This window comes from Tachypleus tridentatus, chromosome 8 (genome assembly GCF_004210375.1).
Source record: "Tachypleus tridentatus isolate NWPU-2018 chromosome 8, ASM421037v1, whole genome shotgun sequence".
Classification (NCBI taxonomy): Eukaryota; Metazoa; Arthropoda; class Merostomata; order Xiphosura; family Limulidae; genus Tachypleus; species Tachypleus tridentatus.
The window spans coordinates 27491259-27635437 of NC_134832.1; the positions used below are offsets into that span (position 1 = coordinate 27491259).

Sequence of the window (144179 nt, forward strand, 5' to 3'; positions counted from 1 at the left end):
TACAAAATAAGAAACTAATCTTCCACTACTTAAGCCAACAGGCATGTTCCAGAAACAAGTTATCTCTGAAAGAGGGGATATCAAGTAGCAGCAACAAGAGAAGAAAGAACAGAAGAGGGAGCTACACTATTAATTTTCAAGATCAAGAAGCCTGGTTGGCTCTTCTGGCCTAAGAAATTTGAGAAACCAAAGTGTGTAGAGAGAACTGCTGATAAGTTGCCACAGTTTGAGATTCTGAAGTATATGAAACACATTCCAAACTGCATTAGAAAGGAAGAGTGAAATTGGAGTCCTTGAAATAGGACTGAATAAATTGAATTTTAGAAAGTAAGACATCCTAAAACAAAGGCACCAAACTAACTGCAACACAATAGAAGAAGAAGAAAATTCCAAGGTGGGAAACAAGTTTTTGCAAGTTTCCTCAATAAAGATGTCATGGCTGTGCTGTAGATCCTTTGAAAGAGAAAGAAGTGTTGACAGATGGAGAAAAAGTAAAGCAAGTAAGTGACAAAGATAGCAGATTGAAGACAAAAAAGATGAAGAGATTTCTAAGGTGAAAGAAAAGAATCAAGTGATCATGGCTTCTTATGCAAGATAACTCAAGATTTAGCAAAAAAACAGCTAGAGAAAAAAAAGTCACATACTGTGTATTCAAACTACAAAATTATGAAAGTAAGACAACCAGATCCGAGTCAGGAATAGGGAACCAAAAGCATAAGTAGGTCATGTAAACTCAGTTAAATTCATAAAGATGGGGCTGACTTGCCTGGTACAGAAGATGTTTGGGAGCCTTGGACTTGAGATCAAAATGGAACTAACATCACTGACTGTAAGAGTACCTTCAGTTATGAGTAACGTAGCAGACGACTCCTACTGAAGAATGTCAAATGTGAGATGATGTGAGAAACATGGATGGAGATGAACCATAAATCTGTTGGTTTTTTTAAGGTTGCCCATATATGTCTATGATATATAGGCCTCAATCATTGCTGTAATGTTAAAATTAAAGAGTAATGGGGAATAGTACTGTCAATGAAACCATGCCACAAACTTGAACACATATCTCAAAATCTTGTAATTTCATTATAAAGAGAAATTATAATTCAATGTAAAAGTTCAGATTGAAGTGTTTGATATGTTACAGGTTCTCTTTCATAATCAAGAAAATAAGGATAAGGAAGTTTATACTATGAATGGTAACAAAATATTGAAATAAGAGCAAAAAGCCTGGAATATTTAATGAAAAATGTGTCTGAAAAAAACAGAACCAATAAGGACAAAAATACAATTATTGCACTCATGTACATATTATAATTAACAATATATAATTTCAATGCAAATTTGATGCATGGTTAACAAAAGAAGTTTTATCATATTTTAGCAGAATACGATTTAATAACTTTCAGTAGGGTTCCTTTTTGTTTGTTATAGCAAATTGATAAAATATACATGCTGAAAGGTAAATTCTGAAAAAAATATTTTACATAACAAGCATGTTTGTACTTTGAATTACTTTGAACATTTAACAATGAAGTGATTTATGATCTAAAATACCAGCAAATACAGCTGTTTAATTCTCTTTAAGAAAGTGAATGAAGTCACAATAACATTCAATTAGTTACAGATCAGTCTATATTGGTTTTAATGTTTTCAAGCAATTATTTTAAAGACAGTGAATGAAGTCACAGTAAAATTCTAATTACAGATCAATCTAGATTGTCTTTCATATTTTTAAGCAATTATTTTAAAGCAAGTAAATAAAGTCACAATAAAATTATATTAATTACAGTTCAGTCTATATTGTTTTTCACGTTTTTAAGCAATTCTTTTAAAGACAGTGTTCATTTTCATGTTCTTTAAGTAGTTTGTAAGCCTAAACTCAAGTGTGATTAATTTCTCACATAAATGTGCATTTACTTTCAATAACATGACTTTATATTAAATCTTTTAATAAATACAAAATTGTTAAGTCTCTATTTCTCAGTTTCAATAAGTAATTTTACACTTGTCCTGCTAAGAGAGTTAGCCACAAAAGAACCTTAGAAAGAGGAAACTTGTTAGTACGTGGTTGTTTTTAAAATGCATGAATTAAGTACCTTTGGGGAATCTTCTTCACAACAATACAGAAAAAAAAATTGACTTGTGTTTTACAACCTGGATGTTATATTTACACTAGCTGTATTTAAACTCCAGAAGTTTTTATGGAAACCCATTATTCTATTAATAAGAAAATAATTGTTTATAGAAAGTTGTCTTCAGTAAAAAAACTACTTTTTATTTTGAAGCCAATTCATAATTTTTTTATTTATAGTTTTGTGTAACAGCTCAAACTTAGTTCATCCTGTTTAGTCTTTATGATAACTAAAGACAAAATTTCCAACCACCAAAATCCTGTTTGATAAATTAAAAAAAAATTACATTGAAGAAACAATTACTATTTTAAATCAGAAAGGATCTGTCATCCAGCAACATAAATCTAAATAAACCTAACCTTCAAGAAAATTAAATAAAAATGAATCTGTGTTTCAGTATAAATAGGACCTGCAATAGGATGAACTTTATTCACACTATACATTTAGATGAATTACTAAAAATTATAATAATTAAAATGTAAATAGAAATTTCAATTGTGAATTTTTTATACAGTTTCTAAGTATAAGAATCTGGAAGTAGAGAAAAAAAAGCATTGAGAAAATACTTGCAACAATAGAGAGAACAATTACTCATAATCTTTGAAATACCAAATAAATGTTAAACAATTAACAACAAGTTATGTTACTAGAAAAATTAAAAGACATATTTAATTTAATAAATTTTACTTAATTAAATTTGCCAGTGAAAATAACAAAACGTGTTTAATTTGAAAATAGATGAAAAATTAAATACAATTCACAAACTGGACTGTACAATATTTTTAGCAATTTAAAGAAGTAAAGGACACAAAACTAAAGCAATTAAAGTTCACACAAAACATGCAGGCACAAAATCATGTAACTTCTTACAAAAAATTCACATTTTAAAACTGATTTTGTTTTAACATTGCTTTTAAAATATTAAACCAGTGAAGAGAATACATATCACAGACCTTATTAATATTAGAATATTTTATTTTAAAAATATAATAAAGTGATTAAAAGGGGAAAAAATTGTAATAATAATAATGAGTTATTCATACAGAGTAAACTAATAAACATAAGAATGGATTTAAGGATACAGTTACATCAATAAAAATTTTAATTATATTATATTCTGTATATGAAGTTAAAATTTCAATTTTCCAACATCCTGAATAACATTCCAAACAGCAGACTTCAGTAGTAACTCAATGTCATTAAGCAAGCAAGATGAAGTCCTGAAATGTTGAACTTTATTTCACAAAAATTTGAGTTTATATATTTACATTTATTTAAATTCTGTTATAAGTTTTAAATATTTGTACATATTTGCTTTTATGTTCAGAAATAATTGTTATACACTGAAATACTCTAGATCAGAATATTATATGAGGAAAATGATTTTTCAAATTTTTATAGAAAACATTTTAAAGTTTGTAAAATGTAATTTCTTTTTATAATGCAAAATTTAATCGTTTTTATTAATGTTTCTCCTTAACTATATTTATCACAATCTTTATAAATAAGGTAATCAATTTATCACAAAATTTACAACACTACACTTTAATTCTAATAAAGTGTTATATATTTGATATAATTTGCTATTTAGAAATTCCTGCATTACACTATGACACATCAAAATTTCATATGAAAACAAGTGACCGCTAATGATTCAGTTTACAAGCATTAATTGTATTAATTATCCTTCTATAAAAGGCATTTTACAGAAAACAAAACAACTTCTTAACTTCTCAAGATAACTTTCATTGAAACAGTAGGTTAATATTTTAAGTTTTCCTTCATTCACGTACATAAGCAAAAAATTAAATTTGCAATAGAAATACATTTCTGAGAATTACTAAAGACATTATATAATTTTAATTACTTTAGTTATGTTTTGACTAACCAACAAACAAGGACACATTTTTCTATTTTCATTAAGCATTGATTAGCACAAATATATCAAGGTTCTTTTTAACAGCAGTTTTATATGATGATTCTTTAGTATATTAAGCCTAGTTCTGAAAAAAAAAGTAAAACCTCTAGCTACTTTAATTATGGATCAAAATATTGGTTACTGATCAATGCAGGTTTCAAATGGAAAAAATAAAGGGTCTCCTTTATCAGTGTCTTACTTCTCATCTACTGTATGAATTATTAACTGAACATAATTTCCAGCCCATCAGTATACAAAGATATCATCTTGACTCCAATGTACATAAAAAATTAAAATCATTTGTGTCTTGTTCCAAAACAAACTAAATATTCTGTCAATAGCAATTTTTAGCAAAGCTTGTTTTTTTATCATATATATATATATATATATACACTGCTGGCCAAAATCTTAAGGCCAATGAACATAAAGAAAAAATGTGCACTTTGCATTGTTAGACTCAAGCACTTACTTGAGTAGAGCTTTGAAAGATGAAAACAAGAAAAGGGAAAATAAAAATAAAAAACTTTTTTTAGTGAAAATCAACTTTCTGAGACAAAACTAATGATGTTCATATTTTTAGGCTTCATATAGCCACATATATTTTAGTGAAAATCAACTTTCTGAGACATAACTACTGATGAAGTTCACATTTTTAAGCTTCATATAGCCACATGTTTTAGTGAAAATCAACTTTATGAGATATGACCAGTTTTATATGATTCATATATCCTTATCTATAACAACATTTCCTTCACAACTTAATTCGTGGTGATTAAAGCAAGTACCACAGATGTCAAAATAGTAGCTTCCAAGGGCAAAAGTAGAAAAATGCCATGTCCCACCACTGTGATCCACAACACAGATATAGGAAATCAAGGGAAAAAACAAACACAAATCCTCTGTGAGGACTTACATTGATTGGTTCACTCTAAATCCAGAACCTGGCTGGGGATATCAACAACCACATGAGGGTAGAATAGGATTCACAATCAGCAGTGTAAAATGCATTCTGATATTTCTCACTCCTCCACATTGTTTATCACACATAGGAGAATATCTTGTCATCCAGATTTGAACTGAATTGTTATTACATGGAACTCAATCAGCATGGTTCCTCCACAATCAACACCCATGTGACTTGGAACTTGAAAGTGGTAAGGATTCCCATATTCCACTCAAAAAAGAAGGGTGGCAATACAGTGGAGAGACTGGAGAAATATGACCACCTAAGACAATGCAAGAGATGACCACAAAATCTTATTTGAAAAGTATATCATACTGGGTTATTCAATCCATGCATGGCAGGAATGAGTAGCAATCCTTTCCTGCTTTACCCATGCAGTCCAAGGGTGGTACAGTCCAGGACAGGCATGTTTATGAAGCAAAATATCACAAGGTCAGGAACCTACTTGAAATTGTATGGAACATCCCTCCTGAATGGTAAGCATGAAAAACCATGAAAGAAAAAGTACAAGTCAACAGAGACGTACAGTGTGGATTTCCAGTTAAATAATACCTGGTCAGGCACCACTTGCCACAGAGTAGGATTCATGGAAAATGGAACCAGCTAACAAGGAAGCAACTCAATGTTTGAAACTAGATCTTTCAACCAAAGACAGGACAAATCTCAGTATGAAGATGCAGGACCCAAAAGATAGAATGTAGGATATGGGACTGAGGTTGATGACAAAAATAGGGAGAAAATGGAAGACAAGTGGCAGAGAGGACCAGTTGTTGTAACCATAGAAACCAAGGCTAGCTGGTTAATAAAAAGCAATCAAAAGGACCTAACAACAAGTGGAGTGATATAGAAAAATTACCCAATAAAGTAAATTGGATAGGACAATACACATAAATATACCTGGATGACTAACATACAAGCAAGCTAAAGAGAGGTAGCTTGGTGTTGAAGGCTGTAGCAAAGGCATCCACATGGAAAAGATCACTGAAAATGAGAGAATTTAATGCCCACTCTGTGGAATATATCCAGTAAGGGAATGATAAATGATCTGTGACCAGATTGAAAGCACCTATGAACTGAGCTAAATGGTTAACCTACTAGTCATTACTTGTAAGATACTTCTTAACAATTCAAGCAACCACACCTACAATAGCTTCATGAGACTTTTACTAAATGTTTCATTTTTTGATAAAACTATTTCCCACATCTATATTAGTCACAAAATTAATCTGTTACAATTGTTAAGCATAGAAGAACTGCTGACAACACCAAGTCAAATATTCAGAATATCACAAATACATTTTCTGTATGGAAGTATCTGAAGTATGCATGTTTTTACCTGTCCACTTGCAAATACTTTCTTACATAAGCCTTAGTGAAGATTAATTTGCTTCCATGGCAATGCACATCACATATCTGTAGATATAGCATTACTGATAAGTAGTACACCTGGCACAGAACAGTCTCTATTTGAAGAGGATGGCCTAATTCAAACAAGAACAAAGGTTCATTATTACTTCCAGTAGTACAGTCCATTCTTTAACAAGATGTTCTGCAGTGTGTTACCAACTAAGCTTTTACTGTGTACATTTTAAAATAATAGCTGCTTCATATTATGTTTTCACAAAACCAACTGCTTCTATGATACTGAAATTACAAATATGTAATGGGTTCAAACATGTCTTTTCTAGCATGCAATATCCTAACAACTGGCTCAGAAAATAAATTTCAATTTTGACACAGTTTCATTACACTAAAAGAAATTACTTAATTTATGTATTTCCCATCTATAAAATCCAATGGTGATAAAACCAAATGATAGTTTTAATTTCATTTTCTGATGAAAGGTTGAGTTCTCTGAAATTGTTGTAAATGAGTGACAAGTGGTGAACTGAATGGTAGACTGTATTTATATTTAATTTTAATATTTTACACAGGTCCTTTACTGAACAACACAGAATAATAAATTAATAACATTATTGCTACATATCTTATTAAAGATAGTATGCAAAAAAGCATTTAAAATGCCATACAAAAAATAACTGTTCAACTATATGCTAAAAATTTCATATATTTAAATATCCATATTCACACACACAAATAAAATTACTCCACCTGATTTTGTCAAAAAGTGTCCAAGTATTTTGAAACATTTGGCACCCACTGTTTTAAGGCAAATAGTTATCATTATTTGTAGGTGACAGAGAGAAAGCAGAAAAAAAAAATTCTCTTTCAGTAGCACAATATCTGGAAACAAGATAGGAATTTCTGTGTTACTAACACCTTCACCACTCTAGAAGAACTTCATATGATCCCTCGAGTATAAAAAATCACTTCCCTTAATGTTGATATAGTTAATTTTTTTAGTTAAAAGATGAAGATTTTAATTTTTTTTAATCTTTCTCATCAAAGATTACTTTATTTGTACTTTTATTATACTATACAAGTTTATTATCAAATAAGAGTTACTTCTTTATATCATTTGTATTTGGTATTTACAACCTAAACACCATGTGATACCTGGACTAAACAGCAGCTTAGAGGCTTCTAGGGTTCAAACACAGTCATCTCTACTTTCAAAATGTTGATCAGAAGGAAGGTAACCAAATAGCAGCACTTATCATCTTTGTAAATACTCCTATCCAAACAGCAAAATTAGCTGTGATGGTTAGTACACCTCAAGAGCTCAAAGTTTTTAATGAAACACTGAATCCCAAGTCTTCAATAACAAGCCAAGCATGCTAACTACAAAGCCATGCCTTCACCTTGATTTTACTTATTTTTGATACCAAAAATTACAAAGTCTTGAAAAAAAGAAAATAAATACTAACATACCATACTCCTCTGTATATCCCTTATTGTTTAACAGAAATGAAAGTGCACAATTTCCAGGGTTGTGTACAACCATTATAAATTCAACTTTCCTGTCAATTAAGACATATCCAAGTTCCAACAGAGATGGATCTGCCTAAATTTGTTAAAAATTGTCATACTGTGAAAACATAAAACATGTTGAATGTATTAAATAATGCACAGTAATAATATTTCACAAGCTGTTTTATTTATTAGTCAAACTTCTTTAAATAACAGACTATATACGAAAAACCTACAACTGAAAATATACTATTTCCAAATCTTTGTTTTACAGTTTAGGTTCTTTACATGAATTCATATTTAAATAATGAACAGTTTAATATTCTTCCTGCTAATTTTATTCAAGGTTTTTATGTAAATTTGCAAAAAATATAAATTAATAGAACACTGTTTTTCAATTTCACAAAACAAAACAATAAAGAACAAGGATGAAGATGCTTTTATACTTTTTGAGTGATGGTATGTTACCATTTCTATAGTCTCATATCAAACAATAAATAAACTACTTTATACTTTTAAACTTTCAACACATTTAGTCGACAGTGAAAACAAAAATTTTAACTATATTTGAAAATTTTGTTGAGTATAAACAAGTGATTTATTAAGAAAGTATGTTGTTTTTTCTACACAACATTTCAAGTAGAGTATTCTGTAGTTTAGTGACAGTTTTAAGCCAAATTTATCTTTAATCACTGTTTTCCATTACACCTAAAAATATTTATGATAGTACATTCTACATGAAAACAATATAAATTGTTTCTGAAGTACTTCTACAATAGCCACATCAACTGTCTTCATGGTGTGTTTGTTTGTTTGTTTTTTAATAGGAATTATTAACCAAAATTTCATCATTTATTTTATACTGGAATGCCTTTAATCTTAGTGGCTTTATTATACAAGTAAATGGTATATGATGGATATCTGGATAGAAAATTTCCCATTCCTGTAAAAGAACTCTACTTCAAAATATTTCTTCCTTTCTTCAAAGTATAATTATGTTTCTCAATAAAATGTTATAAAATACATCCTCATTTAGCTGTAAATGAAAGTTTGGTTAGACAGTGTAATTTTTATATAATAGTTTTGTAATTTAGGCATTACTCAAGTTTTGTAATCAAGTATACATCACCATCCACAACAAATATCAAATTTAGGACATCCAGTAAAGGGGTGGAAGATTCAAGTACAAATATAAAATAAAGATTAATGAAAATCTATATTTAAAAGTAACATGAAAAACATTGGGATATCCAAAACTAGTCACCTGCAGTTTGCTGGAGCTGAGAAGAATGAAATATTATATTCCATAAAGTACAAAAGAATTAATATCACGCTATTATGTACAGTATTCCACAGTCTTATACAACTAATGCAGAACTGCAGGATGAAAGATTAATTCCATATATTTACTAATTTATAAAAGCCTCTATACCAGCCTTCTATGACCTCTTACCCAGGAAAAAATAAACAAATAAAAAAGAAGCATAGCCAATCAAATATACAATTAATGAAATGGTAAATGTAGCATGCAACTCTACCCAGAGTCAAGAATTGATGCAAGTTAAGACTTTGCACGTCATATACATAAGAATGTCAACTTAATACACCTGCATACAATTTTTGAAAACATTTTGTGACTATGCCAGTTATGAAAGTGTAAAACCTGGTTGGTTTCCAATTGTTACACAAGCATGGAAATCTTAAAACAAATATTTACCTAAAAAAATAAAAATTCATGTAAGTAACAACAATGAAAATAAAAACTCATCAAACAACATATTATTTAAGGTAAAAAAAAGTTAAGGCAATAATAACACTCTTTTTTTACACATTGTAAGGAATAGTTAATTTATCAAATAGTTATTCTTGTTAAAATATTTGTTCATCCTAATTTATAAGATAACTTCAAATAAAAATACCATTTTCTTAGGTTACATAATAACTTTATAAACAATATAATTCTAGTGAACATTATTTTCCTAATACCTTAAAAACGAGGATAGCATACTTATTTTCTTAGACAATACACACATTATGTTTCAAACTTCTATAAAAACACAAAACAATTAAATACATTTTTCTTTCAGATAAGCCCAGATCAAATCAACATCATGAGACAATTGTTAGATGTTCTGTCAACTAAAATGTAAATAATCAAGATATGGACACCATTTCAAAAATTTGCTTGTTAAAAACAACTTGAATATCATATGAAATACTTAAGTTATTGAATGAAGTAAGATTTTGATAACTGAAATCAAGGATATACACTGAAAAGTTGCAAGGTCCACTTAAGATCTGAATAGTCCTAATTAGAATACCATGTTTGAAATTGGTTGGGAGTAAACAAGATACTTGACTAGCCAAGAATAATTTTAATAATTAAAATTTGAATAAAAATATATAAAAAACCTGCATAATCAAGCAATATCTCATAACTTGGATTTCAGCACCACATCCAAAACCTGCATATCTTTTATTACAGAAGATCTAAATATTCTAATTTTAGTATGATATCATAAAGATGCTAAGCAATACCTGACTAAAGATAGTGTCTCTTAATTAATTTCTGCTGCAAAACCAGAATCGAGTTAGATAAAATATTTTTACACTTTTTTCCATATTTTTAGAGTTATATTTACCTTCAGCTTAAGAAAATATGCCAAACAGCAAACTAAAAATGATTGGTTATTTAATTGACTTGTACTTTCTTTAGGAAATACACAGAGATTAAGACCAACTTCATATTTCTTTACTTCCTCTGGTTTGAACACCTATGTCAAAACCTAATTAAAAATAAGACAGAAAGTAAGTTTCTTGTTAAGGAGATTCAAACATTTACATTTCTAATGCAAAATTGACCTGGGCAAAATACACATTTTGCACGTTAGTTACTACTTTAATTATTCAATAAACAACCAATTTTTATACTTTTAAACCTTGCATACAGAACCAAACTTTGTTGAATACCATTCACATGTAATATTGTTATTAACCTTTCATTTAATTATATATTTTGAAACATTGCATAAATTTTGATCACAACTGCCAAGAAGAAAATACACATAATAAAAAAAAATGTGAAAAGTAATATAGATAAATTATTTTTCTTTACATTTTTGTCTTAATTCTTTGAATATAATGTTACTAATTGTACCAATTTCCAATATTTAACAACAGAATTCCTCATATTTAGAAGAAAACACTTATTAACATTACATTAATTTACATATACTTTAATAATTCCCATAATTACTTCATGTTTAAAATACAAGTCAAAAATGTACATTCATCTGACTTGCCATTCTTACAGTAACTTCATATTGCAGAACACTCTCAAAAATCTAACATTTTAAAAGGTACAAATACATTAATTGAAACATTACAAAATGATTATTTCTCTACTACACACAGATTTCTAAAACTTACACAACAATCTCCAGCCTGAATTAATCCTTCGTGTGGCTTGACTGAAAGGACTGCTTCATCTGTGTGCCATTGAAACCTTAAATTAAATCAACTATTGTTTATTTCTAATTATTTTATAATTCAATGAAGTATTAATGCATGCACCTTAAACAACAGCATTATCACAAACCTATATGTATAACTGTAAACATTAATATAAAATAATTATTTTATTGTAGTATTAACTTGTCTTTAACAACTGTTATCATAATGAATACAACTCTGTACAAAATATTTAAACAGTAACTACTTCTTTTACTAAGTATTAACATCTTTTTATCAACAGTCATAATGACAGATATAACCATGCAAAAATTATTTGTAGAGTAGATTATTATTTCATTCAGTTTTAACACATCTTTAACAACAGTATTATCACAAAGGATATAACTACATAAAAATCAAAACAAATGGTATTGTAAAAAAAACACTGTGCATTATTAACTGGAATGATAGTTTAGCAATTTTCCATTTTCTGTAGTTTAGATTGTGGTAATCCAAATTATCACACATATTTAGTGGTTGTGCTCTATTAGACTCTTACTTCACATCCCATATTTCAAAGAAATCCATTAAGAAATACCTGATATATAACATACCAATTTTTATTGAGTTTCTTCCTTTTTTCTTTGTACCAAGAGTATGAAAACTTTATTTTATAGAAAAACATGTTCAACTTTTTGGATTTTTTTCACAAATTTGGTACACTGATATATCTTTTCAACCCACAATTATGAATCCCATTTCATGTAAATATAACCCATGTGTACAAAACTATTTAACAAAAACTGCTCATATTTGACAAAAATATTTATTCATACATACACAAAAAGTCATAAAAGGTATAGGTCTGATATTTTTACTACAGTTTCACCTTAAAATAAATGTGGATCATTTTTAGCTTAGAGCAACAAAATTATATGGTGAGAGAATGTGCAGATACTTAAGTATTGGTTAGGCCAAGCAAACTAAACAAGCAGTTTCTAGCTCACGTTTTCAAATGAATCATACAGATGGATGATTATTACTGATTGACAGCTTTTCAGCAGAAGTTTACAAAACTTTATGAAATTATCCTACTTAAAAAATGTTTAGCATCACATGATATTAGCTTAAGCAATTATAATAAATAATGTGTCTTGATACACCTGTACTGAATGCACAGGTAAGATGATAAGAAACTATTAATATAAATTCTATGATGTTACTATAAAGGATTGGTTGGTTGGTTTGGTGTTTTATGGTGCAAAGCAACTAGGCTGTCTGTGCAAAACATCCAGTAAAAGGTTAAAGTAAAATTAGTAAAATTCATAAAAGGAAATTAAGTTAAAACAAAACATAGTTTAATCTTTGAATTAAAAAAAACAAACAGCATTAAAACCAATTTTTACATCTAGGTCTACAGCAGTAAGAGAAAAACTACTGTAATGCAAGTTATAAAGCATACAGAATAAGCACTTTCTGTAGCATGCATAACTGTAATTATCATAACTTGCTAGGAAGGCAAACAGGTAAGCTCAAAAACCACTATTAGTCACCTGAAGTTGGCCTTTCCAGTCCTAGAGTTGAGTTATTTGACGTTATGGTCATTTTCACAAAGTAAAGTAATAAGTTTTAATAGACTTCTAGCAAAATTTTAATTATAAATCAGCAGGATGACTAACAGGTAGTTCAAATGGCAGCATCAGTCACCTGAAGTTGGCCTTTCCAGTCCTGGTTTAGAGTTATTTGACATTACGGCCATTTTCTAATTTCAAATCGAACTAGATGTACTTTGATTCTTAAAAGGGAATCACATTAAGAAAGGTCTAATGTACAAATTAAAAAACTTAAATAGCATTAAAAAGATTAATGGTCTTTAAAAACTAAAAACATTTCTAAGTTGGATAGTGTCACCATTGCCAATAACACTGTCTAATGTTACAGATAAATCTTGGGACAATTCATGTTTAAAATGATGCTGTCGTTGAGAGTCATAACAATGGTAAAACAGTAAAATGTGGCTTATTAAGATGTTGCTCACTCCAAGACAACTTCCAACTGGCATGGAACCAAGCTTTTAATACAGGACCATAGCCCATGTATGGAACAGGCACAGCAGTGATAGTGCCACAGCAGACAGATTTAGCTGCAGTGTCGGCGAGCTCGTTCCCGCAAATACCAATGTGGCTCATTATCCAGAAAAACTGGATAGAAGTGGATGTTAGAGAGAAATGAGCCAGTCGGTTTTGAATATCAGCAAGAACAGGGTGAGAACTAATGTGAAGGAATTCCAGGGCCAGTAGAGAACTAAGCGAGTCAGTATAAATAATGCAATTTGAATACTGCTTAACTTCTATCTGATCCAGGACAAGAGAAATGGCATATAGTTCAACAATGAACACAGAAGCTGTAGAGAGATTCTGTACACAACCACCAAACCACAACAAACCATGGCAGAGCCCATACAGTCACCTAATTTTGAAACATCTGTATAAATAGGAATGGAAGGATGGTTTGAAAGATATTCAGCAAATAACAGACAATATTTCCAATCAGGAATATCTGCTTTTCTCAAATGACTTAAAGATAGGTCACAAACCCAATTCATCCAACTGTGGCTGGATACAAAGGCCAAAAGAAGCAATGGCAGATCATCTGTTCTGAAAAAGTATGGCCCACGAGAAAGAAAATACAACCCCAGGTGGAATGCTCTGTTAAGGAATGAAGTTTCAAAGCATATAGTGAAGACAGATGCAAATGGTGAAGGTGCAAAGAAGGTTCATGAGACACATAAGCTCTGACCTGGGGAAGTGCAGAAAGCCTCGGTGCAGAGCTGAAGTACTTGATGATGAATGGGGTACAGCATCTTTCAGACTGAGGTCCTGGCAGAGCCATAGACCAGTGATGCATAGTCCAGTTTCAATCGAATGAGAACACAATATATCTTTAACATAGAACATCAATCCACTCCCCAAGTGGTGGAAGAGAGAACACAGAGGATGTTCAGTGATCTTGTACATTTGACATGTAACTGTTTGATGTGTGGTATAAAGGTCAGCTTACGGTCAAAGATAAGCACCAAGAACTTTGTCTCAGGGACAAAGAGGCATCACAACTTCACCTCTATGGAATTCAAGATCAGGGTGAATACCCCATTGGCAGTAAAGATGCATGTCGACAGTAGCTGAGGAGTGAATTTCATGAGTAGTAATAGTGTACAGTATTGATAGAGCCAACAATGGGATAAAAGTAGTAGGAATGCCATGTCTTATTCCTGCAGTGAAAAGTTCTTGTAGAGTTAGCCCATATACTCATTACAATAACACACTCACACTCCAGAAACAGCAGCCATTCTTCATCCATAGATTTATAAGATTTGTAGGTTTCTTACAGAAGATTTAATCCACAATTTGCATTGTTAACCAAACTTTTACAATAATTTACTTAGAAAGACATGGTTTTTCACTGGACAAACAAATGCCAAGAAGTTTTTGAAAAAATAAGAAATATATTATTTAAAGCTCCAATACTGATTATCCAGACTTCCCCAAAGAATTTATTCTAGCCACAGATGCCTCAGGTATTGCAAAAGGACACTATGTTACCTCAGTTAGATGCAAATTGAAAGAAACAACCTACTTCTTATGAAAGTAAATAGTTAGGAAAATCCAGAATTAAATATTCAGTAATGGAATAGGAATTCTCAGCTGTAGTATGTGGCAATAACACATTCTGTTGTAAACTGTATGGTAGGAAATTTATCATTAATACAGATCATGTACCTTTACAATGGTTAATGACATTGAAGGTCCCATTGTCTAGATTAGCTAGGTGGTCTTTATCATTATAGGATTAAGATTCCAAAGTTTGACACAGACAATTATGAAGCTTCTTGGGATTTAGATCATATAACCAAAGAGCAGAAAGAGGATCCCAGTATATGATGCATTAAGACAAAAAGTGTTAACAGGATAAAAACCTAGAAGTGGAATACATACTTGATTCAGATGCACTAAGAGTTAGCAAGAACCAACAAAAAGAAGAAATAATTCAATGACTAGTACCCCACAAATGATGAGAACGTCTCATGACACTTCATTTTCACCTAGCATTTGCAAAAACATATAGTACAAGAGTTTTCTAGCAAAACATGAGAAAATATATTAAAAATTATTACAAACCATGCATAAAATGTCAAAAACTAAAACAAAAAAACAAGCCCACATCTGGACAATGTCCCATTATAAAGAATGCCAAAGTTAACCACATCCTTCCACTTAATAGCTATAGATATTTTAGATCCTCTATCAACATCCTATGCAGAAAATAAGTATGTATTGGTAATAGCAGACTACTCAACTCAATATCCAGAAGCCATATGCTTACAAGATAAAAAAACTCAAATAATTGCTCAAGCATTTGTAAATAAATTAATTGCCAGGCATGGATAACCACAGTACCTTTCAACAAAGAGAAGTAATAACTTCATTCTCACTCAAAGAAGGAAATTTGTGAAACCGTGAGGGTGAACAAAATTAAAACCACAGCTTATCAACCAACTGCTAATGGTTTGGTAGAAAAATTCAACCAGATATTGTTATGATCACACAATATTGAGAAAAAGTTAAAAGACCTGGCATGAGCAAATACCATTATTACTGGCCTATAGAATCACTGAAATTGAATCTTCACAAAAAAGGCCTCTTTTCCTTTTACATTTTAGGCATGTAGCTTTACCATGTAAAAAATTTTAATATCTAACAGAATGAGTTATGCTATAAGTGAAGATTATAATGTTGAGATGATAAAATTAATTAACTTTTGAAATAGCACAAGAACATTTAACAAAAGCAGCAGAGCAAAGGCAAAAGCAAAAACAAATTGAAAGTAATATAAACATAAGAGATAAGGTTTTGTTGTATTCCACTAGTGTTAAAAAAGGAAATACTAAGAAACTACTTAAGTTATGGAAAAGACCATTTAAAGTAGTGAAGTAAACATGCCCAGTTAATTATGGAATTCAGAAAGAATATAGCAAAACAATATAGTTAGCACATGTAAACAAACTGATGAAAGATGCAGAATGGTAACCATACCCTTACAACATAAGGAAACAAGAGACAGAAAACATTTAAGTGGAAAAATCATAGAAAAAGAAGTACCTAGGAATATGAATGCTATTGCAGAACTCATACAAACCAGATTATTATGTTAAAATGGCAGAATCAGAATGTGAACTCAAAAATATAAAAGATAGCAAAGCAAAAGAAATCACTATACCTGAAAAAACATCAGAAGAACCAACTGCTCCACTAGTTGTGCCATTAACACGATTACTGCTTATGGTCACGAGGCCTGATAACTGAGCAATCAAAAAGAATACACACATCAAAAACTTGAATATGTTTTGACCCAAAAGTATAACAAGCACACACCAGAAAGTCACAAAAAAAGCAGCAAATGTAAATAATGATAAAAGAGGTGTTGTAAGAACATTTAACTATATGTTAGTTTATCTTAATAAACATGGGTAGTTGCTATACTTATTCATAGGTTAATTTTATGTTTGATTTCGTGTAACTGTTTGTTACGTAAATTAGTTGCAGCTATATTTTTAGGTAAGCCAGGATTATTGTGATGCTGTGAGTTCTGAGATTCTAACAAAAGACAAACATTAAACACATTTGTCAAGAACAACTCATGTTGTATTAAACATCATCTGCATATCAGTGAGAATATTTTCACATATGGTGATTCTAACAAGACAGTTGTGTAAGTCTGAAAAAAACTATGTTCCAGGATGTGAAAGGATTCATAAAGTACCAAAAATGTAACAATAAATGTCATCTTTTCAGAAAAATGTTCATATAAGACCTTTTCAATAAACTTTTACATCATTTGACATCCAGTCCTGGGTCATTGGGCATTAATCACTAAAAAAAGATGAGTACATTCTAATTGCTGGACCAACCATCTCAGAGTCTACTCCCATTTGTTTGAATGGATCATACCACAACACCATATAAAAAGTAGTTTCATTGGACTATAAGTAGTTTATTTCCTCTGATATCAAGGCTGTTCCAGAGGGTTCCAGGTTTTCCAGTTCTTTGAACTAAGTTTTCAAGATATGCAGACAAAAAATGGTTGTTTACATGTGTGCAAGACCTGCTCTACACAAACTCCACATAATTTGTAACTGCTACTTTCATTAATAATACTGTCAGGTGAAAATATGATGTATAGTTCAAAAGTTATATAATTAATGTTGATAGGGTTATAAACATTATGGAACTAATATAAGTAATTGAAAAAGTCACCTTTTATATAAACAGTGTTATAAAAAAAAAACTTGTTTTTTTGTCATAATACACATATTATACACGTTATGAGTCTACGTAAATAAATACATAAATATATTATTTGCAAATGTTCACCAACAAAAAATTTAACAATTTGTTGACAGCTGATCTGTCTAGTAGGCATTAAAGTAAACAGCCAGTGATGTTGACATTCTAGGAATAATTGTAACTGGTTCCTTCTTTTTAATCTAAAATTTCTTGATTTCAAATAACTACAAAATAAAAAAAACAAGTGTTATACTTATAAACTCCAAGTTTTAATCTTTATACTTATAGAGACACCCAACCAGGAGTCAAGCACTGTAATTGCCATTTAAATAAAGGTGTGTGTGTAGGTGTGCATATATTTATATATTACATGCACACAAACACAAATATTTTTACAAAGAATAATGTACATAAAATTCATTTAGACTACTTAATGTAACTAATGAAACAACCACTAAATAAGAATCATTATGTATGTGATGTGTATATAAATATTAAAAATCATAATATCTTACAAAAGCATGTATTATCTTTTTTTTGCATAAAGGCAGCTAGTTAACACCACCCACTACCAACTTTTAAGCTGTTCTTTTACCAGTAAATAGAAAATTTATTCACAGCATTATACACTGAAAACATTATTCAATTCTCATATCTTATGAAGCTCTTAAAAATCCTTATGAATGGAGTAAATGTGGAAGATGAATTGCACTGTTGAGAAGTTATGCACAAGGAACATAGATATTCAGAAAGAACTTTTACTTGTGTGTGTGTGATGTGGCAGCATTAATGTTGTAAATAAAAAAAAAATTAATGTCTCTGGTAATCATTTAGCTGTGTTGAAAGATTAAATTAAGTTCTTGGTCCTATTAGAAATAATTTTGAATTCATGAACAATCCTAATGTCATCTTGTGGAAGGCTATGATGAAGTTTCATTTGGAATAATGTATATAATTCTAATCATCCTACTACAAAAAGAATACCAATATATTGAAAATAGCAGAGAGACATGCTATTTCTAGTTTAAACCAGTTATAAGGAGGCATTTAAGGGCTTCTTTCCTCTGGAGTGCAGAAGAATTAGAAGGACTTGACTCAGTTGTTTAATATTGTGGAAGTTTTAGGCCAAGCTTTAAAAAATTTTTCCATTTGCTGTAATCCAAACCACCATCTAATATTTGGGTCAAAAGAGATACTTTTTGACTGTATGACCAAGGAAATTTTTATTCTCACCAAGTTCTGCTGATATAACCCATCTAACAAACATTGCTGAATTTAAAACATTTTATCGCTGTATTATGGTTATAGCATTTTTGTTTTTTTTTGTCATATCCCATGACATCATGGGAAAGCATCATCTGATTACCAATTGACAGCTCAATAATGACTAGTCAATACATTGAGGCTTGACAGCATGGATTATCTTGTTACCAGAACCCTTCACACTAAACTAATAAACACATGATCTAGCAGGATTACAGGTAAGAATTTACTATTGAGAAACATACATCAACAGCATGGTGAACACTAGTCTATTCAGTGTATCTATCTCCAAAAATATTCTTACTATTTGTGAATTAGGATCAAAACCAAATTAATTCTGATTGAAAATTTATCTACATGGAAAGATGTACTTGTCAAAGAACTCAGCAAACAAAATAAAAGTGAGAACAAACCATAAAAGTGTCAGCATCTACCAGTAAGTGTGTGTTGTGAAAGAATTTGAAATTTCTATAATAGAATTAAAGTTGACAATAAATAATCATATTCATAGTTTAACACATTGTGTTTCAGGTGATCATATACCTAGTAGTATTACCAAATTGTGTTTGCCAAGTTGTTTGAAAATATATACATATTTACCTACCCACATTTTAAACCAGTTTTGGGTAATAGCAAACAAAATTAATTTTAAGCTTGGCCTTAAAACAATCTTTTTACAGCTTGGCTGACTAATACAACGAGAAGTGAAAAATATATTCTTGAAGACTAAGTAATTGGAATTTTTAACCTGCACAAATGAATTAAACATCTGATTAGATACTCACTCAGCTTTAAAATATAGCCATTCCTAATTTTGCAGCAGGATCCACCACCACTTTCTGAATTGAACAACAAAACAGGTTGTCACTTTTATAATGCACTCCAGGATGCAAAGAAAAAAAGGGTTAGTATCATCATTTCTCAAACCTTGGACCTATCAATTCACAACTTTGTATACTAACCACATGGCCACTTCTGCCTCAGAATATTATAGCCACCAAGTTTAATTTTTGAAAGCCTAAAGGCAGTCTAGTTATTCAAAGAATATTTTTCTTTTGTAGTCAGAAACTAATAAAATTGTTTACCAAATGACAAATACTTTCTTTTTTCCCTTAAAGTTTTAGATTTTTTGTATTGTGGTGCACTATGAGAACTGAAAGTGAAGTTGATGTTGTTATATTCCTATGTGGATAGATTTTCATATTTTTCACTTTATTGCTCTTTGGTGCTGATTATTCTTGCCCACTTACACATAATATTGTTAATGCCATATTTTCTACATTTATTATTATATATATGGATATGAAGCATAGAACTTTTCCTAGTATCACAAATTATGCATCTGTACAAATATTTGTGCATCTGAAAATCCACCAATATAAGTTCAAGTAGATAAACATAAAAAATATATAATTAATATTATAAAATTTAATTCCAGAGTTGATAAACAAATGTATTTACTAGAATATTATTCCTTTTTTGGACCATTTGTTACTAGGCCTCTCTCTATATATATATGAAGTGCTATAAGGAATCATGTATTAAAAATGGTGTTAAATATAATTATACATTTTAAAAAATCCTTTAGAAAAACTATGATGAAGCAGAACATCTAAGTTGGTGAAAACATTATTTCTTACTTTAAAGATGGTCTCAATGAGTTAAATATCCTTCTGTAAAGGTGTCTCATTTGTCTTTTTTGTTGTCATTATTGAGCTATTACAAGTCTGAGTAATGTAACAACTACATGCACTGTGATTAAGGTTTATGTGTTTAAAATTAAACTAAAACAGGCATTAAAAACATACACACCTCTTACTGATGACTACAAGGTATTGAAAAGTTTTAAAGAATATATAAGCATTAAATTTAAACCTTCTCTATCTTATTTTTTCAAGTTTGGTGACTGGTTACATACCTGGTAACTTTCTTGGATGTAGATGAAACATTTTTTAAAAATATATTGGGTTGAGGAATAATTCGTGAGCGTTTTTTCAAGTTAAAAAAATATATTCATAAATGAAACGCTTTCGCAAAATATTTCATGTCATTTGGTAGATAAATTTTTGCTCTAATAGATGGTGTGTTTGATTTTCATATGTCTTTAATTTTTGCTTTCATTTTCAGCTCATTAAATGGACTGTCAAGTGGACAAAATCGAGCATTTTCGACACCATCTGCTTTTCGCATTTAATTTCTTGCAATTTCGTTTAAAACAATGCATAATATATACCTAAGTATTACATGAAATAAAGTATCATAATAAATGTTTTGGGTGTAATGTGTTCATGCACTGAAGTATTGTATAGTCTTGCATGTAATGCTTGAATGAAATTATTTAAAAAACGCTCATGAATTATTCCTCAACCTAATATATTTTATATATCCTTTACCTAATTGCCAATTTTCCCACACAACCTTCTCCTCATATTCCAGTCCACATCTAACAGTTCTTTCTTTTTTCATTTTTTTTCTTCACACTTTCACAAACATGTAAAGAAAACAGAAATAGTAAAAAAAAAAAAAACTATAAAGTATTTCAAAATCAAACCTCTTAATTACTGTTAAGTATTAAATCCTCATTAGATTACTTTGTTTGATAGATTATAATATTCATTACCATAGGAATATATACAACTTAGTTGTAAAATAGATTTGGGGCATTACTTAAATAAACATGTCAAGAAGACAAGGACACATAGGCCATCCAAACTAACCCACCCACTAAACTATTAAAAAACTAACAAAAAAGAACCAAATATCTATTAAGCTTTCCCTTAAACTCCCTTAAATTTATTTCTTCCAAAAGTCAACTACCCTGTTCAAAAAATAAAATTTATTTGAAGATGACTCTTCCTCTACAAACATTTATGTTTGCTAGTCCTACTATTCTTATCAATAAATACAAAAAAAAAAAACTTCAAACCTATCAGTTCTTTGAAAGGGTTAGCACTTTAATAACTATGTTGGCAGAGATGACATCGCTTAAACATATCAGCTGACCATTGCTCTGAGAGATCAAATACCAGGATGTGATGCTGTGGACTAGGCAAAGAAACATTGTTTACTTGTTGAATTTAAAACCTGTTTTATTTTTTCAGTTTCATGAAGACTTAATGTAAAGACTTAATTCAAAATCATTGTGTTTAGTTCAACAGAGATCAATCTTAAAGAAATCTGTGGGACTAAAGCAAAACCTAGTAAAAGTGACTGTTTTATTTGTTTGTTTTTTGTATATGTAAGCACACTGCAATTTCTTTTTTTAACATAACAATTTTTACTTTTACTAATTTTGCACACTCCATAATTTGCACACACTAAGAAGACTCATTTATCTGATATAGAATAATTCTCATTCCCTGAACAAATTCTGTAGTTTTAGCAGATTTTTCTGTCTGATATTTGTTAGAAAATGTTTCAGCTCTTTATTTTCAATTCATGTAAATTTAAAATTCCTTTAATAGTAGCTTTCCAAAGTAAAGAACTAAAAAAAAGGCTTTAATAATATACAGTACAAAGTAAAAATACTTCCATTAAATTTTATATTGCACTGGGAAGAAATAAAAATGTTGGATTTTCTTTCTCTGTACAACTTGAATTGACTACCTTGATCTACACACAGCGTCAACTAGTCTGTTATTAACACTTAAACTTAACAACTCTAAAGGTTTCATTTACCTCATACAGTAATTATACTTAATCATTTGAAACTACATAGTTGTATTAATAGAACATATTCATAGGTCATTTTTACCAAAATAAATATATACATATGATGCATGATTATACACACAGAAATACATAAAATTAAAGAGCAATAAAGAAAATGTTGGTTCATCTAGGCCAGTAATGATGAACCCATGGCACTTGTGCCCAAGGTGGCACACGAAACAATTTTGCTGGCAAATAGCATGCAATGCCACCTCTTGATTCTTTAAACCCTAACACATAATAAATAAATATATATATAATAATGATAATTATTATATATTATTATCAAATGCAGCAGCAAATGATTTTTTCCAACCGAGGAGCAGTGAGAAATATTCACAAAAGACATCCCATGCCCTCTTGGCATCAACTTTGGAGTTGCAGGAACATTAACACTGGATGACATATTTTGAATTCCTCACAGACCCAGTGTATGCATCAGTATTCGAGTAAAAATAGAAGTAAACTGTTAGTATTGGCTTTGCTTGTCTTATATTTTTCTTCTGATATTTGTGAGTGAATACTGGATATTTAGTGATAATAACGATAAAAATGCATTTATTTTTTGCAGTAAATGTATGAATTATATTGTTAAAATTATTTTATTTAGCATGGTATGCATATATTTTTTTCAGTTAATTATAGATTTATTTTTAAATCAATGACATAAATTTTCACCTGCTGTCATGTTACAATAAGTTAAATCATCATATTTAAGTTAGTTGACAAGATATTTTTAAATTGTATTTACCCTTTTCAACTTATCAGGATGTCAGCTTAACAAGTAAAGAAATAAAAATGTTCAAATGGAAGAAGCAGCATCAGAGATTTTCAAGAATTATGGACTGAAAGATTTGACATGATCAAAAAGGGTGATAAAGCATTATTCATCTTATGTTCTGAAACAGTGGTGTGCAGGCCTTCCTCCGTAAAGTGGCTCTATGAAACTGTTCATAAATGGCTTTGTGATAAAAGTGAGCAAGAACAAAAAGAACACATTTTTCGAGAACTTAGCAACAATAACATGCAGCCAAATGTTTTGATGAAATTTGTTTCAGGTAGTTCTAACTTAGTTGCCACTAGTTTTGAAATTTCAAAGATTATTCCTCAACATCAAAAACCACTTAGTGATAGGGAGTATATTAAAGAATCATGGCTAGAACGTGTTCCTTTCCTTTTTGACAATTTTCCAGAAAAAGAAAAAAATATTCAGTGCATTAAGGAATTGCCAGTGAGTAAAAACACAGTAAAAGATAGAATATTAAAGATAGAAACAAACATAGCAGAACAGCTAACAAAAGATATTGGTTTATGTAAATTCCTTTCCATTTGTCTTGATGAGAGCACTGATGTTACATCATTAGCTAGGCTAGCCATTATTGCTCGATTTTGTTGGGGTGATGAAACCTGCAAAAAAGCGGTTAACTTGGTAACGTTACCTGAGCATACCACAGGGACTGAAATATGTAAGGCAGTAATAGATAAATTATCCAATCGACAGGTTGACCTTTCAAAACGGTTTCCATAACAACTGATGGTGCACCCAGCATGAATGGTAAAGAAGGTTTTGTAAATCTGTTTGCAAAATATGTTGGACATCCACTGATAGGCTTTCATGGTCTTATATATGAGGAGACTTTGGGTGCAAAAGTTGGCCTTAAGGAGCTTGAAAAAATGATGAAAATTTTAACCAACGTAGTTAATTTTCTTTCTGCTCATGCTTTAAAAAAAAAAAAGAGACAATTTGAGAATTTACTGTGTGAGGTGAACTCAGTATACATAGAACTACTTATGTACAACAATGTTTGTTGGCTAAGTAGAAGTTCTGTTCTTAAACAATTTGTTGAGAGTTAAAATGAAATTCGTTTGTTTAAGACAAATGGAAAATTTTCTTGTCAAAAATTATCTGATGTTGTGTAGATTTGTAGATTAATGTTTTACAGATTTCTCCTCACATGATTTGAACAATAAATTGCAGGGATTTGAAAAATACTTTATGTCATGTTTGATAACATAAAAGCTTTTGAAATCAAACTAAACATTTTTTAAAATGTGATGTTTATAATGGCACTTTTAAATATTTCCCAAAACTAAAAAAACATGACAGATCTTGAAACTTGTGAGAAAATATAATTCAGAGTTTGCAAATGCAATTTTCAAGCACCATTAGTTCATGTTTTGAACAATTTTCTTTAAGATTTAATAACTTCAGGTTATTTGAAGAAACTGAAAAATTCATAAAGTATGCAGACAGTGTAACATTAAACAAACTAAATTTGGAAATGTTACAGGGAATTGACTGGGCTAATTTTGAGATGCAACTGATTGATTTACAAAGCAGCTCAATTTGGAAGCAAAAATTTGTCGACTTAAGAGCTGAACTAGAAAATATTGAAAGAGATCGATTAGTGACTGAAATAATGCAAAAGGCTGCAAAAAATGAGGTTCTGAAACTCTGGATTTCTATTCCTAAAACTTTTGACTGTCTGAAAAATGTTGCAATGGCAGTATTAACAGTATTTTCATCAACATGTTTAAGCAAGTTATTATTTTCAGTGATGAGATTTGTAAATTGTAATTATAGGAACAGACTTGCTGATAAAACTAGTGCTACATGCATAGCTCTCAACACAACCAAGTACAAACCTAATATAAAATATCTCTCATTGTTGATGCTGCAGCAAAAGTCTCACTAAAATATGCTTATTTTCCTTTCCTTGTTTATTTTTTTAAATATTACATAATACAATGAAACCAAGCTTATCATTTCACAAGATGCTTTCTGTTAATAGTAAAACAATGAATAAAAGTAAATAAACAAGAGGACTCTTTTTTTTCTTTAAAAGTCCATTATTACAGTTACTAATTCATCAATTTTATTTCTTGGGAATTATTATAGTTATTAATAACATGCAACTCATAAAGCTGTTTCATTTAAAATAATTCAGAATAATAATGAATGATAATCTACTGCTAAAAATTATCATTGGGACACAAGAGAATTTTTAGATTATCTGCAAGTTGGACACACACTCTCAAAATGGTTCACCATTCCATCTGTAGACTACACTTAATTCTAAAATGAAAACAAAACATTCAAAACCAGCCCTTATCATTCAGTTGTTAATAAGCTTTCCCTTAAATTATCTACCATGTCTGAAGGTAATTTAATGCAAAGGCCAACCTCCCTCATTATTTTCAGAAAATAATTGTCATAGTTGGAAATGACCCTTACCCTGCTAAAATTTATATTTATGTCTCCTAGTCTTACCATTCAATGAATTACCTAAAGCAAGGAGCCAAAGACTGAACACAGTACTCTAAACATGGCCTAAACAATGTCATCTTATCTTATTTAGACTTTTATTCAACATATCTGTACATACAACCTAAAATCCTACTTGCTCTACCACTAGCAACAACACATTGATTGGATGGCCAGAATTGGATATTTTAATATTTTATTGGAAATATTATGTTTAAATCTTCAATAGTAGAATTAAAAGGAAAAACATAATTTAATATCTCATATTCATCAGATATTAGCCTTTCTGCATCATCCCTCAAACACCCTACTCACATTTTGCTTACCATTAATGTGCATAAAGGAATGGATATTATTAAAAGTTTTATATTATCAGTAAATGATTCATGTACTTGTGTGATTTCCCAATTTATTTTACAAATTATTTATCTCCAATAGTTCTATAAACCTATTACTGCAATCAATTTAAACTTCTTATATTTATTTTTTCTTAACTTTATACCTTATACCCTTTGTAAACCAACTTTTTTTCTGTAAGGAGCATTCCTCTCATAAATACCTAAGAACTTATTTTTAATTTCTATTCTCCATTTAATCAATAGTTCAAGCTAATTCAGTTGTTCAATTCATAATAAATGTTTTTCTTTTTTAAGTTTCCATTTTTTTAATATGGAATCAAATCCTCATTATTCTTTATGTCCATATAAAGCAAAACATCAAACCTATTTGAACAATAATCTTTTTCACATAGTTGTTCACCAATCTTCACTGTATCAACCATTTATATATTAATATAATAAACCTAAAATAGCCCTGTTCCTAATACTAACAGTTTACCTAACCAATTGCTAAATGAAATTGTCCTGAAAAGTTTCTGAAAATCTGTCTCCTTCATAACTTAACTCTAACAATTGTAATTCCTACTCTATATTATATGCCTAAAATTAAAATATCCAATAATTATTAACTCATTAGTAACTTAGCTCATTAATTTCATCAGTTTCACCTGATGGTCTGTAACAAATTCCAAACTCCCTTCTCTTATAATCACTAACAGAAACCCAAACAGATTCAACATTGTATCCTTAACCTTGACATGATCTAACATAAATTTTACATATTAAATATGAAATCACTTTTACCCCTCTTTTTAGTACCTTATGTCCAAACGTCCTACATTTTTGATAAATTCCTGTCATCAAAATTGCCTTCATTTGACCATGTGTTAATAATTCCCTCTCACATCAAAATTCTCTATTATAATCGATTGAAACTAAAGTTCACTCTGAACTTTGGATTGAAATCATCCATTTTATTTCTTTTACTTCTGCCATTACAATACAATAATTAATAACTGTTTAGCTACAATTAAAATTACTTTATACTTTGCTCCTAACCTACACTTTTCATCTTACTTTTTCTTCTTTTATTCTGACCTATGTTACCATCTAATCCTAGTTTAAAGTAGTTCTTACGCAAAATTACAGTCGAGTTAATAATTGTTGAAGTTGTAAACAAACCAGCCCCTATAATTTAATTAAAAGTAAAGTCATCCATATTTGCCAACCCCAAGCATTCAACGATAGTAATCCACCATAGTTTCATAACCACAATTACGCTTTGGTAGCAACAAAATTAAATTATCATAATACATAACCCTTTTCTTTGGATATTATTATCAATATCAATGTCTTGTACTTAACGTCAGTAACTACCTTTCGGCCCGGCATGGCCAGATGGGTTAAGGCATTCGACTTGTAACCCGCGAGTTCGAATCCCCGTCATACCAAACATGCTCACCATTTCAACCGTGGGGGCGTTATATAGCTACGGTCAATCCCACTATTCGTTGGTAAAAGAGTAGTCCAAGAGTTGGCGGTGGGTGGTGATGACTAGCTGCCTTCCCTCCAGTCTTACACTGCTAAATTAGGGACGGCTAGCGCAGATAGCCTTCGAGTAGCTTTGCGCAAAATAAAAAAAAACAACAAACTACTTTTCAGTTTTACTACATGATTAGAGTAAACACTAACAATGACATTTAGTCTTAATTTTAAAATAATATTTAATAAATTCAAATATAATCGACTTTAACATTCACACTATTAGATATGTAACAATATCACCAAAAAAAAAAAAAAATCTGACTTTGTCTGTTATCTTTATCCTAGTTTACCTTTCGCTCTCTCTCTTTTATAGATATTTGGGTATTGATGTTTATATACCCAGGAGAGTCAGGTTTCGTCGCCCTCTTCCTCCTTCCTTTAAATTTTGGTTTTGCAACTGTCAAGTGTATTTATTCATTGTACACGAGGGTCAGAATAACCCGCATTTACTCAGGCCCCTTTCAAGGCAATGTCCATGCACAATCTACACATACACTTGGTGTAAATAAATCATTTCTCTTTATAATTCGATAATTATTTGCACTTTCACTAGTTAGGTATTAACTACAAAGCATTTACATAAAAAACCCTTTCAATGTTTAGTAATTAACCCCTAAACTAATATGGAGTCTAGTTTATAGGTGGCTTTCTTTTTTCTATTTAGAAAATATACATTCATTGGGGAAAGGTGTTTAGGACTATACTCATCATGTATGGAGTACTTGCTAGTTCGCTTACTAGTTCATTTTTTCCCCAGTTTTTGTCAAAATAATTAACTGTACTATGTAGGCATGCTCGCCCTCCCAGCCGTGGGGGCCTTATAATGTGATGGTCAATCCCACTATTCGTTGGTAAAAGAGTAGCCCAAGAGTTGGCGCTGGGTGGTGATGACTAGCTGCCTTCCCTCTAGTCTTACACTGCTAAATTAGGGACGGCTAGCACAGATAGCCCTCGAGTAGCTTTGTGCGAAATTCCAAAACAAACAAACAAACAAGTACTATGTAGGAGTCTATCTGCTATTGTTTCTATGTGTGCGTATTTATATATGAATTCTGATGATGTTGTTCTTGATACTTTATAAGCTGTTGTGAGTAGTGTATTTTGTATTGTTTGTAGTTTTGTTTGAAATAGTTTTTTGCTTAAGTTTATCCATGCAGAGGCTACATATTCAATGACAGGTCTAATGTATATTTTATATATTTTTATGATGTTGTCTGCCGTAGCTCCACTGTTTTTGGCAATCAGACTTCTACCATAATTTGTTATTCGCCAAATTTTTGTTGTAATATTATTTATGTGATTTACCCACGTTAATTTTGAGTCGAACGTAAGTCCTAAAAATTTTGCAGATGTAGCAGTCTGGAGTAGTTCTCCATTCACATAGATCTGTGGTTGTGCTTTTTTATGTTTAGTTGACTTAGTGAATACTACTAGTTGTGTTTATTTTTATTATATATTTTTGACAATATTCACTTATTCCATTTAATTGTGGTTGTATGTTTGTGACTGCTATGGTTGATGTTGGTGCACTTTTCCAGATTGCTACAGATTGTGAACTGTGAGGAGTATCCATTATTTGGATTTTTTAGAGGCATATTGTTCACGTACATGACAGTTTACCTTTTTATAAATGTAAAAACGGCTGGTATGGGATACCTACAGGCCTTTTAAACCTTACAAATGAAACAGGACAGAGAAAGAAGAAAGAAATTAAATCCATTAAAGCTGTTTTATTCCATAAAAAGAGAAATCACAGTTTTACGAAAAACAACAGGTAGAGTAAAACTAAAATCAGGCCCATATGCACAATGTTTCTAATTTGTAAAATCAAAAGCCAACACACGTTGTGCGAAGTACAATCAGCAAATGCTGTAAAGGTTTATGGATATTCCGCCCAGAAAAATATTTGAACAATACGTGGTATATGTGATTAAATATGGAAGCAACTTTGTACGAAATATAGCTTAAGCAACTGCATTGCTGTTATGTTTGTTTTTCGAATTTCGCGCAAAGCTATTCAGGAGCTATCTGCGCTAGCCGTCCCTAATTTAGCAGTGTAAAACTAGAGGGAAAGTAGCTAGTTATCACCACCCACCGCCAACTCTTGGGCTGCTCTTTTACCAACGAATAGTGGGATTGACCATCACATTATAACTCCCCCACTGCTGAAAGAGCGAGCATGTTTGGTGCGACTGGGATTCAAACCCGCGAATTACAAGTCGAACGCCTTGACCCACCTGGCCATGCCGGGCCACATTGCTGTTAACGTATAATTCACAAACATCTGATGAAAAGTCAACAAATCATCATTGTTGCACAACATAGAGAGCTAAACTTAAACTAACATAATAAATGCATACCCTTTATTATAATAAAGTACTATATTTTCTACATGCAGACTATTTATTAGTTGTTCAACTATATTAATAATTTAAATAACTCTGTACAACAATAGTATATTAGTTAATTAAATTATTAGATATGATATACGTACATATATGCACTACTTAAATAACATATTAGCATGCTCCATTCTTCAAGTATGTTTTACCATAAATAACTTACATACAGTTTAAGTGTTTATAGCAATGTTACAGCGATTGTGTATGAAAGCTAGAGTATTCAGTCTTTCTTCGGCTTATTTACGTTTCAGGTAATTATTCAACTGGCGGAAAGCTGTTGTCGAACATTCACCTGAACATAAACTTAGTATCAGTGTGGTAAAAAGCTTCAGTGAAGTATAGATATTAGTTACATTGAAGGACGCTTTCAAGCAGTCAGACAGTGTCTGGAGCATGTGCTGGAGAGGTATATGTTTGTTTGTTTGTTTTTGAATTTCGCAAAAAGCTACTCGAGGGTTATCTGTGCTAGTCATCACCACCCACCGCCAACTCTTGGGCTACTCTTTTACCAACGAATAGTGGGATTTACCGTCAATTTATAATGCTCCCACGGCTGAAAGGGCGAGCATGTTTGGCGCAACGGGGATATAGAAAGGAGAGGTATAGAAGCCATCTTGTCTTCCATTAATGAAATTTATCATAAAAAATATCAGAATTTGAAAAACATTCCCTATAAAAAAAATATAATTTGTTCTGATATGAGAGACAGAAAACTTTTGTATTAGTTTCGATGTCATACGTTTCTGAATTAATGCTACTTTTTTTAAATTAGCATAAATCTGGGGGGAAAGATTACAGATAAAGTAGTTAAGAAAGATACGATTACTGTTTGCCTAAAGTAATCTTCCGCGGAACTATACTTTGCATTTGCACTTTGGGTTTGTTGACTCACTTGTGGCACACTAATATTTATATTAGATTTATTTTCAGTATTACATCTATGCTTGAAGATGCGATGTGATAATCAGGTACGTTAACTCTGAGTGAAGTCAATTCTTTACAGCATTGTTTTATATGGGAAACACCAGAAACAAGGTTTTGGTTTGTACCTTGCAAATTTACAGAAGCTTCTTTCAAATAGTAAATGAAACATTGTGAAGTTGTTCAACAATAAACGAATTAAAAGGATTCCACTATTTTTTGATAAATCATAGCATTGTTCTTATCTTAAGCAACCCGATTGTCATTACATATTTCATAATTATCATCATACAATAACCTCACACATGTGAAACAAAAATAAATGGCATAAGTAGAACTTTTCCTAACTTTCAATATTCTCAACCCAGCGTGTAGTACACACATAGAAGTAACTGAACCTGTCCGTATGGACTGTGATGAAAAAGAGGCAATTATTTAAAGCGCTGGAAATAACTATGATAACCAATAGCATAACAAACATTTATATGTATGTTTAACTTGCTTCAGTATGTTACTTTAAAACAAGTGTACTGTGTTGCAGGCAGTAGCAATATGGCTCCAGACTTTCAATTACAAAGTGTCGACAAACACCTTGCATGTGATTATTTCAACCCAAAAATGCTAATGCTTCGACAGACGAGTGTATATTATGTAGAAAACATTAAATGCTATAAGCAGCTGTGCTATTACTATATAAGAAGATTGATGGTCAGACCAGCTGAACTCTGAGTTATTTCAAGTTTCTTCCCATCTGGGTGAGTGGGTGGGTGATAGTGTCATCCACATAATGCTCGATGTTGGTGACTTGTGTAATATCTTCCTTATCATGTGTTGAATGTCACTGCTGAGTTGATTAACATAATTCAAATCCTCCCAAACTTGTAGCATTCATCTTTTTTTAGATTTTTTCTTCATCAATAACCTTTATGAGGTTATCATGGCAAAGGTAGATGGGAACAAACTATTTACCTGGATGGACCTCATAAAGGTTATTGATGAAGAGTCAAACTTTGTCACGAGCTTCAACTTCCTGAAATCGTTGCATAAGCGGGTTGAGCTATTCTTTTTTTTTACTGTTATCACTGGCTGAATTTTAAGGCCCAATAATTTTGGTTATACCGACTTCTTGTTTTATCAAGTCTCTCATTGAATAAGGCACCTGGTAGAGCTTCACCTTGATTGCATCCCTTGTCGTGGTCTCAGTCTCATATTACACAAAGTCTGTCTTGCCCGGTTTATCCGTGAAGGCATCTGTGTACTGGCAAAGTAGATCTTACAGTTCTTTCTTCTACTTATATTCATTTGTTCACTGATGTTAACGTCTGTACATGTCTTATCTCTAATCGAGCTGTCTTAGGTCTAATAAGTCTTCATTTTCTATAACAAAGCCTTTCTCTTCTGGCTCTGCACCTATGGCAACCACAGCTGCAATGTCAATTATTGCCTCAATAGCTGCACATATTAGGTCTTCTTCCCTGTAAAAGTAGCTCTTCAACAGACTGGTGTGGTAGCTCTCAGTCTTTTTGTTCTCTTTCATCTTATACAGCATACCTTCTGTTGACCACTTCCTTCAATTCAAATGGTCGTTTACGCTACACATTGAGTTTGTTTTTGACTGTAGGTAGCAGAAACCTTCTGTCCGACCTTGAAACGTCAGTCCCTAAACTTCTTGTCATTGAAATGTTTTGAACTGCCTTGAGTTGTATACAAACTTTCTCAAACATGTAAACAGGTCTCCACCAGTCAGTTTCTCAGGTTTAACATATACTGGTATGTGTTTCTCACTTCTGATTCTTCGTCTCTTGTCCACAGTTTTTTCCTTACTAGCATTAGACCTTGTATTGTTATTCTGTACAGTAAAAATCCTATACTCACTTTCTGGATTTCTTGGTATGCAAAAAATGCTGACTACAAGAACCTGTACCAGTCATGTGGTTTATCTTCGCACATCTTTTTCAGCAAGCATAACATGTATACACTTTATATCTAACTCTTTAGTGGCAGAATTCATTTACTATTGATAATTCCACTGCTTCAGAGTTATTTCAACTTTATTCAATTAAAATAGACTTACACTGTGCTCTTGAGAAAATCCATGTTAAGACTATGTCAGTGTTACAGATCAAATTGTGTTCTCATAAACACCATTTAAACTATATTTTTCTCTCCTCTACCATCATATGACTTTTTGTTTTCACAGTCATTTCCATGAAATATTCACAAGCCTGTTGAATATCTCAATGACGAAATTTAAACATTAATGAAAGTGATTCTTCTGACCATGAGAGAGCTGGAGATATAATGTACAAACTATATAAAGGATAAAAGTATTTTCAGCCTTTATACAAACATCACTTTTTACTTTGACTTGTCAGAGTCTGAGTCAAACTTACATCATTAATTTTAGGCATATCTTGTGTACAAATCCTTTGTAAGTCAACCGATTTTTTATGCACAACATGCTTTTATATTTTAATGAAATATTGGTGTATTTATATTAAATTCTGAATTACAGTCAACATTCCACTTTAATACGGCAGTTCAATGAACTGGGATTGTCTTCATTCCTTTAAATTTCAGACTTTATGATAGAAACGAAATCGGAATTTTATTCTAGATTCTGAGACTATTAATATAAAAACAAAAGAAATGAGATAAAAAATTAAAATATGATCGAGAGGAAATAGATAGGAATTTAAGACAAAATATAATGAAAGAATCATAATATCTAAAGAAGAATTAAAAGCAAAAAAATAAATATGATTGATGATCAAAATCGATAAAGCTTTTGAAGATTTACAGAGATATTATAATAGTAGAATTGACGAAGTAAATAAAAGCTAAAATGACAAAATAGAAGTGCAGACAAACTTTGAAGAAATTCTAAAAATTAATTATATAATACAACATTTAGGAGAAATTGGTAAATACAAATATTAAGTTACTTACTTTTCTTTCTGCATCTACCTAAGAGCTCCAACCTAAGACACCAATTACTAACAAGTATGAAATAGGATAACGTATTTTGTTTGCACCTGTTATCACCATCGCTATACCATCTTCGACTGCAGGATTTTCTTAGATTACCCAGCCACGATTATATAAAACCAAGTTGCATAATTTAGCTGGCAAGTTCAAAAGCATTGGCCAATTGAGAAATTAACAAATTATTGTGAAATGTTACTATGGGAGGAATATCAGACTAATTTTGAAATCCTTTCCAGGGGAATGGGAGGAATAGCGAACAAACGCTCTTCATATTGCTGCCCATTAGAAAAGAGCCAGCTTTGATGACATTCGTAACTTTCCAGTTTAGAGCCATAACAATTATCAAGCATTTCCATACTCACTAGGTTTAGAGTGTTACACCAGCAGGAAGCAGATAAATCAAAGTTTAAGAACAAATTATAAAGAAGAAAAGAGACATGGCCAAACGTGTGAGAAATTTTTAAGCTCTTTCCTATTATTTCACCCAGATTATTTAGATCAAATCAGTTATTCTATGGCATCTGAACAATTTATAGAGGTCATAACAAACAAGAATATGAGAATTAAATTGACGCAAGGTATGTGTTTAACTTTTAATGAAATTCTAAAGTTGGTGAGGGAATTTGAACCAGTTAGTTGTAAATAAATAACTAAAGGCACCATTTCAATGTTTTTTTGTTTGTTTGTTTTGGAATTTCGCACAAAGCTACTCGAGGGCTATCTGTGCTAGCCGTCCCTAATTTAGCAGTGTATGACTAGAGGGAAGGCAGCTAGTCATCACCACCCACCGGGCACCATTTCAAAGAGCAAGGATTATTAAATTCAGAAGTATTAAAACATCAACAAAATGTTATCATTAGGGCGATGAATGTAAGAAACAATGAGATTCGAGTCACGTTTGAATGACATTGCAAGTTGTGAAGCTGTGAGGGAAAAGCTTCCACATCAAAGAACGTAAAATACAGTTACTTTTGAGGCAAAATGTAGGAAATCTTATGTCAAATCTTTACGTGAGTAAAATTTACCACCCTCCTTAAAAGAACTGTATAACTGAAACTATGGACAAGTTATCTTCATGACTTCGGTCGAACAAGTAAAATATCTCATAAGATTGATACAGGAAATACAATCCAAATGTGTTAGCTAACCTGACGACTTCATTTTGCTAAATAGTTTGAGGCTTTCAAGGAAAGAAATGCCAAGAAGTAAAAATTAGTGGTGGAATCAAATTATAATTTTGGGGAATCATCTATTGTACTTACAAATAAGAAAGATTAATTCATAAAGTTCTTTCAAGACTTTGAAAACGCGAATGAAGTCATAAAGAATCATATATCCACTGTCAGGGTGTATTCAAGTTGGATACTCTTTTTGGTTTTCAACAATTGATGTCAAGAGTAAACATTGTTAAATGCAAGTTAGTGATTTCTTTACTATAAGAAAATGATTATGTTAATACACTGTGTTAAGATGTCGGTTATGTAATGCTACCTACTATATTTCAATGACTGATGATTTCTCTCAAGTATCCTGAATTACTGTATTAATCTACTTGAATGATATAACTGCACATGGGGAGATTTCTAATAATGCTTATGATGGACTAAGGAAATGTCTTGTTATTTGAGAAAAGATAATCTAAAGCTTAATCCAGGGAACTGTAAATTGTTTCATCAACAGGAAACTTATCTTAGATATATTTCTCGTCCGCTATACAATTACTCGAAAAATCAAAAACATTTTGTTGGATTGCTGATTATGAAGAATATTCAATACACTGAAGAAAGAATTAACTACTATTCCTAGGTTACTATATTCAAACACTGAAGATTTACTCATTTTAGATAAAGATGCTACTAGCTTTCCAATGGAATTGGCGTTAATATAAGTCAAAAATAAAAAAGTATATATAATTGCAAACTTCAGCAAGGCAATGAATGCAGCAGAAAGGCGATATTGTACTGTTAAGAAAGAACTGTTGAGTGTTGTTCAAGTCCTATGTCATTTCCATGGTTAGCTATTTGAAAAGCGTTTACATTACAAACAGTCATCCAGCTTTAAAGTTGTTGGCGAGTTGTTATAATCAAAAAGGTCTAATAGTAAGATAGCTACAGATAGTTTAGAAGTATCAGTTTAACATTGTACACCATCCTGGAGAGAACTATACATTAATTTAAAAAAACAAATGTAAACATCTTCAAAAGATGAAGCACAAGATAGTAAAGATCACTAATTCAAAGTACTTTAGAATGTAGTCCAAAATGTGACACCCACAAGAACTATAGTTAATTAAAAATACTCAGAAAAAATATACAAGTTTGTAGCCAATTATTTAGTTATCAAGAAAAGTGCAGAAAAATCCTCATGGTAAATATCTGCACCGCACAACATGATGACAAAGCTGTATTAATTAGACTTGTTAGAGGGCTTGTTAGGAGGAGATGAAAAGATACCACTGGGCAGAAAGAATGATGACATTTATTACTTTCACTGTCGTATACATTCTGAAGCACTTCACCATCCCCACATTCCTTTCAATAGCTGGATACTTATGTGTTTAAAAGGCGCTAGAAATGAAGTGTGAAAATGCTCCTATTGAAATTGGTATCAAGGATCTGCAGAGACTTAGTGTAAATTATTAGCTGTCCCTAATTTTGCAGTGTAATACTAGAGGGAAGGCAACTAGTCATCACCACTTACCACCAACTCTTGGGCTACTCTTTTTACCAACGAATAGTGGAATTAACCGTCACATTATAACGTTCGCACAGCTGAAAGGACGAGCATGCTTGGTGCGATGGGTTTCGAACCCGCGACCCGCAGATTACGAGTCGAAGGCCTTAACCTTTCTAGCCATGTATTGAAATCTGGTTTCTAAAATTGTAAGTCTGGACACATACCGCTGTACTACTAGAGGGTAATTACGGGTAATTGGATAAGGTATAAATCCCATTGTAGTCTGTAAAAAAAAATGGTCCACGAACAAAAACGTCTCAGAAACATAACTATAAAATATCAGTTTAAATCTAAAGATGACTTTGCACATATAGCACAAGCATGCGAATTTAAACTCATAAAATATATATTGGTTTTAATAATTCAGCTACACAGATTTCGAAAATAATATTAATTTTTTCTATCATCTAAGTAGTAATTACAAATCGGGAATAAAAAACTGTTACTTAGATCAAGCTATTATTTCCTTTACCCCAATGAAAATTTGTTATTATTATATTTGGGTCATGCACACAATCTTTTGTTGTCATAATGAATAAATAACACTGAAAAAAAATATTAAAGTAAAAGCATTAACAAATACTACCCAGAAATGACAGTCATGCGGCGTGTTAACAGTTTATATTTGCTAGTGGGATCTACAGCAATCGATAAGACTCTCACGTCGCGATTGGTCTAGAGAAATCTATAGCCAGTTGTTATCAATATTTTAAGCATAACAAACTGTGGCTCCTAGTGACACAGCTGTATGTAAGTTTGCGTACTTACAGCGCTAGAAATCGGGTTTCGATAGACGTGGTAGACAGAGTGCAGATAGCCCATTGTTTCGTTTTTTGCTTAACTAACAGCACACACATACATACAAACGCAAAAAAACGTGAACTGATTTCAATGAAAATGATTCATTTATGACGTGTTGTCAAAAATCTGTACATAATGGAAAAATGGATATAATTTTCAGATTCAGCGAACAGAAATTATTATAGAACATGTAAAACATTCAAGACAATAAAATGTTTGTTTATATTTTGCACAAAGCTACACCAGGGCTATGTGCGCTATCAGTCCCAAATTTAGCAGTGAAAACTAGAGAGAATGCAACTAATCACCACCACCCACAGCCAATTCTTGAACTACTCTTTTACCAACTAATAGTGGGATTGACTGTAACATTATAAAGCCCCCACGGCTGAAAAAGCGAGCACGTTTAGTGGGATGGGGATTCGAGGCCATGACCATAGATAGTAAGTCAAGCGCCATAACCACCTATTCTGTGTAGTTATTGTACTTCTGTGCATTCTACACAAAAACAAATAACATATTCTATCAAACGTATTTGAAGGCGTAATGTGCAAGGTATGGTGCATTTTATTTATATAGAATGGTGGTTTTGTTAAAATAATTGCGAATTATGCATTGTTCACAGTTTAAAAGGTAATATAAATATTGAATATTTAATTATTTTGACGTATTGAAATTATTTTTGTGTTTGTTTATTTTCAGTACAAAAAATATATTTTACTTTTAAAATTTTAGTTAAATGATATACCCAATATTTATGACGATCCCTCTTACTTTATTAGTGTTCGCCATTATGTAAACATCAAAACTGTTTTCTGGTGATTGATTACAATACAATTTAACTTTTAAGATAATTTTATATAGACTGGGCTTTTATTTGTGTTATACGTGTAAGCATAGTTTTTCTCCATGGAACTTCCTGATAATCTGTACAATAAACATGAATATATTGAAACGGTAAGTTAGATTTTGCGTACCACAAAGTTACAAATACATTTCATAAATTACAAATACAATGCTCACTTACCGTTTCCATTCCAAGTTGAATACCTCTCTTAAGTTTTCATTGGCTTATTGCTATGTTATCGTTACTAATTTTGCCTACCTTTGTTACTCATAAATAAGAGTAAGACAAATTATTATTCAGTTTAATTATTTTGAAGATTTTTTGTAAGATCTTATAGTAGAAATTACTACGTAATTGTAAATATTGTATTGTGTAATTTAAATACAAAAATCAGTATTTACTTAGCATTTGTACGTTAATGATAATGTGCGTATAATAAAGAGTAAACATCAGTTTACTAGAAAGGAAAATGAAATATACAACTCATTGTAAAAGATAAATGATCAAAATTGTTTGACGTGTTAGTATTGCTACCAAACATTAAAAATCTACGTGTTTTTTTTCTTTTTAATTCCTCAAGCTTTTATTAAATTCTAAGTTCAACTTGAAGACAGCCCATAGGATTTTTTTTTGAAAATGAGCTTAATATAGGATTGATGTAGCAGTATTTCCATTATTTACTCATTTAAAAGCTCATAATTTTTAATATTTTTTATTGTGTATAAAAGAGTAATGTTTTTGAAGTAAGAAAAGAAAAACAAAACAATAGTCTTCAAAAATTATAGAATTTATGAATCAACTTAAATGTTTTTGTTATATATTAATGAAGAAAGAGTAGTTTCTTGTTAATATATTTATAGCACATAACAGGTTCCATACTTTTCTCCATAGGTTTCAATAGTATAGTTGAGCATGCAGAGTCAGAAGTGTACTATTTTGAAAACTGATCAAAATAGTACTATGACAAATGACTAACACAATTTCTGATAAGCTAATAGATCAATTTTGACAAATTATATACCATGAAATACTGAAAACAACTATTGAACTTATATAAGTAATAAACTCAGTACAACAGTAGATGGAGAATTCTAATAAAAATTCTCAATTGTCATCTTGACTATCATTTGACTGATAATATATTGTCATGTAGTAGTGAATTTACAAGTGGTGGATCACCCAGATAATTGCTTGCACCAGTTATATATTACTGGATGATCTGGATTTACTCTGTATGAAGTTTAATAATACATCATTAAGAACAACAGTTCACCATCCAAGATTTTACAGTCCTAGATTATCTACACTGATGATCATTCCTACTGTTCTTTCTTAGGCTACCTAATAAAATCATTTTAAGGGGTTGAGGAAACACAGTTAAAATTGGTTGTAGATGCACATAGTGTTTAAAATGCTATATATACAGTTATCATGTACCTACCGTTTAAAATGCTGTGTATGCAGTTATCACATACCTGCTGTTTAAACTGTTATATACACAGTGACCATGTATCTATTGTTTAAACTGCTATATACATAGTGTAGGTATGATCTAGTTTTTCACGTGCCATTAAGTATTCATGTTTCACAGAACTAACAAATAGGCAAAGGCATTTGTGATATTAATATTGCATTATCCAGTATTCAAACAAACAAAAGAAACGTGACAGTCAACTTTTTCTTATTAACGTCTTTTTCTTGATTGTATGTTTTTCTTGTGAAATAAAACATTCTGTAGAAATTTTTTCACACAAGTAAGAATAAATAAATATTAACTGTTGTCTGCTTTTGTAGATTTTGCAAAGAAGCATCTTGCATAGTTCCAATTAATAGTATTTAATGTTCCTATTTTGTAATAGTATTATCTGCATAATGGTCATGTAGTCATTTTCCAGCTACAATATACTCTGTGGTCATTCATGCATCCTCTGTCACTATTTATAGAGGCATAATTTGTAGATTAGTGAAGTTTGCTGATGGTGCTAAGCTCTTTTATATTTCTACCTGTATTTGAGGATTTAATGTTATGGAATGACTTTGGAAGTTGGGTCATTTGGTAAGTTGGACAAATATTTGATAAATGCCCTTGATTATGCACTAATTACTAAGTAGTATATTAGGTTATCATACTTTATATCACACATTTAACATAGAGGAAACCCAATAATTATCATGGCTGAAGAAAATAATGTTGACTTAGTAGTGGGTAACTCACTACTATCAGTAGTGCTAGTACTCTGTTGCTAGTACTTTGAATATTCATAAAGTTAATAGAATATAAGTTATATTTATAGGCCTGTTTCAATTCTCTCACTAGCCTTATAATCCCTATGATTTTTCAGACTCTTTTACTTTCTGTATCCATATATTTTAGCCCATTTTCACTATAAGTTACTGTAATTTTCCATATTTCTCTGTATTTTCTCCACATATTTTAACTATACAATACAGGAGTTTATATACTTATTTATATGGCAGTGTTTGTTATTACTCTGCATTCTGCTTTCTCTAATGAATAATTACTATTTTTCAGTTCATTTTACACGTTTTAGCAAAACTTGTATTTCATGCAATTTTAAGCTTAACTTCCAGAGCTACAGTTGAAAAATGAGAAGGTGATGGAAAAACAAGAAAACAGTGTATGTTAGTTTGATATAGAATAACAATTAAGGTCCAAATGAATGTTGAATATAGTTATTTCAGATCCAGGTAAATCCGTAATGAAAGGGAAAATTCATACTTATTCAATAAAGAAACACTGAATTGGGGTGCAAAAAGAGACTTTCATATTTCTTCCAATTTTTATTACAAAACGGTTTAAATTTTGTGGTTTTAATATAAAGCTGAAGAACAACAAGGAACCATTTGGTTTTTTTATAAGCTGCTCCAACAACTAAACCTTGACAAGAACCTCAAAGCCAGCCCATATCATTTACTTACTTATCAAGCCTCCCTTTGAAATACTAGTAGTCAGTATGTTAAGGGAGTCTTTTCTTAAATTTACTATTTCTGATACATGTGAAAACAGTTCATTCCAACAGCCAACCGCCCTGTTTAGAAAAACAGAACTGTTTCAACTGAAGATAATTTGTACAATACCAAAATCTGTGTTTGTGTCTTATAGTTCTAACATTCTCTCCATTAAATATGATAAAATGGTAATGCATAAACATCATCAGTATCCTTAACAGTCTGTATGTAGTGTTTACATGAGCAGTTCTTAATTGTGTTTAGCTAGATTAAACTAACATTGATATTCTAGTGTCACAGATAAAATCAGTAAGTATCTCTGAAGAAAGAAAGAAATTCTGTGATGTGTTCTTTTTTATGTTGTTTTTGCCACAGATTTTAACATTGCATAATAAAATTATCTTCATCCTACTGATTATTTAATTTATCTCAGTTTATATACCTCCCTCATTGTCATCTTAAAGCAGGCCCATTTTGCCTTTTACCTGCAGCTTGTAATTCCAAAAATTGTCATTATATCATGGGATTGAAGTACTGCTGTCAGTTTATTAACTGTATTGTACGATAAAGCACCATTAACAATGTGGAGTGATGACCGTATTACAAAGATAATGAATTTGGTAATACCTGTGTGAACTATAAGTTAGGGTAAAGCCCAAATAATTTACAATGAAGTGGAAAATAAATTTTGAGAAATTGGTGAGTCTGCAAATAAATATCATGTATCAGAAATAGTAAATTTAAGAAAAGACTCCCTTAACATACTGACTACTAGTATTTCAAAGGGAGGCTTGATAAGTAAGTAAATAATATGGGCTGGCTTTGAGGTTCTTGTCAAGGTTTAGTTGTTGGAGCAGCTTATAAAAAACCAAATGGTTCCTTGTTGTTCTTCAGCTTTATATTAAAACCACAAAATTTAAACCGTTTTGTAATAAAAATTGGAAGAAATATGAAAGTCTCTTTTTGCACCCCAATTCAGTGTTTCTTTATTGAATAAGTATGAATTTTCCCTTTCATTACGGATTTACCTGGATCTGAAATAACTATATTCAACATTCATTTGGACCTTAATTGTCATTCTATATCAAACTAACATACACTGTTTTCTTGTTTTTCCATCACCTTCTTATTTTTCAACTGTAGCTCTGGAAGTTAAGCTTAAAATTGGAGGAAATACAAGTTTTGGTAAAACTTGTAAAATGAACTGAAAAATAATACTTATCATGAGGTTGAAAAGCCAATGAAGGTCTGGCATATAACCTGCAATAAGCCCATAGTATATAGAACTAAAGGAGTTTCTGCATCAGAAAAATAAGTTCAAATTTGTGACTATAAAGTTAGAGAGCAAAGCCACAATCATAAAGAAATTGGACACTGTATATAGAGGAAGAGGAAAATTTAACAAGCAAAAGAAAGAAACCAAGAAAGAGAGCTACAGAAACATTGGCTTATGGCATTCAGGAAAGAAAATATGATTTTGGTGCCAGACATTCATAATACATGCAGCAGAAAAATATTTTAAATATTAAATTCAAACTATATATTTAGAAATACAATATTAGTTGATTACTGTTCATACCAGTGAACTATAAACTGTCAGTATTTGATGCTGATGTGTTTGTTGAGCAAGATGATTAATTATAGGTATGCAACAGTGTTAATGTGAACTTTTTTATTAATTATTGTTTCAACTTATCTGCATGTGTTGCCCTACATCTTTGATATAAATTTTAATGCAGGTAAAACATAGATACATTATTGAAAGAATATATTGCATAACTTGAGTAGTAACTGTAAGCTTCTTTACTTCCTTCTCCAGAACATTTACATCTTAAATATTATATTTTGAAAACTTCTAGTTTACACTAGGTGTTAGGTAACACTCTTAATACTTCTAAGATGTTTTTCTAATGGGATACAAGGATAGAACAGATGAAGCTACCTTATTATTAGTAGTAGTAGTATTAAATCAGAATTTACTAAAATCTATTTTATTGCATTTCAGTATTCATAAGATTTTGTTCTGAAAGAGAAAATGTGACATTCTCTATAGAGTTTTCAATTTTATTTCTTGATGTATGTAATGTCTTTTTTAAAGTTTAAAGTTTTGTTAATTATTAAGTTTGAAGTACTTATTACTTATGCTAAAAATAAATGGAAGAAGTCATTTTTTATTTTCTGAAACTGTTAAAATCATTTTTGGCCCCTGAAACTTTGGGGAGATCTAGGCAGCCTTCTCATACCCAAGTTCTGTTCAGTGTATTTTCTCATGGTAATGTTTGTATAAGCATTGGCATCAACAGGGAGGCAAGATGGGGCACTTTCCTCTAACTGGAAAATACGAAAAATAATTCTTTCTTTATTCATTCAGCATATGAATATGAATTTTGTATACAAATCACAATTTCACACAGCTTTTTCATCATGAAAAATCACCGCAAATGCCCATGTGTGTAAGTTTAGTTTTGTAAAATGAAATGATAAGAGATCAGAAAAAAAACTTCAACAAACTTCCAGAAGTGCTGTACCATGGTGATTTAGACATACAATTGCATTTACAAGCTTGAACTGAGAACCATTAAATTGCTTTTTTTTTTTTAAGAATTAGTTGATTTGTGTATCCTTCCTTGTAACAGTGTAATATGAAAAAAGGTGAACCTTTAGATTGAAATTCATAACTGTGACTGAATATTATGTTATTAAATACATGTATTGTATTTCAAAGCAATCCAGGTGTTGAATTTAGGACTATTATTCTAACCCATGAAAAGACTGAAATAGCTAAGAGTTACTCTGTGTTTGTGTATGAGATAAGTCAGCAAATAATTGATTAACGAACCCATGTGAAGTTAGGCTTATTGTTAGTTATGTGGAACTTGAACTTCAAGAAACAAAACACATGCTATGTGGACTGACCTTTTTATTCTTCTTTTTACCTACTAATTTAAATAGAACTTGTCCAACAACAGAAACCATCACAACTAATGTCAGAAGTGGGGAACATTTTGGTAAAAATCAAGGCATAACTTCAATATTAAATGTGTTTGAAGTGATACTGAAAGTTTGCTGTAGTGATAAAACAGTGAAAAGGCAATGAAAGAAAATTAAAAGATCTAGAGAATAATGAGCTAAAATGTTAAAAAATGGTCAGTATGAGTGAAAGAAAATTATAAGAAATGGATAGAAAATGAAAAAAAAAACAATGTAAGAGGATAATAAGAATAAAACATAAAATTTACAAAAGAATTGCAAATACTAACAAATTTTACAGAAAATAGATTTGAAAATGTATATAATAAAACCAAAAGTTATAGATATGCAGAAAGATTCTAATAAAAATTAATGAAATTCTTAAAGACATTGACTTCTCTTCAAAGCAAACTACCTACATGATCATAAATTAATTATACTGCTCTTACCATATTAGAATGCTTTGTTTCATCAATTGATTACCAGCCCCCTGCTAGTACAGCAGTAAGTCTATGGGTTTACAATGCTAAAATCAGGGGTTTGATTCCCCTTGGTGAGCTCAGCAAATAGCTCGATGTGGCTTTGCTATAAGAAAACACACAATTGATTAGCATCAATGGTGATAATTTCAGCAGTATTCCCAATAGTATCTCATTAGCTTTGACCTGCTTAGGGTGTTTTACGTTTGTCCTAAGTCCATATACTAAGACAATATAAAATAATCTTCATAATAAAAGCATAATAATAAAAATTAAAAATAAGTATGTTAAGCATTTAAACCAATGCTGTTAAAAAAGTTAACATTAACCTTCCTGGGGTACTGGAGTTACACCACTAATTCATCAAGTTGTGAAATTTAGTAGACCAGTTTAATAACAATAATTGTTTGGGAAACCAACAGACTGAATGAAAGGTACCTTATGAGGCATATATCAGGTGGAGTTTGAAATAATTTTTCAAATGAATGGATAGAATAATAAACAGCAAGCTGTTAATTTTGGTATTTATTCAAAAGTGCCAGTGTCAGCAGCTTTCTAACGAATACCAGGCATTAATTACTGCCTTCTGAAATAGAGTTGAAGTATTAAATTAAAATGGAATTTCTTAAACAACATTTAAGAGCAGAATAAATGAGAAGAAAAGATGAGATGTTTGCTGAACTTATTGTAGATGTGAAATCTCTTGCTAGTTATTTTATCTAACACTACATGTATAATGATGGATACATTGGTACATGACCAACCTATACATGCTATAGTGGGGAAGATATTCAAATTAGATTATGCAAAGTAAAATTCCAATATGCCCTCACAGATGTAGCTATTCTTGTTCAATGTTGTCCTCTAAGTGCAAAAGTTATTCTTATGCCACAATCCTTGAGATCCTGTGTAGCTCACAGTTGATGTAGTTCAACTGCGTCTCCCATGTAAATCATTGTGCAGCAACCCTCCTGATGCACATGACACCCTCTATTTGATTTCACTGAACTATCAGTTCTCATTTAGCAGTGCCATCATCATCATATTTTTTGTTTGTGTTCTGTTCCTGCAAGTGGAAATATCTTTTCTGTTCCCCCTCCCTACTTCAACAGTTTGAAAAAGTCACTTACCTTTATTGATCTTTACATTTCTTTTTTACTTTCACCAAAGTTGATGTTTCCTCTTTGAACATGGTATCATATACTTCTAGCATGCTTACAGCTTCATTTAATGGTACTTAACAGAGGAATTGTTGGTTTTCATATGTTGAAAGATATGACCTTCAATGGGCCTCGAGCTTGGGAGTCCACATGTTTTGAATACATTCTGTTGATTTTGAACAAATAATCTTTTCTAGATTGTAGAAAATTTTTTTATATCGTTGTCATTATTTATTGTTATTTGGGTTCAATGATGTAAGTTTAGTTAAATTTGAAAATACTTATTTTAAAGTTTGTATCAGAAAGATCTAACAGAAAACTTTCTTCGCACTATAATGTTAGATCCGGGTTTACAAGCTTCTTTGTTATTTTTGGCTTTCATTATCATTTATTTTACTGATAAGTCATAAATTAGGTTAAATTTATTGTTTCCTTCAATAAATATCAACTAATAAATTGTTATTGTCAATACACGTGTATTTAATTTAAGAATATAAAAACTATTTCATTTTTGTAATTATGTATATTTTCTACTTACAATTAATTAGGTTTGTGAGAACCTATAGGACTAGGGCCTGTCTAACTTTCTTCCATTATTGTTCATTTCACTCCAAAACCTATGAACCTCTTTGGGACAATGTAGATTTTGACATTTTTCTTCCACCTGTTTATTCCTTGCTTTCCCAGACCTCTGTATTGTAGTATGCTAGGTTTGCATCAACCCTTTCTAAACATGTTCCGTGGTCATTTGTTCCCCAGTCATTTTCCAGATATTATGGCTCATGCTGGGCTTTTTTGTTTTTCTTTTGAGAGAGAGTTCTGGAATACCCTGTTCTCTATGAGCTTTGGTTCATTTTACCTTAGCTTATCATCAGGTGGATTGTCTTTTGTTTTTTAATTCTCTGCACTTAGAATCTCTGTTGCCTCTTTATAAGGTGGACCCTACTAACACCATTTTTTAATTTCTTGTTAAGTTTTACAGTCTTCATTTTCCTCTTTTGACAGTCATTTTTTGAGGTTTTCCATCTTATTCTTAGGGATACCTTCTCCATCTTTTCCTCCATGTTTGTGTGATTCCCATCTTTGTTCTTTTCACACGTATGTAGCTTCTTTGCTGTTGGGATCTTCTGGGGTAGGTCACTGTCTCATACCAAGTTTGTTTCTGTTTACTTCTACTCTTGATTTATGACCAGCTCTTATTCTTCACTATTTCATTTTTCTTTGAGGAGTGGGGTACTTCTGTGACTTTAGTGTCATGCAAGGTTAACTGTGATGCTCTATTTCATATTTTTTTGTCAGTTCATTTGTCTCATTCTGAGCCATTGCATTTTTTATTCATGCTCTATATCTGGCACCTTCTCATCATTTACCTCTTCTATCCCAATGATTCCTTCATTAGAAATGTATTCTTGATGCTGATTGGGGTTCTGTAATCAATCTGTTTAGCCTCAGTCAGTTCTTGGCTCTTTCCTGCTTAACTACATTATTGTTTATCACACTCTGGTGGGCCATTTTTCCAGAAATTGAGAATGTCCAAGGTAGACATTTCTTATTCTTATATCCACATTACTATTTTTCATTTCTTGTGATGCTATCTTAGATTTGTTGAGTACCAGTTTTGCACCTTACTCTTTGGCCTTATTTTAGATCTTATGTCTTTTGTTAGGAGATCAGAATTTTACTTGATATCAGCATAATGAGGGATTTTTTGCTTCTGTTAGCTCATTCAGTACTGGAGTTCTCCTAATACTCATCTGCTTCTTACCCATACAACATGGATGGTTTGATTTTCCAGCTGGAGAAGTCTTTCCTATTACGTACTTATCATTCTCGTCTTCTGGAGTATCTTTTTCAACAACCAACTCTGTCAGGTTCATCCTTCTTATCTTTGACTACTTTTGATGGAGCTTTCATTTATGTATGAATTACTGTAAGCAGCCTTAGTGTTAAAAATATATATGTAAAGACGGCTGGTTTGGGTTGAGAAAATTTTTATGTAGAGGAGCGAACAACGTTTTGACTTTCAGTCATCATCAGGTCAGAAGGTCAAAACATTGTTTGCTCCTCTACATAAAAATTTTCTCAACCCAAAGCAGCCATTTTTGCATATATATTTTTCTCTATAAGTGGGTTTTCTCACCATCACTGAGTCTTAGTGTTAGCAAGGTTCTATCATGTTGGGTAGTACAGCTTTTATAGAAGCACATATGCAATATTTTCAGGGGATGCTGCATTGCCCATGGAAAATAGCTAAATGGAATGGTAAGAATAGCTAGGTGAAACACTCAACTCTACGTTTGAAATAATGCATTTGCTAGTTTTATTATTAGAAACAGAGCTCTGTCTTAGTGGCTTGAGTTACTTTTCTATGCTATAAGTTTTTTTTCATCTGTACTATGCATTAGATTTCTGTATGATGAATGTGTGATTCTAATTATAATTGTTTTTCAGATATGTTACATTGCATTTGTTAGAATTAAAGTAATTTACCAGTTGTTTGTTCAGTTTAATTACCAATTAAATCACACTGCTTTATAGCACATACATGTCTTCATTATAGTAACAGATATTTAACTTTACTATTCATGATCTTGTAAATGTCAATAAATAAAAAGCCCAAGCACTTAATCCTCAGGTTCACCATTACTTATGAAAGTCCAGTTTTGCTGGACAACATTATTAAATTTTTGTTTCACCTTACCATCGCTTAATCGAACCTCAACTGATGTGATGTATTTAGCTAATCTTTAGTTTCAGTAACTCTTTGCTAATCAAAGTACACTCAAGTCTACACCCTTTCCATCATTAAAAAAATTATCATTAGATTAGTGAAACAAGAGTTTCCTTGAGTGAATCCATATTAGCTTTTCCTGATGATATATTTAACTGGAGGATTTTGTAAAAAATTCACTTGTCAAATTCTCTGAATTTTTTCCTAGAACAGAAGTGAGACTAGTTAGTTTATAATTTTCAGGGCAGCTCTTACAACCCATTTGTAACATTAAGAGTAATGTTAGTAAATGTCTAAACCTCAGTCTGATATGCCCATTGTCAATAGACCAAAAAATAAAATAGAGGCTCAAATATCTGATCTTGAGCTTTCTTTCAAACTGTGGAAAAAATTGTCTATTCTGAGAGCTTTATCTGTCTGTTTTTATTATTCATATTCATCATAATATAATTAATTCCTCCATAATTAATATCCAATATTTTCCATCCAGTGGTCAAGATTAACCATATTACTAATATCCTGTCTATCCTATTTTATAAAAGCAAACAGTAATAAAACATTTAACTTCATGCTGCTCATAGTACTAAATAAAAACATTAGAAATGTCATTAATCTGGTTTTGAAATATTTTGTAGAACTTTCTTTTTAAAAACATGAAACAGTATATCTAAGCTTTAGTAAAAATAATGTTTGGGCTTTCTACTACAAATATTTTTATTCAAGTAAGTGCTAAGTTTCAGTGTTTCCCATGAGGTTAAATCACTTGGCATAGAAAACTAAAGTTAGTGGAATTTTTGAAAGACTAAAATGGTGAAAGATATTTTTTATGACTTGGAGTTTCTGATGTAATTGGACTGTTATCAGAATATAAATTCTGATTTAGTGAAAGATTACTATCAAACTGTATAAGTGACTGTTATTTTTATTTTTAGGCTTCTGGAAACAAAGTCAGCCGTCATTCTGTATTATGTGGTAGTCAAAATATTGTCCTAAATGGTAAAGTAAGTAGAATTTTTAAATTGATGGTTTTTCATTTTCTTTTGATACTGTTGCTCAGATTTTTCTTTGTGTAGTAATTAAATGGATAAATTTTTAAGGTGAAAAAATAACTTAATGTTGTTATTTAACACACAAAATCATACTGCTAAACTTCAAATTTCATTTTAGGATAATTTAAACTCTTTAAACATTTAGGATAATTGAAGACTAAAATATTGACTAGGAATATACTGAAACTTTTAAAATTCTTCATCTGTGATTTTATAGACTATTATCCAGTCAGAATGCATTATTCGTGGAGACCTTGCCAATGTTAGAATAGGTCGACATTGTGTTATTGGTAGACGAGCAGTCATTCGACCACCTTTCAAAAAATTTAGCAAAGGGTAAGTTCAAAACCTGATGAAGTCAGGTAGGAAGAAACAATCCCCATATTGTTTGTTTTTTTGTTTTGGAATGGTCAGGTTTCTCCAAAATTAGCTTTTAATAATTTACATGTTGCATTGTTGTTCATCTATCATAATTAACTCTTGCATTACTAACTCAGTGGATTACATTAACCACATAACTCAAAAACCATCAGTTTCCATACTATAACTTTTAACAAAATCTCTTAATAAGCATTATGATTCTTTTCTGGACAAAAAAAATCAGAATTTTAGATAGAATATTTTTAATACAAGTTTTTCTGTATATTGAGCCTTATGTTGGCTGCTCTGAGTACAAAATGATTTTCATGGTGAGATTAGCACACATTTTTCCATCTAAAAATTTTCAGATTTCTATACAATTTAAAACCTCCTAAATAAATATCAAACTTTTTTTTTCAGAAAAAATTCTATTTTTATCTATTATTTTCTCTACCATAACTGTATACAAGGCCAATTAATTTAACCTCTTTCATCACCACCATAAAACTCCCCCTGAGAGTTTCTGCTTCTAACATCTATTTCTTATGTTTATTTTACTATTAGCAGCTGAAATTGAAACCTGGCTATTACAAAGCAATGAATCACCACTCCTGTCGTTAGAGTGTTTAGATGACATTTTAATACACCACCACCCGTAGCTGGTACAATTACCAGCACTTTCACGGAAAGTTTATAGTAATCCTGGTTCAGAAAACATAGTGGGAGAGGTTTCATTGGATTCTTTATAATACAGTGGTTACAATGATAATTGTCTAGGGTAATAAAAATGTAAGAAAATGTTTTTGATAAGGCTCTGCATAAAGTTTGGTCTGATCCAATGAACTTGTTGGATATTTGGAATAGTAAGAATTTAGCAGTATAGGTGTACAAAGTGTGTGAACATATATATCTTTACAATTTAACCATAAATGCTTGCTATTTAGTTATATTTTTTAAAATATAACAATAAATAAATATATATAGTAAAACAATGATTTCTAGTTCTTATGATGATACATAATTGGCTTTTGCTCTTATGTCATACTTGCTAAGCCTCATTTATTCTCTCCAGTAAAGGGAAAAGCAGGTTTTGTTGATTCCAAAGATGCATTTTAGAAAACAAAAAATTATCATATTAGTATAACACCATATATAAAACCATTGTAATTTATCTGGTGTTCCAACTAAGCTTTATGTGGGTTTAAAACTTTCATTTCTGTTCAGAGGAAGGACTTCTCAAAGTTCTTTAAAATCTGGTCATGTACAAGTTTCCCTTTCAAGTCAGTTATTAGCAACTGTCAACAGTATGGATGTGGAATATACTATTTATGTTGGTTATAAACAGGTACCTAAGTAAATTAGGTATAAGTAGACAAGAGGTTTCAAATGAATGGAGTAGTGGGCAGGTTTGCAAGCTAGCTCAGCAAAAAATAAAAGTGGGAGTTTCTAATTTTGTATTCTAGGTTGGAAATATCTGAAGTTTGAGTTTCTAGTTTGTTAACAAGCATAGATGTTGCATGGCAAGCATAATAAAATAACTGAACAATAAGACAAGAAGATATATGGTGCACAAAAAACATACTTGGCCTTCTTTACTACATTTTCTTTGGAATTATATACTATGTTGTGGTGTCAATTTTATTAATATATGATGATAATAAAGCTCTCAAATTAAATTTTGAAAATAACTAAAATATAATATGTGCCCTATGATCTATCTGTTGAGAGAGAGTTAAGTAAAAATATAGCTAATCTTAAATTTCTGTATTCATACACAAATGGAGCAGATTGTTTTATGTGAAGTAACAACAACCCAGTGTGTATTTAAAAGACCATGAAAATGCAGGGTTTTTATTATTTGTTTTATTCAGGTCACCAACTCAAACGATTTTATGTGAGAAACAGAGATAGCATCAGAATTCACAAAATGAAACATGATTTTTGATTAATTCTTCAAGAATGATTTCCTTTAGTTTTCCAACTACAAGAATAGTAGTCGTACTTTAATAGCAGTTAACCTTACTTTGATGGGTCATGATTCAAAGGCCATGTCACATCTCATTTGTTGACTCGCATTTTAAATTTTATTGATGTACTATTCTAGAAATGAATGTCAGCATCTTTGGTATCATATTGCAGATTGTGGTTTAATTTTTAGTATGATCAATTAATTAACTTCTTAATTTGAAAGTAAATTTTAAAAGAGAAGTCCTAAATATTGATTTTGTGTGTCATGTGTTATGTTGAATGCAGCACTGATTCAAGTTAATTGTTTGTGACGTCCAGATACAAAGTCTGTAATTTCTTATAAATCAGTATCTCAAATTAACAATATCAACAAGCTAGAATGTAAAATATTAACCTGCTGTATTTTCTGTTTGTTGAGGCATCACTCACATACTGAATCAAATACATGGTCTCACTCACCTCTTTCTATTTTTGAAAATGCTCCTATACATACATTTACTTCTCTCTCTGAGATGTTAATAACCAATAAAGCTTGTAATTTTCCTATAGTGGCTTTCTCGGCTGTTTTCAAATATTATGACATCATATTGTTCTTTTGATACAAATCTTCAAACAGAAGTTTTTAGGCTACCGAAAAATTCATATATTTTTTAGATCAAAATACTGCTTAGTTCCTAAGCTTGATATATTGTAGTGGAATTCTGTGACATTAATATAGTTATTTATAATTTTTTTGGTTATTTCAAATATATATAACCTAAAAAAAATTTTTTTCATTTCACATCCTCCACATGCAAAATTTTATAAGGCTTAGCAACCAACAATAAGCATCAAACAAGTACAGAAGTCATATGTAGAAGAGATAATTGTTGCTTTACTTTTTTATTTTGTGTTCTATGTTCTAAGAGAATGATGCTGATAAGGAATATCATGAGCATGATAAAAGTAATCCTAACTATCTATCTTTTACCTGTCACGTAAAATAAAGATTGTTAGGGTTAAACACAATGAAGAAAGTAAAAACCAATTAGCACTGCAGCCTCTACATAAATGTCTTAACTTACTAGGATTAGTTCTGGCTGATTACACTGCACAACAATTTTTTTGAAAAGTTTTGCTTCCTGAAATGTTTTTGGTGATTGTGACAGGCTATATATGTGTTTTTTAAAACTTTGTTTTGTTTTACCTTAATTTCTTTTTATGAATATTATTACATTTACTTTTAACTTTTTACTGGATGTTTGGTGCAGATAGCCTAGCTGCTTTGTGCCATAAAACTCTAAATCAACCAACCAACCAACCTAAAACCAACATAAATAATATAAACACAGGCCTAACTATTATAGTACATATTTGGTCTTACTGTAGAGCTCAGGATTTTCAAATTAGTATTGTACAAATGTCTTGGAGATGACCAATTAGGATAAGTTTTACATTTAAAAAATTTTTGACCAAACATTCTAGACTGATCAGAACCTTGAACTTTATCCTATAGAATAAGTTAAATTTTCCACTGTTCATTCAAACACAGCTTTATCAAATTGTGACTGTAATACCCAGGCTGCCCTAGATAAATAGGTAAAGGCCATACATCAGACAGACTAGCTGTCTACCTAAGTGGGTATGCACAAATATAGTTTTGGTTTTGCTTCATCAAATAGGAACTCTGAGAAATAGACAGTTAACTGTTTACAGGCAATAACATATTTAATTGCATTTATGTTTCTAATACGCTATTAAGTTCAACATAATTAAAAGTGTTTTGCTCCTGATTTTCGTTTGTATTCAGTGTCCAGTGCATCACGTTGCAATGTCCAACAGTAGTCAGCAAGCATTGACGGAATCCATTTGCCCTGATATCGTTTTTCCATTGTAGCAGTGTCCTAGTGAAACTGAAGATTTCAATGAAACTGTACATGATGGGCAAATTTGGATGTGATTTTCGTGATCACCAGCCAAAAATCTATAAGGAACACCCAATAGTGTTCAAGAAGCAAAAACTTTGTTGTGCAGTGTTATCTTGATTAATCAGTATAATTTGTTATCTAAGAACATTGTTTACATCATTTTGTATTAAATAATCTCATTAGTTAATAAAAATTACAATTAAATTTATTAATGTCAAATACCACAAAACTAATCAAGTAAGCTAAGTTAGTGTTTCTATTTATTACTGTTTTCGAATATTCCGACTATTCTAGTAATCAAAATATTTCTATTATGATATCCAATTGTTATTCATGACTAATTTAAGGTTGCTCAAGCTTATAGATTAGAAGCATTACTCAAGAAAATAATAAATTTATTGAAATTACTGTTTTAAGCAAGGGAAGAGGGGGCTGCAGAACTTGTTAATAAACTTGGAGGTTAGATCAACACAATCAAAAAGGTTTTTGAAAGTAAATGGTAATTGTTTTCTTAAAACAGCTGTCCTTTCTTTTGTCAGTTACATTTAAAGTAACTAGCAAACTTTTGCTAATGGTAAAAATAGCTAGTTTTAAGCCCTGATTTCCTACCATTTAGAAAATGTCTGTGAATCTTAAACTTGAACCACGAAATTTGATGTATATTTTTTTGCATGTTATAATGCATCATACACTGCTAGCCATTTTGATATCTTAAAATTTAACTAATATATTTTATAATGTATATTAATATAAATAAATAATATTGAAATTTATAGTGTGCTTAGCAGTTAAAATACTGATGTCTTAAAAATGCATGAAACCTTCAAAGCAGTTTTAACAAGATTGATTCATTTTTTGTATGACATGAAAAATATATCTGTTAAAGATTTAAGCTGACAGTGTAAAATCAACAGAAAATTTCAAAAAATGTTTGCATTAAATATTATCTAACAAAATGTTCCATTGCTTTGATCATAGATTCTTTTTATTTTAACATTATTAGGTTATCTTACATGATTTTTAAACAAAATTTACTGCTAAAAATGTTTTTCTAATGCAGTTTGAAGTAAAGAGCTGGTTTATTCATTTTTCAGTGTTGCCTTTTTTCCCTTGCATATTGGAGACCATGTCTTTATTGATGAAGGAACAGTTGTCAATGCCGCTCATGTTGGCTCCTTCGTATACATAGGGAAAAACTGTGTTATTGTAAGTAATGGAGGTTTTGTCTGGTTAGGCATTTATGAACATTCAACATTCAACTATTGTATGTCAATGTTCTTGAATTATATTTAAGCCTGTTGTAGACTGTAATAGTTTAACTTGTCACTAAAAGTATATTGAAATTATATACTTTATGAAAATACTAACTTCCTTCTGCATTCTTTGTGTTGTATAAAGTAAGGAATGATGTAAACATTCACTACTTGCAAATGTATCTCCATAGTTAGTATGTGAGTTATTAATATTTTAGGGACGTCGATGTGTTCTGAAAGACTGTTGTTATGTTGCTGACAACACTGTTCTACCTCCAGAAACAGTAGTTCCAACATTCTCCACATACTCGGGTTCACCAGGTAATAAATATCTTGTCACTACCAGTTTGTTTGGTTTAGCATTTTTCCTTGTTTCACAATGTGTTTTAGTTTTTCCAGGGCCTTGATAGATCCAAGAAAATTTTGAAAACACTTGATAGCTTTAACAATTTTTAGAAAAATGAAATTTTTCTGTCAGTCCTTGAAAAATAGAAATTTTGTTTACAAAATATTGCAAATTTTCAAAATATTGCTGTTTTTGTAATTCTCAGTAGGATATTAAACATCATCTTTGTGATGCTTATGTCACTGGATGTCAAATCTTTGGATAAATGATGGTGGATGTTGCCACATTTAAGCCTTTTGTCTGTTTATCATGCATTTTTATGAGTTTATTTCAACTTCAAGGTATTTCTTAATTGTGAGATTATAATTGATTATATTCAGGTAATCAGTTAATCTCACATGAAACTAATATTCCTATTATCAGCTTGTTTTTTGGTTTTAATTTTTTTTGAACTACTCTCTGTTAAATATGACAGACATCTTCAGGTACAAGAATTCTTGTTTAGCACTGCCCTCTATATGCATTTTTTAATGCATGCCACAAGCCTTTGATCTCCCCTCAGTTGGAATTGAGAGATTCCAATGAGTCTGTCATTCAAGTCATCATGTGGCAACTCTCCACCAATAAGTGAGCAGCATACACTCGTGATGCATGTGACTCTCGCTATTCAATAGTTCTTAACTATCACTTCTCATTTGGCAATACTCCTGATGTTTAGTTTATCCTTACATCAAAGTTTTAGTTTAATATTATTCTATATTTTTCTGTCAATTTCTCTCACCAAGTTTAATCTTTATTACTCAGTAGTGATATTTGTAAACTATTGAAGTATTCCAAAATGGAATTATTTTATATTTCTACCCAGTTACAGAACTTACTTCTTTATTTAAAAAATGTTTATTATTTCTGGCAAACAGTTTTGTTTGATTATTCAATTTTAGTTACAAATTCTACATTACCACTCTGGAAATTATATGTTCTATTAGCACATTTATACAAGCTTCAGGTCATGGTGCACTGTAGGAATATTTTTCAGCTTTACTTTGTTGGGAGATTGATCATCTGAGGAACTGACTTTCATTTGGCCTCTCTTCAAGTTTGGAGGTCCACACATTTAAACTACAATCCACCAACTTTGGAAAGATAGATGTTATGCTGTTATGGTTTTTGTATTATTTTATTGTTAATATTATTTATCATTATTTAGGTTCCATAACACAAGATTCATTAAATTGGTTAATACTTATAGTTAAGTTTAGGTTAGTCATTAACCTTAGTTGTATTTTGTCTACTATACCATTCGTTTAGGTTTATCATGGTCTTTGTTATTTTATGATTATCTGTAATTCATCTTTCTGGTTTATATATCATTAATTTCACTGTATTGGTTTTTTTCTTCAATACATCACATCTCATACATAGGTTATTATTACTACACACTTCCTTAAATTTATACAATTATGTCTTTTATTTTCATTATTATTTTTACTTTATTTGTTTCCTATTCACTTGGTAAGTGTGGAACCCTTTAGCTGGGATTCTCACAAACGTATCCCAATATTGTACATACTTATTGTTTGGTTAAGTTTTTATCTTAGGGCTAAGTGATATTATTTAATATGTATTGTTCAATTAGGCTTCACAAGTGTTTGTTTTTGGTTTACCTGTAATTCTGCTTCCAGGTTAATTAATAATTAGGTTAAATATCTTGTATCATGAGGCTTTATAAGTGTTTGTTATGTTATGTTTACCCATGGGTCCGTTTACTGGTTCATTAGTATTTGGATTAAATATCTTTTCTTCAACACATAATATCACATCCATATATGTATTTCACTGCACAGTTTCTTAACATTTTCACTGTATTAACTGTTTAATTTTCATATTTCTTTGTTGTTTATACTTCTTACCATTAATTTCTTTCGTGTGGGGCCTGGGACAAACTCTACCTGCTCACCTTTCTTCTGTAACAGCTAAACCTGTTTTCAGATGACCTAGATTTTGTCAGTTTTCCTCCATCTTCTCATGAAGTGCTTTCCAGAATATGCAGGCCTATCTAACTTTTTTAAAAATGTTTCTTAGTATGTTCCCCTTCTCACAACATTGTTTTGTGGTAATTTTTTGTCTCTCTTTTGAGATTGAGACTTACAAATCTCTTTTGAGATTGAGTATTTGCAAGCCTCATACTATACAGGCTCTAATTTTTTCTTTGCCTCAGCATACCATCAGACAGATTTTCTTCCTGATCCTTGTCAGTTGTATTTTTATTAATCCTATCAATTTCATCCTGTACCTAGTTTTTTCTTAGTTATATTTCATCTTGTTGACACTCCTACAGTAAATATTTACCTTACATCTTCTTTTTTAGGTGTTCCTCTTATATTTAGTGATTTTCATAGGATACCTCCTTCCCCTCATGTTGTAATGATAGTTATCTTCATGTAGTTCCCACTACATATGGGTTCTTTGTTATTTTAATATCTTGTATGGTGGGACACTGCTGTTTGTTTACTATCCAGTGCTAATTAGGCCTTATGGTCAGTTCTTTTTCTTATTTGTCTGTTTTTGGGGCTACTCCTGTATGTTTACCATCATGTGGGGTATCTGCAATGTTATATTCAGTTGTTTTTTTAAATTGCTCTTTTTGTTTCATTGAGATATTATTATCTTTGCTCATTGTATATGTTTGGCACCTGTCCATCCTTTATCTGTCTTACCTGTAGGTTTTGTTCCTTTTGTCTTTTTTGTTCGATGCCAATTGGGTTCTGGGTCAATAGGCTCCACCTCATTTACGACATGGGTCTTTCCTGTTTTAATGTGTTATTTTTTATTTCATTTGAGTAGACTGTTTCTGCAGGACTAAGAATGGCTACTGTCTACATGCTTATCTTTGATGTTTTCTTCATATGATTAGGTACCAGTTTCTTACTTTGACCTTTGGACTTGTTTTGGTTCCATATGCCATTTGGGGTATTTTACCAACAACATTTGTCAGATGTCTGACTTTGGTCATCTTGTTTCAGTAGGAGTAGTTCTCTTCTTCTTCCACAGCTGGCTCATAGTTGGATACATTTTTTCCTGTTACATTCCTCACATTATAGTCTCTTCTCCATGAAGGTGTTTGCAGTTATCTGAGTTTTTACTTTGGATTTTTATTCTTCCTCTATTCATCTAAATGTTTGATAGTTCAACATGTCTTCCAAAAATTTGTGTTCACTGAAGTAAGTCCCTGTTTTGGGATCTTTCTCTTTTCTGATAATCATCTCCAAGGCTGGGAAGTGTGTTTCTGTCAATAAGTGGCTTCAGGATAATAGTCTCTAGTTGAATGGTTTAATCCTTCTCACTCCTAGATACTTCTGCTAGTCCAAGGGGTTATAGTTCACACTCTTCTTATTATTGAATTTGACTGTTTCAGTTCTTTTTCTTCCTCAATTTGAAGATCCTTTTCACTTCAGTTCAGGCCTTTTTGACTAATCTTTCCTGAATGGCACTGCTTTGGTTTATCTTTAATAACCAACATTTTTGTGACTCATTTGATATATTTCTTTTAACTTCATTTCTACTCAGTGAAATCCATTGGACCTTCTTGGCCCAGTATGTGTTGTGTGTTGCTTCACTATTTTTCATGCTTCTTTTCATTAAATCTCGTTCCCACTTTTCTTCCACTTTTTTCTTTGACTTTTACCTTTCCTCCCTTGCTCTTTGGGTTTGTATTGTGTTCAGTTGGCCTTTTCTTCACTCATATCATGCACATTCCTTTTTTCCTGCATGTCTAATCTGGTTTCAATTGGAAGTACTTTGCATGTAAAGTACTAGAACTACATCTCATAAGTTCATCTCCCATTATCTGCTTTGGGTAGCTGTTGTTTTCTTGTCAAGTACCATGATCCATCTGTTGCCATCACTCATTCTTTCATAAGACTGTGAATAGGTAGGTTATATTTTTGAATATATACAGTGCTGTGCAAAAATGTTAGAACAACAGAATATTTTTTTTCATTCCATTTTATGGGACTGATTCTTCCATACCATTACAGAATGTAAATTTCAGTGTTATGGTAATGTTTCAGTAATCCCTGTTGGCAACTGAGTGAGCAAGGATGAGAATTATTGTGATTTTTTTAGAATTCTCTTATAGTTGTACCAAGGGCATGTCATTTGGCTTGAATAAACATACTGATCAAATTTAGGGTCTAAAATAACTGTCATAGTACCCCATCCAGGGTCTTAACTATATGGACAGAAGCTAGTAGGGAGCTAGCATATGGAAATGGTATATGCTAGAAAAATTAATTTAATAACACTCCACAAATAAACCTTCATTAGAACAGTATTTAACATTATATATTAAGTTTTCTTGTCATGCTATGACTTAAAAAGGGTAGAGAATTGTTAGGAGAACAGAGAGTTCACATGCTGGTAGGACTCTTCAACAAATTACTGCAGACTTGAAATGCTCCCCAAACACAATAAAATACACCCTAGATCATGACACCAAAACAGATAAATTTGAAAATAGGAAAGGAAGATGCAGAACACCTAAACTCATTGATACTAATGTTAAGCATCTCTGTTTATAAATCCTTTGGAAGAAAAGGAAGGCTGCCACTAATATTAAGCATGAGATAAATGATTGTGTACCAAATGACAGAAAAGTATCCAGATCTACAGTATCAAGAAGACTCAGTGATAATGGAATATTTAGTCATGCAGCAATTAAAAAACCTTTATCTCAATTTCTAGCTATTATCTAGAGATGGAAATTTGCTAAAAAAAGTACAAAAATTGGACTGTTGATGATTGAAAGTGTGTTATGAATGGATAAGTCCAACTTTGAAATATTTTGTTGCAAAGCATAGGTTGTGTATCTGACAAAAGAAAGGTGATAGATACCTCAATGCACAGCACCTACCATGAAGCACTGGGGAGGCAGTGTGATAGTTTGGGGGTGTTTTTCTGCTAGGACATCAGGATATATTGGTGGAATAAATGGAATAATGGACCAGTACAAGTACCATTTGATACAGATTCATCATAGTGTACCCAATGGTTTGTGTATTATTGGTAAAAGATTCTAGTGTCAAGAAGATAAATGACCCAAAACACTCATTCACCTTATGCAGAAATTACTTAGCTATGAAAGAAGCTGCTGGAGTCATTCAAATGACTACCACAGAACTCCTATCTCAACACAGTTAAGCAGATATGGGATTTAATGTATCAAAAACTTGACAAATCAAAAGTTATTTCCAAAAAACATTGTAGGAATATATAAGAGACATTTAAAGTAAAATCCTAAAGGACACTTTGATTAAATATATTGCAACAATGCCTGAAAGACTGTTTACTAAACTCAAGCACTTTCACTGAGTTTCTATTGTACTAAATATGAAGATTAATTTTAACATTTCACCTGTGATTTACCTTTCATTGTTCATTGAATGTAGCCTAAAATCTAATTTTTTACTTTGTCCTTACACTTTTGCATGGTAATGTACATCGTTTTTCCTTTTTTTGTTCAGGGGTATATCCTTCCTGCTCTTTGGTGAGTGGAGCTTGACCAGATATTTTTTAAGTCCTCAAATCTGAAATGTAAAGTTTTCTTGACTTGCATATTATAATTCCATAGCCATGCAACACACACTACAGAAATGGGATGTTCCATGAGATCACTTGAAGGTTTATCTTCATGATAGAATTGCTTCATACATTTGCCCATTCTGGACCATGCATACCCATGGAATACATGGGTAATGCAGAGGGTGATAGCTGTCCATCCCTGCCATGCCTTGTATTGAATAAATAGGTATGATCTGCTTTTAAAAATAGGGTTTTGTGGTCACCCATTGCACTGTTTCAGGTGTTGTCCTTCCTCCAGACTCTCCATTGCATCCTCCCCTTTTTATTCTGGTGGGCTTTGAGAGTCATTACCACTTTTCAGTTCCATATCACTGAGGTGGTGGACCAAGAAGGCATTCTTCTGAATAAGTTAATGAAATACAAACAAAATGTAGAAATTACTATAAAAAGTGGGGCAGTGGTGTTTTGCTGGTGTAGGTATCTTGATATCCTCCAGCATGAAACATAAAAGCAAATGTAAATGGGATGTTGCAGTTTCCCCTTTGAATGGAATTTTTTATGAATGTTGATTGTTTTGGATTTAGAGTATAACCAATCAACATAAGTCCTCACACATGTATACAGATGTCTTATTTTCCTTCCTAATATTTACTCCATCAATGTTGTGGGTCATGGTGGACATAATTGTAGATCATTATGGTTCTTCCCCTTCTGCTGCCCTTCAGAGTTTATTATTGTGAGGATGTTACTGTGCTTGGGGCAGTTCTGGTCAATTTCACTTTTGAGAGAGGTAATTTACATTATGCAAAACATTTTTATACCAATGTTGGATGTCTGGTTTAATCTATCAATTTATTATATTAAGATGTGCCATTTTTTTTGAATTGATGGGGAGAAATTCCATTCCACCTGGGTCTCATGAACATCAGGTGAAAATGGTATGATCCTCTCTCCTACCCCTGCCAAGTGGCTGGGTTTTGGATTGTAATTGGCTTGCCACCAGTGTGATCCTATTTCCTACCTCCATATGGCTGGGTTTTGGATTGTAGATGGCTTGCCACCAGTATAATCCTATTCCCTACCTCCATATGGAAGCCTATAGCCTATTCCCAGTGACCTTGGTTCTGAATTATAGTTGACTTGCTAATGGTATGATCCTCTTTCCTACTCTTGCATAGTGGTTGATATCTGGAGGCCAAGTTTTGGATTCTAGTTGACATGCCAGTGATATGATCCACATCCTACCCCCTTGTGGATGTCTGTTGCACTTTGGATGTAAAGGCACATCTTTTCATTTTACCAATTTCTTTTAATTTTCTGGGATAGAATTTCATAAATATTGCATGATCTGGATTGCTATCAAGTCATAATTCTTTCCCACTTCAATATGTTGTTCTGTTTTTCTACCAGTGTATGCGACATCTTTCTACAATGGGCAAAAAGTATACCTGGTGCATCAGTGGCATGAACTTCCACATCAAATCTTAGAATCCATCTCATCTTAGGGAGTGTTCTTTGGATGCTTTTAAAGAATACTTCTTTCATTTCCTCATACCAGTCCTACTACTTACTCAGTGTGGGATTCTAGCTATATATATATATATGAGAGGAGGTAATGTACCATATTGAAAGTTATAACTTTCTTACACTGAAAACGTATTTCCAGTTGATATTTACCTCCTTTCACATTTCTCAACTTTCCTCCCTGCTGAAAACTGGTGCTTCTATTTTCTGCCAAATCCCAAAGTGTTAGTTCAGTAGAACTGAATAGCAGGAGTCACATATGTCAAGAGAGTATGTTACACTCTTATTGGTGGAGAATTTTCACATGAGAAACTCATTGGAATCAATCAATTCCAACTGAGGGGAGACAAAAATCTTATGACATGCATATAAAAAACAAACATAGAGGGCAGCACTGAATGAGAATAGCTATTTTTGTCAGATGAGGTAAATACTTACTGGAAATAGATTTTCAGTATAGAAAAATTATGACTTCAGAATTAGCTTGCTTTTTTTCATCCTAAACTGTCATACATAAGAATGTATCATAGTTTCAAAAGCAAAGATGGCAATGTTTGGTATACATTTGTCTCAGGATGCACCCAGTGCATTCACAAGCTCTATTTAGTGCTAAGCATTTCTTTACTGAGGTCACATTTCCCAAAATATTAACATTACATTCATGGAGTTCAATATCTTGGGAAGTGCAGCCAGTGGAGAAATTCTCTGTTTTAAAGAGATGTTATGGATACACGATGTAAACGAAACAGCATCATCTTTGCTTTTAAAACTATGATTTGAACATTATCTGAGAATTTTTTAAGTAAAACTGAAAGCTTGCATTTGCAGGAGAACGTATCAAAAACTCTAAAGAAAATAAAATCATAACAACCTGAAAATATCTGTAATACCTTTCTGTGGGTTTTTTTTACTAAAATTAGATAAACTAATTCTTTGTTAGAAATAATTGTTTTAGATTTCATGTAATGAAACAAGTAAAGATTCTTGTCACATTGTGTGATAAATGTTATATAATTTAGTGAAAATAAATTCACTCTGATACAGTAAAATCCAGTAAAATGATTAGATTTCTGTTTGGCAGTAAAACTGATTATGATATTAGAAAACCTCTTTTCAGATATTTAAATTATTCATCAATAGAAATTAAAGTATTATAAGAAATATTAAGAAAAAATTATTAGTCCATGTCTACTAATTTCTGACAAATAGTTAAATGAGAAAATTTTTCAACTCAGCTTTTATTTTTTTGAGCAAATAAAAGACAATTAATATTAACTTGCTGTGATGTTTTAATTAAAGCAGTCTTACCCAAACTGGTTATATATGTAAAAAGTAGGTAATATAATAAGGTGAAGCTACACTACTATTTAATATAAGTAATGAAAGCATCAACAATGGGTACAGAGTGGCAATATTTTGATTACTTGAATAGTTAGAATAATGTGAAACATTAGTTTTTATTAGTTAATTATTTTCATCAATTAGGATTTACAAACTTGAATTAATTGAAATTCATGATGAGAATACATTATTAACTTATTTAATTTCATCATTACTGTGAAAACTAACTGATTAACAACTTTATAAGTATATAAACATCATAAGCTTTTAAATTAATTTTTAATATAGTGAAAGTTTAGAAAGACCATGTTAAAATTATTCATGCATAATATTTTACTGATCTTTGTTATAGTTTGGATAATCAAAATAATTTAAATGTGAATTTTGATTGAATGGTTATTTTGTATGATGTTAATCTGTGTAACCAGTGCTTGTAGGTAATTGATTAATCACTTAGTTGTAATTGTGATGAGAATTTGTTGAAAAAGAAGTTAGGTTGATATGATATTTACTTATCCACACTGTACTCAAAAATGGAACTGCCAACTTTTAAAAAAGCTTGAATACATTATGGTTATGTTTAGGATATTGTTTTAATGCTAACCTGCAAGTAGATATGAAAGTTTTTGAAGTTAGCATTTATTTGTGGTCCAAAAGGGTGTGTTTACACCACTCAACCCTCCTCCATGACAATGTCCATGATATTTTTCACTGTATACTTTATATTATGATATTAACTAGCATAATATCAATAACAAATGGCTGGAAAAGGAAATGTATGAATGGTTTATGAATTATTGATAGATCTTCAACAAAAGGTAATTGGGTTGCTTATAAATTCATGTAAGTAATCAAGAACTCATTTACATGGAGGCAGTAGCATTTTACCTATTTGATAATGATTACTAAATTTCCCAATGCTTGGTCACCCAGCTGGGAAGTGCATGGATTGACAGAACTGATACAAAACATTCATTTCACCACAGTTTTGCTGTTCAGTTTTTCTTCTGCAACTGTTAAACCATTGGCTTTTTTAACACAATTTCTTATGTTTCTTGTGCATCTCATTGCTTGTACATTGTGCTATTTTTTTTCCTGGTTCTCACTTTCCAACATTTTTTGTATTCTACATCTATCATATTCTCTTCTAGCATCTGCTTCTTCCTCCAGTTGGTTCTGTCATCTGTTTGCCATTCTGCTTCCTATCACATTCTGTTATAGTGTCTGCTTCTTCCTAACTTTCATTGGAAAGTTGCTTTCTCCTGTATTGTGTATTGGCTGTTTACTGTGATGCTCTCAACTCAGCTCATTGTCTGTTTCCCTCTGCTGGTGTTTCCATTAATTATCTTTAAAATGGTTCTCTATTTATTCTGCATTTTTGAGTCTATCATATGATCTTTAAGTTTTATCAGTGACTGACTGATTAGGCATACAAGTGTGATATCTAAATTGAATTATAAATTTGACTTCAACATCCAGATAAGGCCATTTTATGAGATTGGAAAACATTAACGTAAGTCAATGATTTAACAAAGATACATTTTCAAACTGCAAAAAAGGTGTTATTTTTTTCACATTTTAGTTCAATTGTGTCTTTAATTTTCAATCATAGACCAATCATTTCTAGTTGATAGGAAGCCAAACAACTTAAGTTACTTAATAAGTTGTAATGACATTAATGTGTGATCAAGAGACAAATATACTGTGTGTTTTATCATATTAGACACTTGTCATATTAAATAATAATTTGTTTACAAATTTATCTCATCAGTTTGCTGAACTTATTGTTGTAAGACTTTCCCTACAATAAATTTTGTTTTCAGGTAATATGTATATTGTTAACAAGTGACCAATTATTTTATGCCTATGTATATTTTATATTTCTTTTGAACCTTCAAATGTACTTAGTAAAGAGGTCTTGGTAATTTTTATGCCATTTCATCAGTTAAGTTACATTTTATTAACATTTGTGGTAGTTAATATTTTAACTTTAATTATTTTTTTAATGATAGTTGCTCTACAATAATAATAATTTTGTATATATAATGAAAGTACAGTTGTTTTGGTCAAGTTTTTAAGTAATTTGTTTGTTTCTGAAAGTATTTGCTGTCTCAACATATTGCATAGGGTTCTTAAAGCTCTTTTAAAAGAAATATTGGCTTGAATTGTGTGATAAATTTGAAGGCAAAATACTGTTTTTGCAAGAAACCCCAACTTGTTGGGAGAACCATGCAATAATTACTTAATTATACACATTTAAATAGAGGTTTTATTGTGCCAAATGGTTAGAGAATACTCTAGTAGTAAAATACTGTCAAAAATCTTCCTAATGAAAAAAAGTGTTAAAGTAATTCAAAAGGACAAACAAAAAATATGCAGTGATGATGTAACTCTTCTGAGACTGCGTGTTTTTTTTTTTTTTTTTGACAAAATCTAATTTTCAACAAGCACAAGAAGCTTCTGTTACCTGACCTCTTCATTGGCACAGATGTTACTCAGTAGATGTTTCTAAAACTGAGCCTTTAATTGTACAGAAGTTAGCCATGTAAATATTGAAATTCTGCTTTGAGAAAAACATACAAATATAGTTTTTATTCCTTATTCAAAAGTGCTCAAGTGTTTAGGTCTTTTGAAATCAACTTGAAACATGGTGTACAAGGTGTGTATGTGTGTCTGACAACACTTTATTTTGGGATATAAAGCAAACTGTTAGTTATGGAGAAAAAGTAAAACCATTTTTCTTGTTTGAACATGACATTTGTGGGAACTGCACAAAGATTATCTTTTTATAGGTTTGTTTTCTGGTGAACTTCCTGAGTGTACCCAAGATCTCATGGTTGAATATACCAAAGGCTACTACCAACACTTCCGACCAGTGTTGCCAACTTAGAATGGAACAATTCAATAAAGAGTTATATTTCTGCTAAAAATAATTATCACTTCAAGATTGTAAATGGAATAATACATGATAAGTAAAAACCTTAATTTTCAGCTGTATTAAAACCAAGTCATGATGGTAGTTGCTATTCATGATCAATATACAATTTGATTTTTTGTGGATTTTTTTTTATGTTTTACAGAAACGTTCTTTAAAGCTCTTTTTTTTCCAATTATGATGCAACCTGTAGCCTTACAAGAGTATCAAATGTTTTATATTAACTGTACACAACAGCCCTTTAACAATAAGTCTATTTTTGAATTTGATATCATATAGCTATTCAGTAAAAAAATAAACAGTAAGATCAATTTGTATCATTGATTGAAATTGCCCTTTCTGTTAATAAAGCATCATATGGAAGGAACTGTAATGGTTAATATCTGTCATGCTTATCCAGAAAGCTCATCGCTGAAACATTTGTTATATTGTAGTCTACTTTAAGAAAGGTTTCTTTGAAATAAAAGTTGTTACTAAAACAATCACCACATTTCAGTGTTAGCATAAGTAAACTTATATTTATGTTCTATAATTTTTTCCATAGTGCATTTCACATAAAAATATTATGCAGTAAGTTGTGTTATTTTTACTGTTTTTTTCTAAATCGAAAAACCATTATTTCTTCATGACTGATGTGGTAAGGGTAAAACGATGGCCTTTTATTTTTAACATATTAAATTTATCCAATAATTTTAAGGTAGTTTAAATTTCATGAAAATATTGTGAGGTTTGCTACATTTACTTTTTAGATATTCTAAACAGATTATAAGCATTTTGTATTTTTATCCATTTTGTTAAAAAATACAATAATATTACAATGATTAGACTGTGCTTAAAAGCTATGTTTGACATAAATACAAGATCCAAATACAATGTATAGCAAAGTGCTGATTTTCACATTTTTGACTTTATAAAACTAGAAAGGCAATCAGATTTTTAACTATAAATTAAGTAATTTGTTTTTAAAGCTACAAAATACAGTAAAATAATTTAGAATACACTTGATAAGTTTATCAAAATATCTTTAAAATGTATGTACAGACTATACATATACAGACTATACATATCTTATCTTTATTGTTGTTGACAGTAAAAAATTAGGTAAATTTATGCAGATATCTTGTAAGTTACATAATTAAGTATCAACAGTGTTTCTAAAAACTATGTTGATAAAATGAATTTTCTCCCTTTTACATCTTATTTTTGTATAATTTATTGAGGATTTTGGACCAAAAATATACTTGGAAATTTCTGTTTTGTCATGTACTCAAGCATATGGTCTCCAATGGCTCAGCAGTAAGTTTGAGGGCTTAATTATACCACTTAATATTGGATTTAAATACCTATGGTGACATAGCGTAGACAGGTCATTGTTTACTTATATGCTTAACAATGAATAATAAAACAATATAGATTATATGATTACATTATTATATAATAATGCTTTTATGATTTGATGTTTATTATGCAAAATATTTCATACCCTTTTTCTTAGTTTTAAAAACTCTAATTTTATGAAATATACTTCAATGAACTGTTTAGTTTTAAGTCAATTTTACTTCACTGTGTACTAACCTAATTTAATTTATGAATGTAAGAGGTATGCAAGAGGCATAATGGTATTTCTTTGGTTTGCTGACCCAAGCTTTGTTGATAAGCTTTGAAGAGGCAGAACTGCAGTCTGCTGCCTACTGCAAAAGTTACAACCAATCAAAGAACACACTAGGTCTCTATGTTACACACACATTTTAATATTTTAATTTTACTTCTGGTGGGGAAAAAATATATATATACATGTATAAATTAACTGATTAGCTTGAAATGAATATTCAACATTTTCTTGATGTTAAGCATTTGGCCAATGTAGTTTTTATTCTTTAAGGAATTTAATGTTATATATTAAAGCTACTCAGTATTTAAATAACTCAATACACATTGACTTAACTGAATCTTTATAAATATAATAGTACTGTCTGTTTCATGTCCATGTAACTACTTTTCAAGGTGAGCATGGATTTTCACCAGAATTAATCCATTAAGTCTATGGAAGAGATACGTATAAATTTTCAGCTTTGTGTTTTTTAAGGGCATTTTTGTGATTTTTACCACTACTTTGCTCCCTATAGATAGATCTTTGCTAACTTTGGAATGGTGTTTCATTGGGTCTGTGGGCAGATGCGTACAAATTTTCAGCTTTATAGTTTTAATGGGCATTTCTGCTTTTTTTACTACTACTTTTGCTACCTGTGAATGGATCTTTATCAAATTTGATGTGAAATTTCACTGGGTCTATGCTTGCTGTTTCAGCCTTGAGTACATTATAGTGTGGTGGTTAGTTTCACTATTCATTTGTAAGAGAGTAGCCCAAGAAGTGGTGGTGGGTAGTAATGACTAGCTGCCTTCCCTCTAGTCTTTCACTGCTAAATTGGGGATGGCTAGTGCAGATAGCTCTATTATAGCTTTACACAAAATAACAAACAATGTTTATCATTGGTGTTGGGAAAAAGAAGTAATATTTCATGCTATTTACAGGGAATCAGAAATCAGGGGTGCTATAGCACCAGGAATAGAACTGGGGGAGGGAAATTCATTTCATCTGCCATTTGAATTTCTCTTCAAATACTGCATGTTTCTTGATTATTAACTATTCCATGATGCTTTAGCCAAAGAAACATAATCACAATGTATTTATATTATTTATGCTGGTAAAATATTAAAGTATTTTGTTAAAAATATTCTGTTAATCTTTCATTCATAAATAAGAAAGATCTTTGATATTGTTTACACAGAGCTAAAGAAGGTTTTGAATCAGTTGAGAAAAGAAAAAATTAAACTTAAACCCAGGAAGTATGATTGGCACATCAGCAAACATTTTCTTAGGACACATTTCTTATTGTCTACACAAGTTACTTGAAAAACCAAGTACATTTTGTTGGATTTCTGGCTGTGAGGTAGCATTCAATAATTTGAAGAAAGAATTAACCACTACTCCTGTGTTAGTTTCCACAAAGCTTGATGTTCCACTCATTTTAGATATAAATAAAAGTGATTCTTGCAGTGGGAGGTATGTCATTAGAAAGACAATACAGTGGAACCCCTCTAAGTGGCCACCCCTCAGATTCAGTAATCCCTTGAAAGTGGTCATTCAATCACAGTCCCTTTTTTTGTTTACATAATCCCTAATTATATACAGTGTAACCTCTCTAATCAGGCCAGTTTGTCTCAGTCCTGAAGGTGGCTGCTTTAGAGGGGTTCCACTGAAGTACTAAATCACTCACCAACTAAACTGATGTTAAAATGCAACAACAACACTGGACAAAAAAGTAATACACAAAATGAACAATCTTTACTGTAAGTTAAATGCAAATGTCACGTGTGCACTTGTTTATGTTGGATCATCATTTATGTAAATCCATGGACTGACTACAGATAAACAAATCCTACTACATTATATTTAATGATGTTTAAGAGTAGATTTTGAAGTCCAAGATTTTATACTTTCAAATGAAGTTTGCAGTTGCTCAGAATAACATTCACCAACACATTCTCATTACACATAGCAGGGGTATTGGCCTGTAAATATTACCTAAACAACCAATGAAGGATACTACTTTTGACATCCTTACACAAGGTAACATTAAGCAATGTTCTCCATGGGTAGCAACAGGTACTACCTAGTTCAAAGACAGCAAAAGAACAAATGTAACTTGAAACAAAATTTACTTGTTTTTTTCTGACCACTCATTATAGAAAACTTCATATACTCAAAACAAAAAATAAGCTCAGAATAAGTAATACCAAAGGAAAACAGAGAACTTGGTCTAATTATATACCATATATTTCTGCCTTCCCTCTCTTAAACTTGTGTTAAACCAATAGTTAACTTTAAATTTGTATATGTTAAGAATTGTATCAATTCCTTTCTTGTTTCCAAAAATACTCACTTGTAACAAAAGCATCACAATCTTTCAAGTGAGAATGATACATTGCATATTAGTCCTTATTCAATGAAATAGTACCAGATTATATACATAGATACCCTTTGGTGAATAAAAATGCATATAATACATAAACAAACCCTTTGACAAGGAATATAACACGTGAAAAACAGACCCTTTAACACACAGTACATTATTTAAACACCATAAGCCAAAGATGCAAATGTACATGCTAATAGAAAACCTTTAATGATAATTAAACAAAATCAAACACTTTAAAAAAGATTTAGGTACATTACAAAACATACAAAGTTCAACATCAATGTGGGCAGGGCAAGGCCACTGATGCAACCACCTCTGTGGTCTGGTCAATTGTATACTTCTAGTCTCAACACTGAAGAAATTAATTCTGAGTACATGCCTCAAGGCTCAAGTTCTCTTAAAGCTGGTCACTTAAACAGTAGTACAATAAAAACAAAATAAATTCTTTATAAACAATTAAAATAGATCCTTCACTAAGAAATACACTAATTTTAAATACAGAACAAATATGAATCCACATAATAATAAAAAATCAAGGCAATAGTAGGATGTAATTACTAGTATTTTGTAGTAAGTTGCTGTTAATATACCAGTAACTAATGTTTCTAATATATCAGTGTTGTAGGCACCATGTTTGTTGTAGTAATACAATACATAATCCTTCTGGTGCATGTTTTTATCATCAAATGTTAGGTCATTTCTTGGAAAACAGACCTTAACATAACTTTAGGTTATTGCATAGAGTTTTTTTGAAATAAACAATTGCACATCAACCAGAATGAATTTATATCCAGAGTTAAGGGTTATAGGTTTGTAAACTTGTCACTGGAGCATTGTTTTTTCACACAATTGTTTGTTTTTGTTAATATTGGTGTGATACAAGTTTTGTGGTTATTAATCTAATATTTATTTTACCCTCTTATGATTTGTTTGTTTTCAAGCAAAGCTATACGAAGGGCTATTTGCACCAGCTGTCCCTAAATTAACAGTGTAAGACGAGAGGGAAGGCAACTAGTCATCACTACCCATTCCAACTCTTGGGCTACTCTTTTACCAACGAATAGTGGGATTGGCCATCACATCATTAATGCCCCCACAGCTGAAAGGGCAACGGGGATTCAACCGGCAATCTTCGGATTATGAGTTGAACGCTTTAACTCCATGCCAGCCCTTTAAACAGAGATTTTCCAATGTTTGGTTTAAAAAGACTGACTTCTGACACTATGAAACCGTTAACTAAAAATTCTATGTTTACATGATTGTATTAAGTTATACAACTGAATGTTACTTGGCACCACTATTTTCATATTAAGATACCACTGAAATTTCAAATATATTTTTAAATGTCTACTTGGTGATTCTATTACACAGTGAGGTATAAATCAGTAGTTTGTTTAACATTATCTTATAATGAGAGTAATAATAATTTTATACAAATCTCTCTTTACTGGTAGGGCGCTCGAGTCCTAATCTGTAGGTCATGGGATCGAACCCGTCACACCAAACATGCTCAATCTTTCAGTGGTAGCGTTATAAAGTGACAGTCAATCCCTCTATTCCTTTGTAATAGAGTAGCCCAAATGTTGGGCGGTCATAACTAGTTGCCTTTTGTCTGGTCTTACACAGCTAAATTAGGGATGACTAGCTATAGCCCTCGTGTAACTTTGCTTGAAATTGAAAAACAAACAAACTTTACTAGTAGTGTATTATGGGTTTCTAGCAAGAAGAAAAACATTGGTACAAGTTAGGGATTTTAATATAATGGTCAATCCCCTTACACAGTTTTAAGATGGGCTCAAACATTCAGACAAATAGTATTGAGTAACTGTGTTTCCTTAAGCATATTATTTCAAAATTAGGATCAGTAAGCGCTAGAAGCCATCTCGTAGCTTTTCGCGAAATTGAATAACAAACAAACATATTGGTATCTCTATCACACACCTGTGTGCTTCACGTCATTATTAAGAAAACCTAAAGATATTTAATTAAAACGCTATGTCTACCAAAACAGCTTTCCGCTAGTACAGCGGTAAGTCTACGGATTTACGACGCTAAAATCAGGGGCTCGATTCACCTCAGTGGACTCAGCAGATAGCTTCATGTGGCTGTGTTAGAAGAAAATATACACACTCTCAAATCTTTACTTCTGTGTATACTACATACAGTATTTTGTTTTTGAAATAACAGAAAAGTAATTTGTCAAAATAAAAACATGTTTTAATATAGGATTATAATGATATTTGATCATCAAAACGTTAGCAGTTCTGAATAAAAGAATTGTTACCAAGTTAGCGAAAAACGTCGTGAGCAGTGGCTACGGCGTTCAATGTTTGTTATCGAAATTCTACTGTTATTTATACATGAAATTCATACTGAAGGTGTAGTAAAGAAACCTTTGTAAAAATTTCTGTCAATGTTTTTGTGCTGTAAAGAAAACTTTCCAGGCAGTGGATACGATTCATTACATATAAAAAAATAAGTATCATAATGACTGAAGAAACTAATTATAAAGCTTGAAACGGTAAGTGAATAGAAATTAATCAAAGAGGGTTTGTTTGATTTCTGTTATATATCCTTACACCTTTTCTTTGTCGAAACTAATATAACTGTTTCCTATTAAGTTGTATAATAAGTTAAATATCTTGAAGAAAATGGTGAGATATTTATCTAGTCTGATAACGTGTGTTTGGAAAACCAGTTGGATTCTTGCTTATATATCAGTGAGAATGAATTCATGAAACTGTGTCCATGTGATTAGCTAAATAGGATTGTAAATAGTGTGCTGTTAATAGTACTGAATAACATCTAAAGCAGTTAGTTGGTTTCTCGCTGTATAATTTATAAAAATGAGTATAGATGTCCTAAACTTGTTGGATACCTGTTGGAGGCTATTAAACCCGTTAAACGGCTCTTTGACAGACAGCTATGACAGGCTATTATGGCATCGTAATTCTACAAAATACCCTTTGGTGATACTAAGACGTCATCATATTTAACAATTTAAAAATGTGAAGTATAACTGAAGAAACTATGTAAGTTCCTGTTCGATAATCTCTTAAAGTAAGTAACTTAGGGATTAAAGAAACACTGAATACCCTTAAGTGGAATAACTCTACAAGTGAAGAGCTCAAATAATATAATACACGTTCTTTTTTCTGTGCTATTTATCTGTTTAAACTGAAAAATATATACATATATATAAACAGTTTGCAACTTTTTAAATGTTATTATAATTGTTTAATATGTTTGTTTTTTGAATTTCGCGCAAAGCTACACGAGAGCTATCTGCACTAGCCGTCCCAAATTTACCAGTGTAAGACTAGAGGAAAGGTAACTAGTCATCACCACCCACCGCCAACTCTTGGGCTAATTTTTTACCAACGAATACTGGGTTTGACCGTGAAATAATCACGTCCTCTCAGCTGAAAGGGCGAGCATGTTTGGTGCGACAGAGATACGAACCCGCGACCCTCACATTACAAGTCGAATGCGTTCACCTTCGTGGCCATGCCGGCGCTGTTTAATATGAAAATGCATTATAAATGCAAGAAATGTCGTATTTTGCATTTGTTTATATTTGCTTCCCTACTTAATATCTGGTTGTTTTCTATCGTTATGTTGTGTTTATTTGATTTGCAGTGTTCAAAAACGTGTGAAGGTTTTTTTTTGTATTTTTTTAATCTAGTTTCTATTTTTCTGCTTATTTCTCCAATATAGAATTCATGGCAGATGTTGCATTTTATTCTATAAATAATGTTGGTGTTGCATTTGTCAGTGTAGTTTTTACATAGTATAGACTTCAGTTTTGCACCTGGGTTTTGAATAAATGTGGTGAGTAATGGAATGTTGTGTTTGTTTATAAGTTTTCCAAATGCTCGTTATTTGTTCGCTGATGTTAGGAATATATGGTGAGCAGCAGTCTAAGGTTTTGTAGTTTGTTGTATCTTGGGATTTATTGCTGTTGGTCTAGGTGCGTGTGTATAATTTTTTCCATGGTTTTTGAGGAAATTTGTTGATGTTGGTGAAGTGTTGTTTTATTTTGTTGATTTCATTATTTATTTTATATGGTGAGCATAGTTTTGTGGCTGTGTTTATTTGGTTTTTTAATATGTTGAGTTTTTGTTTTCTTTCATGTGCTGAGTTTCAGGGAATGTATAATCCAGTATGGGTGATTTTTCTGTGGATTTCTGTTTTGAATTGTGTATCAGTTCTAGTGAATTTGAGGTTAAGAAATGATATTTGATTAGTTTTTTTCCTGTTCACAGGTGAACTGAACGTAAGGGCGTATTAAGTTAACTTGACTGAAAAAACTAAGTGTGTGTTCTGTAGATGTGAATCCAGCAATTGTATCATCAACATATCTGTACCAGTATAGTAATGGGTATAAGGCTGAATTGACTGCTTGTGATTGAATTTGTGTCATAAAAATGTTGGCTACAACTGGTAACATGGGATTCCCCATACTTAGGCCATTTATTTGTAGGCAGTTTTGGTTAATGAACATAAAGACTTTAGATTTTATTTTGCACGTCTAGTTATATCAAAGACTATCATCTACACTTTTTAGTACATGCTAAAAATGTATCTAGGAGTTTATGTAAATTATACAATATATTGTAGAAAAAATTCATTTTTCAGAGTGAATAAAACTGATCAAACAAGAAATAGTTATAAGTGAATGTTTTTTTTCCATTTTATTTTTCTTTACCTTAGATACTTTTCAAAATCTCACCACAAATGTATAATTCACAGCAGACAAAAAAATCAAAGCTGATTGTTCTCGCGCTTTCGTAAAGTGCATTTTTAAATTGACTTATACAAAAGCGGAGTTCGATTATTTAATGTATTTTTAGCAACAAATATTTTTAGATTTTCCACACTAAAAAAAAAGTAGTATCCACCTTAATAGAAAAAAACTGTTTTCCTGCCTTGTTATAACCACGGCAGCCTAAGCCACCTAGCCGGAAAAATACAGAGCAATGGAATAATAAAATGTACAATTTTGTCAAAGAGTTGACGTTGATGGTTTTTGTTTGCAATATAACACATTCATACAGCTGAACAGGGCAGATATCCATTGGCATCTTATGGGTTTACCTTTACTATTTTCGAAAGAGCTTATATCCTACAAAGCTATGTGTAGCAAGAGATGTAAGAACCGTGGGTATCTCAAATAATATTACTGTTTCCGGAAGTGTTCAGATTCATATGCTAGAGTCGTATATATTTGTATGGCTCTTATAATTGTGGTAAACTTTATATCCACAGCTCACAAAACACCCACAGATAAAGTATTTATATATCTTTGTAAAACAGATACGATCTGGCAGACACCTAGAGATTTCTGGAAGAAAACAGTATTGTGGGTTTTGTAATGCACTTTGTTTTCTATTGAATTTTTTTTTTTAATTTCGCTCAAAGCTACTCGATTGCTATATGCGCTAGACGTCTCTAATTTAGCAGTGTAAGACTAGAAGGAAGGCAACTAGTCATCACCACTCACCGCCAACTCTTGGGCTACTCTTTTACCAGCGAATAGTGAGATTGAATCGTCACATTATAACGCCCCCACTGCTGAAAGGTAGACCATGTTTGGTGTGACCAGGATTCGAAACTCAGATTACAAGTCGAACGCTTAACCCACCTGGCCATGCCGGACTTTTTCTATTGAAAGGACGAATAACTACTTTAAAAAATTTCGTGAAGCTTTTACGTTCAGGTGTGTTTTCAGGCCCGGCATGGCCAAGCGTGTTAAGGCGTGCGACTCGTAATCTGAGGGTCGCGAGTTCGCATCCCCGTCGCACCAAACATGCTCGCCCTTTCAGCCGTGGGGGCGTTATTATGTGACGGTCAATCCCATTATTCGTTGGTAAAAGAGTAGCCCAAGAGTTGGCGGTGGGTGGTGATGACTAGCTGCCTTCCCTCCAGCCTTACACTGCTAAATTAGGGATGGCTAGCACAGATAGCCCTCGAGTAGCTTTGTGCGAAATTCAAAAACAAACAAACAAATCCTTTGTGTTTTTTTCAGCCTTTACGATGTTTTTTTTTTTTCATTTTCTTTAATAGTGTGATTAAGTTTTCTCTTACATATCGTCTAATTAAATTTAAATCAGTTTTATCTTCACTAACTTTAATTGTCCTGTGGTCTTTATTTTTATAACTCTAATTACCAAAGTATAAGTTTCTATAATTATATCTCTTCTTGCTGCAGTGTACATTCGAATTTTGTCTCTATCATCTCATTGGCAAGGACTCGAATGCACGTTTATCCTTTCACCAAAAACTACATCTGTACAGTTTATCAAAGTACATGTTTTGTCTGTATTGAGGGTAAAAATATTGGATATACTCACTTCTTTATTGATGAATTTACTGTTTCTTACTTCTCATCCGACTTATATTTCTGATGGTAAAAGTAATGCTAATTTAAATAACGATGATTTTCAAAATCAAGTGTAGTTATTTCTCAAGACCGTTAATAGTGTAGTATCGCATATTTTACTGTACACATTATTAACAACACATAGACAATTTAATTTGTTTCATATAAGATTTATGAAATTATTGCAAATATCTCAGGACAGTAAAATTTTTCTGACGACTTTACTGGGAAATGACAAAACTTTATAATAAACTTATATTTTCTAAAAAGCGGTTTCTTTATCAAACCCCTCGGGAGTATTCCGTGATGTGTTTCTTAGTTAATTAACTGCTACATTTCAGTCTATGTTTGTATGAAAAATCTAATTTAAGCAGAAGATGGTGATAAGGATCCAAACGAGTATGCAGATCTTTAAAGAAGAATATTTTGCTTTCCGTAATTAAAATAATATTCAAAATTACTACATGTACTTCTGTAAGGTCCCCGAAAGTGTACTTCATGAGTAAAATACAACCAATATTAAGGGTATGAAATATCTTTATTTCTTGAAATCCATATGTCACGCTGAGTTGAAGTGTAGAGAGTGTATAGTACTTCTCGTACGTTTTAATGACGTCACGACAGTACAAGTTGCAACGTGAAAGCTTATCTTATGTGATGTCATTTTAGTGTCTAATGATTATCTGCCAGGCAACTACTGTACCGTGGTGCGAGTGGTTAAAACAGACGAGTCCTCCAGGTTGCCTTCGGTTTCTTTTCGGGGAAATAGTATACTTCAAATAAAATCAAGTTTCTGATTGTGGTTGAGTCGTGGAGCACCTAAAGATTTCACAGGTGGGAATTTCAAATTGGCAAAACCAAAACGTGATCGAGCAAACCAGTTATGTAATGTTTTTAAGAATTGAATAAAAAATGTTAATTCAGTTCTTTATTTGAAACCATATCATCAGTTAATAGTCTATAACTGAAACAATTTGTCAAGCATTCTGAAAGTATGTTAAACGGCCATATAATTTCGGCCCCCAGACCACAGTCTTGGTAAGAAACAAATCCACGATATAAAGAAGTTCACCACTACTGTCTTAGTGGTTAGCTTACCACCTGTAAATATGAAAGTCCCTGGCTTGTGTTCAGTTGCCACAAAAATCGTGCTTCAAACTTTAGAGCCGTTAAAATGTTGATGGTCACATCGAAATATTCAATCAGAATAGCCCAAGATTAATCGGCGAATGTTATTCAATTCTAATATATGTGTTAAAAATTAGGAACGGCTAGCGAAAATAGCGCTTTGTAGCTTTGCTCGAATGTTCTAAACAAACTATACGAAGTGAGACTAAATGTATTAATTTTATACATATCATAAGTTATCTTACGAGTTTGAATTAAGCTCAACCTATTTGCATATTACTGCAGATTGTTGCAACTGTATGGGAAACATATTCTGATTGAATACGATATCAGAAGTTTACTTTTTAAAAGTTACCGTTTCGAGAATACCATTCAGTGTCAGTACTGCTGATCGGGGAATAACGGTAGTATATAGTTTGATTCGAATTTTAGCACAAAAGGCAACTGTATTTTTTATCTGCGCATTTTGTTTTTCATATTTTAACTGTCTCAAAGAAGGCATATGCCAGTAGTTACATAGTAAGGCTGAGCTTTGTTTGTGTGGAATTTTACCCGTTTAGGTTGTGGTGACCTTCGATTTTGTTTTGGTATGGTTTTTTAACGTTGTAGTTATTACTGTGTGTTTTCTTTGTTAAGTGGATTATTTTCATTTTTCTATAATCGACCTCGCGGGAAACAGATGTAGATTCGGTTTGTTTTGTGTTACACGGTTGCCATGACAACTTTAGACGAAACATTAAAAATTCTGATGTCTGTCATACCCCATCTTCTTCTCGCATACTGTATACTGCAGTATATTTAGAATCTGAGAACGTGGAGAATCAAAGTAATTTTATTTTCTAAATAAGTTATTCACACGCTTGCAGAATTAAACATTGAATAGCTGTGTATATATTATGCTTTAATTAAGATAATTCTGAATCTGTGAAGGATTGTTGCGTGTAAGTATAGTGGGATGCCTTGATCCAGAGATCAAAACACTCTTAACTTAAATACCCTTGGTTGAGTTTTGTTGGCTAAGAATAAGTATAAGAAATACAGAAGTACAAGTTTCATGTGAAGTTGATCTCCCAATAATATCTGCAAATAAGGAAAACATAATTTAGATATTATCATGAGAAAACTGTTTGGATTATCTTTAAATTAACCAAGAACTTGGAAAAGGATATAATCTGTATTTTGTAAAAGACAGTATTACAAATCATGTACACTCATATGTCAGTAAGACGATTGTGACTGTTAACTTTATTAATTAATTTAATTAAGAAGGAAATATTGGAACAGTCAACAGATGTTCATGAAAACACATAACTATGATTAAAGTGTTAAATATTACAAGTAGAAATAAGAAATTCGTCTTAGAGCGAGAATATGAAGTTTATTAATCATACCTACTAATTTATTTTATATTTACTGTTTTTATTATGTCAAACCTGGGATATTTTTTAAAATAATGAAAGCAATTTAGACGAGGAATTTATTGACTGTGAAGAATTTTGTAGAGTTTGTGTTGTTGTTGTTTTTTTTTATATTGTCTGGAGACGTTTTCTGATCTATATATTATGTTTGTAATTAATCGCAAAGCTACAAAATTCGGTATTTGTTCTCAGCCCACCATGGGTATGGAACCCCGCTCACTAGAGTTAAATCCGGAATGCATACTGCTGTGTCACAGAGGGGTTTACTCGAGCTACCCAATTTGTATCATTTATTTCATCTTCAACTTAAGTTAAACTTTAAAAATATTCAAACCCACAGTGCAGTGGCATGTTGTCAATTGCACATTAGTTCTTTAAGTCATGTGTTTCTTTGAATTTCAATTTTTAAAACAATATTTTAAATTATTAAACATGTAAATTTATAAATTACTAAGTAATATATGCGTGGCAATATGTATTTATAACAACCCACATTTTCCCTTAGTCTACAATATTAAAAGTAAGTACTAAATTGAAATACTGTTTTGATCTTCTGCAATTGCGGTGACGAAAGCAGTTTTAATTACGAAAACTACCTTCGAATAATAAAACCAATTATATTCTTGTTATGTAGTCTAGTAAGGCGTATCCTTAGGAAAACCTAGCTGAAACCCTCTTACATACTCTATAGCTATAGTTATTATATAAGAAAATATTTATGTTATATAATTGAGAGAGATCTTATGAAACTGTGTCTAGGTGATTAATTTAATTAGTAAATTTTGTTTTGTTTGTTTGGGAATTTCGCACAAAGCTACTCGAGGGCTATCTGTGCCAGCCGTCCCTAATTTAGCAGTGTAAGACTAGAGGGAAGGCAGCTAGTCATCACCACCCACCGCCAACTCTTGGGCTACTCTTTTACCAACGAATAGTGGGATTGACCGTCACATTATACACCCCCACGGCTGGGAGGGTGAGCATGTTTAGCGCGACGCGGGCGCGAACCCGCGACCCTCGGATTACGAGTCGCACGCCTTATGCGCTAGGCCATGCCGGGCCTTTTAATTAGTAAAGTGTGTTGTTAAAGCGAGTAAATAGGAGTTAAAGATACTAGCTGGTTCACTTCTATATAGTTTATAAAAATTTGTATAGGTTGAATTAACCAGTTTGATTCTTGTTTTGTAGTTTAAAAAGGTGAGTAACGATCTTTTAAAGTAAGTAACATAGGGACTAAATAAAATAACTTAATTTCCTTAAGTGGAATAAGTCAGATTTATACTTTATTGTCAATGTCTAATGTAACAATCTATTATAAATACAAGAAATATCGTACTTACTTGATTAAAATTTTAAGATATTAAGTCAAGATATCGTTAGGCTTAAAGAATTACATATTTTTCTGTTATTAATAACTTATATTTTCAGTTTTCTCTCGGTTTAACGTAATCGATACAGTGCGTAAATCGGTTTTAAATACGACTCTCTCTCCTAAGATTCAGCTGAAGTGGTTCTTAAGCACCATTCCCCTGGGCTTCAAAACCTGCAGCTGTGAAGTATCCTTGGTGGACTGTAAAGCTAGCTCTTATTTCGATGTTTTATTGCTCTGTGGAAAGATACATTTCATGTTCCAGTTCTTGATATTTAAAGTATGTGGAACACAGGAATTAATCATTTTATCATACAGCTGTGGGACAGTATCTGACCTCAATACCCGACTATCTTTTAATTGAACAGTAGGGTTAGGTGTTCAATTGTAGCACTCCCACATTTCAAAATGCCAAGTGTGTTCAATGCCCCCTTTGGAAGTTCAAAAGTCAGTACGTTTAATTAACCTCACGAATAAAACCAAAAAAGGTTTTCAGTTATAGCTAATACTACTTACTGAAATTGTATATATTGATTAAACATGTTTTTCCTCATAGTTGCTATTATTTACTATATTTTTGTGTGATGATTTTTCAAGTATTTCTCGTAAGTGAATAAAATTATAAAAAATTCATTGCTTTAGATTTAATATATAAGAAACTAAGAGAAAAATCACTTTTTATTTCTCATTTTGTTGATCGACAGTGTTATTTATATTACTTACCTAAATGCTTCAGTAAAGTTTGGTTTGTGTGCCCAAACTGCTGTTAGAAATATCTTCCTTCATGTGAGATACTATATTTATGTATCTTCTTTCATACGAGATATTATGTTGATACATCTGATTTCAGGCTAGGTATTAATTTAAGACCTCCGACTTTATATGAGGTACGATGTTGATACATCCGCCTTCATGTGAGATACTATATTTGATGGTGTAAAATAATGAAATATTATGACTGTATACACTTGGCTAAGGAATCGAGGTAATTATTTATTGCTTAAGCATGAAAGTACTGTTAAAATTATATCTGCAGCAAGATTCAGTTTAAATAAATAAAGGCGCAACCCATTATCCCTAGCTTATGTAATAATGTGAGAGAAAAACCTCGACATAGAAATAAGAGAGAAACTTATATCCTGTTAAAGGAAAAACAGACAGAACTTACCAATCTGTCGACGACAAGTGAAAACAACCGAGAAGTAAAGAAGGCAAAAAAAGGCGGGAAACATTTGCAAGATTGCTTCTGCTTATGAAGAAAATATATAAAAAAATATGTTGCGATAATTGCGAGTCATCACAAACCTCAAGGGTTTGTTTCTTGTTCTGAAATTCGCACAAAGCTCCTCGAGGGCTATCTCAGCTAGCCGTCCCTAATTAGCAGTGTAAGACTAGAGGGAAAGCAGCTGGTCATCACCACCCACCGCCAACTCTTGGGCTACTCTTTTACCAACGAATAGTGGGATTAACCGTCACATTATAACGCTCCCACGGCTGAAAGGGCGAGTATGTTTGGTGCGACGGGGATTCGAACCCGCGACCCTTGGATTACGAGTCGAACTCCTAAACACACTTGGCCATGCCGGGCCTAACCTCAAAAACATTAAAAAAGTACTGTCGTTACTGGCAACAGACTGTGATATTAATTATTGCATTTTTAGGGCCTTGCATAGCCTGGGAATCAGTACATTTGACTCGTAATCTGTGGATCGCGGGTTTGGATCCACATCACCGAACATGATTACACTTTTATGCATGAAAGCTTTATAATTGACGGCCAACCCAACAGTTCTTTCGTAAACGAGAAACCTCACAATTTGTCAGTGGATGATGTTGACTAGTTGCTTTCCAGTAATACATCACTGCTATATTAGGGACGTCTAAAATAGATAGCTCTGGACTATCTTTGCGTGAATTTCCAATCGCACAAAATCCTAGGTTTTAGGGTGAATTACATGATGTTAAAGTTGTGAATGCTCAAATAACAATATGAATTGTTATGACGAAATTTACAGCAGTTTAAACTCCAGTCTCAGATTCACAGGTACAACTTATCAGAGTGATATTTTTTTGTTTAATGAAATGATCGAGAAGTTCGACAAACAGAAAAGTACAAAAAGAAGTCTGAAAACAGGGAATGTGAAAACCTTGGAGATGTCTAAATATTATGTATTTATGGAAGGTGATAGAACTAGTAACCTGTGTAGCCTTATTATTTTGTTTCTTGTGGCGAAATATTATTATGAAATGTATGTGCATATAGAAGGAGACACACAAAGAAATTAAGTCAGCCTTCAAAAACATAGTTGTAAAGAGTCATCTAAAGAAAATGCACAAGTATGAAAACTCTCTTTGTTTACCTGAAGGTGACCTAAGAAGTTTGAAACGTTGTTTTTAATAAAAGTTATAATACCATACTAGCCGTATTGAAGTACAGTGTTACTTCAAGTAGGTTTCTCGTGATCATGAAGTACATTCTTTTGAAGACTCCAAAGAAGAAACCTTAAATTTATATAACAGTCTTATGGCAGTATAGTAGCTTGGTCAAATTGTTGCTCTTTGAAGTTTGAAGCGATTAGAGAAGATAGATATCTAACATCCAAACTCTCATTCGAAATGATGCTGCTTTCCTCAAACAGATAATTAAAGTGAAACAATACATAAGGTGCTAGACAACTAAATTTAAATATAAGAAATAAAAATGTATTGTTCCTTGCTGGTATGCCGGTAAGTCTAAGGATTTGTAACGCTAAAATCAGTGGTTCGATTCCTCTCGGTGGACTCAGCCCGATGTGGCTCATGCTGTAAGAAAACACACACTCACTTCAATAAGTATTGTTTTACGGGCGTTATAATCTGACAGACTTTTCCACTATTTGTTGGCTAATAGTTGCTGACGTGTAAAGTTTACTAGTTGTATTTCTTCTTACACTGTCACTTCACTTACACAGAGAGCTCTCAAGTAGATTTTCGCGAAATTCAACAAACAAACTAACGTTATTAGGACGTCACTCTACTAATCAAGATTTGAGGTGACGAATAATTAGAGGTACCTCAATCACCAACGCCATACTCATCCAACCAATAACCACAGTTTGTTTGGTTTTTTTTAATCTCGCGCAAAGCTACACGAGGGCTATCTGCGCTAGCCGTCCATAATTTAGCAGAATAGAGGGAAGGCAGCTAGTCATCACTACCCACCACCAATACTTGGTCTACTCTTTTACCAACGAATAGTTGGATTATGCGTAACATTATAACGCCCCCACTGATGAAAGGGTGAGCATGTTTGGTGCGACTGGGATTCGAACCTGTGACTCTAAGATTACGAGTCGAACTCCTTAACCCACCTGTTTCATACCGGGCTCAATAACATCAGATCGAACAAACAGTCAACAACAAAATACTATAATTCTGGTAAAAAAAAAAGCAAACACAATACTAATATCATATATAAAACACATTGTGCTAACTCCCTTCTATTTCAAGTCGGAGAAGCAATCCCAAAACTTAAAACAATATTCGTGTAACACAAAAAATAAATTCTCACGTTTTTAGAAACTGCACCTCAAATAAGTATATCATAGGAAACATTTACGCTCCAAAAAGGGAATCCAACATCATTAAGCAATAAAGCTAATAATTCGTTCTAATACAAGAATAAAACTACGTTAAACCAATACCAAGGAAAATACTTTTATACCTCTAATAAATTTCACTACATTTTGTTTTGTGTATCACAACTTGAAGACAACACTTTTAATTTATAAGATTTTATGAGATGAAAATGATTAACATGGTTTCGATTCTCGTGGTGGGTAGAACACAGATATCCCATAGTGTGGCTTTTTGCTTTATTCTAAACAAACAAATCCGACACTTTTACGCAATACTGTATATATGTGTGGGTAATTCGGTAGACTTGCAACTGTACAAGCGGGATACCTCAATACACTACATAATTTGAATATTAGAAGTTAGTACTAGACATAATTTTAGACATGTCAGAATCCTTTCATGCTGATAATAACAGTTTTGGCTGGACATGAAGACAATAAGGCAGATCTGTGTTTATTGAAGACGGAAATTTCCTTTAATCAGGCGATAAATAATAATTCCTGACGATATTTCATTTCTTCAATATTTCATATTGTTTATTCGATTTTGAGATGAGTTAATAACATTCAAACAATCATTTTATAAAAAAAAAAAGACCACTGAAGGATTTTGAAATCAGATAAAAGTAATGAAATAATAACTTTAACAAATCAGAGAATAAATATCTTGAGAGTAGTAAGAGAAATACAGATAGTATTAACAGGAAATTGTGATAAAGTTGTTAAAAACTATCAAATAAAGATGTGATAATTCATGTTATTAGAACTAAATGATATGAAAAATAACGCATCGTTTTCTGATAGGGGTCAGGCATGTTGAGGTGGTTAAGGCACTCGACGAGGGTCGCGAGCTCGCATTCTTGTCGTACCAAACATGCCGTGGGGGCGTTATAATGTGACGGCCAATCTCACTATTCGTTGGTAAAAGAGTAGCCCAAGAGTTGGCGGTGGGTGGTGATGACTAGTTGCCCTCCCTCTAATCTTACACTGCTAAATTAGGGATATGTAGCGCAGATAGCCCTCGTGTAGCTTTTCGCGAAATTCAAAACAAACCGTTTTCTGATTGGAATCGACGAAAACCATCTTAGGCTTAAAAACCTTCTTTTAGAATAACGTTGTTGGTGAGGTTAGCTCGTCATATTACAAATAAGAACACGTAATATTAACAACAACATCATTAGAAGTCTTCATCAAGAGAAGTTTGTGATTTTATCATTCGTCCAGTCTCATTCAAACCGATCTAAGGGGAAAGCTTATATATTAAACTAAGTTTATTGAATATTTTCTATATAATCTGTAGCAAAAATTCCCTTGTATAACTGTGTGATAAAATTAGTTAATGAATTTGTTAAATAATGCGAGTTTCAATAATTTATCTTAAGTTGGTGCGTTATAATAAGATCTTAGGTAATTCGTTAAGGTGTAAAAGCACAAGACCAGATGCATGAAAACTTGTTTAGAAGATAACGCTTTTTAAAATGTAGTAGTCAGTTGTTTATCACTTATTTTAGCACAAAGCTACACAACAGACTATTTACGATCTGCTCACCTTAGAAAATCTAACTCCGGATTTTATCATCCTAAATTCGTTAACTTACCGCTGACCCTTGAGGATGTAATAATCCGAAAAACGCCATAAAATTGGCTTTTTTTCTCTAATCCATTCTTCAGAAAGAGGGCTCATCAAATGCCACCTTCCTTCACCATTTTGTCCGGGCCTGGCACGGCCAGGTGGTTAGGGCGCTTGATTCGTAATCTGAGGGTCACGGGTTCGTATCCCTGTAACGACAAAAACGCTCCTCCTTTTGCTCCCCGCTAGTACATCGGTATGTCTTCGGATTTGCAACGTAAAATCAGGGGTTCAATTCTCTTCGGTGGGCTCAGCAGATAGCCCCATGTGGCTTTGCTATAAGAAAACACACACACACACTCCTCCTTTCAGCCGTGGAAGCGTTATAATGTGACAGTGAATCCCACTATTAGTTGGTAAGAAAATAACCCAATAGTCGACTGTGGGTGGTGATGACTAGCTGCCTTTCTTCTAGTCTCACACTGCGAAATTAGGGACGGCTAGCGTAGATAGCCTTTGTGTATATTTGCGTAAATTTAAAAAATAAACAAACAGGCAAACAATTTTGTTCTTCAAAAAGGGGAATTCACCGATACAAAACACTGGACAGAAGAATGGACTGATTAGTTGGAGTTGCTTTGAAGACTAAGAAATAAAAGACAGAGTGATGAAAATCTTCACGTGGTAAAAGAAAGCTGGGCAGATCGAAACGGACAGGTAGTGAATAAGAGAACTTACAATGTACATTTAATGGAATGCCATCTCCTAACGCTCTTCATGACAGTTGAAAGTTTTCTGCTCTACACTAAAGGTATCTCCCATTATCTTACTAGTAGGCGTAAAGACGGCATTACTGGCAGTTTGATTTCCTCCATCTCTGAAAGACGTATTGACAACTTCCATTCTCCAATATCCCAGCCACCAGATAATATGAGCGTGCGGATGAAATACTCTGGTCTAATATTGTACTACACACTGTACACCGGCTGCAAATTACTGATGTGATGAAATAAAAGTAATTCCTATTTTCATTGACTTCATTAAACAGAAAAAATAAATTCCTCTGTTAAATAATTAATTATTATTAGTATAAACAGACTATTTCATACTAAAAATGTGTTGCGATAGTTATATCTGTTAGGTTTAGGTTTCTTTATTCGGAAATTTTTAAGTTGTGCCTATTTTAGAGCTTTTGATTTCGAAGCAGTACACGTTAAGCTATGACTTTATTGTAAAAGTTACCTTAGATGATGGTCAGTACGATGTAACTTCCTTTTCTGTAGGAAGTATTTCAAAGTTAGAGACGATAGCAGATACCATATGTAGATTTACCACGAATATAGTTTGTTTTTTTTAATTTCGCGGAAAGCTACTCAAGGGCTATCTGCGTTAGCCGTCCCTAATTTAGCAGTGTAAGACTAAAGGGAAGGCAGCTAGTCATCACCACCCACCGCTAACTCTTGGGCTACTCTTTTACTAACGAATAGTGGGATTGACCGTCACATTATAACGCTCCCACGGCTGAAAGAGCGAGCATGTTTGGTGCGACCGGGATTCGAATCAGCGCCCCTCGGATTACGAGTCGAACGCCTTAACACGATTGGCCAACCACGAATACAGATTTTTATATCTACATAATCAATATATTTTTTTTTACTTGCTTATTAGTGTATAAGAAATACTATCGTATCTTTAATAAACTTTAATGTTTATTGGCAAGTTCGATTATTGGTGGTATTATAACTCGGGAGTGATCTTTATTTAATCTTCAGAGGCCTGTAATTCACTCGTGTACATTTATGTTGGCCTGACAGTGAATTAAAAACTTGTTTCAGTATATTTTTTTAAAGCAGACATCTATCAAAGGTCAACTCTATAGGATGACAGTTAGGGTGAATATAGATGCAACTCCAGCAACTGATAGGTCATTTTCAAATTAATTCATGTTGAATAATGTAAATGTTTGGTAATATTGAAATAACTGTACACAAGTCAGTTTCTAATGAGAAAAGATGAAAATAATAACCGAATCATTAAAAAAGACAATATTAAAAAGTAAATTAATCTGTAATTAGTCAGCCAGTGACCTAGTGAGGTCATTATGCTTACAGTACATTTGTACAGTTTTTCCTGCTCAAATGAGAGTCAATACAATAATTGATATACTTGTTTTTATGTCTAAATAATAAGAAGCATATATTGAAAATGTAAGTAGAAATATCAAGAAGTATTGCTAATTTTATGTTAGCTAGACTGTACTGTTTAAAGTAGCAAAGAGTGTTGCTGGTTTCATGGAAACAAAACGCCCAAAAAGCAACAGTGGGTGAAATCTGGCGAAGCTTGTTATGATGTTGTTAACTGTAAACCGAATGCTAACTTGTGGGAAACCGAGCCTTGAATAGATGAGTTCCCGTAGTCAGTATATGGGACAGACACGATCGTGATGACGCCAGAGCAGAACCAGGTATTCAGAAACACGAAACCGAACCAGAAAACAGACAAAAATGTTGTTGAATATTGACTAAGAATAAGGTGGAAACTAACGTTAAACGATTCCAGGTCCAGTAGACAGTTTAGAGAGTCAATTAAATATGACAGTAGATATACTGTATACCTTCTATGTGATCCAGGGCAAGAGAAATGGTATACAACTCGGTGGTGAACAGAGAAACTGTAGTGTGGATTTTGCGAGCAACTACTGAGCCACAACAAACCATGACAGAGCCCATAGAGCCACTTGATTTCGAAGCATTTGTATAAACGGGAATAAGAGAATGATTTGAGAGACATTTGTCAAATAAAGAACATTATCTCCAATTGGGAGTATCCACCTACCTCAACTCAAAGAAAGGTAACAGAAGGAGATGGTAACTAACCATGGTGGGATGGACTGATTATTAGAGACAGCAATGACATCCAATGACAAACCCAATTCAACCAGCTGTGTCGGATACAAAGCCAAAGGTAGCAATGCAGCCAACTATTATGAAAGAGTATAGTCTACTGAGGAAACTCGGGTTAGATGCTTTGGTAGGATCGATGTTTAGTAGCATATTGGAATGAAAGTTGCAAGTGGCAAGAGTTGAAAGGAGGTTCATGGGACTATGTGTACAAATTCTGGACTGGAAAAGTGTAGAAAACCCAAATGGTGAATGGGGACCAACATCTACAAGGCAGAGGCCCTGGCAGAACCGTAGAGCAGAGACCCATAGTCCAGTTTAGATTGAATGAAGGCATGACAGACCTACAACACTGAACATCGAACCACTCACCAAGTGGTGGAAGAGAAAACATGAAGGACATTCAGTGCCCTTGTACTCTTTACACGTAGTGCTCGATGTGAGAAACGAACATAAGTTAACAGTTAAAGATAAACCCCAAGACCTTTGCCTGAGGAACTACGGGAAGAACAAAATTACCAAGGCAGAGCTCTGGATTGGAATTTAAGCCCTGTTGGTGACAAAAGTACATGTAAACAATTATGGAGAAAAAAAAGTAAAACCTTTTTCTGTGGTCGACTTCAACAAGCGATTGAGGGTAGTCTGAAGCTGCCACTCAATAAACCTCATGCCCGACAACTGATATAAGATGTGGAAGTCGTCAACATTGAGCTTATTTGCCACAGTGGGAAGAAGTTGTTTAGCATTAATCTTTATACTGAAAAGTGTGAGACACAAGCAACAGCTCTGGGAGACTCCAAGTTCTTGTGTGAAAGGCAGGGAAACAGTCAAACACACGTGGACTTGGAATTGCCAGTTCAGTAAGATGTTACTATTAAAAATGGGTAACAGGGGTTTTGCACAACACCATACATCCAAGGAGTGTCATAAGCCCTCTCTAGATTGAAGAAAATTAACTTAGGATGTTCTTTTCTCAAGAAGGTTTCCCTGATCGACATTTTAAGTCGCGTCAGGCAGTCCATGGTAGAGTGCTGTGGGTGGAACCCACATTTGGCTGGTTGGAGAGGGTTCTTTGATTCCCTTGAATCAAACAAGACACAAATTAACTGTCATTTCCAGATACAGCTAGTCAAAGCAACTGGATTATTGTTTGTTTGTTTTCTTAAATTCATGCAAAGCTACATGAGGGCTATCTGTGCTCACCGTCCCTAGTTTAGCAGTGTAAGCATAGAGCGAAGCAGCTAGTCATCACCACCCACTGCCAATTCTTGGGCTACTCTTTTAATCAGCGAATAGTGGGATTGTCCGTCACATTATAACGCCCCCACGACTGAAAGGGCGAGCATGTTTGGTGCGACCTGGATTCGAACCCGCGACCCTCACATTACGAGTTGAACGCCTTAATCCACCTTGTCATGCCGGGTCTCAAGATATTTTAGACACAGCTGTACAAATCTATCCTCCAGAGTTCGCTCTTGAAAAAAGCTCTCTTTCTAGAAACAAAGCACAATATATAGATTTAGATGAGCTTCTTCATCACATAACTTGTAATTCTGGTATAAAGAATCTGCCAAAAGGTGATTGTATCAGCAGGTTTTAGGAGCGCATCTTATCAGGAGAGACATGTAGGATAATAGGAATGATGAAAGCCTTAATTTCATCAAAATTGGAAAAACCTCGACCGTTACATTGTATCAAAATGGCCATTTTTATTTAGGTAGCTGGGAACTGTGTAGCGAACCCTTCTGCTTGTAATCACGTCATTTTTTTAGAGGAAGAATGTCTGCAGACCTCCATAGAACCTACCCTGGGTCAATTGAACAGATCTCTGTCAATTGAAGCAGATACCAGTGGCTGGAAGCATGAACGACTAATCATTCTGAATCTTGGAGCCAAATAAGATAGACCCAAGGAGTCACCAGAAACTAGGGCTGAATGTCATGGATCCAACCAGTCAATGGATGCAAACATTTGGGAGAAAGAAAGGAGTATACATTGACTTGTTAACTCTTTTATCTACAGAAGGCAAAGGAATCTTTACTTGGTGTGAGAGAGACCCTCTTAGAGGCATGAAAAGATCATTTTGCATTCCCCCTGTAGCAGTGGAACGTATTGCAGCAACATATATCCAAGATGGAGTAGAGGACAATAACTTTCAAGCCTCTGGATAATAAATGTGTCTAACAGTTTTTAAATGCTGTGCCTTTTACTCCTCAACGTAAGACATAAATAAAAATAAGAAAGATGGAAACCATCACAACTGATGAAGAGATGATCTAATTGACTCTTATAAGAATCATGGTTTCGCCACGATAACTAACACACATTACAGAAACACAACAAGAAGACTTTGAATGACACTGGAAACATCTGAGAGATATAGGGATATATGACCATACCTTACAGTTCAGATAATCTGTGTGGACGTGAGGATGTGAACGTCAAAATAAAAACACCGATATGTAGCATAATTCCTTCTTTACAAGTAGAAATGTGTCACACAGCAGAAAATATTTGGATGGAGAAATGATCGAGTATCTTTAGTTCCAGGGTGTTTCATAAATCTCTCTCAATAATCACACCTTGGAATAAATTCAAAGTAGCATGGGGAGTAACCTCAATGGGTATATTCCCAATAACCTTCAAATTCAGAAGTCGTTTCATTGTAGATGTTTCCATCAAGATGTTCTCAGAAAGTAGCTTCTACACTGACTTAAAAAGCCGGCAAGTCCCTTTAAAACCTTCAGAATAAAAAAGTGAGACATTTGCCCTAAAGATTTCTCAGTCAAAAATGAACGAAAGAAAACAGTGTATAGAAAGAGTATGAGGTGCAAACTGGAGAACAGAGTCTTTCATATGTGGTAACTCGTCAATTAACTATTTTTTGTCATTTTATTTTTTTTAAAATGAGAATAATTTAGTGCCAACAGACCACACCCACCATGGAGTTCTACGAGGGGATGCACTACAATTTCAAACAAGGGCACTGTAGTAACACCAGGGCTATGTGCGTGCTATGCCCAAACATCAGCCTCAGGCACAATGCCCTCAATACCCATCGAGAACACCCAACACTGATACTCATTTGACCCTAGCCCAACAGGACCAGCCGAATGACCCTGGAGGAACTACAGGAATTCAAAGTCAAAATGATGTGTTGCAGACAACTCTTGATCACCAGGATCTTCTTTTAATCAATACAGATCTTGGTGGGTGTATCTTAAAGTTAAACTATATATCATACAGTTTACGTAGTCATTGACTAGTGAGAAGTTACCAGTAGTTACTCATGTATCCTTTCAAAGCATTTATTTATGCTGAAACCAGTGGTATTTTGAGCACAGTTTTGTGTCCCTATTTCATTCTTATCTTGACTATAGTTGTAGTTGAGACATGGTTTATAGCTTTTGTTACATAAAGTTTTGTTGTTTTTTGTATGTGAGAACCTTGTAAGTAACATTAGGAAAATTAAGCACAAAAGCTCATAAAATTGTTACATTTCTTAAAATGGTTTTTACAATAATTTCATGGTGTAAACAAAAAATATTTATTATCTTTCAAATATTTATATGCATTGCAATTTCAGCATTACTGAGTGTTAAGTTTTGATTACGTTGAAAAATCAGCATCTTAAAATTACACAGTATTTTATTTCACTGTTATAGAATACAAATCACAAAACTGTTACCACAAATCAGTTACACAGCAAGTACAGTAGACTGTAACATTTACTCAAATTTCACAAAATACACTACCAACACTGTAAGTATGTCTTATGTTGTTTTGTTTTTTTTCAAAATATAGGAATTATATTTTCTAGACTAAAATAACTGATAATTTGCAACAGTATACAAGTTTAAGTTTCATGATGGTGATCATAGATTTTAGATAACCAAAGTGTTTAGACAATATACATAGGGGCTAACATAACTGGCAGAAGGCTGAATTGCCCCTATGCTTTATTTCATACACTGTTATTGACAACTACATGAGAATGAAAAAACAAACAAACATGGAATTCAAGTTTATTTTTATAAATTGGAGGTAGTTTTATTGTTTAAAAAAATCATTCTAAACAGTATAACCAATTTAATTTTTATTTGTTATCCATTACTATGAAATACATACATGCATAAATACATATATTTCAAACTGAACTTTGTAATCACTACCTTCAGAATCTGAATGTATTGTGAAGGGTAAACATAAGACTGGAGAAACAAACTGTCTTAAAAATTAAATAAAATCATGTCAATGTTTATTTATGTGGTAAAAGGATATTTCAATTAAATATCATAAAATGCTATTATTCAAAATGAACATTAATCAAATTTGGGTATTTAAGATGCTGTTTTTGTCTTATTCTTTAAGGCTGGTTGGAATGTTGCATTCAGATTGACCCAGCAATATTTGGAAATTCATAAATAACTCATCAGTAAAAATATCTCATTATAAAATCAGATTTTTGATGTGCTAAATACTTGTGGTGTTTAATTAATGCTTTCAAAATTGTGAAAGTATTCCTAGTTTATTCAAAGTTACATATTTTGATGGTTGCATGGTGACCACAATGTGTCAAATGACCAAAACTGAATTTAGATCTAACCCAAATCCTTTAGTCCATTTATTCTGTAAACCAGATTTGTAAAATCTGATAATTTATTCATTTAGAAAAATAACTTATTGTACTTCCTAAGATGTAGAGTATGAATTAATGTTTATAAACTATGATGAAACACGAGTTATTTGTAAAGTATATAAGCTAGTAAACACCACTCAAACTACATTTCAAAACTCTTTCTAAACTATTTTATAACTATTGTTTTAAATACACATGTCACTTGATATCCTAAAGTCTATGAACAGTTTTAACTAAGGTAAAGAGTACAGTTTGTTTAAATCATTTAAGTTAAAAATTTTTACAAGTAACAAAAGATTATATAAACATACATCTTAATCTGAGCTTTTCCATATTATTTCAGAGGAAAAAATGCAGAAACACACAATATAAAAGAGAATACAAGAAAACTGAGCAGTCAGTTTAAATGTTTTAAAAAACACAAAAACCTATAAATTTATCTACTTGTGACTAACTCGTAAAGAAGTGGAAACAACCTCAGTGAGATGCATTCTGGAAAACTAAAAACAAAAGTAACATGACTAAAACTTGGTAGTAATGCTTCCATGTTTTTACCAAACCTCCTCTGTATAAATGATTGTTTTTGATTTTTAAAAAAACATTTTGTGTAAAGCTAGACAATTGCTATCTGCACTAGCTATCGCTAATTTAGCTGTGAAAAACTAGAGGGAATGTAGAGAGTCATCAATACCTACCAACTGTTGAATTGTTCTTTCACTAACAAATAATGGGACTGACCACCACATAACAATGCACTCATGGCTGAAAAGGCAATAAAAAGAATGTTTGGTGGGACAGGGAGTCAAATCTGTGACCCTCAGATTCTAAGTCACATGCCCCAATCACCTGGCCATGCTGGGTCTCATTTGTAGGAAAATATTAGAAGAAAAATAATTATTTACTTTAATTATACGTTTTAAATATATATAAATATGAACTTTGAGGTACATAAGAATTTTTTGTTGTTGTTTTTACACATATTTTTGCATTTTCATTTATAACAACAAGAATTAAATCATACATCAAAACTCTTATCCTGGTATGAGTAAGCTGAGCAATGACTGGGAGGAATAAGTTCAGTAATATACAAAAAATAACATACATTTCCAGATAATAATTTCTTCCTAACATTCTCATGTATAGTCGGTTCCCACAGACTGAAGCAGAAAGCATGTGGATCTTGAGTTGAGGTATCATAAAGCTTTTCATGACAAAAGTTAATACTCTTAGCCACTTTGACCTTGAACAATTTTAGGTCTCTCTCATATCTATAGTTAAAAATATCTTATTACAATTATTGATAATTCTTAAACTAATTTTGTTACATAAAATTCAAGGAAGTACCCAACAGTACTGCAAAATAACAAGTTCAAAAATAATGGAAAAAATCAAAACTACTTACAAAGGGTATTAAAATAATTACTATTTGTATTAAACAAAATCTGGAAGAAGCTTATGATTTGAGGAATGCATAACCCATCTTCCATTTAGCAATTATTAGTTGCTGCTTATCTTCAACTCCAGTTGTTATCACAAAGTTATTAAAATATTATCTTTTGTCAAACTAGTTTTATTTTATACAAATAGACAACTACCTAGTAATGAAATTCACATATTATTAACTATTAATTTATAAATTAAATACACATTTAGCTTATACCTGTGTAAGATCATTACTATTAAGATAAAAGCTAACTTCAAACTTAAAACTTTGGAAATTCGTAGTGAAGTAATTATTCATAAAAAACAATTACATTCATTTGGTTTCAAATAGTTTTTGATAAAAATTACTTCTTTTTTTGTAAGAAGTAATAATAAACAAACTGTACCACTATGCCAATTCAATTTTGAAACCTATTCGTTAACAAACTTTCCTTTACTTACAGGTTAATTCTAATTAATGCAAAGATTTCAATGCTGAAAAATGAAATTGATTTTAAACATGTTTGAAGTCATATCATAGTAAATGAATATAATCTATAGAAAATGTATATTCATTAACAAACAACAATTATGGTTTGGAATATAGATATCAGATCTTTAAAATGTAAAGAAACTGTGGCAATCTATATTCAAGTTCCAAAACATCTCAAGTAAAAATAAGCTGCAGGAGCAGCACATTGACAGGGGCACAGTTTGAATGTATACTTTAACTACCCTTACTATAAATGATTGTTTAGTATGAGAAAATATGATTAAGGATCCAAATACAAATCACATAAAACTGTTAGAACATATCAGTTATACAGAAAGTAAATGTTTGAGTACAGTAGACCATAACAAGTGTAACTCACAATATTCATGAAATACACTACCAACACTGTAAATATGACTCAAATATTTTTATGAGACATAGAAATTATATTTTTTAGGCTAAAATAACTGATAATTTGCAACAGTATACAAGTTTAAGTTTCCAGATCTTGACCATAGATCTTAGACAACCAAAACAATTAATGTCCAGACAATAAACCCAGGGGCTAACACAACTGACAGAAAGCTGACTTATCCCTGTGCTTCATTTCATGTTGCTTACCCTTAGCAAGTACTAAAGTTGGACAATATGCAAGAGGATAAAAATGAAAAGCTTTTCTAATAAACAAAATATCTTCTTTTTTTAAGGTATCATTAGATAAAAGTGACAACATGATTTCCTTTATTATTTGTTTTGGTCCAACTGTTGTTATAATAAGTTGTTAATAGACAGATTATTGTAACAAATTGCTTGTTTGTATCTAAAATATGTGCATCACTCAAGGAGAATGAAAACATTTTTATATAAAATACCAAATTTTATATTACTTTTGGGGGATGATATTTAAATCTATGAGACATTATGAGGTCAGTTTACTTGACCAACCTTGTAACCATTATAAAATTAGAAAATAATTCTAAATTTCTCCAATTTTCTCTCTGAAATGACTGCAAGTTATAACACAAAATAAGAAATGTTTATCTGAACTTAGCAGCTTAAATATTATATATATACACACATGCTGGTGTAGTTTGTTTACTGTGTTGTCAATTAGTGCCTTTCTATCATACTGGGGGGCTGGAATGCTAACTTCAAGAGACAAGTTTTCAACTTACTTACCCAAAATGGTAGTACCTTATTTTCTTTTTCTGACATTACTTGAATTAATTTTCTTCTTTACTTGGGAGAGCAGTCACCTTTCCACATTTTGTCTGCAGGTAGTGAACAGTGATAAAGATGTGGGGCATTGTGGGCTTGAGCACCCATATCTTGCTCTCATAATTTCTATTTCTATATCTATTGTTACTCTTATTTCTTATGCACGACTGGAGAATGGAGGTTAAGACTTATAGACAGTGTATTCCCACCACAATGTGGGTTCTACTTCCACAGTCACCTCTAAAATCTAGGGTACATCTTATAATCCCACATTATAGCTTGTACTCTGGGATCGTTTCAATTAGTGCAGCATTTTTGTTTAATTAATTTTCGTTTCAGCTTGTTTTCTTAGTTATAACAAATTAATATACACACATAAACTTAAATTATTCTATTGCCCTTCAAACCTGTCTGGCTAATACTTATGGCATAAAAATTGCAACTCACATGGGGAATGTGTGTCCCACTTCACAGAACTGAAATACATAACACAGAACTATTCAAGAGCATACCTCATAAACAATTATTATTATTACTATTTATTTTTATTTATTAATTCTTACATTTTAGTTACTTTTATAATAATAAATAAAAAATATATAGGGAAAAAAAAAAAAACAAGATCTGATAGAGGAAAAGCTAGAACAAAGTAAAATGCCAGTCTTAGAACAAAGCTTACTAGAAGTATTAGAAATGTGTTGCTGAAATAGAGAATGTTTGTACCATAGAAACAATTGTGACGTGGCTAGAATTAAGTGGTTTTAATGACATAACATTATTCAAAATACATAGCTAAAGGTTTAACTCTCTGTATACAGATTGATCTTATAAACACCATGTAACTATGAAACTGTATGTGTTATAAGTGAATGTATCAGGTTACCTTCATGAAATTTGATAAATTTGTTAGTAAACATTACCAGTCTTTTATATACACAGAGTAAGAATTTACAAAACTTTTACCGAGATATTCTACGTAAAAGGTGATTTTCATGGTAAAATTAAAATTACTATTAATATTAATATTTCTTTTGCATAATATCTAGAATTTCCCAAACAAAAAACAAATCTCATTAAAACTCTCTCTCTCTTATTTTCTTTATTTTAATATTAACTGTATCATAATAAACCATATCAAAAGTTAAAATCTAAGTAATATAATCAAAAATACTATTTTTATTTTAAAATAAAATTACTTAGTTGATTTTGGTCTATAACAATTATTAATCTTAAGAGCTGTAGGCTTCTTAACTTTTTATAACTTCTCTCATTTTATTTTATAGTGTTATTTCTCTTTAAACCATGAAACTTTCAAAGATATTTTTACATTCAGAAATTAATACAATGCAAACCAGCAAGGACGGACATTCAGTTGGTAAACAAAAAGAAACTGTATGTTGCAATAAATTTATCAGTTTATAATTAAACTTGTCATAAAACATTAGTTAGGTCTATTACATTTTTAAACACTGCATTCTTTACCTAGTCCCTCAGGAATTTAAGAAGTAAGACTAAATAACTAATCATTTGCATTTCATATCAGATTAAGTTCTTTAGATTTTTTTATAACAGGAATTTTACCTTATAATAACTAAACTATTACGAATTTCAGCCCTTTTTCAGATATTTATTAGGGTGCATATAAAAAGTTCACACACTTATCATAAGTTACAGCATAAGTTAGAAAAGGCCACGTGGGTATTCCAAAGTTGAACTAGTTATAATGATTAATACCCACTTGAAGTCAAAATAAGCAAAAATTAACTGATAAATGTTTATCACTATGTGTATGATACAGTTATTAGCTTGTAACTTTTTGGTGAAAATGCACAATTGTTTAAACAAGATTTTCTATTTCTATTAAAAGGACATGTACTTACAAAACTGATGCTTCTGGATTCAGTGGATTTTGATTTTCTGTTTTATAGAAAATTCGACGAGCGTACAAAATTACTTGCCAAATATGACTGACATTTCTTCTATAAAATAGATGAAAGATTAAAGTATTAGTTTTTTTTAACAAATAATTACATTTATAAATTCACCAATAATGTATATCAGTTTACAATAGCTATGTTCCACAAATCTATCTACCTTTTAACAGTTAAAAATTATACTTTTACTCAAAACAGTATTAATTAATAAGCTTAATATACCAAATCTGAACTTCTTGTTTTGTAATTAGAAGAGCTTATGAAAAACAAAATTCCTTACATGGAATAAAACCTATAAAACATATGATGAACAACCTCTAATGTTTTAATTATTTCATAAATTCTTCATGGAAAATCTAAACTCAGAATCCAGTGATTTCGTTTTTAACACTAAAATAAAAATGTCACCTTTTAGAAAACTTTATTATTTGAATGTTTTCTTTCTTGATATATGTGTGTGAAATTCACACACACATGTTAAATATATACACAAACATACATACAAATACAACTTTAACTAAGCTGCAGAATCTTTGAAAAATATTATATCAAAAGGAAAGAAAACATGATTTTTTAAAATCGTATGTCCATACATTAGATTAAATATACTTAGAAAAAATTTAGTTTCTTGGAAATACAAAAAGAACATAAAAGTAAATTTCTGCTACAAAACAAACTTCCAACACTGAGACACAAATCATAAGGTCATCATTATAAAATAAACAAGCCCTAGTTACTGGGGTACTGGCAGAAGTAAGACCTAAGCTGTTTTGAACTATCTACTCGAGTTAACCTCAATTTTGTTGACCTTGCATGCTTAAAAAGAAAAGATGAAAGAAAAAAAAGAAAAGTCCAGAACATCCTATATCTTTGGTGTCTGCAGCTAGAAACAGGAAGGCAGTTGCTCTCTAGTTATAAGTAAGAAAACAAAAAAAAAATTGTAAAAGAAATAATAATTACAGTATTACACATCAATGGGGAAGACAACAAAGCTGTTCCTGAAATCAGCATTTTGGGCCCCAGTATAATTTTTTGAACAGAAAGACAAAATGGTATGGTACCATTATATTAAATATAAGTTGTGTGTTTTGGTATAACTCCTATCTTCCATTCTCCTGTGCTACTATTGGAGTCTCCTCAGTAATATTACTTCAACAGTTTTAAAAATATCCACATATTAGATAGGTCTTATACAGGTAAGGTGATACAACTAGATTAGTTCATCTACACAAAATACAAATATCTTAAAGTAAGCAATTCGAATGTTTTCTTTCCCATTAATATGTTTTAAGAAATTAATTTTCATTATACTATAATAATTTCATTTATGTCATTATTTTGAGATGTCAACATTTTCTTAATTTGAAAATCTATTTCCAACAGACACTCTTTCAAAAAGAAATGCTATTTTCTTCACGTGTCTGCATACTGCTAGTCTTCAGTTAACATCCACCTAATTCACATGTTTAACATGAAATGTGTTGGTACATGATGACAATGACCACCATCCACAAAAAAGAGGGTAACATAACTTTCCCTTTGCAGTTGTACTTTTCTTAACTTCATTGTTAAATGATGGAAGGGAAAAAACGTTGTACTAGAAGTGGGGGAAGCCTGGTGAGAATGTGTGTGGAAGTCAGGATCCATAGAAAATACATTCTAAGGTTAGCTTCCCAGCATATAATTTATCTCATACATAGAAATGCTACAATCTTAAACTGAGATGAGCTCCCTTCAGAAACCACCCATTGGCAAAGAGGCTAAATGGGGGCACACCCAAGGGAATCCACATCTTGTCTCAACCACATCTTTTTCACCCAAAATGAAAGAAAGGAAAAGGAGAAAGAGCCTGAACTGTTGCAGGTATGGGCAGAATGAAATTATAACCAATTGTGTAGCTCCATAGAAGTGTTTAGTGAACTAATGTTTAGTGTAGTTAGAGTATGTTTATACCATGACCCAACTGGTCATGGCTCATGACCCCTCAGCAGCTAGAAAATGAATAAGAGGGGAAGAATACAGGGAGAAGTGCCTTGATCATCATTATACCACAAGCTAGGAAGGTCTTTAACTGGAGACAGGGCACTGGGTAACCATGAAACCCTCTTCTTAAAGCCTACAAATATGAGCCAAAGAAGTAGGCAGTAACTTTTTTGGTGTTGACTTATTCTGGGACAGTACATGGAGTTGGTACAATATGGATCAAACAACTGAGTAAATTTATAAACCATGAGGATACTTCCAGTGGTCTTTAGAACACCCCATTTTAATGTGGACACTGGTGGTGTGAGGTTGCCTGGACAAAAAGACTTCTGCTATTCTGGATTGTTCTACAATTTGGAAAATAAATGTAACCTTTGAGGGAACACCAGCCACCTAGCAGGATCATGTTTGAAGAAAGGAGAAACAAACTTATCCATTTCTACTACTGGTGGATTGACTGAAGTACAGCAACTAGTGGAAGTTAATTTCTCATGGAAAACAAAATAGCTAGGTAGTGAGGAGAAGAAGAGGTGTCTGTAAAGAAAGTCATCTATATGTACATCTGAAGCATCCTATGCTATGGCCAACAACATTGGGAAAGAAGAAAATGAGAAAGGTGATGAATAAAAAAAAAGAAATAACCTGTGAGCACTCTCCATCAAGAGGAGAATATACTAGCCAGAACAGTTGAATGACTCATCCATTAATAGTAGGAGAAAGGTCCCTGGAAAATGAGAGATATCAAGAGAGGAACAGAAGATGGCAAGGACCCAAAAAGGTAGAAGTGTGTGATAAGCAACACCTCACATCCTGAACAGGCCAAAGGAGGTGACTTGGATCTGAATAATCATACAGGTGAGAAAAAAAAGGAATAGAAATAGGAGAGAAAGGAAGGTTATTATTTATTACAAGTGGCAGAAGATTGAAGAAAAAATAGTAGCCCAAGTATAGGAGTGAATAATTATCTTGAAAAAGGATGCGAGAGGCATCAATAGCACAAGTATCCAAACAATGGTGACCACAAATAAGGAGGACGAATTAAGATGCAAAAGTGATACAGAAAGTAAAAATCCAATGGCATGAATGGGGCATGCAAAACCACATTATGGATACAGTCCAGTATGGAAGTTTGTTTGTTTTCTGAATTTCGTGCAAAACTACACTAGGGCTATCTGTGCTAGCTGTCCCTAATTTAGCAGTGTAAGACTAGAGGGTAGGCAGCTAGTCATCACCACCCACCGCCAACTCTTGGACTACTATTTTATTAACAAATAGTGGGATTAACCATCACATTAAAACACCCCCACGGCTGAAAGAGCAAGCATGTTTGGTGCAACTGGGATTCGAACCCACGACCCTCAGATTATGAGTCGAACTCCTTAACCAACCTGGCCATGCTGGGCTTGTATGGAAGTTAAGCAAGGAGGATGGTGAAGAGGGAAAGAGCAGAACCAAGTGAAAAGGACAAGGAAAGGTGAAATGCACCAGAAAGTGGTGCCCAATAATCAGCAATGGTGTAGACTGACAAACCATGGTTGAACATCCAATTAAAAAAAGGCAGAAAGATGGGGCATAATAAAACAATCAGGAGGAGAAAAATGGTGGATGGATCAATAACAAAATATCACCACAGTCATACTGAGATGGACAAAATTGGAAGGAAATAGGAACTTGACAAGAAAAGGTTACATGATAGGAAAATCTGTCTTGATTAAAAATACAAATTTCACACATGATGGAGGGATACTTCTTGATGAAAAATGGATGCATGATACTGAAGCAAAAGTGAATGGATATTTAGTATAGGAAGGGGGTGTTGATACCAAGTGATGAAGCAGAGAAAACGAAGATTAAGTTGGTCACAGTAGGATTTTAGAAGGACTTTCATGTATCGAGTTAGAGACTGAAGGGTTTAATGGAATTATAGGCAAAATGTATATTTTCTACTAGGAGACACTAATCCTGGCTAAGAACTTTGACAGCCAGAGCCACAGGATGGGGAACAAAAGAGATGAAGACTAGAGTAGAGAGGATTGTCAAAGGTGTCATGAGGGGCATACCCAAACAAGAACAAACTAAAAAAAACCATGGGAGAGAAGAGATCACACCATGTGTAGAAACATAACCTGACTAAGACAAGCTGTCTCTCACAAGATACACAGCACCAGGAACATCACAAGGAACAAAAATTAACCCTACAGGATAAGGTCCAATGCTCAAAAGCAAAGGGACTGGAATATATACTCCCTTAATAGTAGGTGTAAAGATAACTGTTGATGCATCAGAGTGGACTGTTGACTGTATGATCAGCCAGAAAAGGAAAGATATGGAAATGTTCCAAAGAAGAACGAGTTAAGATGATCAGTCATGCTGCATCCTAATGCCAGAAATCATACAGAGATGCACCTCAATCCAAGAAGAAGAGATTGGTAAAGAGATAGATATGGTTTAGAAGTTGGTAAGGAAAGGCCATAAGTAAGGAAATGGTTCATTCACAATGACAATTCCTTGTGAATGTGAGAGGGATAGTTCACAAACAAGAAGAATGGAATCTGAGAAAAAAAAATCCCTCAGATCTGTACGGTGCATTGGAGGAGATTAACATGTGCAAATCTCTATGAAATTAGGGGTTTCAAGGAAGTCAAAATCCCAAAAAGCAAAAGAACGCCTCATGCAAAATGGCAATGAGAAGTGCAAGTCCTAGTGACCAGATATCCCAAACCCACAAGCAAAAAGAATGAAATGAAAAAATACCAACAATACCACATATTGACTGGGCATGAAAAAGGACTTGGATATCCTAACAAGTCACCCAAACTAAGTGGTCTCCTGGAAAAAAACTGAAGTGTGAGAAGAGGATATTACCCAAAAGTGGAACAACAAAAGTCAATCATCTAGCAAAAAAAAATAACAGTCCTAGGCCAAATGAATACAGAAAAGCTAATACTGTGCCATGAAGCACAGCAAGGAATTGAAAGAGGCAAATCTGATAGACAGAAAATAGAAAACACAGGGAGGATGGATTATCAGCAATGTGTGAAATGGTATCTGACATTGTAACCAAAGAAACTACGGACCAGGTGAAAAGACCATACAGAGAGTTATAGCAAAAAAAAGTGGGAAAAGGAGCAAAGAAAGATAGGGAAAGAGAGGCTATTGTAAATGAGTTCAGCTAGAGGTAAGGTGGAAGAATTGGGTGCCTATAGTGCCATACACGACAATAAAATTACTGTCAAGACAAGCAATGCACCAGTTGTTAAGTAATGGAAGGACAAAAAAAACAAAAAAACTCTAGAACCTGGATTGAGAAGGTTTTTGATAGATTGATTACACATGGAATAGGAATCAAAGAATAAAACTAAGAGAAAAAGAAAGAAAAATACATGGGAAAGTAATAAGGAAATAAGTAATATAATTTCAAACCAGGTCTCCAGTAGAAATGAACACCATCAACAAAGAAGAAAGGAATCCACACAAATATCATAAATAATAAGAGAAAGGTACAGTAAAATGAAATGCAACTTAACAAGTCCTAACAAATGGAAACTAAGGAGAGATAGAACAGAAGTGGAATAGGTTAAGATGGCAAAGAGAAAAAGAATAAACTTCTGCACAAAACTTCTCTAGAGCATGGTGAAATTCCTCAGACAATATATGGAGGAAAGACAGAGGTGATGAGAAAAAGATAAAAATGCAAAAATGGGGAACCGAAGAATCAAATATAAAGCAAATGGCCTGATCTCAAAGCAGACCAAATAGATAACAAAAGACAGAGAATCTAGAAAGGATGAACATCTGCAAGTCAAGACAAAAAAGTGTCACAAATATGAGCAGGATGAAACATCTGGGTGTGATAGGGAAAAGAAATAAACTCTAATAAGAATGAAGGAGGAAAACAAAATAAACTTCAGAAACTGAGTTCACAAAGTGAAAAGAATATTTCAGGATACAGGTGAAAAATTAAGAAATGAACACAAGTGAGAATGAAAATCAGAAGAGACTGGACATTCTTCAAATGGTAAGGCACTACTCAAAGCAAATCAGGTTGCATTTGAAGTACAATAAGCCATACCTGGCTGGGAGAAAGAACATCAGGTGAAGAGATTGGGTAAAGGAACCAGTAAACCTGTGGTAATCCATAGCATGTTGAACAAAGGCTGCAACATTCTCAAAAGTAAACAAGCCTCCAGAAGCCAGAGTATAAAATAAGGGCCATGAGTGTAACATCATCAATAAGTATCAGTTACAATCAGTTAATTATTCAAGACATAAATCAACATTTTTGTTACCAAAACTATAGAAAACAAAAACAAAAGTTTCATTAACCAATGTAAATCTCATGAAATTGAACACAAGTTTGAAACTCCAATGCCATGGAAACGAATAAAGTTATCACAAGTGCAAGTGCACAGAGGCAGTTACTATAAATGGAGATCACGTTACCCTGCTACTGATAGAGGGCTATCATTGCATTATTATGTCATTATGCACCAGCACAGTTCATGTTAAATATGAGAATTTAAGTAGGAATTATCACAAGGCTAGTAGCATGCAAATCTCACAAGCAGACATGCAAAGAAATGGCATTCTTGTGCAAGTAGGTGAATTATTATTTTAAAATTATATAAATATGTTCTGTACTTATTATACAACAATTTAAAATATTCAATTACTGTTTTATTATTGAAAACCACTGAATATCAATTTTTGTACAAACATGTTCGTACTAAATGTTAAGGATGATATATTACTGATATTAAAATATCAAAGAAGTTACGAATGTATAGCATTATTTGGTGAAGGAAGCCCATACATTTGAAATGTGAAATCATTCCTTTTATCAAGTATATTAATTTCCTTAACAATCAGATCTAAATAATGTAGTTCAGTGTCTGATATGGAAATATTTTCAATTTGTAAAACAATAATAATGTCTGTATCTTAAACTGATCTCCATTTCTGGAATCCTCTCTTTATATCTAATTCTCCAGTTTCAATATTTATTAAAGGATGAAAAACTGATGGTTCAAAAACTATTAGCTGTAAGAAAATTTGATCTTATTTTCAAAAGGCAAAATTTTGCAAGTTGTTTTCCTCAAAACTCAATAATACCTTTTTGAACAAAAAGCACACAAAAAACGTTATTTTCTTTCCAACCTAATATGTACTTATAAATTTAACCTTTTTCTCAATGACAATGTATTAATAAGCCTTACTTCTTACTTCAAGTTAATTGATAAACATTTAGAACAAAATTTTAACCTATAAAAACCTAAGGAATAGTTACAAAAGAGATGCATGTACAATACTGTATGCTACATGAACTAAAAAAGATTTGAAAGCTTCAGAGACTACAAGAAACACATGTACAATTTATAGATTGTTCAGACAGAGTATTCATGATGAAACTTTGTGGAATGGACGGCAACTGCCTGTTGTGAAGATAAGTGTAAAGGACGACGTTTCAAAGTCTTCTGCCTTTTGTCTTCAGATCAGTGTGTGTGCAGGTGTTGTTGGTCTTTTATAGTGTTCTGGTGGGTTGTGGAGAGCGTGTTATGATTGGTTGGATTATCACTGTTTCTGATTGGAAGTGAGACTTCCTGTAGATTCAACCAATGGCAGCCACAGGTTACTCACTTCTAATCTGGAATCTCTGTTTGGTGAAGGTTTAATAGTGTTAAAATAAAATGATTCTTTGATTTTTATTGTCTTCCAGGATTTGTCTGTGTCCACGATTTTAGTTTTCTCCCAGTTTATTCTGTGTCCAGTTAATGTGGCGTGCTCTGCAATGGCTGAATTTTGTGTTTTCATGAGTGTTGTACCATCTTTATGTTCTTTTATACTTTTCACGAGTTTTCTTCCCGTTTCTCCAATTTATGTATCATTGCAGAAACACGGAATTTCATAGATGACATTTTTGAGAGTCTCTTTGGTAGGTTGCTGTTTGTTTTTTTGCCAGAATGGACCTTAAGGTACTGTAGGATTTCCACCAGACTTCTATATTGAATATCTTGGATATGCATTTGAATTTTTCACTAAAATGTTGCAGGTATGGTACGTAAATGGCGGAAGTGGTTTTGACTTTCTGATCTTTTCTTTCTGTCGTGGTCTTTTTCAAGGAGTTTTTGATGAAGAAGGAGGTGTAACCATTCTGTTTAAAACTCTACGATCTTTTGGCATTCTACTTCGATGAATGTCTTATTGCAAATGTTTTCTGCTCTCTTATTTAGGCATTGAATTATACCACGTTTTATCGAGGTTGGATGATAGGACTGGAAGTGTAGGTATCTGTCTGAGTGGGTGGGTTTTCTGTACACAGTTGTGGTTACTTGTCTTGCTTGTTTGCTGATGAGTATGTCAAGAAATGATAAACTGTTTTATATTAATATTATTAAACCTTCATTTAAGAGAGATTCTGGATTAGAGGTGAGTAACCTGTGGCTGTCATTGGTTGAATCTACAAGAAATCTCTCCTCCAGTCAGAAACAGTGATAATCCAACCAATCATAATACACTCTCTCCACAATCCACCAGGAATCTATAAAAGACCAACAACAACCCCCCACACACATCCACACTGACCTGAAGACAAGAGGCCGAAGACTTTCAAAGCGTCATTCTCTACACTTGTGTCTCTACAACAGACAGTTGTTGTCCATTCTATAAAGTTTCATCAAGAAACAGATGTACAATTTATGGAGAAAATGTGTTGAACATCAGCAAGTGTCAACAATGGTTCACAAAACTTCAATCAAAAGAATTTGATCTCGCCAATTCCATACATTCTAGATGGCCAAGATCAATCAATAAAGATATTCTGCAAGTCATAGTTGAATAAATCGCTTAACAGCTCCATTCAACAATCATTACCCACCTACACAAGCTTGGAAAAGTTTTGAAACTTGGACAATGGGTTCCATATGATTTGATGAATAATCAAAGTGCTCAGAGGGTCACCATTTGTTCATTTTTGAAAACAAGAAATGACAGTGAACCATTTATAGAAAGAATTATTAGTGAAAATGAAAACTGGATTTTTTGTGAGCACAATCAACATTAGAGACAATGGTTGAACACCTGTCAGACACCTGTTCTAACACTGAAAAGTAGTTAATACCCAAAAAAGGTTTTGCTTTGTATTTAGTGGGATCTGGGAGGTGCAATATATTATGAAGTTTTCGATCGAAATCAAACAATCACGGCTAAAAGATAGTGTCATCAGTCGGAGTGCTTACACCAAGCACTCATAAGAAAAAAAAGAGCTGCATTATTCAATATGATGAAGAGTATTGGGCTAACCGCCCCTCCGTGAAAGACACCAGTTGACGGAGTAAAGTACTCAGGAATGGTACCCTCTACATTTGTTCTACATTTTCTATTTTCGAAAAAGTTAGATAACTAGCGAATAATTCCACGCGGTAGTCACATTTAATTCATATAGAACCGTAGACCATTGTGCCACACAGTGTCAAAAGCTTTTCAATGTCAAGAAAGCAGGAAACAGTGCATTGTTTTTGTTAAAGCTGTCGACTATCTCTTCAGTTAGTCTGACTAAGTGGTCAGTTGTTTGTCTAAATTTTCTGAATCCATTTTGTTCTTCTGGTAACTTTCATGTTATCTCCAAGAATGTGGAGAGTCTGTTACTGAATATTAACTCAAGTATTTTGCCTACACAGCTGGTCAGGCTGATTGGTCGGTAGCTATTAGGTTTATTTGTTGGTTTTCCTTCTCTATGGAACACTAATATTTCAACATGCTTCCAAGAAACTGGTATGTGTTCTGAGGAGTGTGATAACTTAAAAAGTGCCTTTAGGTGGTTAAACAATTTCGGAGTGCCCTTTTCAGGAGGATGGCTTGTATCTCATCTTCACACGGAGATTTGTTGTTTTATTGCTTCAAGAAGTTCATGTCTGGATATTTCTTTCTTTAGGATCGTGTCTTTGTAGTCTGTGATGAGTCTTGTATTTGTCTCAGACATACTTGTTGGCAAAATTGGTTCAAATTGTTCTTTGTTGTTTAGTGTATAAGTTGTGACTTTGTTTTAAAAATAAGCATTCATATCTGGATCTGTATGTGTTTTAAATGTATTCTGTAGTTGGTTCACTTGCTTTTGTTTGTTTTGAATTTTGCGCAAAGCTACATGTGGGCCATCTGCGCTAGCCGTCCCTAATTTAGCAGTGTAAGACTAGAGGAAAGGCAGCGAGTCATCACCATCCACCACCAACTCTTGGGCTACGCTTTTACCAACGAATGTGGGATTGACCGTCACATTATAACGAGCCCGCGACTAAAAGGGCGAGCGTGTTTGGTGTGACGGGAAATCGAACCCGTGATCCTCAGATTAAGAGTCGAGTGTTTTAAACACCTGGCTATGCCGGGCTATTTACAAAAAAAAAAAGAATACTGAACAAAATTTGTGTAGATATTATAATGTACATCAATTAATTGATAAGGAAGTGACTGAAAACAGAGAAGAAAAGAAAACCTCTAGGACACTGTTAAACTTCCTCAAGTGTGAAAACATTGCTAAACTGGTTTAAACACCTGGCCATGCCAGGACCTCTTTACTCTCTATTCTGTAAAAGAGGATAAACTCACGATTTCGTAAATAATTTTAATATTTTTGGAATATATTTTCTCCAACATTTCCAGTCACGTTATGTTTTTTCTTATTGTGAAAATGTGTGTTGTTCTTATAGCAAAGCAACAACGGGAAATCTACTATGTCCACTGAGGGGAAATCGAACCCTTGATTTTATCATTGTAAATCCTTACTTGTCGTTAATTATAAAAATATATTGAGTTGAAACCTTTGGTGACTTACAATATCAAAAATATATTTTAGAGTCATAACAAATTATTAACTACTTTTCTTAGGTGCAAACAAAGTTTAACATACTTAGTTGATAGTTTATCTTGATCTTTATCTATTTAATAAAAAGTAGTTTATCGACTTGTAGAAGGTTGGTATAACAACAATAATATCATATCAGTTCAAAACAGTCCCCCAGTGGCACAGCGATATGTCGGTAGACTTCCAGTGTTAGAAATCGGGTCTCGATATCCATGGTGGACAGAGCACAGATAACTCATTGTTTAGTTTTATGCTAAATTCAAACTAACAGTACAAAGTAGTTTTTCTGATGTCAACAGTTCTTGAACTATGAAATATATTATACTTTATTTTAGCATACATACAACCTAATAAAGACAGCCAATGTCCTGATGGATTCATGCTGAAACTTAACCTCTGTTCTACGCTGATCTTTCCTTCAAAGTGTTTTTCTGTGTGACCAGTATTTGTGACTTCTAATTTTAAAATAATTCGAAAAAGGAAACACTGTTTTGAACAAACTAAGCGGTCATTTATTAATTATATATTTCATCCTATGTTTTATTATTAATTGTCAAATTTAACACTATATACATATAAAGATTTTTCTTAGATCTGTGTCAACCAGGAACGAATGACGAGAGATGCGTTTCTTCTGCTAGCAAATGTAAGTTACTCTACAAATAAGGTCATTGAAAGCTTACCTTCAACGTGAGACAGTATGTTTAGAAAGGTTGGTAACAAAATGTCGTAACGGAAAAATATTACTGGTCATAGGATAGTGGCCTATGTTTGTGTTGCACGCGTGTTGTTCTTTCTTCCCATTGAATGTCTTCAGTCCCTTGCTAATGAAGGTAAAAGATGTAGTAATGTGTGAAGACACAATCTTTTATAGTATTCCAGCACATTGTGGACATTATTTTCTATTATGAAGAATACATCTCTTACCATTTCACCACCCGTAGCAGCTCAAGTAAAACACGACACACCAAAACACATAATTTATTTCCAATAATTCACTGTTCACAGTATGAACTTTTCTGTTGTCTGAAGTAAGTGTTTGGGCCAGAATTGGCTTCCAAAAATATTTTCATTCTCCTGGTACTGTTCTATTATTGAAATCTTAACTATTTTTGAAAAAGCGGTTAACTAAAGGAGAATCTTAGATCTATTTGTGTTTAAAAAAAACGTTTATTCACTTTGAATTGTTACCGATTGTTTTTCAAGGTATTCTCTTTCGTTTTTGGTTCCTGTAGACACTAATTATAGATTTCTTTGAGTAGTTCAGCAGATAAACAGTATTCAGTTTACAAGTATTTAGCAAGTCAGTATCGACAATCATGCATCTTTGAAAGTCTCTAGTCTTGTTATGAATATATCTGAAATAAAGATGTTTAGTCACATGTTACATAAAATTATCATACTATTTCAATGTGAAAACACAGTCAGTGTGTTTGGTTATTATATACTACAAAAACAAGAGAGAAAGTAAATTTTAAAATGTGATAAATAAATATATTTACTTTTATTATCACTGGAGAAGTAAAACTATACTGATACTTTACACTTCGTTACCTGTACTGTTTTATCGATATGTATATGTGTCTCTGTTTGAATAGAGAGTGGAAATTTGATTCTAGTAACTCAGAACGCTGTCATTATATGGTTATTTTAACCGTAGGTACAATAAATGAAACATAATCTCCTTCAATATTATCACAGAATATAAACAAACTGCTCTCAATTCATTTTTTTTTTAACTTTTATTTTTCCATCTCAGTAGCTTCAATATGAGAAAACCCAATTCCTCTGGTAGTTGCTGCAGCAGGAATAACACCTTTTATAATTTGTTTAAGGCAAGAAAAAAACAATATTTTTTTATGTTTAGTTGAATATATCTTAAAATAATTTCTAAGGTAATAATAGTTGAACCATTTGTGTATATCCTTAATTATGAATATAAAGTGGCTGATAAATCCAAAATGTTCATTAATTGGAATAATAAATAATGGTTACAAACACTTGCAGTAAAAAGAAATAATAAGATGAAATTAGAATCATAAGTTTACAATAAACTATAATTTATGTGTGGATAATCATTTAAAACTTATATTGTGGAACACTTTCTTAAACATTACAAGTTTTTTTGACAAAAAAATATTCCTTGTAAGTATGTTATTGTTCAACCTGTTTTATATGTAAATACAATTGGGCACTGTGTGTCAGTACAAATACTTGAAGTCGAAACGTGTAAACTACCGGCAACCTAAACTATTACAATTACAGTATTTGGAAAACACTTGTGATAAATACAAAAGGTATTTTCATTCAAACAAGTTCTTTAACTAATTAATGATTCCCAATTTATTTTAATATGACATTTAATTAAAAGTGGAATTTATTAGCAAGTATAATATTTATTAATTTATCCCTGTTATGCTATAACATTTTATTTCTGTTTACTTACTGACATTCCACATGTTGAGGATGTCCCTGTCCCTCTTGTTCCTAAATATTATTATTTCTAGATTACAATTAGATTCTATTTTTAATTGAAATAACACTGATGTATAACTTACAGTCAAATTAAATTACCTATGTTGTTTATTGGTGCTTTTCTTCTGTAGTTTCATTATATTGAAATGCTGTAGCTGCGAAAGACTAAAAGAAGATGATATAAATGTTGAGGATGGAAAAGATATAATAAATCCACTAATAACACAGTACTCATCCGACAAATCACTTCCAATTGTATTGAAGCTGTTTTAAATGACAGCAGGGAGAGTTTTCTAAGTATTTATTTCATGATTTTCTTTGATCTGGTTACTTATAACGGAAACAATTCTTTATGTCCAAAGATAACTTTTCATTAATCATAAATTTAGGTAACTTTCGTCCAGTGGACTAGTACTCAAACTAGTATATAATAATATTTTTTTAAACATTTAATAAATGTTTATTCTGTAGGGTTGCATCTCTTGTCTGTCTTCATGAGTCATTCACTTCTCAAGTGGGGTCGTGCTTATCCTATTTACTAGTACAGAGACTTAACATAAGTAAGATGTAAGATTTGAGGACTTTAATCCTTCATATGTTATAATTACAATGATAATTGACATATATAGGCAATTTAAGGAGTTTAGGATACCACACTGTCCCTCTTGCCTCAGATAAAACTATAGTATTTTATTGCTCTTCTTCTTGTTCTTTTTCATTGCGTGAAAATTTGAATTTTTTTATGAACCCCAGCAACTAGTTTTAGTTCATAAAGCAAATAATAGAAGTTGACTAGTAATTCACAACTCATCCAGTGATTGTAAATTATTTATTTATATTTGCTTAATTTAGTTTGCTCTTTAAAAAATCCGACATTCACCAAATTGTTTTCGCTAGGATAACTGCAGAACTTTGATTATCTTATCTAATATCCAAACACCCCTTTCGTTATGACAAATTTCGAAACAGCAGAAATTCGTTAACGAATTTACATTTATGTTACCTAGAAAGCATCGGATTCTTTTACGGTCCATAGAAAGTTTAAAAATGTATTTCATTTCATTTTTTATAAAGCATTATTATTATCGTGTTCTTATTCATCTGGCGTCTTAATTCAAATATATATTCTCGATGTTGATAAATGACACAGCGCCATCTCGAAGCTAAACAGCTTCCAGACAAACCTTGAAATGTTAGAAATGAAAAAGCAGTCATAGATTAAGGACCTCTGGTGGGACTCAGTAGTAAGACAGAGTGCCTATTACTTTAACACTGGTTTTAATACTCATATTGAGTACACACAGATAGCCGATTTTGTAGCTTTCTGATAAAAAACAAATAAATAAACCTAAAGGAAACTCACTGCCCCACAATTTTCTCGATATTTACAGTAAGCTAACTTAAATATGCATCACACAACTGAACATCCTCAAAAATAAAGTTGTAAATACCGAAATCCTTTATCATTTCAATTTCTTCTGCTATTTATTGCTTTTGAAATTCTCATATTTTTAATACCACTTGTGAATAATTGTTTACATTTTATTCTCATTAGTAAAAGAGGAATATGATATTTTCCACAGAGTATTCCCCAAATCATTAAAGTCGCAAATATTTTGATATATATAAGAAAATCATTCCCCCCGTTTTACTTATCAATCATCGAGCCAATCAGTTTGCTTAAAATATGGATATTTCAATAGAAGTGTTGATTGAAGACGTGTTATTTTAAGTGATATCCATTAAATTGATATAAACCAGTTATCAGTAGTTGCACTGTATTAATTTTCTATATAATGGTATTTAACATCAACGTATCATGATTCTTGTTGTTTTTAGGAAGACACAAAGAAAAAAAAAAGAAATTTAACAAATATAAAGCTTACCGACCACCATACTACAAAGAATTAAAACAAATTTCAACAACTACCAAAAACAGATTCTGACAGTCCATAAAACCAACCTGAAGATCTTTTCTATCCTCGAACGATTTTCTCCATAAATTAGAGAGACCGGAGCTCGATTTATGTTTTCTTGTCCCGGACTTTTAGATATTTCCCATGGATGAAAAAAGTTAAAATAAAAGGTATGTTAACAGAAAATAGAAAATATAAATTAACAGAGTATATAAAATTGGCTAGTTTTACCCCGTTAAAAATTCCTTGTTTGTTTGAAAGAAAGTGATTATTTTTTACATAAGCTTCATAAATTATAACGATATTGTAGACGCACTTGTTAGGAAGGGAAAGATTTCAAATTAATAACAAAAATTTTTAATAAGAGTTATTACTTTTTCTATTTGGTGAGCTCATGTGTGTTGTTTTTTTTTGGTTTTATAAGAAGAGTGTTAAAAGTGTATTATTTAAGTTTGGTTATATAACATGGTATGATTCGTACATGTTAGGGTGTGAGTCAATTATCGACACCAAATTACTCAATTCTTCTGTATTTTTGTCTCATATGTATTGTTACACTACAACATCACCACGTAGCTTACATAAAGTTTAAAACCTCAGTGAACAATTGATAAATATAGAGGCTACCTTGCGAGTGCAAGTTAGGTTGAGTAAAAAAATTGCAGTTTTGTCAGAAAGTTAGTTAATGAAAGAGAAGATAAAGTTAGTTGGTATGAGAATAATTAATCACGTCAGGAGATGTGCTGAAGTGAGTTTTAGAGTTTAATAGAGATAAATATAATAATTTGTCAAGTTAAAGGGGGTTCTGTAATAGTTGAACCAATCTGTGTGGATTTTGACGAAAAGGAGATAATTATTTGAAGTAAGGATACATGTGATACCCATGGGGTACTGTGAGTGAATTATTCTCAGATAATACTGTTTGAAATTAGAGAAAAATAGTTCATATATTTAAATTATATTCTAACGTAATGGAATCGGCTTCAGAGGATCATTGACAAGAAAAGATAACAATTTAGAATTGTATATAAAACTGTTATATTTCAGTGTAAAGAATTTCTCTGCATACGTTTGTCTTATTTTGAATATATTATATCAAAACAAGCTTGTAGTTGATAAGGAACAGGAGTCTAACAAATGTGACAGGGGATTAACAGACAAATAGGAAAATATATGCTATATTTGTTATAAAATATGTAACATTGAAGAGTAATGGGAGTCCATTACCAACAAGCAACAGCAGAAATCTCAATATAAAGGAGCTGGAGCAACTTCCAAAAAAATAGTGCTGGTGAGAAACTAGAAAAAATTGGCTGTCAACAAAGGTGCTGTTGTCAAACGAAAAAGAATCAATAAAACATATCAGATACACCGTGAGAAAGAAGTGACACTTTCATGATTGATTAGTGCACTACTAGTGGTCGGGTGAAGTTAGCAAATGAATCAACAGTAACACTAGTGATTGGAGCATGTTACATATATTTACAGGTGCCAACAAATCACAACATGTCAGTAAGTGAAGAATATGTTAGGAACAAAAATAGTGAAGAACCTAATGACATTGTTTGCAGTGAGAACCAGTCTTATGATCAAACGACAGACAAATTACATGTTTGAGACCTGAAGACTACATGTTTCCAAACACCTATATATCACCAGGTGATTCGGAATATACCAGAAAGTATATGAAGGTACCAGACAGGAGGAAGACTGATGAAGCACTGATGGTCACCACTAGAGCTCAAGAAAACAAGAGCAAGCAAGACACCAAAACCATACGAATGCCAAGGAGTGACGTTCTGATTGTAGATTTGTGAGAACCGAAGGAAGCATAAAAGAAATACCTCCACTGCAGAAAGTTTTGAACAATACGTGGGAGAATATCAAACAGAAGACAAAGGGGAATAGAGAATAAAAGGGAGCGCTGTATGAGATTCATCCAGGCAGTTATGCTAGAGAAGTTTAGCAGATAATGCATGTGGGGACTACATGTATGAAAAAGAAACGTATATGAACGGGTGATTCAAATATACCAGATAATAAACATTTGGAGGATCCAGACACACAAAAAAGCATTGACGGTCATTACTAGAGCTAAAAAAAAATCAAGAACAAGGAAAGGATGAAGATTTTCCCAAGTATAGGTTTGTAGCAACTGAAAAAACAAACAGCATTATTATACATTTCCATTTATTTTATAAAGAGAGATGGGTGTAATAAAGTGTTATTACAGGTTTAGATAGTCCTGGTGAACAGACGTAAATTGCCTATTATGTATCTGTGTGCTTAATTTTAAACAGAAAATAAGCAAATAGTTCTATACCTGATTTGCATCTACATATTTGCATTTATAACGTTTCATACGTATTGCACTTGTCATTAACATATTGCTTTACATTTCTAAAATTAATATTTTATGTAACATGTGTTTGTAATAAACGAAAACAAACACGAACAAAAATTTAAAAAATGCTGCACCAATCAAGTGATCTACAGGGTACAGACTGTAATATAGGATATATTATGTACTATACGTTTTGAAAGTGACTGCTGAAGTAGGATACACATTGCAGTGGAGATACACTGTTTACTAAGTCTTAACTTCCGTTCGACAATCTCTCATGAAGAAATTTATAAATAACAAAATGAAATAGAAATTAGAAGAGCAAAGCGTGGGTGTTCAAACCCAGAACACCCTACATCTGTATCACCCTTCACTGCCTGCAGACACTTGTGGAAAGATGATAGTTCTCCAAAGCAAAGAAGAAAAAATGAAAATAATGAGATACTACCACTTGAAAGTAAGATAGTCGTACTTCCTGAAGTAGTCATTATAACTCCCTTATGGTGGTAACGCACTAATTAGTATCCCAGTAGAAAAATTATACTAGTATAAAAGGATCTAACCAGTTATCTAAACTAACTTGTATAACTCCCAACTACCAATCATTAAGTCCACTATAAAATCTAATTTTCAGCCATTATAGGAAATAAGAAGTTAACTTGCATATAACTTGGTCGAAGTTGTTTAAATGACTTTATTAATAACAAAAGTACTTATCACAATCTTTCAGTAAAATATCCTTAATTTTTACTTATTTATATATATTTAATACATTTTATTTAAAGAAGACTTGCTTAGATACTCAAACTTATTTCTCAGAATCTGTTATTCATGAAGTTTAATGTGTCATAAAGTAACAGGTTAAACATATTATTATCTGACATTTGTATTATTGAAGTTCAGTTTTGTACTTAATTACGTTTACTGAAAAATAGTTTAGTGCAAATGCAGATAAAAATAAGATGGAGTTGACCTTGAAAACAAAAACTTTTGAGTGTAATTGTGAAGTGAAAATTTATAGTAGGTGTAGTGTCAGAATACTCAGCATTCGATTAAGTTTTACATTGCTACGAAATAGTACGACATAATTCTTCAAACAAAATAAAATCATAACCTATATCTCCAGTAACTTCATTAAGGCAATATTTCGCTACGGATATCCTACAAGTTCACTAACCCAGTTAAATCTAAATTGGAACACTGTCATTCGTAAATCGAACATTAATAAATGTTTTTAAAAAAGCTCATATTACATTAAAATAATATTAAACATTTTATAATATATATTGTTAAGATTAAAAATATTCAGAACGTGGATTAAGATCAGAGAGATATTATCGGAAAAAGAAACAACAAAGACGAGAAATTGGAAAACGTAAATCTGAAACATTAGTTAATAAATACTCAAGAAATATCGAACAATATAATTACATTCTGGATATTTAGGTCGTAATTTTACTTACGGTTATGGAAACGTCTTATAATAAATTCCTGTAAGGCAACCATAATGGTGTAGTTCCGGATGTTGTCACCAGAGGACGTTTTATAGATTTTAATATGTCGAACTTTGAAGTACTCTATATATACACTCATGAAATAGAAATATATGTTCAGATATTTTTTATGTATGTTTTGATAAAATATGATGAAATAATGCCAATAAAACTATGAATAAATGTTTAAGTATGTAACGTATTGTATTCTACATCCAACTATGTTAATAGTTTACTTGTCGGTTTACACATGCTATTTATTTAGTATTGTTATTAGTTCATACTGTTTGATATTATTATAATATAATATGAACTTTCTACACTAGTGTATCAATGCTTGATTAACGAATTGCCGAGTTCCAATTTAGATTTAACTGGATTAATGAACTTGTAGTATATCGGTACTTCTTGACGAAGCTGTAACAGCGAAATATTGATATAGGTCGTAATTATATTTACATTTATAGAAGTATCTCATGATAAGTTCCAGTTTATGTTAAACAAAATTAAAAATAATAATTAAGACATAATTATTTAACTAATAATATGTATATGGTATGAATTACAGTATATTAGATATATATAAGTGAAGTAGCAATGAAACAATAAGTTTCTGTATATTTACTACGTTTAAATATTGAGAAACTTTAAAGAGACACTCTTTTGTTTCAATTTGATAAATATGAGGTTTCCTGAAACAGACATCTTCACTGTGTGATTTAGTTCATTTGCATTTACTTGCAAAAGATGTCAGTGTTACCGAGTGTATTGTAAAGGAAACAAATATAATAGAGTAGTAAACATTGCAACACAACATATTTATAATATTTATACTTGAAATTGGAAAGTTTATAACTTCACAGTTCAAAATTATTGTCTTAATGAGATCTTTAAACTTGAATGTTCATATCTAAATCTATATATTGTGCTTTGTTTCTAGAAAGAGAGCTTTTTTCAAGAGCGAACTCTGGAGGATAGATTTGTACAGCTGTGTCTAAAATATCTTGAGACCCGGTATGGCAAGGTGGATTAAGGCGTTCGACTCGTAATGTGAGGGTCGCGGGTTCGAATCCCGGTCGCACCAAACATGCTCGTGGGGGGCGTTATTTAGGTGACGGTCAATCCCACTATTCTTTGGTAAAAGAGTAGCCCAAGAGTTGTGGGTGGTGATGACTAGCTTACACTGCTAAATTAGAAATGGCTAGCACAGATAGCCCTCGAGTAGCCTTGTGCGAAATTCTAAAACAAACAATCTTGATAATTTGGTAGAAAAATATCATTTATATATATGGATGTTTAACAAACGTCCAAAACTGTGGTATTTTTTTTCAAATTATTACAGGAAGTTACGTATTTACCAACTCAAACTAGTAATTTACTCAAATTATTACTTTTGAAATAACTGATGAAATATTACTATAGCTTCAAAGCGTTAACATTTTATTTTCGTACAATATAATTAACAACATATTTGTCCGTGTAGTTTTTACATAGCATCGACATTAGTTTTGTATCTGGTTTTTGAACAAATTTGGTGTTTACTGGAATGTTGTGTTTTGTTGTAAGTTTTCTCCAAATGTTGATTATTTTTTTGCTGATGTCGGCAACATACGGTATGCAGTAGTATATGGTTTTGTAGTTTGTTGTATCTTGGGATTTATTGTTTGTTTGTTGTTGCGTTTAATTTTTTCAACAGTTTTTGGAGGAAATTTGTTGATGTTGATGAAGTGTTGTTTTATTTTCTTAATTTTATCCTTACTTTTATCGGGTGATCACAGTTTTGTAGTTATTTTTATTTGGTTTCTTAACATGTTGAGTTTTTTTGTTTCATATGCTGAATCCCAAAGAATGTATAATCCAGTATCCAGTTATTTTTCTGTGGATTTCTGTTTTGAATTGTGTATCAGTTCTAGTGACATCGAGGTTAAGAAGTGGTATTGGTTAGTTGTTTTTTTTGTTCGAAGGTGAACTTAATGTTAGGATGTATCGAGTTAACGTGATTGAAAAAAAATTAGAGTGTGATCTGTAGATGTGAATCCAGCAATTGTATGATCAACATGCCTGTACCAGCATAGTGATAGGTGTAAGACTGAATTTATTGTTTGAGGTTCAATCTGTGTCAAAAAATGTTGGCTAGAGCTGGTGACACAGGATTACCAATACTTAGCCCTTTTATTTGTAGGTAGTTTTGGTTATTGAACATAAAGTTAGTTTTGGTGGAAGTGAATTCTGTAAGGGTTGCTAAGGATGTGTACCAATGAGTTGGAGTCTTGGATATAAAGTACTAAAGCTACCATGCAGGTTTCAGTTGTTAGTGCTTCTGTGAAGAGAGAGATTACCTCAAAACTGACCGTTAAATCTTTATGGTATGTTTGATTAAGAATAGATTTAAATTTAAAAGTGTCTTTGAAAACGAAACCTACTGATGTTAGATATCTAGAAAATCCTCTATATTTACCGAGGTTGTAATTAAATGATTCATACGTCAATTTTATGGGTCGTAGTGGACAATCGGGTTTGTGAGGTTTGGGGTTGCCATATAGTTGCGGTGTGCGTGCGTGAGAATAAATGTTTTCTGCGATTGTGCATGTTTTTTATTTGTAGTAGTATTTTATTTAGTTGTTTTTCAAGTGTTTTTGTTGGATTTGTGTTTAGCAAATACTGTTCATTTTTTGAATGTATTCATTTGTGTTCATTATAACTATAGCATTTCCTTTATCTGCTTTTAGAATTTTGATATTGTTGTCTTGTTCTAAATTGATTAGAAAATTTATATATTTTTGTATGAGGTTGTTTTTTCGTTTTCTTTCTGTGAAATTATGTTGATAGTTTTGTATGAAAATTCTTTGAAAAGGTTTGTTTAAGACACTGTATTGAGGTGTTTCGGGGAAGTAGATGTTTTCAGTTCTACCAGGAAAGAAGATAGATTGTTGGTTGTCGAAGTTTTCTTCTTTCTGGTAGTTGTTTTCCGTTGTTTTGCTGGTGTTTCCATTTTGTGTAGAATGGATCACTAGTCTTCTAGCCAGGTCTTCCTGACAGGCTTTAATTTCGATGAATGGGATATTTCTAGGTGTTACTGTGAAGTCGAGTCCTTTGTTCGGTAGATGTATATCTTCATTGCTTAATTTTCGGTCGGATCTATTAATTGCGAAGTTTGTTGGTGGTTCGTCGTGTTGGTGTCACTTTTTTGTTAGCACCTTAGTTTATCTTGTTTCTTATTGTAGCTGACCTTCTTTTCCTTCTAGTTCTTACTATTCATTTGATTGATGTTGAGTTGTATGAGTCCATAAATGTCTGGTTGAATACAGCAGTCTAGTTGATGGTCTAAATTCATTTGTTGTTTCTGCAGGTCACTTAGTTCTTTATATTTCGATTTTAGCATGACTTTTAGCAGGTTTTTTTCTGTAAATCATAGGTAATTAATGTTTGGTTAAAATTATTAGATGGTTTTGTGTTCACCAAATTAGGGATTAGTTTTCTTTTCAGCACTGTTGGATGAAAGAAGTATTATTTCTTCTCTTAATGATTTTATACAGATAACACAGAACACAAAGAAACACAAAAAACTTACACTTCTCGTATAAAGACTTGTTTCAACACAACAATGTCCATAGACTGTGTAGATTTGAAGATTAAAGGCTATATTGACAGTAACCTGGCAATGGTTTTTCAAATTTAGGTTATATGTGACATGCACACAGATGGCGGTGGATTGTGTTCTACATTTGTAAATTACTTACTATCAGTTGATGAGTATCTTATTCTTTACTATTTTCTTAAGATAGCATATATACAAGTGAAATATTAACGTAAGATATAACGATGATGTGTCTTTATATTTATTTATCCAAAGAAAATTAGACAGCAAAAATAATTAACAAGTTGAAATTTATTCTGATAGCGCTTTATTTAAAACTAGTACAGAGAAAATAATTAGTTTTATTTGGTTGAGGAATATCTAATGTAACTTTATATATTTTCTATTTATTTTTAATGTAATTAACTCCAACGATATCGAATAGTATCTAAGAAGCTAAAGTTATTTGTTTATTTTTTACCTTAAGACAATCCAACATCGAGAATATTATGACAAAACTCCCCAGGATTTCAGTCAGTCTTGGCCACAGTGCAGTATGGGTTTGGATCTATGAACGAAGATTTTTGGCTTGGTTAGTAAGTTTCTTAGAACAAATAATGGTGTAAGTTGAGGTTAGAATGTACGTAAGCAACTGTACTTTTATAATTTAGACTACGTGTAGTTTTGTACAAATAAATTCTGTATTTGTTTTCTGGTGTGTACCGTATATACATAGAAATAAACCACAATATGATACTGAAATAATATATATTCCATATAATATACAACAGGGGTGTGCAACATTTTTCGTCGGTGGGCCATATAACCAACTTCATCAATCAAGCGGGGCCACTTAAAAAACAAGCTTATTCGTGTACATGCACAATAAATTTAAAAAAATTCTCAAAATGCAAGCAATAATATTTTATATTTTTGCATGAGTGATCATTTTAGTGCGACACTTGAAATTTAGAGTCCTTGCAGAGCTTGTCAATATCAGCTTTGACAGAAGTGGTTGCCACTCTTAACTGACTGGTCAAATGTTCATCAGTCAGCTGACTTCTACATTTGGTTTTGATGAGCTTCATTTTGGAGAAAAATTGCTCACAGCAGTAGGTGCTACCAAAAAGGGAGGCAATTCTTTGTGCATGACGGGACAAATTGGGAAACTTTTCACGTACACAGAGTTTGTAAAGTCTAGCAAACTGTTTTCAGAGAATTTCCTTTTAGTGTCCATGTCAGCCTGCAGTTCAATGAGTTCCATTTGGCAATCATCAGGACTGTCTTCCACTGCCAAATCAAAGGTTGAGCGAACAATTTCAATCTAATTTCAGTTTGTCTGAAATCTGGAAATCTGTTTGCAAACTCATCACGCAGCTTTTGTACACTGGTTCCATATTTGGTGCAATCCAGATTAGGAAATTCCAGTTTCCTGGTTGCAAGACATGTAAAATGGGTCAATATGGCTCTTCTCAACTGAACCTGGAAAAGTTCCAATTTCTTCTCAAAAGCACAAATATGCTCAAACAACTTATTCACAAGTTGACTTTTCCCTTGTAGTTTTAAGTTTAAATCAGACAGATGCTGTGTAATGTCTGTGAGGAATGCTAAGTCATTCAGCCAGTTATCATTGCTCAAGAAGTCCACATTCTGACGTTTGCTCTCCATGAAGAACTTAATCTCCTCTCGCAGATTCCAGAATCTCTTCAAAGTAGCAGCTCTACTAAGCCAACGTACAGCAGAGAAGTACAAAACATCTGAATACTCACTGTCCAGCTCATCTAAAAAAGTTTTAAATTGTCGATGATTTAATCCTCGTGTTCGAATATAATTTACGCATTGGACGATATTTTTCATGACTTCTGCAAAATCCAGAACTTTGGTGCACAAGCTCTCTTGGTGAATAATGCAATGGCTTGCAACTACGTCTTGTGCTCCAATTGCAGTTAGAAATTTCTTGGTGAATCCATTTGTCCTACCTGTCATGGAAGGAGCACCATCTGTTGTAACACCACATAATTTATAAGGATTCAGTTCAAACTTTTCTACAACCTTAAGCACTTGTTCACAAATATCCTGTCCTGTGGTTGTGGAGGAAAGGCTTGCCATATCTAAAACTCTTCGAAAACATCAAAGCCTGCAGTAACAGCTCTGATGAAAATGACAAGTTGGGATGTGTCATTGATATCAGTGCTTTCATCCAAAGCCAGACTGAAAGCTTCACACGAATTCAATCTCTCTTTCAAAGTTTCTTTGATGTCCTCTGAAAGATCTTTTGTCCTGCGTGAGACAGTAAAGCGGGAAAGGCTAGTTTGCTCCACCAAATATTTTTCTCTGGACATGCATATTCTGTGAATATTGTTAAACAATTTTAATAAATTCTCCATCACTGAAAGGCTTTCTCTTTTCTGCCATACATTCACAAAGCTTAAAACTCAGTTTTGTCACCAGTTCTGAATTTTTCTTGAAAGTGGTAAAACACCTTGTTGCTTTTCAATGGATGTTTTAAATGTTCAATTTTGTCCTTTCGTGCCTGACCAACAATTTCATCAAACTGGGAGGAGTGCTTAGTTGCGTAATGTCGCTTAATATTGTACTCTTTCATGACTGCAATTGTAGTTTGACAGACGAGGCAGACAACACCTTGATTATGTGGGACAACAAGATATTTTGTGTACCATTCACTGTTGAATAACCTTCCCTCATCATCAATTTTTCGTTTCTTAACTGCTGACATTTTACTAGCCCTGAAATCAAAACAAAAATTATTCTCACGAAAATAGCAAAGTAGAAAAAACATAGAATTTATTTACACATGGAACCTCTTATGGACAGAAACACATGTTTCTAAATTGGCATCCCGATCATAGCCTTCCGGTACTTAAATTAATTGAGAATAGCAAAATACAGTGTGACCTCGCCTATTCGCGGTTCGCCATTCGCGGCCCCGCATATTCGCGGGTTATGCGCGAACTGCGTTTTTGTAGGTCACAGAGACTGAAAGGGCTTTTCGAGGAGATTTCTGTTGTATTTACTCAATCAAGCCGTTTTATCAATTGTCGTCTTCACCAAACAAGATTGGACTGCTATTGGCTGACTGCCTCAGCTTCCCCAACAACGCAAACGGCAAAGCACAGCCCGGTAACGCACGGTACAATTTAGTGAAATACATAACAGTATGCAATATTGCTACATTATTACTGCATCAATGAGTATAAGTATCATTAGTGTTTGGGAAGCATTTCATATAGTATATAATCGCATACATATACGTTTTAAAACTGCGTCCAATATTCGCGGTTTTCGCTATTCGCGGGAGGGTAAAGAACGTAACCCCGCGAATAACGAGGTCACACTGTACATAGAATCAGATGCATCTGAAAGCAAAAATTTTAATAAATTCAGTAAAGTCACAACAATATGCTAAATAATAATCAATTTACCTTCAATCTCTTGTAGTAACTGTAAAAGGTAATAAAATTTTCACCAATAATGAATGACGGACAGCAGAGGTTAGGGAAAATTGTCGCCAGAGGGCGAAGGCGAGGTTCAGGACATGACGTTGAGTCGTAGACAATAGTGCTAGTGCACGTCACCTATTCATGCCCTAAGGAGGCCGACCAATCGAATTCGGCCTGCTCCTCTCTAGCAAAGATAATTTTAGAAGTTTGTCGAGTCGAAGCCTGGGAATCCCGTAGGATCGATGCTTTTAAAAATATTCCATTTGCGTTGGATTACAGATCAGGCCACATGGTTAGATTACAACAACTAGGGCCACACTAAATGGCTTGGCGGGCCGGGTTGTGGCCCGCGGGCCGCCTGTTGCACACCCCTGATATACAACAATATGACACTTAGGAAAAACATATATATTAGGCAGTATGCAACTAAGAACTTCGAGAAATGTTTATCTTGGATGCATGTAGACTTGCAGTAGGAATCACTCTTTCCTCATTTCGCTTCTCTTTCCCGTCACAGAGAACTTTATCTTTGTCCATTCGAATATTATTGATGTTGTAATTTAAATGTTCGGTAGATGAAGCAACGGGTAATTAAAATTAGGCCTAAAACACGAAACATAATATAAATATAATAGTATTGCGTATTATATAACAATGTTACTACTTCGCAAATTGGTATGGTGGCTCATTAGGTCTATATGGGGATGCAAACTGTTTTTTAGTTTAGCATTTAATTTCTTGTGTTTTTTGTTTTCGTTTTTTTACGGACGTTTTGTTTCTTTACCACAACCCTACCCTCTGTAAATGTATTTTCACCAAATTTTATATCGATGTTAATTTGGCTCAAGGGAACATACGTGCAAATTTTAAACTTAATGTGTATGGTTGTTTTTTATGAGATATATCTTTCTTTGAACAATAACATATAGTACACCAACTTTATGTCCTGAGATTACCTTTCATAAACTATGAATTTTCACAACATCTGTCCAAGTAACGGGAACTTCAGCTTGTATATTATAAACTGTGAAATTATTTGTTTCTAAATAAATTTTAATACAATTTTGTATTTAAGGAAACGATAAAACATTTACCTTAACAAACCACAAGGAGTTAAACTTTAGAGTGGATTTAGAAGACTACAAAGGGAAAAGAGCCCACGCTAAGTTTTCATCCTTTGTTGTATTGAACACGAGAAGACAATATCACATGTTCCTTCGCTCCAAAAGTAGCCTTGCCGCTAAGAAACTTTGTTCAGGTTTTTTTTTCTACCAAAGACCTTACATGAGTAAATGAATATCTTTGGCTGCAGTGGTAGACTAAACATTGAGATTATGTCCAACTGTTCGAAATTTACAGTCCTATGTTTGGCGTAAATGAAATAATTGCTCGTGACCTTTTATAATATTACATATATTAAATGCTAATTTAAGATTCTAATTTTATTTATTGCTACTCTAACCATATTGAGAGATTTCTCAATATAAACTGTCGTAATTATAATAGCAATGAAAGGAAAAGTTTTATGAACACAAATTCTCAGTTTCACAAACTACATCTTTTTCAAAGGCTAAACTTTGTATATTTAGATTGTCTTAGTTATCAGATTTTTTGAGAGGCTGCGAATAGTTACAGTGAGTGAAATATTAAATATCCAAAACATGAATTTCTTTTTCCAGCAAATACGCGGATGCATCTTCTTTCCAAACCACGCTTAGTATCAGAACCCTAAACCATATAATACTTTTGTGGTATCAAATGTTATATTCACTTTCGTGAACTACGAGATACGAATAGAGTATTTCTATACTATCTTATAATATTGTAACGAAATATTGTTCTACATTTTTCTATTACGAGAATATTGAAAGAAAATTGGCCAAAAACGTCCTACCTATAAACGTCTGAGGTCAACAAAAAACTATAAAACAAAATATTGAAATAAAGGTCTAACTCTACTTTGAATTCAGTAACACAGCAATATGTCTGCGGAATCACACTGTTAGAAACCGCTCATAAAATCTACTTGTTAAAAAAAGTGTGTGTCTCACTTCTCCTTCTAATATTTATTTTGAAAGGAACCTACTATATCCTAACGTATGCTTAGGAACTCACGAAAACATGTAGGCTGAAAAAAATCATATTAAGACAGAGATATAAATCTTACAAAAAGTGCATTTTGAAAGTTGGATCCTTCTTCACCAGATAGTAAACCAGTTTGTTTTTTGAAGGTTTGCTTCGAAATTGTATTATCTCTTGATGAGTATAATACGTTATATTAAATTGTAATATTAAATAATAGCGTTTTAATAGATAATGTTAACAAATAACCAGATGGTTAAGGCGCTTGACTCATATTCTGAGAATTGCGGGTTCGAATCCTTGTCACATCAAACATATTCACCCTTTGGCTGTGAAAGTGTTATAATGTTATTATTCGTTAGTAAAAGAGCAACCCAAGAGTTGACAGTGGGTGATGATGACTAGCTGCCTTTCTTCTAGCCTTATGTTGTTGTTTTAAATTAAGCATAAAGCTACACAATGGGTTATCTGTGCTCTACTCCCCACAGGTATTGAAACCCGGTTTTTAGCGTTGTAAGTCCGCAGACATACCGCTGAGCCACTGGTGGGGGCTCTTCTACTCTTACACTTCTAAGTTAGGAATTGTTAGCACACACAGATCTCTTGTAGCTTTCCGCAAAATTCAAATAATATTAGCAATTATTTTCTATGTATCTCAAGAGGTAATGCATGTAAGTACCACAACGGTTCATTCTCAACAATAGATCAAGACAACGATGAAAACTCGAAAAGTTGACCTTCAGAAAATGGTTGTGATGTTGGATAGTGGTTTAAAACATGTACCTACAGTAACTAAAACGGTTTTTAGGGCAGCAAACCTTCAAAATCTTGGAGGAGAATTAGTTGGAACTCTTTTGGTGGACAGTGTGTTTCACTTTAAAAACATCGATGAAAATTAGACCAGCTGAATTTTCTTATACACTTTAAACTAACATTCCTTGAGATGCAGTAAAACATGATTTTGAAATACATAACACGTATGATTAGTTATTTCGTTTCGGTCTTAATAGATAACACTATGTTACCTGAGAAGAACTGTAGTTAATAAAAACATATCGAGCTTGTCTACCTATCTATACAGAGGAATAAATAATAAATTAGCAGTGTTTTCCAGAGTTGACCACAATTACTTTCTACATTTCATGACATTTCATTATTGATCTTGATTTACTGATTATGGTAGTATATAATTCTAATGAGTGATTGTAACATGATGTTTAACGTCACTAACGGCTCCGTTTACACATTGTTTTATATTTCACTCTCACACTACAGTAATATTTCTCTAACAATCACATTATTAAATAGTAGCGTAGTGGCTATATTTATTCTCTTCTTAAAGGATTTAAAAGATAATTGATATTCATTTAAAAACATAAAAAATTATTGAATTAAATAACTGACAAAATAATCCCAAACAAGCATAGCATCTATCTGTGCAATTATCTCTCTCGATTCTTAAAAGTTGGTAACTTCTCACCAGTCAGGCGTACCTGAAAGATTAAGATGCTAAAACTTTGGATCCCAGAGGTTCGTGATGCTCTCTCATTTGCATAAATACGTTCTTTGTCACTCGGTAATCATTAAAATGTAGAAATATTTATTTTAAAAATCCTTAATTTAAGTTTTGGGTTCGTTAAGAAAACTGGAATTTTTGTGTCGGTGTGTTTCATCGTTAAAAACCGTGTTTCGATACCTGTAGTAGGCAGAGTGCAGACATCCCATTGTGAGGTTTTGTACGTAATTCTAAGCAAATAAGGACCCGTATGGCCAGGTGGGTTAAACATTCGACTCGTAATCTGAGTGTCGCGGGTTCGAATCCCCGTCACATCAAACATGTTCGCCCTTTCAGCTATAGGGGCGTTATAATGTGACGATCAATTCCACTATTCATAAGTAAATGAGCAGCCCAAGAGTTGGCGGTGGGTGGTGATGATTAATTGCCTTCCCTCTTGTTTTACACTGCTAAATTAGGGAGGACTAGCGCAGACAGCCCTCGAGTAGCTTTGCGCGAAATTCAAAAACAAAACAACAATCTAAACAAAAAACAATGTGTGTTCAAATAATAAATTATTTTGTTCAGGTTTCGTTGTAATGTTGAAACACTTCATTCACATGTTAACTATGACATAGAAATGCCTGTTCTTTAGCTTTGTCATGTACAGATAAGGTAGATGACTGGATTTGGAGCAATTATACCAGGTTTGCATGATTATTTTTCGTGATTGTGCCCTATTTCTAAGAAAGTGTAAAGAGAGCAAAATATATAACTGAAGCAATTATTTTTTCCTCTTTTGATAAGCACTTCACTACATGGACAAACTGCTTTACCACTTAACTATTATTGATTGTTTACTTTCAACTAATAGAGAAGAGGTAAGGTACTAATCGAGAACAAATGTATTGTCTGTCCCATAAACAGACAAAATAGCAACACCACAGTTTTTACTGACATATTAAAATTATTATTCTTAAAAAAGCAATCCTATTATAACTGCTAACAAATTTCAAATGCATTCTCACTGATTTCATGGAAATCACAAATTTCTGTTTAGTGTTCCATTTTTAGGCGTGGTGTGAATTTATTTTTTTTAAACTTACCTTTGTTATAAAACTTTATCGAGTAAAATGCTTCAACTTTTAAATCACTTTATGTGACAAAGAATGTAAACAAAAATTAGAAAACTGAATAAGAACAGACGTTTTTCAAAATCAGAACCAATGCAATTAAAATCCAGCTTAAGAAATACGTGAGCATTTATAGGCCAGAATAATATTATACCTTTCGAAGAAAATAAAAACATTCCAAGCAAAGTATTATCTCTCAGACGAACTTGTTAACCTGTTCTATCAAAACAATCATCTTCAAATGTTCGTAGCATAACCTGTATACTTTTCTTGTGCACCACTTGTCTGTACAAATATTTACAATCTAACAGTTTGGATTATCTTCATCAAAAGATCTATGAATTTTTAAACGCGTGGAAAGGTTTGGTTTCATAATTGTACATCATAAACAAAAAGTAAAAGAAAATTGTATGTGGTTCACCTAAGTTAATGCTGTTAGGCCTCAATTACAATAACTAGCAATGAGCTATGCACACTGAGGAATTAGTTTGCATTAATTTATAGGTTAAAATATCTATGAAAATGATATAATACCAAATTTAGTTCTGATGTGTAGATTTTACGCAATATATATTAACAATTGTATTATAGGTACAGGGTACAACATGAAAATAACAAACACTAGATACAGGCTACAACATGAAAAATAACAGATAACACTAGATACAAGATACAGCATCAAAATAGCAGATACATTAGAAACAGGGTACAACATGAAAATAACAGATAAAACTAAATATACGGTACAACATGAAAAATAAAAGACAACACTACGTCTCTGCCATGAAGGTACGAGTAAGAACCAACAAGATGGCTACAGTATAACTTCCAGTGAAGTCTTGTGAATGGGATAATGGTTAGTGCAGTTCAAAACAAATATGAGTACTGTGGACATTGTTGCTTTCATACGTATTTTGTTTGCATGTAAAGAAAGAATTTCAGTATTACTAGCGTTCTCTACTAATAGCAAAAATAACTAACTCTATCAATAACGTATGATGTAGTATTGGCCTTGTGGTTAAGGCGGTTGCCTCCAAATATGAAGGTCTCAGGATCAAATCCACGTTCCATCAAACACACTCTCCCATTTAACTGTCGTAGCATTATAATGTTATGGTCAATCCTATCACTCAATGGAAAAAGAATATTCGAAGGGTTGGCGATGGGTGATGATGACTTCCCTCAAGTTTTTCTCTTCGAAATTACGGACGGCTAAGACAGATCGCCCTCGAGCAGCTTTGCACGAAATTCAAAACAAAAAAAAAACAAAATACTGTACGCATTATATGCATTTGTGTTAACGCTTGAGATAAACATTCACTAAATTATAAAAACTTTTAAGTTATTATAATGGTGTTGTTGCTGTTTCATTTTCCAACTAAATTCAGTCTTCATAGCTTTTAAAATCTACAAGTATTGATGACAAATTGTACGAAGAAAATTAATGATATAAATTAGTTAAAGTTCCCCGACATAAACGAATTATATTTGTTATTATAACAATTATCATATAGATGCTATGAAGGTTTGTTATTGGGTTCGTGGGATGATACATACCAATTTTGTGTTTTGTGTATTATGGTTTTTTACCACTTCTTCGCCTCATGTCAATCAGTCCCAAATTTGGGATGATGGTCTGTTGAATTTATGCAGATATAGATGTACATTTAAACTGTATAACTGAAGGCCATAACTAGTTACTGGTGTGACTAATGTTATCGTCCCTCGCTGGGACAGCGGTAAGTCTACATATTTACAACATTAAATTCAGGAGTTCAATCACCCTCGGTGGACACAGCAGATTGCTCGACGTAACTTTGGTATAAGTAAATCACACACACAAATTACCTGTTGTTTTTTTACGATGGATCTACATATTTTTAATATTGTATATAACATCGAGGTTTTACTGTATTTAGATTGTCTTTATTATTGTTATTGACTGACTGTGTTCTTCATAGTCACTTACTTATTATGTTCTCGTTTTCTTCAACACACGTCCTCAGTCAAAAAGTCAATTTCTAACGTGTGGACAGCAAGAATATTTCTTCCACCTACCTCTCTATCCTGAAACTCAAAACTAATAATGGTTGTATTTACAAACCTTCAAACTTATATTGATATATATATTCAACAACTCATTTTGTACGTTTGATTCTAACAAAGTTGTAATAATACATGCTTGTGTTGACCCAATATGTATATCGTGTTTTCTGAATTATAGTAACATTGTTTTTGTTGTCGAACATGTAGAAAAAATCCCACTGAGTTTTTACTACATTGATAATTTTCCAGAATCACTATCACATTTATCTGTAATTTTCAGAAGAAGTGAAGAGAAATTGGATAATTGTTGAAATATAATCATATAAATTACAAGTCTCCACATTTTTATTTATTCTCTATAAATGACAGAATGCTTCTAGAATTTACAATTTTATTAGTTTTGTGTGATGTCGGAACTGTTTTAGGTAATCTAATAATTTAATGACTTAAAGATCGTTCGCTAGTTTAGGTTGTTATTTGGTTTGGGTATATGTAATTTGAATTATTTGTAAGTAATTTTTGTTTGTAAACTACATGAGCCTAATAAGAAATAAAACATTTTCAGTTTTCAGTACTTGTAGAATCTTAATATTAATCTACAATGATTTTAAAAATAAGTTTCAGAACAGAGAAGTTAATGTTGTTAAAACAGTTGGTTCTATATTATTTTGTTATGTAAGGCCAGCAAGTCTTAAGAAATACGAGAAAACACTCATTATAAAACTGTATTAACGTAAAGTAAATTGACCCACAGCTTTAGATAAAGCGAAATGTACTTCATTTTGTCGCATTGCGCTAAAGCAAACAAATAGAGAAGTATCATTGCGTCACTATCGTCTTCTAGTAATAGTATAAACAATTTATCTCTATCATTAATGTAAGACAGCGTATCCCAAACGTTCTCGCTTCACGGCGCTCTTAGTGTTTCAATAATTTTTTTTCATGGCGTCCCTAGACAAAATGAAAAAGCTAACTGTTCCGTTTCTTAAGTAGTTAGGTCCAAACAACTTAATACTTAATACGTATCTATGCCCTAACAACTTAGTAACCGTTTGACAGAATAATACACGTAAATTGAAAGTAAAAAAAAAAAAAAATGTTTTTATTACACTTTTATATAATCACAATTACTAATGGAATGTGTGCTCCTGTTGGGCACTGCACAGCTTGGAATAAAACTGGACACCACCATTATCGCGCGGTACTTTCATTTTATTTCAGCAATCGCCGAAAACCCAGCTTTGTAAGGATATGACGTCGCAAATGGAAGTAGAATTCGCTGAGCTTTAGCACTTAGCGGCTGATATTCAGGTTTTACTCATATTCAAAACTCAATTAGTTCCATGCTGTCCAATTTTGTTTTTAATAACTTGTCAGAAAACAGCTCAATTATATTTTCTTCTTATGCAGAGGTAAATTCAAATTGAGCCTTAGCCACACGAATTGGTCTTAGATCCATGCAAACTTCTTCATATCTTTTGGAAAGTAATTTTCAAACCAGTCACTGAGCTGTGTTAGGTGCTCCTTAAACAGAGATTTTAGTTCGTTGGTCAAATCAGCTTCATTCGATGTAACAAACTGCTGCAACAGAGGGAAACAGTCTTTGTTACCATCTCCAATCATTTTTCTTCTCCATAGGATGAAACCTTCTCTGCGAGTTTCAGAATGTTAGTGTTGCTTCCCTGCAGGAAGATTCGAGGCCCTCAGTTTTTCGAAGAGATCACACCGGTATGCTAATTTTTACAAAAAAAAAAAAACAGTATCAAAGAAGTTTTTAGCACATTCGTGTTCTTCTTCTTCGAGATAAGAATAGAGTTATTCTCGTAATTTTAACACACGGGAATGTACATTCCCATGGGAAAAACATCGCGAGTTACAGAAGTACAACAAAGATGTGTGCTCAAATCCCATATCCTCACGCAGTTTTTAAAAAAACCTCGCCCTCTGTTCACCCCTTTCAACACACTTTTCAGGACTTGATTCAATGGAGGACTCAGGTGCTTTGACCAATGGGCTTCCCTGTGAATTATACAATGGGTTTACGATGCATCAAGAGCTTTGCTTTGTATAAGTACCTGTAATTTTCCATAACACGGAATATACAGACGCCAACGCACTTACTCTAGTCTAAGTTGTTTACACACATAAAAGTGTCAAGGATCTCAAAGAAGTCTTCAGCCTTTATACCAACAGTGATACTTTTAGTAAAGAGAAAGTTTCTACAATCTTGTCACCATCCACGAACTGTTTGCAGCAGATAAGGTGAGCATCCTTATTACTATCTCTCTCCTTATCTAGCTGTAACTGGAATACCTTCCATTTTATTTTTCCAATTAGTTGATCGTTGAGGTCTTCGGTAACGTGTTGGATTCTAAGACTGACAGTACTGTTGGATAAAGGCACCTTTCAAAGAAGTCTTACCGCAGATTAACCAACCATAATGTTCACCATATCCACTGCAACCGGTAAAATCAGTTCATCTGCAATTGTGTGGGGCTTTTTACGTTTCGCGACTCTATATGCCACATTGTAGGATGCTAGAAAAGCATTGCTTGGTATTGATGCTTGTTTTCAGAATGTACCCTTTTGTTCTTTCAATTCTTTTAAATCACGGGATTTACCATCTACATTAGGATGATTGGTCTTTAAGTGGCGTTTTAGTTTAATTAAAAGCATGTACTCTGGATTCAAATCATACACACTGTGGACACATTTGATGATTGACATCTACTGAAGTAAAACCCAAAATTTATAACACTATCGTTATATTTACGATATTTCCGTGTCTTCACAACTTTGTCACTGGCTTTTAGTTTGCAATCCTTTTCTTCTTTCCCATACTTCTTACTAATGTTTAAAAGTCTTTCCCTTTTCATGCACAAAGACTAAAAACCAACAAATTATATCACTGAACTTCACAAGACCATTTAATCACAATACCCTTCATTTGTTTCGATTACTGGCGGACCCGAAGAGTCAACAGGTATTTATGTACAAAATCTAATAAACATGACGGTTCGAGATGTTACTGGCGTAGCTGAAAAACAAAGTAAACAAAAACAACTCTCAAACATTCGTGAACGTCATCGAAAGGAATGTAGTGCGATCTAATCTTAAAACTGTGAACTACCTCGAGCTTGTAGTTCGCGCGGAGCTCGACAGATATCAATATCGCTGTGTTTCCCTCTAAAATGTGAAATATCCCACAATGTGAGAACAACTGATGTAAGGTTCAGTATAAATATTACTTTAAAATTTTATAAGAAACCTCATAATACACACGCATGATTATGTTGATTCTAAATATCGACTAAACACATATATGTAATCAGACAGTCTTCTTACTGTGTTTTTCTTCAATTATTTCACTGACCTTCAGTTTTATACCTGTAAAACTACAGACGTTTTCATGAAAACTCATGTTGACAATATTGATCAAATAAATTAATTAACGTTTATAGCTTAAGCTTAAAAAGTTGATATAATCACGTTACTTTTACTCAGACCTGACCAGCCACTGAAGAAAAAAATAAGGATGACAAGTGAAAGTGAAAGACTAAAGCTTAATCTAGAACACATTTCTAAATTACTGGAAATAGAAAACTAATTCAGAAATTTCCGGCAAACAACAGATCATTTAGTTAATTTGACCGAAACTGTAATAGATAGTTTTAACAAAACAGATGTACGGTCGTTTGTCTTCTCCATTTAGAAAAGGCTCTCATCACATTTAGACACTCAGGTATAAGGTTAGAGATGGAACTACCACGAGGAGTTAGTTGCTGGTTATTAAACTTTCGAGAAAAATAGAAAATGTCGGATTAGTGTTGAAGGCACCCACTCGTAGTGTTTCACAACTTCCATACGATGTATCTATCTGAATACGTTCCAAAACACCAGCAATATCGACCACGAATTTTCAGCCCTCATCAAATAACATCTCTAATAAAAACACAAATATTAGTACTAACAAAACTACTAAAAATCAACTCTAAATTCTATTTTAACAGAACACTTCACAACAGTTACACAAGCATAATTTCTTTGTCTTACCTATGATTGGCCCGCCATGGCCAGGTGGTTAAGTCGCTCAACTTATAATCCGAAAATCAGGGTTTCGAATCCACGTTACACCAAACATGCTCGACCTTTCAGCTGTGAAGGTCTTACATGGTGACAATCAATCCCACTATTCGTTAGTAAAAGAGTAGCTCAGAATGGTGGTGAATGGTGATGACTAGTTGCTTTCCCCTCCAATCTTACACTGATAAATTAAGGACTAGCCTTCGTGTAACTTTACGTCTAATTCAAAAACAGATAAACTTACCTACGTCACAAAATTAACCTAACAAAAGTATACAAATGATATTTCCAAAGAATCTAGCGAAAAATGAAACAAACTATAGCTCTGTCAGGATATAATACAGGAACAACACGAACTAACATATGAAAAATATACAAACAATACATACGACCAGTCATAGAACACGCTTCTCCAGAATGAATCAATGTTACATCCAAGAAAGATAAAATTAAACTAAAAAATGCAATACTTATTAACACATATAAAGTTACTCACTCAACAAACTCTAAATTCCTACATAATATACAACCACTCGATGACAGATTTCTAAACAAATAATTCGTATACTTTAAGAAAAACGAAATGTTTCACACATTAAATCGTTGTATCAAACATGATGGAAATGAGCCAAAGTATATTTCTCACCCTTACGTACGTACTATAAGTTTAGTAATATGATATCTACTGCTAGACCCTGATTACTCATCATTTTGTTATTTTATCACACAGTGTATTAAAATGGTATATATACTACATGGCCAAAAGTATGTGGACTCCTCTTCCAATCAGTGGGTTCGGCTATTTCAGCCACACCCATTGCTAATAGTGCATGAAATCAAACATACAGCCATGCAATTTCTTTAGACAAACATTTGCAGTTGAGTGGGTCATACTGAAGAGCTGTGTGACTTCCAACGTGGCACTGTCATAGGATGCCACCTTTCCAGCAAGTCAGTTTTTCAAATTTCTGCCCTTCTAGAGCTGTCCCCATCAATTGTAAGTGCTGTTATTGTGGAATGGAAACGTCTAGGAGTAACATCAACTTAACCACGAAGCGGTAGGCCACACAAGCTCACAAAACGGAACCGCCGACTGCTAAAGCATGTAAAAATCGTCTGCCCACAGTTGGAGCACTCAGTACCGAGTTCCAAACTTTTTTCTAAAAGCAACGTCAGCACAAGAACTTTTCGTTGGCAGCTTCATTAAATGGGTTTCCGTGGCGTAAGATCAATGCCGAGCGTCGGTTTGAGTGGTGTAAAGCACATCGCCATTGGACTCTAGAGCAGTGGAAACGCGTTCTCCAGCAAATAGCAGCAAAGGGGGAATCAAATCCATACTAATCCCCATGGTTTTAAAATGAGATGTTCAAAAAGCACATATGGGTGTGTTGGTCGGGTGTCCACATACTTTTGACCATGTAGTGTATGTAAATATACTTGAAATTAGTTAACAAAATGAAAAATATGCTATTATGTTTTACGTTAAGTTCACCTACGCCCATTCATCAACATCGAATGATGATGTTTTGTTTGTAATAACTTATAATATTTTATTAGAAATGTGAAATACTGATACAAAAATTAATATTAAATTGATTTAATAAAGAAACTTTAAATAAAATTATTAAAATATTCTGTAATAAATATAAGAATGTATTAATTAAGTATAATGAAATAAATATTAAAGAAATATAATTACTAAACATTTCTACAACTATTTTTCGTTGTGAGTAATGTCATTTAACAACTTGGTACTTCTTTGTGCGGACGAACACCTTCCCGCATGTAAAGGTTTGTTTAAGCACGATAGTTACAGTAGACTTAACGGATGGTGGTTGGAAATTATACAAGTTAGTTTAGATAACTGGTTGAGACAACTCGTACTGGTATCATTCGTTTACTGGAATGCCAGTACTACAACTGGCTACAGACAGTAAAAGCTGATATGTTGTGGATATAATTAGCGATGAAAATTAGACTAACTCACGTTGTTTTTCCTCATTAAATATATATGACTTGAAAACCACTAACGTTGTTTCTAAGTCAAATAAAATGTAAGTAATCATTCATAGAATAACACATATTTTAATCTTTGAAACATTCAAGATTACAATCAATATTAAAGATACCAACTTTATTTGTAAGCTTATCACTTGTGTGTACATTGACATGGTTTCTGTACAATAAAGTAAAATAGTTTCATATAAATTGTTATGAGAATAAGAGATAACTAACAAACATTGTTTAGAAAATGAAAACTCAACAATTTGTTGCAGACAAAAAACAACGACATGTGATAAAGTCATTTTATTACAGGATGTTCAGTTTGGTTTTATTTAGTTTTTTTTCAATTCTTACCTTGGAGAGTGATAATTGTTAATGACTAGCCGAATGAAAGAATTACGTAAATAGTTTGTCGTTACACAGTCTTTATATACATTTGTATAATATTGTACTTTTACGTAATCAGGACATTGACCTACTTCTAAAGCATAATTTTATTATTTATTAACAGTTTATATAACAAGCATGTCAGACGAAAAATCGTTAGATGTCATAACTTACATCGCAATAGAAAAACGTAACTAAATTTTGGATCATCAATATTAATGTTAAACATGTTAAATGCAACCTGCGATGTGGTTTATCTATTGTCATTAGGAATGTACTTAACTAAAATCCTGGGTTCGATACATTGTACTGAAAGGGGGGCACATAGCTCATTGTTTAACGTCGAGTTCAAAAATCAGCCAAGTATGGATACATTCAGATGGCTAATAATTCATAAGCCGTTCATTGTAAAGAACGTTCCTACTTTTTCTTTCATCAGTTTCTCCATATTTTCGTATCAAATCCTTATTTATGATTTAGTTCTCTCACAAACTTTCACAAAGAACACATGTAGTTGAATAAGCTGTAACCAATAACAGCACAACGATAAAACATAATTTTAAAATATTTAATCTTATACATTAGATATAAGTACTCCATTCTTTCTTAGCTACAGTAAACGTACGATCGAAAATACATTAACACTTCATGAGTCATGTTTCATTAATATACGAACCAAATATGTTGTTTACTAGCTCACAAGTTTCGACATAAACCATTGTTCAGATTTGAAACAAGGATTCTCTTTACAACTACTGGGCAACTTACGCCGCCCAGCACAACATAATGTTATACCTCATTTTTGCAAGTCTCTCGGTGGTGCAATGAAAAGTTTAATAACTTACAGTGCTAAATCCAAAATTCTATTCCCCAGTATAAACACAGGAAGTTGGTCAGTGTATCATTATTCTAAAACAATGGTGCACAAAGTCCGGCCCGCTCCATCTCTGTGTTGGTGTTTGGGTAATTATGTGGAATACCTAGGAGTGGCTCTCTCTCTCGGTGTTTGGGTAAGAAATGTTCATACCCTGGAGTGTCAGGTTCTCTATGATCTCTTCCTCCTCCCCGTACTTATGGTCTTGCCATATTGGAATTTGTAATTATTTAACTGACTATTATTCTGATCCTTTTCAGGACAATGTCCATGTATTGTGGCACATATATAGTTGTTATTTTGCTCTATCAGCAGAATGTCAAGTTTGTTGGTGGCAGTTTCTTTATTTAATTAATATTTATTATTTTTATTTATTTATTTTTATGTTTAAAATATAAATTGACCGGGGAAGATATATTTAGAATTATCTTCATCATGTATGAGGTACCTCTCTAGTTCGCTTAATAATTCATTTTTCATCAATTTTTTATCAAAATACTTTATTGTACTATGTAAGAGTCTATCTGGTATGGTTGGTATGTTTGAATATTTCTGTATGAATCTGAATGATGTTTCTCTGGAAACTATGTATGCTGTTGTGAGTAGTGTGTTTTGAATTGTTTGTAACTTCGTTTTAATTGTTTTGTCACTTACAGTTATCCATGCTGGAGCTGCATAGTCATTTACTGGTCTAATGTATGTTTTGTAAATTTTTAGTATATTGTCTGTTGATGTTCCACTATTCTTGCCAGTTAGACTCCAACCATAGGTGGTTCTTCGCCAGACTTTAATTTCCTTGACATGATTAATCCAAGTTAAATTTGAATCATAGGTAAGACCTAAAAATTTTGCCGATGGGGCAGTCTGAAGTAGTGCGCCATTTATATATAATTCTGGCTGTTGTTTTTGTGTTTTGTCAATTTCGTAAAGACTACAAATTCTGTTTATTTTTATTCTTTATATTTTTGACAGTATTCACTTATTCTATTTAGTTGCAGTTGTATGTTGGTGGCTGCTATCGTGGATGTTGCGGCACTTTTCCAGACTGCCACATCATCTGCGAACTGTGAAGAGAATCCATGATTCGGATCCCTCAGTGGTATATTGTTTACATACATGATGAAGAGTATAGGGCTAATCATCCCTTCCTGAGGGTCATCAGTTTCTGGAGTAAAGTACTCAGAAAAGGTACCCTCAACATTCACTCTACACTTTCTATTATTCAAAAGGTTAGATAGCCAGCGAATAATTCCACGCGGTAGTCCCATTTCATTCATTCGGAACCTTAGACCATCGTGCCATACAGAGTCGAATGCTTTCTCGATATCAAGGAAGCAAGCGACAGTACATTATTTTTTATTGAAACTATTTATTATAGTTTCGGTTAATCTGATGAATTGATCTGTCGTTTGTCTAAATTTCCTGAATCCATTTTGTTCTTTTGGTAATTTTGATGTTATCTTCAAGAATGTGGAGAGTCTATTACTGACTATTCTTTCAAGAATTTTGCCTATACAGCTGGTCAGGCTGATTGGTTGGTAGCTATTAGGTTTATTTGCTGGAACATTAATATATTAGCAAGCTTCCAAGAAACTAGGATATATCCTGAGGATGGAAATAGTTTAAAAAGTGTTTCTAGGTAGTCAAACAATTTCTGAGTGCCCCTTTTTTAGAAGGATAGCTTGTATTTCATCTTCACCTGGAGATTTGTTTTTTTGGTTTTTATTGCCTCAAGTAGTTTTTGTAGGGATATTTCATTTGTTAGTAACGTGCTTTCATTCTACAATAAAGTCACCCAAGAGTGGCCCGCGATGTCCAAAGGGAAAGTCAAACATTAAGAGTTTGCGCCTGCGCGAAGATTAAGCGCTATAGAAGAATATGCATTAAATTAGATACTGGATGGATCCATATTTGTGTCGAGCAGTAAAGAAAATTTAATGAACAAATCTCGTTAATGCATGGGCATTTAATCATTGGCGCAATGACCTAATATTTTCGTACTTACGAAATCTCATGCGTTCCAGTTGTTCTTTGAGATTTACTTACGAGCCCTATTTTGATATTATTTCGTAATAAAAATGGCAGCTAATCGTAAAAGAAAAGCTGACGACGAAAACTAGCAATTTCATGATGATTGGACTATGCAATACTGTTTTGTTCAATAACAGAAGAACATGATTTATCTGCTGTACCATTTGACAGTAGCAGTGGCGAAGGTATCTAACATAAAGCATCATTATGAGTCGAAGCATAAAGATTTCCACAACGCTGTCGGTGATGAACGAACAGCTCGAATTGAATCTCTGCGGCAGTCGCTGAATCACCATCAGAGCGTTTTCTCAAAGCAGTCAATAGATTTAGGTGCAGCATGTGAGGTCAGTTACGATATTTCGTTGATGATAGCGAAATCTGGCCGACCATTCACTAATGGTGATTTTGTCAAGCAATGTATGATTACTGCATCGGGAAAGTTGTGTCCAGAAGCAATTTGCAAGCTATAGATGGTGGCTTTGAATCGTATGACAATTCAACGAAGAATTTCACACCTCTCAGCAGACGTGACAAGGCAGCTTACAAATAAAGCAGCCAACTTTGTTTACTTCTCTTTGGGAGCAGACGAGTCGACCGACATCAGTTCAACAACACAGCTACTAGTTTTTTGTTCGTGGTGTGTCGTCATCGTTTGATATCACAGAGGAACTAATCGGTATGGGTTCCATGAAGGGTCAGACAACTGGGTCTGCTCTATTCAAGGAGACAATACGACCGTGTAGTAGTGTTTCACTGGATTTCACGAAACTGGTAAGTGTGACAACTGATGGAGCGCCAGCCATGACCGAAGAAAGTAGCGAGCTGGTAGCACTGTTGATGAAGCATCGAGGAAAGCAGAACAGATATTTTGTGAAGTTGCACTGTATTATTCACCAAGAGAACCTGTGCAGTAAAGAACTTGGTTTTCAGGCACTGATGGCATTAGTGACGAAAACCATTAATTTCATCAAATCACGAGGGCTCAATCACCGTCAGTTTCGAAGTCTTCTTGAAGAAATTGATTCAGACTATGGTGACCTTGTGTATCACTGTGAAGTACGCTGGCTGAATCGAGGGAAGATGCTCAGAAGATTCTGGGAGTTGATTTATGAGGTGATAGAATTCCTCAGAAGCAAGAACAAAGACACAGAAGTGATTTTCATGACTGATCCAACATGGCAAGCTGATTTGACCTTTCTGTTCGACATGACACAACACTTGAATGATCTGAATTTGAAGTTGCAAGGCAAAAAATCAGCTTGTCTGTCAGCTTGCAAATCACGTTTCAGCTTTCAAAACAAAGTTGCAGTTGTTCCGGTAGCAAGCAGCATCAGGCAACTTCGTGCACTTTCCCACTTTTCAGTCACAGTTCCAGAAGAATCAGGACATTGACACACAACTTTATGTTGGGAAGCTAGATACCTTGATTCAATCCTTCAACTCACGGTTTCATGACTTTGACCAATGCAGATTGTTGATAAAACTTTTTGCTGATCTGTTCAGTGTGTCAACGGATGACTTGTCAGCAGAATGTCAGCTCGAAGTTACTGATCTCCAGACATCTGATGAACTGCGTGCTGTTTACCGAGATAACAGTTTGCTTGACTTCTACAAAACGTTGCCTGATACATTTGCTAATCTGAAAGAGAATGCACTTGTCCACACCAGCATGTTTGGCAGCATGTACTGCTGCAAACAGGTTTTCTCGCATATGAAACTGAACAAAAACACTCGCAATCAGCTGACTGATGATCATCTAGAAGCAGTCTTCCGTCTTTCAACGTCAAACATCAAGCCGGACATTTCTAAGCTCTTTGATGTAATCGTTATTTGTGTGATCTTAAATGTGATGTCTATCTTGTGTGAAACAACTGTGGGACAGTTTTAATCTTCACTTTTTTGTGGCCCCCAACGGTTACGAGAAGTCTGTTTGTGACCCCTGACTCAAAAAGTTTGTGCACCGCCGATGTAAATAAATATCAACATGTGCTTTTGTATGTATCTCTTCCTTATACATTTCCATATTTCTTGATCAATCAGCTCCAAACTTGACACTAATACAAGTTAACTTGAAGAAAGTCATGGGAGGTGGGGTGGTATTGGTATGTTTATAAATTTTATTGCAATTTTAATGTTTATTATGTTAAGAAAAAATAGAAGCACGATTTTCTGTCCTTTATTATAAACCAACCATTTTACCTTTATGTTAATAAAGTGAAAATAACACAATGTAATGTATACATTGCATTTTTGATCTTGTACATCAATTATTATTAATCAAAGAGAACCACTTCATTTCAATTTTCAGATGCTCAACCCAATGATCTCCATCATATCAATCAAGAGTCAGGCAAGTACACATCGCTCTTTCCTCCTTATCCAAATGCTTGATTGGGTCAAATTCTTATCCTTATGGATTCAGCTCAAACACTGCACTGTTTGTCCTTGAAGATATTCATTCCAGACACTGACCCATCTGTAACAATTAAAAAATGGTTCAGATATTCATTGGCTGTATCCTGTAGTATTGGAGGAAAGATATGTTTAGTATTATATAAATAAGAATCTGTGAGGACACTGTAAGTCTTTCCTCCTTAAAATTTTAGCCAACACTTGGCTGAGTTTTGTGGTAGCAAGAACCCACTTGAGTTAAGTTTGTGTCTCAGGGTGGCTGGTATGGCATTAACACTTTTACCAAAATAAAGCAGAGAACAACCTGAAGATGACCAAAGGTCGAAATGTTTTTCTTTGCTTTACTGTGGTAAAAATGTTAATACCCCTATCAGCCATTCTGAGATACAC

General features: G+C 32.5%; 1 protein-coding gene and 2 long non-coding RNA genes across 34 annotated transcripts; 1 reads left to right on the forward strand and 2 right to left on the reverse strand.

The window, feature by feature from the left end:
- Positions 1 to 1215: 1215 nt before the first annotated feature.
- On the reverse strand, positions 1216 to 27926 carry LOC143222036 (uncharacterized). Of its 32 annotated transcripts, none has more exons than XR_013011931.1 (8): positions 27079 to 27561; positions 21339 to 21425; positions 19731 to 19784; positions 17229 to 17906; positions 16616 to 16697; positions 11315 to 11373; positions 10528 to 10671; positions 3359 to 7979 (listed from the first exon to the last, which is right to left on the reverse strand). It is a non-coding gene; the product is annotated as an uncharacterized LOC143222036 (long non-coding RNA). The 32 variants fall into 32 exon arrangements; XR_013011952.1 differs by having other exon boundaries at positions 17210 to 17906; positions 27079 to 27560; XR_013011939.1 differs by having other exon boundaries at positions 11315 to 11390; positions 17210 to 17906; positions 27079 to 27554.
- A 10491-nt stretch (positions 27927 to 38417) lies between these two features.
- Positions 38418 to 69805, forward strand: DCTN5-p25 (Dynactin 5, p25 subunit). Its single transcript, XM_076447865.1, has 6 exons — positions 38418 to 38609; positions 49742 to 49810; positions 50076 to 50194; positions 55188 to 55299; positions 55565 to 55667; positions 66930 to 69805. The coding sequence occupies exons 1-6, from the start codon at positions 38562 to 38564 to the stop codon at positions 67025 to 67027; spliced, it is 549 nt and encodes a 182-aa protein (XP_076303980.1). The 5' UTR covers positions 38418 to 38561; the 3' UTR covers positions 67028 to 69805.
- Positions 69806 to 110489: 40684 nt separating this feature from the next.
- LOC143224116 (uncharacterized) lies at positions 110490 to 114503 on the reverse strand. Its single transcript, XR_013013221.1, has 3 exons — positions 114415 to 114503; positions 112551 to 112616; positions 110490 to 111334 (listed from the first exon to the last, which is right to left on the reverse strand). It is a non-coding gene; the product is annotated as an uncharacterized LOC143224116 (long non-coding RNA).
- Positions 114504 to 144179: the final 29676 nt, after the last annotated feature.

What these genes read in the sequence shown, in the direction of transcription:
- DCTN5-p25 (XM_076447865.1), top strand. Translation starts at nt 38,562, where the DNA reads ATGGAACTTCCTGATAATCTGTACAATAAACATGAATATATTGAAACG. An exon ending in ATATTGTCCTAAATGGTAAA is followed by an intron (nt 49,811 to 50,075) that starts GTAAGTAGAATT and finishes GTGATTTTATAG; the next exon opens with ACTATTATCCAGTCAGAATG. An exon ending in TAGGGAAAAACTGTGTTATT is followed by an intron (nt 55,300 to 55,564) that starts GTAAGTAATGGA and finishes TTAATATTTTAG; the next exon opens with GGACGTCGATGTGTTCTGAA.